This window comes from Zingiber officinale, chromosome 2A, assembly GCF_018446385.1.
Source record: "Zingiber officinale cultivar Zhangliang chromosome 2A, Zo_v1.1, whole genome shotgun sequence".
In the NCBI taxonomy this organism is placed as follows: Eukaryota; Viridiplantae; Streptophyta; class Magnoliopsida; order Zingiberales; family Zingiberaceae; genus Zingiber; species Zingiber officinale.
The window spans coordinates 135431399-135575577 of record NC_055988.1 but is presented as its reverse complement, the minus strand read 5'-3'; the positions used below and the strand labels follow the sequence as shown (position 1 = coordinate 135575577).

Sequence of the window (144179 nt, the reverse complement as noted above, 5' to 3'; positions counted from 1 at the left end):
AGGAATTCTAATCCACCCATTTGAACTGAACTAACCCTTCCCTTTCTTTCTTTAAGGATCACGGCAGCAAGCAAAAACAACAAAAGCTCCATGAAACATGCTCCGAAATCAACACAAGAACTAACATAAATCCGAAACCACTCCTACAACAACTCAGTGAAACAAAATCACCCAGTCTGAATGAATCTACCAAAATCAAACTACAAATCCAGAAAGCAAACAAAGAAGAATCAAACCTCATGGAACTACTCCTACTGCAAGTGAGAAGCAACTCACCGCGATTTGCTTGGACTTACAACTGACGGGAAAAAGAAAACCCCTAGGGTTTCGGTCAACCCCAATCTTCCGGCTCCTCTTCGTGCGCCTTCGTGTGCTCCTCGTAGAGAGATGCTCGGCGGTGTGATGACCGGCCGGAAAAACCCTTCGCCAGCGCCGGAGAGAACCCTAGGAGTCGTCGTTTCGCCCGTGGGTTTGTCGTCGTCACACAGCCGAGAAGAGAAGGGATTTTTTTGAGAAAATGTTGATTTTCCGAAAAGAAACCTAAATTCCTTTTCTTATACTAGGATTTAATCGAAACTATACCTTAAGTCTATTGATTCCCATATCTAGTTAACAAAACGAGCGTAGCTCGATTGGTCGGGCCGGTTTTGCTTGGGTCCGAAGTTGTGGGTTTGAACCCCAGCTACTACAAACTTATTTTTATTTTATTTTTAAAACTTCTTCCTCTGGGTAAAAATACCAAACGAACTCCAAAAATTACATAAAAATACTCTAAAAATTCCTAAAAATCTCTAGAATATTTTAAAAACATTTCCAAATATTTTTAAAGGATATTTAGAACTCAAAATAGGGAAAATTGGGTCATTACAAGAACACTCACTCCGAGACCTCCACAGCTTCAAGATAGGAGAAAGCAGTGATCGACAACAGGAAAAATCCACAAAAATCCATTGCTTCCATTCTATTGATCGCCTAACGCCACTACTGTGAAGAGGAGGCGAAGCCCGAATCTATGGCACGGCACAGTAGACCCCAAGCCGGCAATGAACCTAGGGCACAGGCGAGGTCAATTTGTAGTGGCGTCGGCGCTGCTCTGTGTGGGAAGAGGGTGACACCTAGGCACCGGCGGTGGCCTTCGGCGTTCAGAGGAGAGGCGTCGACGTGAGGAGAGGGTTTTGTCGGCAGGAGCTCGCAGCGAGAAGGAAAGATCGGCACCGACGCTCGGCCTCGCAGTCGTAATCACCACTCGAGCAGGGAGAAGGGCGGCAGTGCAGACGGGGGAAGAAGAAGAAATGGGGGGAAAAGGAGTGGAAGAAGAGTCGACACGGCAGGAAAGGGCAGAAACCGTCGCCGGGCGATTTTGGCAAGGGCGCGCGGGGAGGAGTCGGGCACGAGGGTGGTTCGGCGGGGGGGAAATGAAAATGAAGAAATAAAAGAAAAGGAAATATAAAGATAAACATTTCCTCGTTAAAACGGGATAGCCCAAACAGGCTTTTCCGGACCCAATTTTGATCCTCGTAAACTCGTCCATACGAGCTCCAAAAAATTCCAGAAAAATTTCTAAAAAATCCGAAAAATTTCCTTTTCATTATTCGACATTTTTTCGGTATTTTACATTCTCCCCCACTAATAAAAATTTGGTCCCCAAATTTTGTTTTCTACCATCAGTAAATACTAACAACCGGCAAAGAGTATAGATGTTGAACGGTAAATTAAATCACATACCTCAAGTGAAAAGATGGGGGTATCGATCTCGGATAGTATCCTCGAGCTCCCAAGTAGCTTCCTCGTCCGAATGATGTTGCCATCCGACTTTAACCAGTCGGTTAGTCTGGTTCCGCAACTAACTCTCTTTCCAGTCTAGAATCCGTTCCGGAATCTCCTCATAACTGACATCAGGCTGAACGAAAACTGGTATATCAGACAACACATGAGTTGGGTCTGCTATGTATCTCCTCAACGTAGATACATGAAATACGTCATGCACGCCTGCCAGAGCCGGTGATAGCTCCAGGCGATAAGCTACTACTCCAATCCTCTCCAGGATCTGGAAAATGCCAATGTATCGTGGAGCTAGCTTACCTCTGAGGTCAAATCTATTCACCCCTTCTGTGGTGAGACTCGCAGAAAAGCTTGGTCGCCAATAGAGAACTTCAAGGTCTGCGTCTCCGATCAGTATAACACTTCTGGCGATCCTGTGCCTCTAACATCCTCAGTCCTTATCAACGACTGAGCAATCATGGTAACAAGAATACCCTGCTCTGTCTGTCCCTACTCCTCAAGGTCCAATTCGGAGAATCCCTTAATCAAGCCCATAACCACAACTCGGTGGCACGCTAAAGTCCCTCTGGACTTCTAGCTGAGTGCATCGGCAACCACAATAGTTTTCCTCGGATGGTAGCTAATAGTACAATCAAAATCCTTCAGGATCTCCATCCATCTCCTCTATCAGAGATTAAACTTCCTTCTAAGTGAAAATCTTCAAGGCAAAATAATGGCGGTCAGCCACAAGTCATGTACTGGGTAGTTCTCCTCATGCTCCTTCAACTGCTAAGAAGTAGGAGACTACACTGCCGTGCTGCATCAAAACTGTTGGTTGCTACTCGGAAAACTTAATGGTTCCACTGTACAAAAATTTTGTACAAAGGTCTGAACCTTTTCCTAGCTACCATGTGTTCTTTTAAATTAAACTTGGATTGCCTGCGGAACTTAATACATTTAATCCAAAGTTTAATCTATTTGTTCTTTTCGGTTTAGACTTGGATCTTCTGTAGAACTTAACACGTTCGATCCAAATCACCTAGGTTATTAATTCCATTAAATATTAATTTTCAAAATTGGCTTCCAGGACTGCATGGCGAGGCACATGGCCTTCTTGGATATGGGAACAACCACCACCGCCTAGACAAAGCCTTTTAAGGAAAGCAAATATTTAATTTCATTAAATAACTTTAGGTCAACCGAAAAGAACAATCAAATCACAAGGAAAAGAAAAATAAAGAACACAACATCAAAAACAAATTCGAAATACTAGAATCGCATGCCTCTTGTATTTGGTATTTTTTACATGAAGATAAAACTAGTATGATGCGGAAATAAAATACTAGTATACCTTTTCTTTTGCAAGCAAAAACCTCTAGGTCTTCTACCGTATTCCTCTTCTAACCTCGGACGTTGTGTGGGCAACGATCTTCCGAGATGAGAAACCACCAAAGCACCTTCTTCTCCTCCTTGCAAGGTTCGGCCAAATCAAGTGCACCTCCAAGGAAGAAGAGAAACAACCAACCAAGCTCCAAGGGATGAAAGCTTTCTCTCCTTCTTCTCCAAACTAGAAACCGGCCACCACTTAATCTCCAAGAGCAAGGGGAATTTCGGCCACAAAGATGGAGAGAAGAGAAAGGATGAGGCCGGCCACACCAAGGAAGAAAAGAGGGAGAAGAATAATAAAAGTTGTGTGTCATGAAGGCACCCCAACCCCCTATTTTATAATCCTTAGCTTTGGTAAATAAGGAAATTTAATTACAATAAAATTTCCTTAACTTTCCTTGACATGAATTAATTAAGAAAAATTAAACAAAAATTTCCTAAACCTTCATGTCATGGTCGGCCACATCAATAAGAGCAAACAAGGCAATTGCAATCAACAATTAAAATTCCTTATTTGTCTTCAGAAATTTTAAAAAATAAAATTTCCCTTTTAAAATCCCTTTATGGTTGATAAAAATAAATTTCTATAATTTTAATTTTTCAACATGTGAATAATTTACAAAGAAGAAAAATAAAATATCTTTCCAATCTACAAATAAGGAAAGATATCTAATCTCTTTCTTTAATCTTTTGTAGATCCTTTTAAAAGAGATATTTTAATTTTTAATCTCTCTAATAAATTATATCTTTCACATAAGAAAATTTTAAAATTAAAATTCTTTTTAATTTAATGGGGGCCGGCCACCTAAGCTTGGGTTCAAGCTAGGGCCGGCCACCCATGAACCAAGTCTTGGCCGGCCCTAGCTTGATCCACAAGCTAGCTTGGTCGGCCCCTACATCATGGGTATGAAGGTGGATATAGGTGGGTATAGTACTCTATAAATAAGAGGCTACGATAGGGACCGAGAGGAGAAATTGGTTTTGGTCTCCCGATAAAATTAAGCATCCCGTGTTCGCCACGAACACAACTTAAGTTTATCAATAATAATTCATTCCACTAGAGAACTATTATTGAACTACTGCACCAATCCCAAATTACATTTTTGGGCTCCTTCTTATTATGAGTATGTTAGTCTCCCTGTGTTTAAGATGTTGAATGCCCACTAATTAAGTGAGTTACTGACAACTTATTTAATTAATATCTTAGTCCAAGAATAGTACCACTCAACCTTATCGTCATGTTGGACTAAGTCCACCTGCAGGGTTTAACATGACAATCCTTATGAGCTCTTCTTGGGGACATTATCAACCTAGATCACTAGGACACAGTTTCCTTCTATAATCAACAACACACACTATAAGTGATATCATTTCCCAACTTATCGGGCTTATTGATTTATCAAACTAAATCTCACCCATTGATACATTAAAGAAATAAATATCAAATATATGTGCTTGTTATTATATTAGGATTAAGAGCACACACTTCTATAATAACTAAGGTCTTTGTTTCTTTATAAAGTCAGTATAAAAGAAATGACCTCTAATGGTCCTACTCAATACACTCTAAGTGTACTAGTGTAATTATATAGTTAAGATAAACTAATTCCTAATTACACTACGACCTTCCAATGGTTTGTTCCTTTCTATTTTGGTCGTGAGCTGCTGTTTATAATTTATAAGGTACTGATAACATCATCTTCTGTATGTGACACCACATACTATGTTATCTACAATATAAATTAATTGAACAACTATAAATGTAGATAATTTGACCAAATGTTATTCTTTATTCAAAATAAATGTTTACAAAAGCTTAGGCTTTCAGTATACACTCTAACAATCTCCCACTTATACTAATGACTAAGTTGTCATATCTTCTGCCATACATCTGATTCCCATTCCCTCCACATGCCGATCGAAAGCTTTTGCCGGAAGGGCCTTAGTGAAAGGATCTGCCAGGTTATCTGCTGATGCAATCTTGGCGATGACAACTTCTCCTCGCTTCACGATATCTCGTATCAGGTGGTACTTGCGCTCTATATGTTTACTTGCCTTATGTGCTCGTGGTTCCTTCGAGTTTGCAACTGCACCGCTATTATCACAATAAATTGTGATGATTTTGGGCAAACCAGGAATCACATCTAAGTCCATTAGAAAGTTCTTGAGCCATACTGCTTCTTTAGCTGCCTCAGAGGCTGCTACATACTCAGCTTCCATGGTTGAGTCTGAAACGCATTTCTGCTTAACACTCCTCCATGCAATGGCTCCACCTCCTAAAGTAAACACATAGCCTGATGTAGACTTACTGTTGTCCCTATCTGATTGGAAATCTGAATCCGTGTAACCCACAGGGAGCAAATCGTCTGCTTGGTAAACTAGCATATAATCTCTAATCCTTCTCAGGTACTTTAATATATGTTTTACCGCAGTCCAATGTCCTTGTCCAGGGTTACTCTGATATCTGCTAACCATGCCCACGGCAAAACAGATATCAGGTCTCGTACATAGCATTGCATACATTAGGCTTCCTATAGCCGAAGCATAAGGAATGGCTTTCTGGTTGCTTCATATGGATGTTCTCTTCAAGACTTCCATTAAGGAAAGCTGTCTTGACATCCATTTTCCAAATTTCATAATCCATATGAGCAGCAATGGATAAGAGTATTCGGATAGACTTAAGCATGGCTACCGATGAAAAGGTCTCCTCATAATCGATTCTCTCTTTCTGAGTGTACCATTTCGCAACAAACCTAGCTTTGAAGGTTTCTACCTTCCCGTCTGTCCCTCTTTTCCTTTTGTAAATCCACTTGCATCCAATTGCTTTTACATCATCGGGTGGTTCTAAAAGCTCCCAGACCTTATTAGAGTACATAGACTCTATTTTAGAATTCATTGCTTTTTGCCAAGATATTGCATCTATATCTTGGAGTGCTTCGTCATATGTACGAGGATCAGGTTCATGTTTACGCGGGATCAAGTCCGAAGACTCTCCCAAAAACATGAATCTCTCAGGTTCCCTCACCACTCTCCCACTACGACGAGGCACCGTCTGTGGTTGTGTATCATGTGTGGCACGTGTTGCAGTCTCTTGTGGTACTTCATCTTGTACTGTTGGTACTAAAGTAGATGTGTCCTCTCTAAGTTCTTCTAGAACAACTTTGCTACTGGTCTTGTGATCCATTATATAGTCTTCTTCTCAAAACTGGGCATTGGTGCTAACAATGACCTTCTGGTCTTTAGGACTATAAAATAAACCACCTTTCGTTCCTCTGTGATAACCCACAAACACGCGAACTTCTGTACGCGATTCTAACTTATCAGCATCTGGTTTCAGCACATGTGCTGGACTACCCCAAATCCGAATATGTCTTAGACTGGGTTTTCGCCCATTCCATAATTTTGTGGGAGTAGAAGAAACTGATTTAGAAGGTACTAAGTTCAGAATGTACACTGCTGTTTCCAGAGCATATCCCCAAAATGAATTTGGTAATTCTGAATAACTCATCATCGATCTAACCATCTCCATAAGAGTCCTATTCCTTCGTTCTGCCACACCATTCTGTTGGGGTGTACCAGGTGCAGACAGTTGGGATTGAATCCCGGCCTCTGATAAGTAATTCCTAAACTCTCCTAAAAGGTATTCGCCACCACGATCAGACCGTAATGTCTTGATACTTTTTCCTAGTCGTTTTTCCACATCAGCCTTGTATTCTTTGAACTTATCAAAGCACTCGGACTTGCGGAGCATTAGGTAAATGTATCCGTATCTTGAATAATCATCTATAAAAGAGACAAAATATTCAAAACCACCTCTTGCCTGGACAGACATAGGACCACACAAATCAGAATGAACCAATTCTAACACTTCTTTGGCTCTATACCCCTTGGCCTTGAAAGGCCTCTTGGTCATTTTACCTTCCAAGTAAGATTCACAAGTTGGAAAATTTTCCAACTCTAATGAACCCAAGAGTCCATCGGCTATAAGCCTCTGAATCCTACTTAAGTTAATATGACCAAGCCTTATATGCCAAAGATATGCTTGGTTCATTTCCGAAGGTTCTTTTCTCTTATTTGAGTTAGAAGATGTGTTATTAATTTCCATATTATGCTTTGTGGGAGAAATTGGATTTAAAGTATACAAATTGCCAACTAATGCACCAGAACAGATAATCACTTTATTTCTCTTAATAACTATATCGTTACTAAAGGAAACTGAATATCCATCTAAAAACAGTTTAGAAACTGAAATTAAATTCTTTCTAAAACTGGGTACATAAAGATAATTTCTTAAAACCAAATTTCTATTCCTATTAAAAGATAAGTAGACGTCTCCCACTGCAACAGCCGCCACCTTAGTAGCATTGCCCATGTAGACTGTAATCTCTCCTTCAGTTAGTCATCGGGTTTCCTGGAACCCCTGGAAGGAATTGCAGACATGATCAGTGGCTCCCGTATCTACACACCAGGTGTTGGTAGATAACACCGCTAAACATGTTTCAACAACTAGAGCATGAGATATACCTTTGTTGTTCTGATTCCTACGAGGACAGTCCGCCTTCCAATGCCCTGACTGCTTGCAGATGAAGCACTTACCCTTCGGCTTCTTCACTCCAGCTTTAGGTCCTGTACTCTGAGATTTATTCACCTTCTTTGCTGAGCTAACTTGTTTCTTATTCTTCTTTCCTTTCGGTTTAGAAGTAGAAGCATTTTTAGCATAGTGAATATGAGAATTACGATGAAACAAACCTTCTGCTGCTTGAAGTTCTATCAGTAATTCTACCAATGAATATACCCTTTTATTCATATTGTAATTCAGGCGGAATTGCTCAAAACTTCTAGGTAGTGTTTGGAGGATCATATCGATCTGGGTTTCCCCATCAATTTCTCCTCCTAGGATTTGTATTTCATATAGATAAGTCATCATCTTTAGGATATGATCCCTCACGGGAGTACCCTCTTGTATGGTGGCTATCATTATCTTTCTCATGGCTTCTTGCCTAGAGGCCCGATCTTGGTGACCAAAGAGTTCCTTGAGATTGTTCATAATATCATAGGTTGTTGGTAAATCTTGATGCTGATGTTGCAATACATTTGACATTGAAGCCAAAATGTAATACCGTGCCATCTCATCTGCTTTTACCCATTTCCTATGATACTCAATCTCCTCTTGGGTAGATTCACCATTGGGTGTATCAGGGCAAGGTTCAGTCAGTACAAACTTATAGCTTTCAGCAGTAAAAATAATGTCTAGGTTCCTTTTCCAATCTATGTAGTTAGGACCAGTAAGTATGTTCTCTTTTAGTATGATGGTCAGTGGGTTGAAAGTCATCCTAAGAATCACAAATAACTTTTGGTCAGAACTCTAAATTTAGAATAATATTGATTCCTCAAACAATACTATTTTAAATTGACTAACACCTCAAAACACCGTGAATTTTGTATGCCATGATAGTGTGGACGTATACAAATTCAACATTTGTAAAAGGAGGGTTTAACCCATTAATTTTATTATCTTGTCAACCTAACTTTTTGACAAATAAAATTAATAGTTGGTATCCTTTGGTCACACGAATAATAGCAGTGACTCCGATGGGGAGGATACTATTAGACGTGGCTAAGTGTATACCATTACTTGACACTAAGTCCATTAATAAGATTGTGCCTCTTCCGATGGGGAAGATCACACGCTCTTAATTAACTTCCTATAGTCATCCAAAATGGAAGTTTGTTCTAGTGACTCACAAACAAGCTCATCCGATATGGAGGAAGGCACTCAGAGCCAACGCGCAAGCTTGTCTACATCACTTACAAACCAGTAATGGAGACCGTGGAATTTATTTAAAATCTCTCTCCCATTTAGTTATTTAAAAATGAGGAATTTTGACTATGCTAGCCTACTTAACATGCATACTAACAAGCACACATAGTCACAGCATAAAAAACAATAAATAGAAAAACTAATATTTAATTATTATGGCTTTTATCTATTGATGTCCTCCGTGTGTCGCCAACCCTAGCTGCTGCCATCTTTGGCCACCGCCATCGGGTCTAGATGTCGCACCATCTTACTCCTTGTTCTGCTACGCCTTTGGTCCTCAAAAGGTTCCACGCCTTGCAAGATTCGATCCGCGACATAAATAGAATTTTACATTTTTCGATCCAATATTCCTCGAAGGAATGTACATGTAAACTAGATCGAACATAAAATAAAATTTACATCCATCAATCCTATATTCCATAAAAGGAATGTACATGTAACTAGATCAAAAATAAAATCCTAATAAAAATAAATACAGCTCTTGCAGTATTTTATAATACAATCATGCACACACAATAAATGTCCTTGACATGTCCAAGGGTCCAATCACACACATAAAAACTATAAGTCATAATAGTTGGATCCTGCATCCACAAAGTTAGCACATCCTACTATTAACCTGCCTAAATTATGTATGTCATGTGCATAATTAAACTAATACCAAATACACAGAGGCAAAACCCTAGCTCTAATACCAATTGTTGGTTGCTACTCGGAAACCCTAATGGTTCCACTATACAAAAATTTTGTACAAAGGTCTGAACCTTTTCCTAGCTATCATGTGTTCTTTTAAATTAAACTTGGATCGCCTACGGAACTTAACACGTTTAATCCAAAGTTTAATCTATTTGTTCTTTTAGGTTTAGATTTGGATCTCCTGCGGAACTTAACACGTTCGATCCAAATCACCTAGGTTATTAATTCCATTAAATATTAATTTCCAAAATTGGCTTCCAGGACTGCATGGCGAGGCACATGGCCTTCTTGGATATGGGAACAACCACCACGGCCTAGACAAAGCCTTTTAAGGAAAACTAATATTTAATTTCCTTAAATAACTTTAGATCAACCGAAAAGAACAATCAAATCACAAGGAAAAGAAAAACAAAGAACACAACATCGAAAACAAATTCGAAATACTAAAATCGCATGCCTCTTGTATTTGGTATTTTTTACATGAAGATAAAATTAGTATGATGAGGAAATAAAATACTAGTATACCTTTTCTTTTGCAAGCAAAAACCTCTAGGTCTTCTACCATATTCCTCTTCTAACCTCGGACGTTGTGTGGACAACGGTCTTCCGAGATGAGAAACCACCAAAGCACCTTCTTCTCCTCCTTGCAAGGTTCGGCCAAATCAAGTGCACCTCCAAGGAAGAAGAGAAACAACCAACCAAGCTCCAAGGGATGAAAGCTTTCTCTCCTTCTTCTCCAAGCTAGAAACCGTCCACCACTTAATCTCCAAGAGCAAGGGGAATTTCGGCCACAAAGATGGAGAGAAGAGAAACGATGAGGCCGGCCACACCAAGGAAGAAAAGAGGGAGAAGAATAATAAAAGTTGTGTGTCATGAAGGCACCCCAACCCCCTCTTTTATAATCCTTAGCTTTGATAAATAAGGAAATTTAATTACAATAAATTTTCCTTAACTTTCCTTGACATGAATTAATTAAGAAAAATTAAACAAAAATTTTCTAAACCTTCATGTCATGGCCGGCCACATCAATAAGAGCAAACAAGGCAATTTCAATCAACAATTAAAATTCCTTATTTGTCTTCAGAAATTTTAAAAAATAAAATTTCCCTTTTAAAATCCCATTATGGTTGATAAAAATAAATTTCTATAATTTTAATTTTTCAATATGTGAATAATTTACAAAGAAGAAAAATAAAATATCTTTCCAATCTACAAATAAGGAAAGAGATCTAATCTCTTTCTTTAATCTTTTGTAGATCCTTTTAAAAGAGATATTTTAATTTTTAATCTCTCCAATAAATTATATCTTTCACATAAGAAAATTTTAAAATTAAAATTCTTTTTAATTTAATGGGGGACGGCCACCTAATGTTCGTTGCTACTCGGAAAACCTAAAAGTTCCACTGTACAAAAATTTTGTACAAAGGTCTGAACCTTTTCCTAGCTACCATGTGTTCTTTTAAATTAAATTTTGGATCGCCTGCGGAACTTAACACGTTTGATCCAAAACTTAATCTATTCGTTCTTTTAGGTTTTGACTTGGGTCTCCTGCGGAACTTAACACGTTCGACCCAAATCACCTTAAGTTATTAATTCCATTAAATATTAATTTCCATAATTGGTTCCCAGTACTGACGTGGCGAGGCACATGGCCTTCTTGGATATGGTTGCAACCACCACCGACTAGAGAAAACCTTTTATAGAAATCTAATATTTAATTTCCTAAAATAACTTTAGGTTAACCAAAAAGAACAATAAAATCACAAGGGAAAAAAAAACAAAAGAACACAACTTCGAAAAACATATTCGAAATACTAGAACGTAAGCCTCTTGTATTTGGTATTATTTCCATAAATAACTAGTATGATGCGGAAAGGAAAAATTACTAGTTATACCTTCTAGAAAGACCTCTTGATCTTCTACCGTATTCCTCTTCTAACCTCGGACGTTGTGTGGGCAATGATCTTCCGAGATGAGAAACCACCAACCACCTTCTTCTCCTCCTAGCTAGGTTCGGCCAACAATAAGGAATCTTCACCAAGGAAGAAGATCAAAACACCAACCAAGCTCCAAGAGATGCTAGCTTTCTCTCCTTCTTCTTCTTCTTCTCCAAGTAGTATCCGGCCACCACAAGAGCTCCAAGGGGAGAGAGAGGTTCAGCCACTACAAGAGGAAGAGAGGGAGAGGATGATGGCCGGCCACACCAAGGAACAAAAGAGGGAGAGAAATAATAGAGGTTGTGTCTCATGAAGGCACCCTCACCCCTTTTTTTATATTTCTTGGCCTAAGCAAATTAGGAAATTTAATTACAATAAAATTTCCTTAATTTCCTTGACATGATTTAATTGAGAAAATTAAAATAAAATTTCCCCAATTAAATCCTAATGGCCGGCCACATCATGAAATCAAATTAGACAAGTTTCAATCAACAATTAAAACTTCCTAATTTGTTTCCGAAAATTTTAAAATTAAAATTTCTCTTCAAAATCTCTTCATGGTTGATAAAAAGAAATTTCCATAATTTTAATTTTACAACATGTGAATAATTTTTAAAGAGAAAATAAAATATCTCACCAATCTACAAATAAGGAAAGAGATTTAATCTCTTTCTTTAATCTTTTGTAGATCTTTTACAAGAGAGATAATTTAATTTTAATTCTCTTTAATAAATTATATCTTTCACATAATAAAACTTAAAATTAAAATTCTTTTTTTTTTAATTTAATTTGGCCGGCCCCTCTAGCTTGGGTTCAAGCTAGGGCCGGCCACCCCAATTTATACCTAGGCCGACCCTAGCTTGGTTCCCAAGCTAGCTTGGCCGACCCCCTTTAGGTGGGTATAGAAGTTGGGAATAGGTGGGTATAGTACTCTATAAATAAGAGGCTACGATAGGGACCAAGAGGAGGAATTGGTTTTGGTCTCCCGATAAAATTAAGCATCCCGTGTTCGCCCCGAACACAAAACTTAATTTTATCAATAATAATTCATTCCACTAAAGAACTATTATTGAACTACCGCACCAATCCCAAATTACATTTTTGGGCTCCTTCTTATTATGAGTGTGTTAGTCTCCCTGTGTTTAATATATCGAATGTCCACTAATTAAGTGAGTTACTGACAACTCATTTAATTAATATCTTAGTCCAAGAGTAGTACCACTCAACCTTATCATCATGTCGGACTAGGTCCACCTGTAGGGTTTAACATGACAATCCTTATGAGCTCCTCTTGAGGACATTATCAACCTAGTATCTCTAGGACACAGTTTCCTTCTATAATCAACAATACACACTATAAGTGATACCATTTCCCAACTTATCGGGCTTATTGATTCATCGAACTAAATCTCACCCATTGATAAATTAAAGAAATAAATATCAAATATATGTGCTTGTTATTATATTAGGATTAAGAGCACATACTTCCATAATAACTGAGGTCTTTGTTTCTTTATAAAGTCAGTATAAAAGAAACGACCTCAAATGGTCCTACTCAATACACTCTAAGTGTACTAGTGTAATTATACAGTCAAGATAAACTGATACCTAATTACACTACGACCTTCTAATGGTTTGTTCCTTTCCATTTTGGTCGTGAGCTACTGTTTATAATTTATAAGGTACTGATAACATCATCATGTGGCACCACATACTATGTTATCTACAGTATAAATTAATTGAACAACTATAACTAAATGTAGACAATTTGACCAAATGTGATTCTTTATTCATAATGAATGTTTACAAAGCTTAGACTTTCAGTATACACTCCAACAATCTCCCACTTATACTAATGACTAAGCTGCCATATCTTCTACCATATATCTGATTCTCATTCCCTCCACATGCCGATCGAAAGCTTTCGCCGGAAGGGCCTTAGTGAAAGGATCTGCCAGGTTATCCGCTGATGTAATCTTGGCGATGACAACTTCTCCTCGCTTCACGATATCTCGTATCAGGTGGTACTTGCGCTCTATATGTTTACTTGCCTTATGAGCTCGTGGTTCCTTCGAGTTTGCAACTGCACCGCTATTATCATAATAAATTGTGATGATTTTGGGCAAACCAGGAATCACATCTAAGTCCATTAGAAAGTTCCTGAGCCATACTGCTTCTTTAGCTGCCTCAGAGGCTGCTACATACTCAGCTTCCATGGTTGAGTCCGAAATGTATTTCTGCTTAACACTCCTCCATGAAATGGCTCCACCTCCTAAAGTAAACACATAGCCTGATGTAGACTTACTGTTGTCCCTATCTGATTGGAAATTTGAATCTGTGTAACCCACAGGGAGCAAATCGTCTGCTTGGTAAACTAGCATATAATCTCTAGTCCTTCTCAGGTACTTTAATATATGCTTTACTGCAGTCCAATGTCCTTGTCCAGGGTTACTCTGATATCTGCTGACCATGCCCACAGCAAAACAAATATCAGGTCTCGTACATAGCATTGCATACATAAGGCTTCCTACAGCCGAGGCATAAGGAACTGCTTTCATATCTTCTATCTCCTTTGATGTCTTAGGAGACATCTCTTTAGATAGAGCTATTCCATGCCTAAAAGGTAAAAAACCTTTCTTGGAATCCTGCATGCTAAAACGAGCAAGGATTGTATCTATATATGAAGCTTGGGACAGACACAACATTCTTTTCTTGCGATCCCTTATTACTTTGATCCCAAGAATGTGTGCACACTCTCCTAAGTCCTTCATATCAAATTGTTTGGACAACCATACCCTTACGTCTGATAATACCTTGACATTGTTGCCAATTAACAAAATATCATCTACGTATAGTACAAGAAATACCACCACGTTTCCGTTACACTTCTTATATACACAAGACTCATCCGGACTTTGAATAAATCCATATGACTGGATTACTTCATTAAACCGGATGTTCCAAGATCTTGAAGCTTGCTTTAGTCCATAAATGGACCGATTGAGCTTGCACACTAGATGTTCTTTGCCTTTTTCAATGAACCCTTCTGGTTGCTTCATATGGATGTTCTCTTCAAGACTTCCATTAAGGAAAGCTGTCTTGACATCCATTTGCCAAATCTCATAATCCATATGAGCAGCGATGGATAAGACTATCCGGATAGACTTAAGCATGGCTACCGGTGAAAATGTCTCCTCATAGTCGATTCCCTCTTTCTGAGTGTACCCTTTCGCAACAAGCCTAGCTTTGAAGGTTTCTACCTTCCCGTCTATCCCTCTTTTCCTTTTGTAGATCCACTTGCATCCAACGGCTTTTACACCATCAGGTGGTTCTACAAGCTCCTAGACCTTATTAGAGTACATAGACTCTATTTCAGAATTCATCGCCTTTTGCCAAGATGCTGCATCTATATCTTGGAGTGTTTCGTCATATGTCTGGGGATCAGGTTCATATTTACCCGGGATCAAGTCCGAAGACTCTCCCAAAAACATGAATCTCTCAGGCTTCCTCACAACTCTCCCACTACGACGAGGCACTGTCTGTGGTTGTGTATCATGTGTGACACGTGTTGCAGTCTCTTGTGATACTTCATCTTGTACTGTTGGTACTAAAGTAGACGTGTCCTCTCTTAGTTCTTCTAAAACAACTTTACTACTGGGCTTGTGATCCATTATATAGTCTTCTTCTAAAAACTGGGCATTGGTGCTAACAATGACCTTCTGGTCTTTAGGACTATAAAATAAAGCACCTTTCGTTCCTTTGGGATATCCTACAAACACACGAACTTCTGTACGGGATTCTAACTTATCAGCATCTGGTTTCAGCACATGTGTTGGACTACCCCAAATCCGAATATGTCTTAGACTGGGTTTTCGCCCATTCCACAATTCTATGGGAGTAGAAGAAACTGATTTAGAAGGTACTAAGTTCGGAACATACACTGCTGTTTCCAGAGCATATCCCCAAAACGAATTTGGTAATTCTGAATAACTCATCATTGATCTAACCATCTCCATAAGAGTCCAATTCCTTCGTTCTGCTACACCATTCTGTTAGGGTGTTCCAGGTGCAGACAATTGGGATTGAATCCCGGCCTCTGATAAGTAATTCCTAAACTCTCCTAAGAGGTATTCACCACCATGATCAGATCGTAGTGTCTTGATACTTTTACCTAATCGTTTCTCCACATCAGCCTTGTATTCTTTGAACTTATCAAAGTACTCAGACTTGCGGCGCATTAGGTAAATATATCCGTATCTTGAATAATCATCTATAAAAGAGACAAAATATTCAAAACCACCTCTTGCCTGGACAGACATAGGACCACACAAATCAGAATGAACCAATTTCAACACTTCTTTTGCTCTATACCCCTTGGCCTTGAATGGCCTCTTGGTCATTTTACCTTCCAAGCAAGATTCACAAGTTGGAAAAATTTCCAACTCTAATGAACCCAAAAGTCCATCGGCTATTAGCCTCTGAATCCTACTTAAGTTAATATGACCAAGCCTTAGATGCCAAAGATATGCTTGGTTCATTTCCGAAGGTTCTTTTATTTTATTTGAGTTAGAAGATATGTTATAAATTTCCATGTTTTGTTTTGTGGAAGAAATTGGATTTAAAGTATACAAATTGCCAACTAATGTACCAGAACAGATAATCACTTTATTTCTCTTAATAACTACATCGTTACTGAAAGAAACTGAATATCCATCTAAAAACAGTTTAGAAACTGAAATTAAATTCTTTCTAAAACTGGGTACATAAAGACAATTTCTTAAAACCAAATTCCTATTTCTACTAAAAGATAAGTAGACGTCTCCCACTGCAACAGCTGCCACCTTAGTAGCATTGCCCATGTAGACGGTAATTTCTCCTTCAGATAGTCGTCGGGTTTCCTGGAACCCCTACAAGGAATTGCAGACATGATCAGTGGCTCCCATATCTACACACCGGGTGTTGGTAGATAACACCGCTAAACATGTTTCAAAAACTAGAGCATGAGATATACCTTTGTTTTGGTTCCTACGAGGACAGTCCGCCTTCCAATGTCCTGCCTGCTTGCAGATGAAGCACTTGCCCTTCGGCTTCTTCACTCCAGCTTTAAATCCCGTACTCTGAGATTTATTCACTTTCTTTGCTGAACCGAATTGTTTCTTCTTCTTCTTTCCTCTCGGTTTAGAAGTAGAACCATTTTCAGCATAGTGAATTTGAGCATTGTGACGAAATAATCCTTCTGCTGCTTGAAGTTCTGTCAGTAGTTCCGCTAATGAATAAATCCTCTTATTAAACTGCTCAAAACTTCTTGGTAGCGTTTGGAGGATCATATCGATCTGGGTTTCCCCATCAATTTCTCCTCCAAGGATCTGTATCTCGTTCAGATAAGCCATCATCTTTAGGATATGATCCCTCACAGGAGTACCCTCTTGCATGGTGGCTGTCATTATCTTTCTCATGGCTTCTTGCCTAGAAGCCCTATCCTGATGACCAAAGAGTTCTTTGAGATTGTTCATAATCTGTCGGTAAATCTTGATGCTGATGTTGCAATACATTTGACATTGAAGCCAAAATGTAACACCGCGCCATCTCATCAGCTTTTACCCATTTCCTATGATATTCAATCTCCTCTTGGGTTGATTCACCAGTAGGTGCTTCAGGGCAAGCCTCAGTTAGTACAAATTTATAGCCCTCAGCAGTAAGAACAATGTCCAGGTTTCTTTTCCAATCTATGTAATTTGGTCGAGTAAGTCTATTCTGTTGAAGTATGATAGACAGTGGGTTGAAAGTCATCCTAAGAATCACAAATAACTTTTGGTCAGAACTCTAAATTTAGAATAATATTGATTCCTCAAACAATACTATTTTAAATTAACCAACACCTCAAAACACCGTGAATTTTGTATGCCACGTTAGTGTGGACGTATACAAATTCAACATTTGTAAAAGGAGGGTTTTAACCCATTAATTTTATTATCTTGTCAACCTAACTTTTTGACAAATAAAATTAATAGTTGGTGTCTTTTGGTCACACAAATAATAGCAGTGACTCCGATGGGGAGGATAATATTAGATGTGTCTAAGTGTATACCATTACTTGACACTAAGTCCATTAATAAGATTATGTCCCTTCCGTTGGGGAAGATCACACGCTCTTAATTAACTTCCTATAGTCATCCAAAAATGGAAGTCTGTTCTAGTGATCCACAAACAAGCTCATCCGCTATAGAGGAAGGCACTCAGAGCCAACGCGCAAGCTTGTTTGCATCACTTACAAACCAGTAATGGAGACCATGGGATTTACTTAAAAATCCCTCTCCCACTTAGTTATTTATAAATGAGGAATTTTAACTATGCTAGCCTACTAAACATGTAAACTAACATACACACACAACACAATATAAAAGCAATAAATAGAAATCTAATTTTCAACTATTATGGCTTTTATCTCTAGTTGTCCTCCGTGTGTTGTCATCCCAAGCTGCTGCCATATTTGGCCACCGCCACCGGGTCTAGCTGTCGCATCCATCTTGCTCCTAGTTCCGCTGCGCCACTAGTCTTTAGAAGGTTCCACGCTTTGCAAGATTCGATCCGCGACATAAATAGAATTTTACATTTTTGATCCTATATTCCATAAAAGGAATGTACATGTATCTAGATCAAAAATAAAATCCTTATAAAACTAAATACAGCTCCTGCTGTATTTTTAATACAATCATGTACACACATATAAATGCCCTTGACATGTCCAAGGGTCCAATCACACACATAATAACTAAAAGTCATAATAGTTGGATCATGCATCCACAAAGTTAGCACATCCTACTATTATCCTGCCTAAATTATGTATGACATGTGCATAATTAAATTAATACCAAATACACAGAGGCAAAACCCTAGCTCTGATACCAATTGTTGGTTGCTACTCGGAAAACTTAAAAGTTCCACTGTACAAAAATTTTATACAAAGGTCTGAACCTTTTCCTAGCTACCATGTGTTCTTTTAAATTAAATTTTGGATCGCCTGCGGAACTTAACACGTTTGATCCAAAACTTAATCTATTCGTTCTTTTAGGTTTTGACTTGGGTCTCCTGTGGAACTTAACACGTTCGACCCAAATCACCTTAAGTTATTAATTCCATTAAATATTAATTTCCATAATTGGTTCCCAGTACTGACGTGACGAGGCACATGGCCTTCTTGGATATGGGAGCAACCACCACCGACTAGACAAAACCTTTTATAGAAATCTAATATTTAATTTCCTAAAATAACTTTAGGTTAACCAAAAAGAACAATAAAATCACAAGGGAAAAAAAACAAAAGAACACAACTTCGAAAAATATATTCGAAATACTAGAACGTAAGCCTCTTGTATTTGGTATTATTTCCATAAATAACTAGCATGATGCGGAAAGGAAAAATTACTAGTTATACCTTCTAGAAAGACCTCTTGATCTTCTACCGTATTCCTCTTCTAACCTCGAACGTTGTGTGGGCAACGATCTTCCGAGATGAGAAACCACCAACCACCTTCTTCTCCTCCTAGCTAGGTTCGGCCAACAATAAGGAAGCTTCACCAAGGAAGAAGATCAAAACACCAACCAAGCTCCAAGAGATGCTAGCTTTCTCTCCTTCTTCTTCTTCTTCTCCAAGTAGTATCCGGCCACCACAAGAGCTCCAAGGGGAGAGAGAGGTTCGGCCACCACAAGAGGAAGAGAGGGAGAGGATGGCCGGCCACACCAAGGAACAAAAGAGGGAGAGAAATAATAGAGGTTGTGTCTCATGAAGGCACCCTCACCCCTTCTTTTATATTCCTTGGCCTAAGCAAATTAGGAAATTTAATTACAATAAAATTTCCTTAATTTCCTTGACATGATTTAATTGAGAAAAATAAAATAAAATTTCCCCAATTAAATCCTAATGGCCGGCCACATCATGAAATCAAATTAGACAAGTTTCAATCAACAATTAAAACTTCCTAATTTGTTTCCGGAAATTTTAAAATTAAAATTTCTCTTCAAAATCTCTTCATGGTTGATAAAAAGAAATTTTCATAATTTTAATTTTACAACATGTGAATAATTTTTAAAGAGAAAATAAATATCTCACCAATCTACAAATAAGGAAAGAGATCTAATCTCTTTCTTTAATCTTTTGTAGATCTTTTACAAGAGAGATAATTTAATTTTAATTCTCTTTAATAAATTATATCTTTCACATAATAAAAATTAAAATTAAAATTCTTTTTTTTAATTTAATTTGGTCGGCCCCTCTAGCTTGGGTTAAAGCTAGGGCCGGCCACCCCAATTTATACCTAGGCCGGCCCTAGCTTGGTTCCAAAGCTAGCTTGGCCGGCCCCCTTTAGGTGGGTATAGAAGGTGGGTATAGGTGGGTATAGTACTCTATAAATAAGAGGCTACGATAGGGACCGAGAGGAGGAATTGATTTTGGTCTCCCGATAAAATTAAGCATCCCGTGTTCGCCCCGAACACACAACTTAATTTTATCAATAATAATTCATTCCACTAGAGAACTATTATTGAACTACCGCACCAATCCCAAATTACATTTTTGGGCTCCTTCTTATTATGAGTGTGTTAATCCCTGTGTTTAAGATATCGAATGTCCACTAATTAAGTGAGTTACTGACAACTCATTTAATTAATATCTTAGTCCAAGAGTAGTACCACTCAACCTTATCATCATGTCGGACTAGGTCCACCTGCAGGGTTTAACATGACAATCCTTATGAGCTCCTCTTGAGGACATTATCAACCTAGTATCTCTAGGACACAGTTTCCTTCTATAATCAACAACACACACTATAAGTGATACCATTTCCCAACTTATCGGGCTTATTGATTCATCGAACTAAATCTCACCCATTGATAAATTAAAGAAATAAATATCAAATATATGTGCTTGTTATTATATTAGGATTAAGAGCACATACTTCCATAATAACTGAGGTCTTTATTTCTTTATAAAGTCAGTATAAAAGAAACGACCTCAAATGGTCCTACTCAATACACTCTAAGTGTACTAGTGTAATTATACAGTCAAGATAAACTGATACCTAATTACACTACGACCTTCTAATTGTTTGTTCCTTTCCATTTTGGTCGTGAGCTACTGTTTATAATTTATAAGGTACTGATAACATCATTTTCTGCATGTGGCACCACATACTATGTTATCTACAGTATAAATTAATTGAACAACTACAACGAAATGTAGACAATTTGACCAAATGTGATTCTTTATTCATAATGAATGTTTACAAAGCTTAGGCTTTCAGTATACACTCCAACACCTAAGCTTGGGTTCAAGCTAGGGTCGGCCACCCATGAACCAAGGCTTGGCCGGCCCTAGCTTGATCCACAAGCTAGCTTGGTCGGCCCCTACATCATGGGTATGAAGGTGGGTATAGGTGGGTATAGTACTCTATAAATATGAGGCTACGATAGGGACCGAGAGGAGAAATTGGTTTTGGTCTCCCGATAAAATTAAGCATCCCGTGTTCGCCACGAACACACAACTTAATTTTATCAATAATAATTCATTCCACTAGAGAACTATTATTGAACTACCGCACCAATCCCAAATTACATTTTTGGGCTCCTTCTTATTATGAGTGTGTTAGTCTCCCTGTGTTTAAGATGTTGAATGTCCACTAATTAAGTGAGTTACTGACAACTCATTTAATTAGTATCTTAGTCCAAGAATTGTACCACTCAACCTTATCGTCATGTCGGACTAAGTCCACCTGCAGGGTTTAACATGACAATCCTTATGAGCTCTTCTTGGGGACATTATCATCCTAGATCACTAGGACACAGTTTCCTTTTATAATCAACAACACACACTATAAGTGATCTCATTTCCCAACTTATCGGGCTTATTGATTTATCAAACTAAATCTCACCCATTGATAAATTAAAGAAATAAATATCAAATATATGTGCTTGTTATTATATTAGGATTAAGAGCACACACTTCCATAATAACTGAGGTCTTTGTTTCTTTTTAAAGTCAGTATAAAAGAAACGACCTCTAATGGTCCTACTCAATACACTCTAAGTGTACTAGTGTAATTATATAGTTAAGATAAACTAATTTCTAATTACACTATGACCTTCCAATGGTTTGTTCCTTTCCATTTTGGTCGTGAGCTGCTGTTTATAATTTATAAGGTACTGATAACATCATCTTCTGTATGTGGCACCACATACTATGTTATCTACAATATAAATTAATTGAACAACTACAAATGTAGATAATTTGACCAAATGTGATTCTTTATTCAAAATAAATGTTTACAAAAGCTTAAGCTTTCAGTATACACTCTAACAAAAACAGCGCCCAAACCCTGTAGAGATGCGTCGGTATAGAGCACGAATCCGTCTTCTTCAGAAGGTAAAACCAAAAATCGGAGCGCACACTAGTCTTCGCTTCAGCTCCTGGACGCTGGTCTCGAAATCCTCAGTCCAAGTAAACTTGACGCCTTTCCTGGTCAGGCGTGTAAGTGGCATAGCAATTCGAGAGAAACCCTCAACGTATCTCCAGAAATATCGAGCCAAACAAAGGGAGTTGCGAGCCTCCTGTATAGACTTCGTCTACTCCCAACGGTAACAACCTCTATCTCCTGTGGAACCACGGTATACTCCTACTGGTGACCGTGTGTCCCAACCATCTCACAGAAGACAATCAAAATACGCACTACTGACCTTCACATATAGACGTTCCCGTCGAAACATCTCTACAACTATGCGAAGATGGTGTACGTGACTCACCTCGGATCCGAAATAGATCACAACATCGTCAACAAAGACAATGGAAACTGATCCAAACATCCTAGGAATACCAAATCATCGAGTCCATGATAACATCTAGGGCACTATTAGTCTAAATGATAAAACTAAGAACTTATAATGTCCGTAAATCAGACATTCTCAACCATAAGATCTCCGATAATAAGTCAGAAATCTGATCACCAACAACATAAATCACCAAAGAATAAATCCTCCAGTGTGAGAGCAACGCTCCATCACAATAAATACCACATATGTGGGAGCAACGCTCTACCACAAACAATCCGTAATATGTGGGAGCAACGCTCCACCACAAACAATCTGTAATATGTGGGAGCAACGCTCCACCACAACAATCCAAAATATGTAAGAGCAACGCTCTACCATAAACCAACAATAATATGTGGGAGCTCTGCTCCACCACAAACGATCCATAAGTGTCCAAGGCACCTAACTATCCAACTAGAGGCTGCACGAGATCACTCAACCACATATCACTTTGGGCAGCCAAAGGTATAACAATCCAGCAATCAAATCAAACTCATGGTCAAATCTATCAACATCGTAGTGAGTCACCTACTGATAAGAAAATGGGTTGACAGGGTAATCCAACAAATGACATAATGCAGACACTCCACATTCTTCATTCAACATATGTAGAATCATCATGCTGCTACCAACAATACACCTGACACACGTGCTCACACAACATATGTATGATCGACATAATCCTCGAATTTGTACACACCACACATACTCACAACAAAGGTATAAACCATCGTGATACCTCCAACAATGCATACCGAACCCGTGTGCACATATCAATATAGGTATAATCGACAATACACCTCAAACAACACTCACATGACATATATACACCTATGTCAAGAGTATAATCAACGTAATACTTGTAACAAATCATAATCGACACGTGTCTACACACAGAACAAATATAATGAACAAGATATCCCAAATATTACACCGAACACATCTGCACATATCACAACTCAGATTAAATCGATAAGATACCTCCAATAAAACACTCAAACACATGTGCACATTTCACAATATAGATCTAATCGACAAAATACCTCCAATAACCAATCAGACCACTCGGGTATAATCTACTAGAAATCTATCTCAATCATAACTGGAAAAGTATACACCCACTACATGCAATTAGATCGTCCATCATAACACTCCTACAACGCATAATAATCATATGTACACACCACATATATATGCAGAATCAGCATCCAATCAACCTGATATTTCCCATGCTACATATAAGTTATCCAACCAGGTATATACAGTCTAAAATTAAAGTCCACATGGAATAGGATACATCGATACTCAATAGACTGACCAAGCCAACAATGGTATACGGCTAATTCAGTCTTTTCCACGTCAGTACGAGTCATGTACTCTAGATACCTAACTAAGCACAAATAATCAAAAGATTCGAACCTATAAAAATAGAGTATGATTGTCCTCTACTGATCAAACCAACAAAACTAAATCAGTCATCTACCAACTAATCAAGAATACCTTAATCCTCCACAAGCAACTAAGGTATACCAATATACAACTACCCAAATCAACAAGTGTAAATCAGACTCCTACTGACCGATCTAACAAGAGTAAACCAATATTTACTGATGAAATTAACTAAGATAACATGGTATACCACTGGCTAGGCCAACATAAATAGGTAAATACTGTCCACTACATAGCTAATAATAGCAGAGGCAGGTATGTGCCTCCATCTCCTACTAGAAGCTAAAAACTACTGGTTTATGATATGAAAAATCATCAAAAACTGTAACCCTTAATCTCTATTACGGTCGATCATCATCAGTGGCTAACCCATCACATGTAATATGGCTACAACATCAGACAGATACCATATACAATGTGCTATTACATGTCATAACTATCACAGTCAACAATGCATACACTAACAAAAAATAGTAGGATAACAGTATACCACCATACCTCCTATAGCTTGGAGATGTCCTGCTACTGCCCAAAAAGTCATATCGAGAAAACCAAAACACAAAATCCGAAACACAGGGAAAATAAGACTCGTAAGCCGATCTCTGATACCAAATAAATTGGTATCAGATAAATCTCGAAAATCCAGAACACATAGCAAGTATCGTATACCTGCTCTGATACCACTAAATTGTCACGCCCCGGGAGAGTCCCTATCCGAAGAAATTTCGGCAGCACCTTCCTGTACGGCTGACAATCTGAATCATTTTTACATGCACAATATACATCAGCCACAGGTGGCTGGAATATACACACAACCACGCAGTTATATAATACAGTCTACTCGGCTGATACAATAAAAACACAACCACGCAGTTATATGTAAAGAAGCCCACTCGGCTGTACCAAAACCAAAACACAATGGAAAATGACAGAAACCAAACACAAACCAAACACAAAACTGCTAGCCGGCTAGGCTTACACAACCAACAATAATACAAAATACCACATAACAACTTCAAAACTCCAGAAACAAAACCGGAGCACAAACTAAATACACTGACACATAAAACAAACAAAACATAAATGAAACTGATAGATCTTCTGAGGTGACGTGGGGACCAGCAGACAGGATACTCCAAGCGACATCATAACCAACCTAGTACCTGAAAAAGATAGTGTCCACGGGGGTGAGTTCAACAACTCAGCGAATACCAATAGACATGCCTAGTAAGAAATATCTAACAGCAATAAACATGGAATACAGCTTCCTAATCATATATAGGAAATATGCAAAACTGAAAGGTAACTGAGGAAGTTGTACTCACCAGGAACTCCTATCCAGAACAAAAGGGTCGTCAAACCAGATACACAATATGCCTCCTGTATGCATGTCAAACAAATGCATCCACCAAAATGCAGCATATAAGTGCAGCAAACACAAGCAAATAAATGCAATAAATGCATATGATGTTAATGACATGGTCACCCCTGACGTCAGTCAGTCATCTCACACACAATGGTGAGACTGAGTGGGTAGGGTTGTGACAACCGTGCACTCTGACGTCACTGCTCCTGATGAGTGACCGAATAGACGGGATGCTGTCAGAGTACACACATTCTCCTACCCCAAATCATAAATGGGGAGCGCAATGATCTCATCTCCCGGTACACTATGACGGGGAGGGATCCCTGACGTGCTACCACATTACGTCACACTACCCATGAGCGGACCAACGGAGCACCGAACAGAGCAAAACTAACGTGCTATTATGCTGCGTCACGCTACCCATTAGCAGAGCAACGGAGCACCGAACAGTGATGGAACTGCGATATGCTCTACAATAATGGAGCAGACTATCACGCAGTATGCAATCATACGAATGATGCATGAAACTAAGCATAACAATATCCTGAACCAAATCCACATATATATATAAAAATGTGTACCCTAGTACAAGTAAGTCAAATCCACAGATGTAGGGTATACAGGCCCTCAATGGTATAACAACCTAGATCCTGAACATATCCACCTCCATAAAATATGTACCAACAATGTACATGGATCAAAGCAAAAGGTCTAGGTACACAGATCAGATATGATATAAAAATATAGATACACATGTCAGATAATAAAAATCCAGAGTCTAGTCCTAAACTCAGTAAAGCATGGTTTGTCACTTACTCTAGGAACTAAGGTACTCATGGCAATAATCACAAAACGTAAACATGGATACATAACAAACGCCCAACAGAACATGCTATGGGTATCAAACCGTGACATACCAAAGGCAAACATGATCATTGCTTGTAGCTATAAAATACTATGCATATCCAATTGACAATATCATAAAAGATAAGTCAAGAGGTACCCGCCTCCAATAGAAAGGTCCAATCCGAAATAGATCCCTCCAATAGATAAGTCCTGCAGATAATGTGATATACAATTTAGTTAATTTTATAAACAACAACTAGCTAAATCCAACTCAACTTAATTAGGAAAACCCTAATCGATCCATCATTAACTAATCCTAATTAATGATTAACTTGAATTAATCTCCTTAATCAATAATCCTCAATCAACACAATCATTTCCTTTCGCTTATCAACTTACGATTAGCAATATGATCATCTCTAATAAATCCAAGAATTAAATCTAATCCAACATAAATCAACTATACTTAATTCATCACAACTACAATAGATTAAGCCTTCCATAATCACATTAGGTTAAGTTAAACATGAATCCATCATAACTTACCTAAATCCACAACTAACCAAGCAACTGCAGGTTACAACATCTCCAACATAATCCAATACAAATGTGCATCCTCCAAATACTCATAGAAATACAACCAAAACTCCACACATAGCTTACCTTAATCAACGGCTGGGATTGTTGATCCACAGCAGGGAGTGTTGATACTGACAACAAGATGGCTACAGATGGAATAGCTGCCGGAACCAAGACAACCCCACAGAACCGAATCTCCTTGTTGAAATCCTTCATATTGATCAGATCAAGTTGAGTTCAATAAATGAGATCACAAATCAAACAACAACCCATCTTACAACCCAATCTTACCTCACTGTTGGTTGGGTTGCTGCCGGCACCAAGAACACTCACTCTGAGACCTCCACAGCTTCAAGAAAGGAGAAAGCAGTGATCGGCAACAGGAAAAATCCACAAAAATCCATTGCTTCCCTTCTATTGATCGCCTAACGCCACTACTGTGAAGAGGAGGCGAAGCCCGAATCTAGGGCACGGCACAGTAGACCCCAAGCCGGCAATGAACCTAGGGCACAGACGAGGTCAATTTGTAGTGGCATCGGCGCTGCTCTGTGTGGGAAGAGGGCGACACCTAGGCACAAGCGGTGGCCTTCGGTGTTTAGAAGAGAGGCGTCGACGTGAGGAGAGGGTTCGGCCGGCAGGAGCTCGCAGCGAGAAGGAAAGATCGGCATCGGCGCTCGACCTCGCAGTCGCAATCACCGCTCGAGCAGGGAGAAGGGCGGCGGTGCAGACGGGGGAAGAAGAAGAAATGGGGGGAAAAGGAGTGGAAGAAGAGTCGGCACAGCTGGAAAGGGCAGAAATCGTCGCCGGGCGGTTTTGGCAAGGGCACGCGGGGAGGAGTCGGGCACGAGGGTGGTTCGGCGGGGGGAAAATGAAAATGAAGAAATAAAAGAAAAGGAAATATAAAGATAAACATTTCCTCGTTAAAACGAGATAGCCCAAACAGGCTTTCCCGGGGCCCAATTTTAATCCTCGTAAACTCGTCCATACGAGTTCCGAAAAATTCCAAAAAAAATTCTAAAAAATTCAAAAAATTCCCTTATCATTATTCGCCATTTTTTCAATATTTTACAGTGGTACTTACATGCTATTTCGTTTGCTAGATATTCCTCCTACTCCTCAAAATTTTTTCATGTTCTCTTATCCCAAGTGTTCGGAACCTGGTGTTTTCTTGTTTCAGTCACGGACTAAAATGGTTCATTTTAAGGATATGCCCTCGTCTCTCAAAGCTTGGAAATCTCATTTTTTTCTTCATAAAGATTCCCGGACTCATTCCTTGGTCTTATGCTTGGAAATCTTCCTTACCCTCTTTGCCCGATATCAGAGAGTTCCATCTCCATCCCTCTTTTCCTATTTATTGTGAAAAGTTGTTAAATCGTCGACTTTCTATTCCCAAGTGGCTGAGAGTCGATCTTCTATACCTGTTTGGCTTAAGCCCCGCCAAACCTGATACTCAAGTCCCTTTAGGTAAAACCTTGTTTCTTTCTTCTTGCTTTTAACTAACTAAACTATTTTTCTTTTCTATGTAGTGGAGAGCTTTTATGACGCTTTGATTAATGAAGAACTACGTCTGGAAGAGGACGCAATTCGTGCCAAAGAAGCAGAACTTCTGGCTGCTATTACTCCTCCCCCTTCAATCGAAGAGTCGGCTCCTTTAGCTGAGGTACCCAGCTCTTTGGGAGTTCTTGAAGCTCTTGAGGCTCCTGAAGGTCTTCCTGCAGAGATCCTTGCAGTTTCTTTACCCGCTGTTACTTCACCAGTGGCTGCTGCTACCTTCTCATCTGCCCCTCTTCCCATCATTGAATTCACGTCTTCTGGTAGCCCAAATAAATCAATAACTGAACTTGCTACTGGTAAACGCCCGGGGCACAAACTTACCAGGGTTCCTCCGTCCAAAAGGAGGCTTATCCTTCCTGCTAATGAATAGGTTTCAGAAGGTTTTGTTCCTGCTGACCCTCCTTCTGATGAGCCTACGTTGGCTGAACTCTACCCTTCTCTTAGTTTTCCTGCCTCACCTTTCTCCAATGTCAATGCTTCTGGCGATGTCTCTTTCACCTTCCCATTGTCTATTCTAGTATCTGGATCTTTACCTTCCTCACATTCTTCTTATTTAGTCTTTGATCCTCCATCTATTCCTACTTCCTCCTTCTCTGCTGGTTCTTCTACTATTCATGTCCTCCCCATATTGCTAGGAGGTTCTTTCGCCAACGCCTGGGATGAAGTTCATCCTATTTTTGAAGAACTCACTACTCCCGAAGCAATTGATCGTTTCTCCCATAATGAGAATCAGGTATGTTGGCTAACATCTATTTTCTATCTCTTTAGTGATCATCTTATGGCCTTTCATTATATTTTTAGCGATGGATAGAAAACATGGGCTTGTCTCGGCTGATGCACAATTTATACAACAAGAAGCTAAGAGCTGAGAATGATAAGCTGAGACAATAGGTTACTGAATTATCTTCTGCCTCATTTTCCGCTGCTGCCAAGAAACAACTTGAAGCTCAAATTGAAAGTCTTCAAGCGCAATTCAAATCGGCTACAGATCTTAACCAAGAATTATCTTCCAAAATTGGCGAACTAAAAGCTGATTATGAAGCAGAGTTGGCTGAAAAACTCAAAGTCCTGCAGCTGAAGGAAGATGAAATAACTTCCTTGAACACCTCCCTTAATTCAGTTAAAACCGAGGTTTCTGTCAAAGAGAATGAACTGAAGACTTCCCAAACGGCTCTGGTGGTTTACAAGGCGAACGAAGATACTCGTTACAAGGAACGGGCCACCGCTATGATTGAATCTCCTGAATTCAATAGGTCGATTGTGAAGTCCATCTTATCAGCCTTTACTGCGGGAGCTAAAGGGGCGATTCAACAATTGCGAGAGGAAAGCTACTTATCTCGCAACCCTCCTCCTAATTTCCTAAATCGCCGCAAACTCATTGAGGACAAGCCTCCTGATCTATACCCTCAGCTGACCTTAGTATGACTTAAATTCAAATCCTTGTAAAAGGGGGACCAAAACTTTGTGATGACAATCTGACAAACTTATGTGAAGTTGATTATCCCTTTTTCATTGTTAATTTTACTCTTCCTTATAACGGTCATCTATTTAAATATGTTAAATGTTGCTTGGCTGGTCATCATAAAACCCTACCCAATAGATTATTATGTTTGGATTGTTTTATCATGACCGGACGGTATATATTAATGCTGACAAATACTGTCCGATACTTTATAGATCAATTATGTCTTGCCCGATCTAGCACAGTTTTATTATGATATTCCCAATATCGGTCGATTTATTTTACTTGATTGATTTACACTTATATCTTCATATGTCATCTTATGTATTAATCAAGTCTCATATGGTTTTATCATAGTGTATGTTACTTGACCTATAGAGATAAGCCTTTGGTCGACATATTTGGATGGTATTTATCTCGGTCGATCTATTAGGACTGCCCGATTTATACTTATGGACCTCATCTGGTAGCCTTTAACCAAGTCCTGTCTATTAACTAATACCTTGTACCCAACTTTTGCTTGATTGTATTAAACAAATAATCCGAACTCATAATCACTTGACCAATTTTTCTTTATATCCGTCAAACTTTCTTAAGAATTGTATCTAGGGAAACTTTACGTATTTTTCAAGGAAGATTACTTAACTTCACCTCTCTTTTTTGATTTTATCCTTTAATGTTATCACCCATTTATGACGATTGGAATTCTAAGTACCTTTTCTTTTCTTGTTTTCTTCTACTATTTCTGTTTGGGGGTTTTAGCACAGGATCGAAAGAAAAACAAGGGTTTTAAGAAGTTTTCTTCCGCTTTCCCACATCTCTCTTCATCTTCCTTGATTCCTCTTCCTTCTACTGTCTCACTATGGCAACTTCCCCTCCTGCGTGGTTTCTCTCGTGTGCTTCCGACCTTATAGATACAGAAGAAGAGGATCTAAAGGCGACCTATGGTTTTCCTTTTTATATAGCTCATCCCGCTCCTCAGAATAGTCCACATCTTCTCCTTTAGGGTGTTTATCTATCTTTCGAGATCAAGTCCTACAAGGTTTTTGATTTCCTCTCCACCCTTTTTTCTCTGATGTTAGTCTCTATTTTAATATTCCACTCAATCAGTTTGTCCCTCAATCCTTTTCTATCCTTATGGGTTTTGTCGGGTATCTAAACTGTTAGATTTTCCCTTGTCTCCTCGTCTTTTTCATCACTTCTTTGTTCCTCATCGAGTGGATGTTGGTGTTTTCAAATTCTAATCTCATCCCAAGGCCATTTTGTTCAACCGAATTCCTCCTCAGGGGGAATGGTATCACAAATTTTTCTATATGCATCGACCTTCTCCTCCTCCGTTTCCCATTCAATGGATATATGACCTACCTCCACTTCCTGTTGGAGCAATCCCAATGGTCCGCGGGACCATGTGTTTTGGTGTTTGGGCAAAGGGTTTAAGTTAGGTTTACCCTCGTTATTTGATATGTGTACTTGAGTTGTGCAGGACTGCAGGTGACACATGTGACTCAGGTTGACGGCTTCGGGTCCGATGAAGGATGGCATTGAGGACAAGCCGCGGGCTTGAATGTATCTGAGGGATCGTGGACAAGGCAGCAAGGACAAGGGCCGAGGGAAGCGACTTCGAGGCATACGCGAAGGATGGCATTAGAGACGAGCCGCGGGCTTGGATGCATCCGAGGGACGAGAGCCAAAGGAAGTAAGCTTGAAGGCAAGAGGTCAAGGCTATAAAAGAAGAGTCAAGTGAGTCGTGAGGGTACGAGTGCATGAGAGATTGTACTCGGAGTAAAATCCTAGTTTTAGGGGGGTTACTGTAGCGGCACTGTAGCAGTTACTGTAGCGTACTGTAGCAGTCGACTGGTGTATGGACCAGTCGACTGATGCACTGTAGCAGAGAGCCGTTGAGATAGCCGTTGGGCTGGCATCAGTCGACTGGTGCAAGGACCAGTCGACTGGTAACGGGCAAATCAGGTTCTGATTTGTTCCAAGCTCTATAAGAAGGAGCTTGGTATGGCCGGCCAAGGCGACGAAATTAGACTTGGTTAAAGCCTAATTAGTAGTCATCTAGTGCTCTAGCAATCCAAGTGTTCTTGATCGAGTTGTGGCGAGGTTTCTCCACCGACAAGGAGGATTGTGCTAGCCGGAGTTTCCGGGGACTAATCCACCGACGGATTGAGGGATCGTCCACCTTACGAACAGCCGTGGAGTAGGAGCATCATCTCCGAACCACGTTACATCGAACGTGTTAGTGGTTTGCATTTCCATTCTTGTATTTAGTGTTTAGCTTTCTATTTGTGTTTGTTTGTATTCCGCTGCGCTAATAGTGTAGGAAGCTAACGATTTGGGGGTGCCGTCTATCCAACCCCCCTTCAAGCCAGCTATCGATCCTCCAACAAGTGGTATCAGAGCGAGGACGCTCTCCGTTGGACTAACCGCCAAGGAAGCACAAGATGGTCGGGTTTATTGTCCCTCCAAAGTTTGAAGGAGGAAGCCTTGGGGACATCTCATTTTGGATGATGAAGATGGAAGTCTTCCTCGAGACGGATTGGGACACAATGATGGTTGTCGAGGAACCATTTGAAGTCCCAAGAGACAAGAAAGGAAAGAAGCTCCGACCACGACATTGGACGGAGGAGCAAACGACACGATCGGAGGCAAATTCAAAGGTAATATCAATATTGATTGAAATTTTACCTTCTAACGTGATAAGTCGTGTAGGTGAATACAAGAATGCCCACGAGTTGTGGAGCAAGGTAAAGAAAGTTCTAGGAGAAGAACTTTTGCCTACATATGAGGAGATAGAGCCCAAGGAGATGGGCTTAGTAGCTCAAGAAGAGGAGGAGGAGCAACCGGAAGTTGAGTCATGCTCAACATCCGAGGAGGAGAAGCAAGATGAGGCATCATCTACATCCTCAAAGGTTGAAGATGAATCCAAGACAAGTGAAGAGGATGAAGAAGAAATCTTGGAGGAGGTCAACCTAGTGAGCACCTCCACCGAAGCAATGTCAAAAGATCACATAGTATGCTTCGGTTGCAATGAGAAGGGACACTACAAGAGTAGGTGTCCATTGGGTAAGAAGAAGGTAACTCCTAAACTCAATCAAGTTATTTTGAATACTAACATGGGTTGTAGGAGTGAAGAAGCCCAAAGGAGGAGATTGCGCATCATATGCTTCACGTGTGGAGAGAAGGGCCACTACCACACCAAATGCCCCAAGAAGGGAGAAATTAAGAAGCTAACGCATCTAAAGAAATGGGAGAAGAAGAAGAGAAGCAAGAGTCAAGGGGGAGCTTCAAGGGTAAGGGAGGTATATCCTAACTTGAAGTTTAATTCAAATTTAAACTCCTCCATGCATGTTAGAAATAATTCTTATTATATGCCCATGCAAAATTTTGGTTTTAGATATCATGATAGGAGTAGGGTAAATGTGGATCATAACCCTAGGAAATCTATGCATGATAAATTTAGAAATGGTAGACCTAAGGAGACCCAAGGCATTAATCCCAAGAAGGGGAGACATATGCCCAGAAAGGGTAGGTCTAGGAATGTCCAAGGTGGACATGTTGACTCTAGGGTTAGGAATCTAGAAAGGAAGAATCAAGCTTTGAAGGCAAAGCTTGATGGTTTAGAGAAATTCCTTAAGAGATTCACTATTGGATCTAAGGGATTAAGTATGGTGTTGGGTAGTCAAAGACCCAACAATGATAGATCGGGCTTGGGATATCGATCTAGTCCCTCCAAGGTCAAAAGGAGACCATGTGCTAGGGTGGCACATGATAAGGGCAAGGGAGAGTCCTCCAAAGCTAAGAGAAAGTCTTATGCTAGGGTTGCATATGACTATAGCAAGGAGAAGCCAATAAATGGTAAGGGAAAGTCATTTAATGGTAAGAAGAAATTAACCAAGGACAAGGTGTCCAAGGTTAAGAAAGTTACGTTTGTAGGCCAAGTGTCACCGGGGGTGGACCGATGTGGCCTAGCCATTGTGGATGAGTCACCTAGGGAGGTGGCTAAGGCTAAGAGCTCTAGGGGGAGCTCTAAGAGTCAATTTGGGACTCATGGCCAATGGATCTCAGGTGGGTACTACTTGGGAGTCTAGAGGAGCTATGGAGTGTGCCAAAAGGTTTGGAGATGGATTTGAGTCTCAAACTTAGGGATTTGGCACACATGGTTTATGTTTCATGCAAGAAATATGACATTTGGGGTCATATAGCATGATAATTGGTTTTGGATGTATAGATTCCATATAAACCAATGTTAGGGATGCATTGTGGGTTGGTATGGGTAAATACATCAAAAGGAAGCCAAAACTAGGACTTTAGGTCAAGGTTCAATTGAACCATTTAGTTAGTTTTGGATTTTGTGTCAATCTTGGGATTGGTAATAGATACATTTTGTAATGTATTTTTCCCAAGTAGACAAGGGTACAATAGACCTCTCCACAAAATTTGGGAATTTTTGGAGGTCTAGGGAATTTCTGGTGCATTTCTGAAGTTGGCCTGAAAAGGCTGATTTTTTCAGAAATAGGGTGTCAGTCGACTGGTACAGATACCAGTCGACTGGTAACAGTATTTTTGAGCACAGAATGTCTCTGTAAGCTCATTTTGTCGATACCAGTCGACTGGTGATGATACCAGTCGACTGGTAACAGTGTTTTTCGACCACAGAATAGTTCTGTAAGGTTGTGTCGAAGGGGGCAGTCGACTGGCACTTGGGGCAGTCGACTGATACCAGCCTGAAAGTGTTTTTCAGCGCTGTTCTTGACCATGTCAACTCGCGTAGATGTATGGGATCCAAGGGGGATTAATACATGAGTTTAGGGTCAGTTTAGATGACAAGTTTTCAACAATTGGGATATTGTTGGAGAACTTTTTGGATGTTAGGCAAAGGGGGAGAAGTAAGGTTTAGTTGGGAAAACCTGAAAGTGCCTTTGAGTATGGGGAGCCTTGTGATAGGTTCTTAAAAAGCCTTGTGATAAAATCCTAGATCAACGGGGAGCTTAGGTGTAGGGGGAGCCTTGTGATAGGTTTCAATGTATGTTTGCATTTTGTTTCGGCGGTTGCCAAGTGTGTAGCCTTGGTAATGTAAGTCCATTCGGCGGTTGCCAAGTGTGTAACCTTGGTAACGTAAGTCCATTCGGCGGAGTAAGTCCAAGTGTGAAGTCTTGGCATCGTAAGTCCATTGTTTTTAGCATGTTTATTTGCTATATGTTTTCCCTAACTTAAACGTATTGCCAAACACCAAAAAGGGGGAGATTGTTGGAGCAATCCCAATGGTCCGCGGGACCATGTGTTTTGGTGTTTGGGCAAAGGGTTTAAGTTAGGTTTACCCTCGTTATTTGATATGTGTACTTGAGTTGTGCAGGACTGCAGGTGACACATGTGACTCAGGTTGACGGCTTCGGGTCCGATGAAGGATGGCATTGAGGACAAGCCGCGGGCTTGAATGTATCTGAGGGATCGTGGACAAGGCAACAAGGACAAGGGCCGAGGGAAGCGACTTCGAGGCATACGCGAAGGATGGCATTGGAGACGAGCCGCGGGCTTGGATGCATCCGAGGGACGAGAGCCAAAGGAAGTAAGCTTGAAGGCAAGAGGTCAAGGCTGTAAAAGAAGAGTCAAGTGAGTCGTGAGGTGCAGTGCATGAGAGATTGTACTGGAGTAAAATCCTAGTTTTAGGGGTTCTTGTGGCGGCCAGCGATCTTGTGGCAGCGATTCTTGTAGCGTCAGTGATCGTGGTGTATGGACGGTCGGTGATGCTATGTGAGCCGTTGAGATAGCCGTTTGGCTGGCATCAGTCGGACCAGTCGACTGGTAACGGGCAAATCAGGTTCTGATTTGTTCCAAGCTCTATAAGAAGGAGCTTGGTATGGCCGGCCAAGGCGACGAAATTAGACTTGGTTAAAGCCTAATTAGTAGTCATCTAGTGCTCTAGCAATCCAAGTGTTCTTGATCGAGTTGTGGCGAGGTTTCTCCACCGACAAGGAGGATTGTGCTAGCCAGAGTTTCCGGGGACTAATCCACCGACGGATTGAGGGATCGTCCACCTTACGGACAGCCGTGGAGTAGGAGCATCATCTCCGAACCACGTTACATCGAACGTGTTAGTGGTTTGCATTTCCATTCTTGTATTTAGTGTTTAGCTTTCTATTTGTGTTTGTTTGTATTCCGCTGCGCTAATAGTGTAGGAAGCTAACGATTTGGGGGTGCCGTCTATCCAACCCCCCTTCAAGCCGGCCACCGATCCTCCAACACTTCCTAGCACCCATAATCTTCTTAATGATCCCTCTGTTGCTTTTGCCTTACCTAAACTAAGAGGAGCAAAATTTAGCTTGCCACATCTAATTGTGGAGTGTTTGATGTTTCCTTTTGGGATAGGCAATATTGACACTCCTTTGGATGACTCTTTTGGTATGTATAAACATTTCACTCCGCATTTACTGATTAGTATATTTCTTTTATAATGGTGTTTAATTCCTGTGTTCCAGTTGATGCCCTTCTTCCAACTTTTATGTACAAGAATCATGCTATGACTAAGTCCTTTGTTAACAATCTTGGAGAAGAATGGTTGTGAGCTTGCCGGGCTAATCCTAATTCCTACACCTTGGGCTTGCTATCAGAAGAAGAACAACGGGAAGAGGCTATCTCGACCATGGAAGAGGAAGAAAAAGAGCCTTTTATTACCTTAATCAAAAAGCCAAGGCTTACTGAGGATGCCCCCTTTAGCGATTTCTTTGGTACTTTTGTGCAAACTCCTCTTGTCCCAGCACCCATTTCCCTTGAGAGAGGTAAGGCACCGATAACTCCTACCCATATTATCTCTAACCCTTCTCTTAGGATGATGAGACCTGGTCTGCTCATCCCCTCTTCTTGTGTTATTATTTCAGCTCCTTCTGCATCTGCTTCTGCTTCTAAGATGGCCATTATCCCTTCTGTGTCTTCTGCACCTCTTGCATTAGCCTTGCCTCCTTTGGCTTCTGGGCCTCGGGCAAAACGGACACCTTGCCGGAGATCTTCTCCAAGTGTCAGGCCCTCAGCTATTCGCGTTTCCACAACTGAGTCAGCCCCCCTTGCATTGCCACCTTCTATTCCCTCTAGTTCTTCTTCTACTTCTTTTGTTTCTACTATTTCTCTTCCTTCCATTGCATCTTCTTCTTCCCTACCTCCTTCTTCCTCCATTCCCCGATCTTTATTTAAACAGGCTATGGGTCTGCCCTCTCAATTGGGGCAGTCCTCTTATCCACTCAGCTATGGTTCTTTACAACTATAAGGCTTATTGGTCGAATCTTGGCTACAAGGCCAAGAACAACTAAGAGGCCTTAGTCTTCCGCATCGAGCCGACCGCAATAGTCGTCATGTAGTAGCTGTAAGTATTTTTGGTTATTTATTGTCAACTTTGTATCCTTATCTTTAACTATATCATCTTTTTGTTTAGTTCCTTGCCTCAAGTCTACATATCGACCAACTACTTATGTCTAAGGACCAGGAGAACAGTAAATTAAAAGCTCAACTAGAGACATTGAAGGCTACTTTACCTTCTCCTAATAACTACCTGGCTCAGTTGCAAGAGAAAGTGATTTTGCAAGATCAACAATTAGGGGCATTGAGATAGGAATTAGAGGAATCACAACAATTACTGAAAGACAAAGAGCTTGCAAGGAGAACTCTGGAATTACAAGTGGATCGACTATATTTTGGTCTCCGACCGGAGATTGCTTTAAAGGAGAAAGCTCTCTTAGATGCTTCTCATAAAAGTCTTATTTTAGAGAAAGTAGAGAAGCTTCATAATGCATGTCTTTCTGACCAAGCTCAAGACCTAGCCTCTCATGATTTCACTATCCTACAGGAACAAGAGCAAAGGAAAGCTTAAGATGTTGAGTTGTCACTGCTCCAGAAGGAATTGGAGCAGCTTAAATCAGAAAAGGATGCTTTAAAAGATCAAAACACAAAACTACAAGCTGATTTTCAAAGCTATAAGGAGCAAGAGAAGAGTCGATGGGAGAAGTGGCGTCTGGCTTATTTAAAGTCTTCTGCGTTTACCCAAGAATTTGTCCGTAGAATAGTGGGTGCTTTAAATCATTCTGTATCGGGAGTTCTTCGACAGTTAAGAGAGGGTGGTTATCTACCCAAGGAACCTCCCCCTTCTTTCATAAGTCATCGCAGACTTAATGAAGAACTACCCGCAGATTTAAAAGGTCCTTTTAATTAATCATGTGTATGTATCTAAAATGATTGTCCATAAAAGACTTGTAATGGAAAAACTGGTAATGAAAAGAAGTGTAATCAAAACTTGGTAATTAAGTGATTGCGATGTATAGGAAATTTTTTATACTTACCTGTTTTTCTATTGTGCTTGTTTGAGAATGCCTCTTTTGAAATGCTTCCGAGCATTAAATATAAGTTTTATTCGAGAATTCCTTGCTTATCTCTTGAAGTTAAACCTTGTCTTGATGAATCCTTCTACAGATAATATCTAGCGTGCTCCATATTTTAAAAGAATGAGTAATCCCGAGTGATCTTTAGATAAGAAATTGTATAAGACTCCTGAGTTCCGAGCTAAGTATAATACTCCAAGTGATTCTAAATAAAGATTTCCATGTGAATAGGCCTCTTGATAGAAAATGTGTCATATGCATAGAATCCTTTGTGAACCCTGGCTTCTGATCCAGTGGAAAATGTCAACCGATTTTGTGAATAAATTCATATAACCTTACATTTACTATGCCCCTGAAGACTAAGTTCCATGATAGTTTAAAGTTTCCAGTTCCTCCCATGAAGACTCGTCCGAGTTAACTCATGAGATTTCCCGATCGACTATGTTCTGTGATAGTTTAGAGTCTCCGATTCCTCCCATGAAGACCCGTCCGAGTTAACTCATGAGATTTCCCGATCGACTATGTTCTATGATGGTTTAGAGTCTCCGGTTCCTCCCATGAAGACCCGTCCGAGTTACTTCAAGAGATTTCCTGATCGACTATGTTCTGTGATGGTTTAGAGTCTCCGGTTCCTCCCATGAAGACCCGTCCGGGTTACTTCATGAGCTTTCTCGATCAACTATGTTATGTGATGGTTTAGAGTCTCCGGTTCCTCCCATGAAGACCCGTCCAGGTTACTTCATGAGATTTCCCGATCGACTATGTTCTGTGATGGTTTAGAGTCTCCGGTTCCTCCCATGAACACCCGTATGGGTTACTTTATGAGCTTTCCCGATCGACTATGTTCTGTGATGGTTTAGAGTCTCCGATTCCTCCCATGAAGACTCGTCCGAGTTACTTCATGAGATTTTCCGATCGACTATGTTCTGTGATGGTTTAGAGTCTTCGGTTCCTCCCATGAAGACCAGTCCGGGTTACTTCATGAGCTTTCCCGATCGACTATGTTCTATGGTGGTTTAAAGTCTCCAGTTCCTCCCATGAAGACCCGTCCGAGTTACTTCATGAGATTTCCTGATCGACTATTCTGTGATGGTTTAAAGTCTTCGGTTCCTCCCATAAATACTCGTACGGGTTACTTCATGAGATTTCCCGATCGACTATGTTCTGTGATGGTTTAGAGTCTCCGGTTCCTCCCATGAAGACCCGTCCGAGTTACTTCATGAGATTTCCCGATCGACTATGTTCTATGATGGTTTAGAGTCTCCGGTTCCTCCCATGAGATTTCCCGATCGACTATGTTCTTATGCCAAATTATGATGTTTGTACTGACCTTGTGATGGTTTTAAAATTTCTGAATTTTTCTTAGGGGAGCTAAATAGGTCTTTAGGATTCCCCACCGTTGATTGCTCGAAAATAGATTATGAAAGTTCTGCCAATACTTGTCAATCTGTATGAACTACATTTATTTCTGTGGCGATATTTGTTTGGCATTGCATTTATTGAAAGAAATGGAGTACATAAACTGCAAGAATACTTGTCTTCATCTCACCGGGAACTTACTTCAGATAATTATAATTTGTTCCTTCTGACGTATTCTTGAGTGGCATGATCTTGTCAGGTCTAGTAAGGTTGTAAATGATTTGCACTCCAGGGACATTCCAGAATTCTTCCTTCAGTATCTTGGAGATAATATGAGCCTGATGCGAGTTTTTCCACCACTTTGTAGGGTCCTCCCCACTGCGGTGCCAACTTACTGACATCCCCGACAGGTTTAATACGCTTCCATACTAAATCTCCTACTTGGAAAAATCTGGGGATGACTCTTTTGTTATAATTTTGCCTCATTCGTTGTCGGTATGATACGAGACGAGTAGCAGCTTTATCTCTAATTTCCTCTATCAAGTCCAGCTCCATGAGTCGTCGACCCCCATTGTCTGCATCATATAATTGCCTTCTATCAGATTCTACTCCCACCTCAATGAGAATTATTGCTTCTCCCCCATAAACTAATTGGAAGGGAGTGATTCCTGTAGCTTCTCGAGGTGTAGTACGATATGCCCAAAGAACGCTGGGTAATTCGTCTACCCAGCTGCCTCCGACATGATCCAATTTGGTTTTTAAACCCCTTATAATTTCTCTATTGGTCACTTCTGCTTGACCATTACTTTTCGGATAAGCTACAGAGGTGAAGGCCTGAATAATACCATAACTTTTGCACCAAGCTAAAATTCTATCCCCTTGAAATTGCCTTCCATTATCAGAGACTAATTTATGAGGAATGTCAAATCTGCATATGATATTTTTCCATGGAAATTTAATAACTGCATCTTCAGTAATCCGGGCAAGTGGTTTTGCTTCTACCCATTTGGAAAAATAATCCACTGATACCAATAAAAACTTTCTTTGTGCAGTCGCCATAGGAAATGGGCCTACTATGTCCATACCCCATTGGTCGAAGGGACATGAGACTATAGAGGTTTTCAACAACTGTGTAGGATGATGCGAAATATTTTTGATGTTTCTAGCAAGACATACAGGTTCTTACCAACTTGTTGGCATCCTCATGTAGAGTGGATCAGAAATATCCTGCTAATAAGATTTTTCGGGCCAAGGATCTCCCTCCTATATGACTACCACATGAACCTTGATGAACTTCCTATAAAATAAATTGTATATCTTCTGTGCCAATACACTTGAGCAGAGGTCTAGAAAAAGCTCTTTTATATAATTGTTCTCCTACCATAGTGTATTCTTAAATACCCTTGCTTGTTCTGTATTACTTGGAAGAATACCTTGCTGTAGATACAATATGATTTGAGCCCTCCAATCACCTTGAATTCTGCGTCAGCTTGTCTTTCAATACAGGATATTAACAGGGTTTGTTCTACGGGCCGATCTAGACTCCATGGTACTATGGCAGAGGCCAACTTAGCCAATTCATCCGCTACTTGATTCTCAGATCGAGGAACCTTTTGTATATTTACTTCTTGAAACTGAGACTTCAACTTGTCAAATGCCTCAGCATACAACTTAAGCCTGTCATTATTAATTTCAAAATTATCTGATAGTTGTTGGGCTGCTAATTGAGAGTCAGAATAAATGAGGACCCGAGCTGCTCCTATATGCCTAGCGGCTTGCAATCCAGCTATTAAAGCTTCATATTCTGCCTCATTATTAGTAGCTCTGTAATTCAATCTGATAGAGAGTTGGAGTCTATATTCCCTGGGAGATATAAGAAGGACATCAATTCCGCTACCTTGCCTAGTTGAGGAGTCATCCACATAAACTTTCCATATGTTTTCTTCCTCAGGGCCTTGAACTTTTATGATGAAATTTGCTAGAGCTTGTGCCTTGATGGCCGAGCGAGGCTGATATTAAATGTAATATTCTCCAAGTTCAGTTGTCCATTTGACCAATCGACCTGATGCCTCAGTATTGAGTAACACCCGTCCGAGAGTACTATTAGTTAATACAACAATTTCATGTGCTAAGAAATATGGTCGCAACCTCCGAGCAGTCAACACTAATGCATAAGCCAATTTTTCTAGTGTAGTATATCTACACTCAGCTCCTTTTAATAAATGGCTGGAAAAATATACAGGTTGTTGTTCTTTTCCTTCCTGTTTGACTAATACAGAGCCTACAGCATTTTCATTAGCCGACAAATATACCCAAAGAGTCTCTCCTACTATAGGTTTAGCTAATACAAGAAGAGTAGACAAGTAGTCTTTTAACTCTTGGAAGGCCTTATCACATTCCTCGTTCCACTGAAATTTGTTTGCCTTCCTGAGTATTTTAAAGAAATGGAAGCTACTATCGGCCGATCTGGAAATGAACCTAGACAAGGCTGTAATTCGGCCAGTCAATCTTTGAGCTTCTCTCATGTTGCGCGGAGGCTTCATGTTCTGAAGTGCCTTTACTTTGCTTGGATTGGCCTCTATCCCTCGTTCGGACACCATATACCCCAGGAATTTTCCCCCTTTCGCTCCAAATAAATATTTGCTCGGATTTAACTTGAGCCCATACTGTCTCAAGGTCTTGCAAGTCTCCTCTACATCCCTGCACAGATCAACAGCTTGAAGAGACTTAATTAAGATATCATCAACATACACTTCCATATTTCTCCCTATCTGCTTTTGGAAGACCTTATTCATAAGCCTCTAATAAGTTGCTCCTGCATTTTTTAGTCCAAAGGGCATAACATTATAACAATAAGTACCTTCAGATGTTATGAAACTGACCTTTTCTTGATCTTCTTTAGCTAAGGGAACCTGATGATAGCCCTGATAAGCGTCTAGCATAGAGATGTACTCACATCCAGTAGTAGAGTCTATCAATTGATCGATCCTGGGTAATGGATAATAATCTTTTGGGCAAGCTTTGTTGAGATCCCGGAAATCAATGCACACTCGCCATTTTTTTCCTGGCTTAGAGACTAACACCACATTAGCTAACCAGCTAGGAAATTGTACCTCCCTGATGTAACCAGCTTCCATAAGTTTAGTTATTTCTTCTTTAATGATTTGGTTCTGTTCCGCACTAAAATTCCTTTTTCTTTGCATGACCGGGCGGGCATCCGAGAAAACATGTAAGGAATGCTCCATGACTGTAGAAGAAACGCCTGAGACTTCTTTAGGTGTCCAGGCAAATACATCATTATTCTTCTTCAGGCATTGTATCAGTTCAGCTTTTAAAGTGGGATCAAGATCAGCCGCAATATACGTAGTAGCTTCAGGCCGACCGGTTTGAATATGAACTTCTTCTTTTTCTTCATAAACCAGAACAGGTTGCTTCTCCTGAATGGCATTGACTTCCATTCTTTGAATCTTTCGGGCAGCGCTAGCTTCAGCCCGAATTATTTTCACATAACATTTTCGGGTTGTCTTCTGATCACCCCGCACCTCTCCGACTTGATCATCAACAAGAAATTTAATTTTCTGACAAAAAGTATAAACGACCGCCCTAAATTCATTTAAGATCGGTCAACCCAGTATCACATTATAAGAGGACGGAGCGTCTACCACCATAAAATAAGATCTCCTTGTTCTCATCAGGGGTTCCTCTCCTAGGGATATGGCCAACTTTATTTGACCCAGCAGTTGCACTTCGTTGCCTGTGAATCCATATAGAGGAGTGACCATCTGTTGAAGTTCACTCGGGTCAATCTATAGTTGATCGAAATAGCATAATTGGCTATTACGGCTTTGATAATCAAGGCATCATCATGGGGTATTTCTACCCCCTCAAGATCTCTAGGCCCAAAACTTATTTCAGGGCCAGCTGCTCGTTCCATGCTACACCCCACGGCATGAATTTCCAGTCTTCGGGCATGTGCTTTCCTAGCTCTATTAGAATCCCCATCAGTGGGTCCACCTGCAATCATATTGATACTGCCCCGAGCGGCATTGCTCCGGTTTTCTTCTTGTCGAGTTGTCAAGGCTTCAGAAGGAACCTTTTCCGATACTTGACTTATACTAGCCGGGGTTGGCAATGCATCCTGCCGAGGCTCGACCGAGTGATACTCCAATTTGAGCGGACTTTGTTGTCTAGGGTACTATTGTCGATAATAGTTTTGCCTCTGATAACGTTCCCTATTAGCCCGTTTATTTCTTAAAACAAAACAGTCTTCAGTATGATGACTGCTAGTTTTATGATAAGTGCATCATCTCCTTGGTGCCTCTGGCTGTATCTCCACATATTGTACAGCTTGTGGGCGATATTCTGGTTGACGGTGAGGTGGATGAGTTGCTCTAGGCCCTCTTGGTGGAGGAACAGGGGCCGGAGCTTTCTCCTTAACCTGGATAGGAGAAGAGGTAACACCCTCCTTCCTACGAGCGGCTTGAGCTTCTTCCACATTAATGAATTCGGTAGCACGCTCAATCAAGGAATCAAAATTAACAGGAGGATTTCTCACTAAATCTTTAAAGAAATCATTATCATTTAAACCCTGAGAGAAAGCACTTACTAATATTTCAGTGGTAGCGTTAGGTACATCAATAGCTACCTGATTGAACCTTTTGATGTAAGCTCGGATGGACTCTTTGGACGCTTGCTTAATTGAAAATAGACTCCAAGGAGTCTTATGATACCTCTTGTTGCTGGAAAAATGGTGTAGAAAAACTTTCTTGAAGTCTTTGAATTTTCGAATAGACTTCTCTGGCAGTCTTTTAAACCAGCGTTGTGTGGCTCCTCCGAGGGCAGTAAGAAACATCCGACATTTTACCCCATCAGAAAATTGTTGTAATAATGCTACATTCTCAAATTTCAATAGATGATCTTCTGGATCTGTTGTTCCAGTGTACTCGCCGATTTGAAGATTTTGATACCGTTTAGGAAGCAGATCATCCAATACACTCTGAGAGAATGGAGAGATGACTTTTTCTGGCGATCCATCACTAGTTATCATTTTGATCTTATGCTTTTCTCTGTCAGGCGCTTCGCCAGAGGATTCCTGAAACACGGGCCTCCAACCCCCCTGCTCCATGGGAGTGCGAAGAAAGGCTCGTGGACGTCTTGTCGGAGAAACGACACCTGGGGGAAAATACGCATGTTCCTCCTCTTCCGGCTCTTTTCCTTTCCGATGCTCAGTAGTTGAAATTGCTAGATTGTGAGCTGTTGGTAGAGTAGCTCCAGTATGAGCTTGAAGTTGTTGTTGTTTTTGTTGCAAGGCTTTCTGCACATGAGAATTAATGAGGAAATCCAGATCCTCTCGACTAATGGTGAGTAGGTTTGATTTTCCGGCCTCTTCCATCTTGTAGTCTCAGATTCAGGTGAAGTTCCCACAGACGGCGCCAAATTTGATCCTGTCTGAGAAGCTGGACAAAATGGAGAGCCGGGAGAAAAAACCCACTGCTGATGGAGAATAATACCCGTGGAACGCCGATCCGAGAAACCCAAAGCGGATCCAAGAAGATGAAGCCACAAGAGTGCCCCCTCGATGCAAGATACCAATGGCGATGAAGAGATCCGATCGAAGAACACCTAAATTCGGAGCTCCCAAAGCTTCCTGCGCACAAGAGACCAACCAACACTACCGTCAGTGACCTAAGACCGGGGTGGGAATCCCTGGCTAGGCCCTCCGACGCTCAAGTCAGTGATCTCTCTCAGTGTGGAAGAAGGAGGAAGAAGATGAACAGTAGTTGAAAAATTAGGGTTGCGAATGTACACAGTGATGTGAACTTACCTAGCCAACGGAGAGGATTCCCCTTTTTATACCACTTCATATAACCTCCGTAGTAATGAAGTGGACCCCGGTTTGTTAGAGTTTGTTATGAGATGACGTAAGTTGTGTACTTGTGGTACATGACTTTTTAAGGAATCTTCTTCGTGCCCCAGATGTACCTTCTTTGTCGTCTAGCACCTGCAAAACGGTCTGAAAACACATTTCTCGCCAAAATATATAACACTGGTTATGCAATCATATACCGCAAACATATTTAGGAACTACTTTATTCGTAATATCATTTCTCTTCTATCTTATCAGTTCTTTTTCAAAGTGTTCCTATCCTTCCTATTCACCCCTCCTGTTTCTGCTACATCAGAGATAGCTTAATGTACTAATGTTTCTTGTCTCAGTTGGAACTGGGTCTAGCTAGGTTTGACCAATTATTATTACCTCTCATGAGGTTCTTAGGGAAGTGCTCATCCGAGCTCCTTTATTTATTATTTTAACTAGCATTGGGCTATATTTTATCAAATATCTTTTCAAGATATTAGTCAACTCGGCTGATATTAGCCTTCCTTCTTGGGGGCATGTCTCGATCGATACTAGTCTACCCTCTTGGAAGTATATCCCGGTCGATACTGGCCTACTTCCTTTGAGGCATATCCCGGCCGATACTAGCCTACTCGCTCGGAAGTATATCCCGACCGATACTGGCCTACCCCCTTTGGGGCGTATGCCAATTGATATGGGTCTTCCTCCTTGGAGGCATATCTCGGTCGATATAAACCTTCCTCCTTTTGAGGTATATCCCGTCCGATATTAGTCTACCCCCTTTGGGGCATATGCCAATTGATATGGGTCTTCCTCCTTGAGGGTATATTTCGGTTAATATTGTCCTACCTCCTTTGAGATATGTCCCGGCCGATATTGACCTTCCTTCTTGAGGGCACGTTTCAATTGATACTAGTCTACTCATTCGGAAGTATATTCCGGCCGATATTGGCCTACCACCTTTGGGGCCTATGCCAATTGATATGGGTCTCCCTCCTTGGAGGCATATCTCGGTCGATATAGACCTTCCTCCTTTTGAGGTATATCCCGATCGATATTAGCCTACCCCCTTTGGGGCATATGCCAATTGATATGGGGCTTCCTTCTTGGAAGCATATTTCGGTCGATATTGCCCTATCTCCTTTGAGGTATATCCCGGCCGATATTAGCCTACCTCCTTTGAGGTATATGCCAATTGATATGGGTCTTCCTCCTTGGAGGCATATCTCGATCGATATCGACCTACCTCTTTTTGAGGTATATCACGGTCGATATTACCCTACCTTCTCCGTTTGGTTATATCCTTTCCCCTTCTTATCGGGGACTCATGAAACCTAACTCATATCAACAGTAAATTGACCATGGAAGATCTGACAGTAAACTACAATAATATTTTCACAAAGTGTAGGACCGTTAGATTCGATAGAGGGGGGGTGAATATCGATTCGAAAATATCGAGTATAAGCGCAGCGGAAAAGTAAAGTAGACACAGTGTTTTTTACTTCGTTCGGAGCCTGTGACGACTCCTACTCGAAGGCCCGTACTCCGTGAGTACTTTCGTTGGGCAATTCACTAGCAGTTCGAAATAATGATTACAAAAAATAGTACAATGAATGCTAATGAAAATGAAAAGTAAATACTGACAATAAAGACAAGAAAGGAGCGTAGTGTCGGAGCTTTGTTCGCGTCGCAGAAGTGCAGAGCAGTGGAAGACTTTTCTTTTCGTTGTTGTTCTGAAGCTCTCCTCTAACCCTTTTTTATATGAGGCTCGGGGCGCCCTGGATGCCTTCCGGGCGCCCTGGTGAGACGTGGCAAGTCCAACCAGCGAGCTCCACGTGGCGACGCGCGATCAGGATGAAATTTCCCTCCCAGGCGCCCGGACCCTATTTTCCCGCAGAATCCGTCCTACAAGACAAACGTTAGTCCGGAGGCAAATTTACCCCGCAACACAGATTGTTAGCAAAAGCAAAGTGAGTATGAATTAGCAAAAATAGTATGACTTAGATTCCGTCTTTCCGAGACCGGAATCTAGTCACGATCTCGACTTAGACTTCCGAAATGGATCTAAGCCGGATCGACGCCTAATGTTCCCTTCCCGGGAACGCGTCCTCGCAGTCACTCCCCTCCAGTGACTTACCTCACTTACCTGCCAGACGTCCGGTCAGCCCGTCGACCCGTCTGGACTTCTCGCCAAGCGTCCGGTCAGCCCGTCGACCCGCTTGGACTTCTCGCCAGCTATCCGGTCAGCCCGTCGACCTAGCTGGACTTCGTGCCAGGCGTCCGGTCAGCCCGTCGACCCGCTTGGACTTCTCGCCAGCTATCCGGTCAGCCCGTCGACCTAGCTGGACTTCGTGCCAGACATCCGGTCAGCCCGTCGACCTGTCTGGACTTCTCCTGCACACTCGATCAAAGTGTCAAACAAAAACAAACTAACTTAACCTGATTTGTCATTCATCAAAACCTGGGTTAAATCGTTAGTGCTAACCGCACCAACACAAAGTTCACTGAGCACACAAGTGTGAAGAAGTCCGAAGTCGATCTGAAACAAAAACAACTCGAAGTAGAGGAGATTAATGCAAAAGTTGCCTTGTCCAAATCTGAATCTAAGAATCATCGCTTGAAGTTGAATATTGAACAAAGATACCTCGCAGATGACAAAGAAGTAGCTTATCATACATGAATGTCTATGCTAGAATATTAGGTCGAGATGGAGTATCTAAATTGTTTACTCAACGTTCATTTTCTAGTATTATTATATTTTTGAGTGATTATAATTTTTAAGTATTGTATTTCTCATTTCGATTAATGTGATTTTCAATTATTATAATTTTATAAAATAGTCATTGTAAATTAGTCGTTGGAAACTAGCTATTGCAACTAACTGTTGGAAACTAGCCATTGCAAACTAGGCGCTACAAACTAGTCGTTGCAAACTAACCATTGAAAATTAGCCATTGCAATTAGCCGTTGCAAACTAGCAATTGTAAAATAGTCATTGCATGAGAAAAACAATATATATATAGACACATTATGTTATGATATTTTCATTCAACTATCATACCATTTCTTAAACACATATACTGAAATGTGTTTCCTCCAAAAATGTCTCATTCTACAGGCAGCTCTAGCTCAAGTTCCAGCTCGACAAGCGAAGATGAAGTCCATATTGAAATCGATGAGCAAGCTTATGATCCGGGTGAAGAACTAATGTTATTGGTTCTTCAACAACACCAACAACTTATGAAAGCATATTAGAGGAAGGACACACATAGAAGAAGAAGTTCATCCAAAGAAATCGTGAAGCTGGGCATAAGAGGCTCGTCAATGATTATTTCTCTATAAACTTGGTGTATCAAAAATATTTCAAAGATGATTTAAATGCAAAGAGAGTTATTCCTCTGCACAATGAATGCATTAGAGAATCATTCAGTATTTTTTCAACATAGGGATGAAAAGGGTTGTCACTACTACAAAAATGCACCGCTGCCATTCATCAACTGGCTTACGGAGTTCCCACCGATCATCTTGACGATACCTATGTATGGGTGAATCAAATGCCATCAGTTGTCTTTTCAAGTTTTGCATATATGTGGTTGAAATATTTTGTGATAGGTACTTGAGAAGGCCAAATGCTAATGATGTTCAACGTCTTCTTCAAATGCATGATGAGAGACACGGCTTCCCTGCCATGTTGGGTAGCCTTGATTGTATGCACTGGAAATGGAAAAAATTATCCAGTTGCTTGGAAAGGTCAATTTACAAGGAGACATGGGTCACCAACAATCGTACTTAAAGTGGTCGCGTCTCATGACTTGTGGATATAGCATGCATTCTTTGGGGTCGCTAATTCACGTGACGATATTTACGTGTTATATGAATCTTCCATATTCAACAACGTCTTGTAAGAAAATACGTCGGAGATTAATTTCACGGTGAACAACATTGCATATATGAAGGGTTATTATCTAACAGATGGAATATATCCCGAGTGGGTTGTTAGACCCTGTGGTTGTTTTGATGTGATCAACCAAGTTGGTTAGGTCCTGCTTTGTGTTTGATCCCTGTGTCTGAGTGTGCAGGAGCTTAGGAGCACAGGAAGTCGAGCGGAAGACGCAGTTGGCGAGAAGGACGGCACGAGAAGGGAGCCGACGAGCTCGGTGCGTCCGAAGGACGAGAGAGCTGCGGAAGAGTACACCGGTGGGCGAGAAGAACGTGCGCAGCATTCGAGGGACGTTAAGCCGGGGAGGAAGGCTGCTCGAGGAGAAGGCCAAAAATTGGGTTCGGGTGAGCCCTATTTCGGTTGGCCGAAATCACCCAAAAGAACGGAGCTTCGGAAGTTGAAACAAAGAAATAACTGAGCTGGTCAAGACAGCTCAAGGCGGCTTCACCTTGAAGGCGCCTTCAAGGCTTGATGAAGGCGCCTTCATCTGGTCAAAACTGACCGTTTGCACTGCGGATAGAGTTTTATCCACCCACTCAATGGAGGCGCCTTGGACCTCAGTTGGAGGCGCCTTGGACCTCCAAGATAGAATTTCCAGAGGCTATTTAAAGGCCCTTGGAACTAGGAATTAAGAATCAACTCAATCGTTAACTCTGTATTTTTTCCTAGCAACTAGTGAGCGCTCTAAGTGTGTAAAAAAGGCTTCTCCGCATACAGTGAAGGAGACTCTGCTAGTGCAATTTCCGACCGCCTTGGATTAACAACCCCCTAGGTTGTAACCAAGTTAAAATTCTGTCTTTCTTCTATTTCTGCTTTTTATTTTTATTATTGTTGCTATCTGTTTGAGTTGAAAGATGAGGAGGGTATACTTTTATTTTTTCAGACAATTCACCCCCTCTTGTTGGCCTCCGCTGCACCTACATAGGCTACTTTCGTTAAGGCTTTTCCTTGCTCGAAGGATCCCAAGAGAAAGTTGTTTAAGGAAAGATAGGAGTTTGCAAGAAAAGATGTTGAACGGGTATTTGGAGTACTCCACTCTCAATAGGCGATTGTCATAGGTCTAGCTCGTCATTGGTATAGGAAAAAGTTAAAACAAATCATATTAGCATGCATTATTTTGCATAACATGATTGTTGAGGATGAGGGAGGTCACGTGACAAATTGATATAATAATGAAGGTGACCAACTCACACAACCTATCCATGGCTCAAACTGAGGATTTCAGGATTATCTTCAAACAAATTCTGAGTTACGTGATACTCAAGTTCATCACCAACTTCGCACTGACTTAGTTGAGCATATCTGGGGGCAATATAATAATAATTTGTGAATTAGTATTTCATATATTATTTTTAATTTCATCATAGTATGGTTTATTTAAGTTATTGTTGCATTTCAATTTCATAATTACATAGTAATTTAAAATAAATTTTGTTTTCCTAACTTTATAATTTTAGTCGCTAAGTTGTAATTTCATTTTCCAAACTTTGTAATTTTAGCCACTCAGTTGTAATTTCATTTTCCCAACTTTGTAATTTCATTTTCCCAATTTTGTAATTTTGTTTTCTCACAAGCATCTATTTTATTTAATAAATATATTTAAAAAATTAATATTATTTTTGAAAAATAGTAAAATTATTATTTTTAAAAGTAAGATTATTATTAAAAATAATGATAATTATTTAAATATTTTAAAATATATTTATTTAATATAGTATAATTTTAAGATAATTGAGTGGATTGTGTGACTCATAAATAATGAGTGTTAATATTAAGAGAAATGTGAGTGAAAGAATGATGCTGTTATAATGAGTATGTGGCAGTGGACCCCATACTTTTTGATGAAGTGATGGGTGTTATAACGATGATGCATTATGGATGCTCTAAGACCTCTCCATCCTCATTAAGGTTACTAGCCCCCAGCTATCCCTAGCATGATTTTGATAAGAATAGCCTCTTCCCTCATAGAGTGCCGGCAGATAACCTATAATTGAGCACACCTTGTTAGGAGTCTTGGGTTCTATGTAAAAATTAAACAAGCAAAACATACAATGGAAAAGTAACCCACCAGATATTCATATGAATTCTATAAATCTTTGGTGTAGAATGCCACCTCTAGATGTGCAGAACCTTTGCATATTTGGAGAGTTTGGTCGATCTAAGTATGATCAGTACATTCGTGCCTTTAACTGTATCCACACAAGCACAACCATCGTCCATCTCACGAGCATAATTGGAATCAATGTAATATCCCTCTCACTCATACATAGTACTAGCTATCATGCATATATATAAGTTGAGATCAAATTCTAACTCTTAGGATTAACAAAATCTTATCAGATGAGACGTCATCTTACACAATCTTATCAAATAAGACATCATCTTACACAATCTTATCAGATAAGATGTGTTCTCACATGATCTTATGAGATAAGACATGTTATAGCCTACTTAACTCGAAGTCTAATCTAATAAGATGGTCTCCTAATTACAACCCACGATCTCCAAATTACAACCCACTAATAAAACATGGGCTTCATTTTATTTGGGCCTATTTGAAATAAACTCAAATGAATATTAAATTAACCATTAATCTAACAAGTTTATATTAATACATTAATCCAATAAGATCTAATTAGATTAACCCATTAATCTAATAAGTTTAAGATCCAAACTAAATTTCAAACTTAAAACTTAGATCCACTTTACTTTAATCATACTAAAATAAAACAAATTACAAATTGATGTACTCTTTGTGTGTGACCCAATAGGTTTTCGTTACGTTGGAACTGACTCTAAAATCACATTTTAAAGATACAAACAATGAGTGACAATTAGTAATGTATCATGGTTATCCGAGTGACGAGAATATTGTAGATTCGACCTAATCTGTCTATGACTATTTATTGTATAACTTAGTCCTTTTGTCTATGATATCTAGATTGATTTACGAGACATAGATCACATTATTCTCTCATTAATCTATATGTTTCTTAATCTCTAAATAGACTTAACCAAATAGGCTCAATATCTCGTATTGACTTATTTGAGCATGACTATGCATTTTAGTACTACTATTTAATCAAAGGATTCACAAAAATTACTTCTATTATATGGAAGAGACAAATTTCATCTACATCACTTACATCCCTCCGCATAACTCATTGCATACTCAATAAACGATTTTATAATCGACCTTATTATAGGTGATATTTGTTGATACTAAAGTAACCAACTTCCTATGTAATGAATCGTAGTAACTTCGGGTCAAAGGATTATGATCCAGTGATAAGGTCGGGCCTCGCCCCACAGCAACGCCACATGGAAGGTCAAAGTCAAGACGCGGTCAATGCCCTCAGGCTAGCGTCTGACCGGGCGACCCCATAAGCCGGTCGGACCAAGGAATGGCTGGTCCGATGTTATTACAGCTCGGTCTCACACCGAGCTTCCAACGCTCAAAGACTATCACCAAAGCGGGCGCCGACCGACAAGTCATGTGCCGAGCGGCTGGGCATGTGCCAGGCGGACATCCGGGTCAGCCGGAGATCAGATCACATGCCAGCGAAGCGCAGACTCGACCCAGCAAACCTAGACAGTGGAAGTAGCCGAGCGGCCTCCTTGCTCTGCCCAAACAGCGGAATTAGCCGAGCGGCCCACCCGCTCGACCCACTAACAGACAGAGGCAGGATCAACTGGTATCCTCCTCGAGACCCGTGTCACAGACAGACAGCATGGTCGGCGGCATGATCAGGCAGAAAATCGTACAACAGAAGCTTCCACTGTCTTATTAAGATATGCTCGGGTTGTTGAGGTATGATGGCAAGTACACTTTTCTGACACGTCCTATCAGGGAGAGCTTTGAGATGCGTGCATGCCTCGAGGAGTGTGCATGCGCACCCCCGGGAGCCCTATATATAGGATCCCAAGCTTCAACGGAGAGAGACTCATTCTACTGTAGCTACAGTTACGCTGCCATTTTTCATTTCTTTGCTTGCTTGTTGCTTTCGCTGGAGATCTGACTTGAGCGTCAGAGGGCCACCGCCGGGGAACCACTCTCTTGCTCGACACTGACGCTTTGGTGCTTGTAGGCTAGTCTTGTCGGAGGTCCACGCACGGTCAACAGGAGCACCACATCCCTATCGTCCATCACCTCGACTCTCGGACAGGATCAGATTATTTATACTAATAGTCACTATAAAAATATTTGTCACTCATATAACAATCTATGAAACATTCTTATGATGGGTCAATTCAATACATATTCTCTCATATAACAATATATACTCATATGTTAACTTGATATCTTATATTCATGACTTATGATATTAAGTCATCAGTTAACGTACATGTCAGTCTCGATATATTAATATTACCCTTATCTATTAATACTTGACTATGAATAATTGAGAATGATTTTCTATATATCTATAATTTCTCACAATCAATTCAAATAATTTATATAATATAGAACCTAACCTACCACTATAGAATATTATTATATTTAATCAAATTTGTATGAATATAAAATAAATATAATAAACATAAAATATTATCTATTATTAAATATGATAAAAAGGTTTCATATTTAATAACAAGAAGAAGCCACGGTAGCGTACGCTTAGGACATATAGTCCATAATTAGATAAACAGGAGATGCCACAACATAGCATAATCTATGCCATCACTAGGCTAACCTTTGCCGGCACACGTACAGTGAGGAACGACCATTTGTACGACCCAAAGGACCAACCATATAAAAGAGATAGCATCAACAATGGTACGAGGATCTAATCCTCATTTTCTTTAGTTTTTTTCTTTAGTTTAGTTTAAGCACTGGAGGAACTTTATCGGACATCTCTGGTGCTCGCGCCCGCTAGACATGTTAACTTAATGTAGATTCATCCACATCAGCGTGCGTTCAGGGAGCAGATGGATTTTGAATGCATCACCCATTCTAGAGAGTTTGCATTGGGGTAGAGGGATAGTCCAGACTACCACACATGGTCATATGTTGGCCGCCTTGATTTTGACAGACTTGTGCAACCTCTAGTTTGGAATGGGTGGGAGGTGAGAATTAGAGATGGTGGTGCAAACACATGTGGAATTGCTAGGCTGAGATTAGGGCTGTAAATGAACCAAGCATTCGTGAACAAGCTTGATGTTCGGCTTGGTAAGAATTTGTTTATGTTCATTCAATATACATAAGGTTAATTAAACAAACAAGCTTGAACAGCTCGTTAAGCTAAACAAACAAGCTTGAACACATTTGTGTTCGACTCGTTAACGTTCGTGAACAACGTTCGTGAACAACGTTCGTGAACAATATTCGTGAACAACGTTCATGAACAATGTTCACGAACCATATTTGTTAATAAAACTCTTTTCAATATACTAAATAAACAATAAAATAAATAAATAAATTTAAATTATCAAACTCAATAATCAATCAAACAACTAAAAAGTTTCAAACAATCAAACAAGTTTGAATTGAGAGCTTGATAACATCTAAACGAACCAAGCTCGAACCAAGCTCAAGTCAAACTCGAACCAAGCTTAAGCCAAACTTGAATTGAGAGCTTGATAACATCTAAATGAACCAAGCTCAAGCCAAGCTTCAAACAAGCTCAAGCTCATAAAAAATAAACCAAGCCAAGCTTGAACACTCATTTCAAAAGCTTAGTTCATTTTAAGCTCGGCTTGGCTCGGCTTGATTACCTTATCAAACAAGCTTGAACACCCCAAAACTCAGCTCGGCTCGACTTGTTTACAGCCCTAGCTGAGATCGGCAACTCACACAGTTGACTGAGAGGAGGGCTTTGCCTTTGCTTGCTGCACAAGATCTAGTGTCGTCGCTTAGTGTGCGGTGCCGTTCCGTTCGGAGCTAGATAGCTGACCTGAAAGGATCATGCGTTAACGGCCCGAATTTACTGATAGCAAAGACGACATTAACTTGTTCTCCTTGGCAAATTTGAATGGTGCGTCTGTGCTTGGAAATAACGTCGAATTTACTCTTCTAAAGCTTAACACAGTAATCGGACGCACGCAACTTTTATATTTGAATTAAATTTGTATTCACTGCTAGCATTACGCAGAAAATTCAAAATCATAAATATTAATGAGCGCACAATTGTAGTCGATCTCGTACACTTCAATCGAACTACTCTGTTGCCTCCTGACCTATAAATTACTCTGTTCCAGCAACCTTCTTCTTCAAAACATCAATGTCATTTGCTAGTTCTTTTCTGCTTTCCTGCGAGTAATAAATGCAGCCCATGAGGAGACAGGAAAAGAAGAATACAGCTAGTTGCGAATTTACTACACACTCGTATGTGTGCTAGCTGATTAGCTAGCTACTAGATATAAGAAACTTTCACACAACGATTTACAAATTGGCAATCGGCAACTCAAATTAATAATTCTCGCTGCATTTTAAAGATTTTACCTTGAAAAGTAGGTAACGATATACAAACCAACCAGTGTAGCCAAGCCCTACTAACTCCATGATCTTTGGAAGCTGCAGGACAAATTAAGAAGGGGAGGTTAGCACAGCAGTAGCACCGGCGTGAATCATCGTGAATAATAATACGGCAACTGAAATGTTGTCGCAAACAACTTAATAATATGCCAAAAAGTGATTTTTAAGTACCAGGGGAACAGAGTTGACGGCACCGACAAGGATGGAAGATAGCCAGAGCGCAACGAGCGCGCCGCCTCCGTATAAGAGCACGGTGGATTTGTTCTCCAGGGCATCCCACTGTTATCGCCTTCGACATGAGTTGTGCGGCCCGACAACGAATGGTTTAGTAATCGGAAGGAATATGGAGGAGGACTCACTTTTTCCTTCAAATCGGCAAGAAGATCGTCCCCTACGACGCTGGATGAGTCTTCAGACGAGGATGCTCTTACCCGCAGCAACGATAGAGGGCGAGCTTCTGCGAAATGAGGCGTGTGGATCAAGAAGTATGACCTCAAAAATGAAATGGAATGATAATTAACGACCGGAGTAGTTTAAGTCGTGGATGAAGAATGGGGCGTGTGGATCGGACCTTGTGAAGGGGAGGAGGGAAGATGGAGCGGTTGCGACGAGAAGCAACGGCGAGGCGGCGGCGGGAGGAGGAAGAGGGTGGCCCGTTGAGCGGCGGAAGGAGGGCGAGGCCAGCTGAGAGCATTTGCTGGAGATGACGCTGCGAGGGCCGTCGCCGCCATAGAGCTTCTTCCGGTCGACTCGATCTGTGTCCTGTACCGGGCTAGCTCTTTCCTCACCGCCGTCGTTACTTTTCCAATTCATAGGCTCTTTCCAAATCGTTATCCGCCGTTCGCCACTAAGAAACGGACAAGTGGAAGATAGCATTTCTTATTGATCGGTTGCAGTGTTGGTTGGCTGGTGATAAAGCGACTGAGATAAGACAAGGAATGGAATTAATAAATAAAATATAGAGAAAATAATTTTTAAAAATTAATTGGGTAAAAATAAAATTAACAGGTTGACCTTTAATTTTAACCACGTAGATGATTATAATTTATTGTTCAATTTCATCATAATTTATCATGATTCAATATTATTATATTAAAAAAAAATTAAATTTTAAATGTATTAAAAAAAATTATCTTTATTTAAGTTGTCTACGTATACTCTTAGGGGATAAAGAAATCAAAGGCCACGTAATTTTTTTATATTTTTATCCTTTTGATTAGGAAGTGGTGTTGTTACTTTTATTTCTCATTCTCGTTGTATTCGTTCATTCGGTATCAAAATCTTCGACTTTGTGATTTGAAAGTTGCATTCCTTGAATTCTTTTCTTAGCTCTGGTTCAATCGTCGAGTAATGCTTGAGCTTCCAATGAGTCGGGAGGCAAAGTTGATCGTTGTTCATATAATATATTGTTGCTAGCACTAAACGTCTGCTCTACAACAATAGTTGACATTGGACAATCTAAAATTTCTTTTGCAATCACGTAGAAGACAGGAAAGTTTTGAGCCTTCTGTAACCACAACTTTAGAATATCAAAATTTTCACTATCTGCTTCATTTGAAATCAAAAGAAGTCATGAAATAATTCTAAAATTCATGTGAAATTTGAATATCCCCGTCGTCTGTTCTTTTAATAAAAATTATAGTTTTGTAAGTTTTAAATTACTACTTGTAGTTCGTTGTATATTAGAAATACTAGTTTGTATTCCATATTTTATATAATATTGATTATAAATATCATATAAATAAATTCTAATATTATATATAATATTAATTGGATTTAATTTAAATCCAATTAATTAGTAAAACAAGTAGTAATAATATTTTATTTATATGATTTAAATAATATAAATATTATTAATTAGTAAAACAAGTAGTTAATTTAGATCCTAGATTTAAATTAGAAGTTTTACGAGAAATGTTAACTTCTTCTTCTACAGTGGGATTTAAAATATTAGATGATATTAGTAAAAGGGGGAGATTTTTAATAAAATAGTAAGATGTTCATTTAAAGCTAATAATATACTATAAAAAATCTTTAAAACTAAATAAACAGTGGGATAAAAAACATCAGAAAATTATTCAGTTACATCATTAAATACTTTTAAAATTCCATAAATACTACTATAAATATTTCATTGTTAAAATATAAATATATATTAGTATTAGTATTTTGTGCAAAAATTAATATAATAATTCTTTTTATTGAAATAAATCTTGTAATAATTGATATGTTGAATTCGTTGATACAACACATGGAATTTTTTTAGATCTCATTCCATTAGTTTTACAAAACGTACCCTATTATTTCATTATAAATGAATGTGACCCTAAATAAAAAATTACAATTCTAATTGGTTTAATATAATTTTCTAAAAATTTTAATTTATCTTGAACATATAAATTTAAAACATGACACACACAATGAATATGAAAAAATAAACCGCCGATAACAAGTTGACAAATAAATTTTAGATTTTCTATATAAGCAGTATTAGAGCTAGCATTATTTAATGATATTAAAAATATTTTATAACTTAATTCATATTTTTTTTAAAATTAAACATAATAATTATGTGATGTTATAAACAGTATGTGATTTATCAAAAAGCCTATAAGCTAACAATATTTTTAAAGGTTCCAAGAGTTATCGATTCAATGATAAGTCACACTCATATACGAATGTGTTTGCCAATGATCACTCCAAATATCGAAACATAAAGAAACTCTATCATTTAATTTACTAAATTTATCAATTAAATTATTTTTTCCTTGTTTTACTAATTTTTTAATTATATGAGTAAGTGTAGTTCTAGAAATATGTTTAGCACATGAATCAAGATATTCTTCACAAAAATCTTAAAATGTGAATTTAGATCCAAAACTAAAATAAAAATGTTCTACGGAAATAAATTTAGATAATGATTCTCTTAATTTATTATTAGAATATAAAAATAAACCAAAATCAGTACTACTGCTAGTTGAAGAAAATCAAGATAACTTTGATTGAGAATGATCGAGTACATATTCCATCGGGTGCTTCATTTCTTTGTGTTGTTCCTACATGTCATTTCAATGATCCATAGTTGTCGATAGCTTGGAATTTGTATGAAGCATTGCAATTCTTACATTTTGCACGCAATTCTCCCGATGGAATAGTGACTTTCTTAAAATGTTTAGTGAAAATAGAAGATTTTAGAGGAGGAATTTTCCAAACCATAAAAGTAATTGTATCGGTACTTCCTTATATTTCATGTGTTAGAAGGTGTTCAGTTTCATCATAGATGGATTGAATGTTAGGTAGATTTACTATTTCCTTTCCCCTCTGTGATCAACATGATGAACTTCCATGGCTTCCTTTCATTGTAGTTGAAAATTGGAGACGAAAGTGCGTAAAAATGAAGATTTAGAGTCAAAAACATATAGAGAATGTCGAATTGAGAATGAGAATAGAGAAGATATGTGTGAAAATGATAAAATGAACTCTCTAGAGCAGGATCTCCTGAAATCATCGCTCTTCTTCATCGATCAGCGCATTTGGTCTGCAAAAATCCTCACTCTGTGCATGGTCTTTAGATTGAATACCTCACTCGTCTTTTTCTTCTTCTTCTTCTTCTTCGGCATTTTGATGCTTTTTCTTCGATCCTTGTCCTTCTAGATGTGTTTCTCGAATGGTGAATCTAGGTTTTCCTTGCAATCATCTGCAGGTGAGAGCACTAATCGAAGTCGCTGCCCTCAATTTCCTGAAAACCCTCACCGCTCCCAACCCAGCCGTATCAAATCTGGCATCGGTGTGTCTCTTTCTCGATTTGCAAGCTTGTGAAGGGTTTAGGGCTTTCCATTTGATTTTGGATCCATTCCTTGGTATTATAATTAAACCCCAGTTTCATTATTAGGGTTTCATCGTGTTTGTTGTAGCTATACGTCATTTATTTTGAGTGATTTGGGATCACAGTTTGCTCACTAATAATCCCATCTGACGTGATAGATTAACAACAAATCTAATGACAACGGGTTCCATCAAGGGGTTCTTGAGTGAGGTCTCATCAATCTATTCTATCGCACCCTATTTGCACAAGATCTTTCATGAGAGCATAGGATGCAAAACCTTTCACAAGAGATATAGTTTCTGTAATTAACTCCCAATATCTCGCACTCTACACATAGCATGAATTTCTTGTTCTTGTTGAGTTTCTCTGCAGTATAGATGGTCATGGCGATGTGCTTCCGCATTGTCGGGGAGGGGAAGCTTGTCACGCAACGAAAACTTTTCTATAAGCTTCTTTGTGACTCACCTGACTATTTCACATCTTAGGATCAAGTCAGCAGAGCAGTACAAGGTCACCATGTTCTATCATCCATATTGGTATTGAGTATTAACTATAATCTAAGTTTACTTTGCACCTAGTTGCTCAACTTTCTCAAATAATTGTTGCAGATGTTGTTGCATTGCTCCAGTGCACTCGACATAGTCTAGGTATCATGGCTTCTAGCAAAGTTACAATTTTTGGGAGATTCCTATTAGAGGTGCAACTCTGCAACTTTTTGTTTTAAGTGATCCAGATTTATATTTCAACTTTATATTACTTGTGTCATATATGACGTAGCATTCACCTTTTATGTGAATGCTATTCACTTATTAAATGAACATTGGAATATGAGTGTTGTCTTTTTCCCTTTCTTTTGATTTATCCAAACTACTTGATTGTTGATATATTGTATATTTATAGGAGCTTGGTGAATAGAATGTTGATTGTTCAATGCTTGGACAAGTTGGCTATGCTATAACCGGAGACCTTTATGCATTGAACATATTTGTCCTTAATTATGATGTGAGATATATCATCATAGTAGAGAAGGTAAACTGAGACATTTTACAAATTATGGTGATAAATCCTCTCAATTCCACTAATATTATTTAATTGAGTATGATGCTATATTTCAACAATTAGTAGAAGACCGATTTTTCAACCAAACTAATCAATTATAATCACTGCTAAAGGATACCCTGACATTGCTACAAGGTTGATGCATCCATTAATTCAGTATGATTTTCTGTCTGAAGTTTTGGTTGTTGGAGCACCTCCTCGATCAAATAGTATGCATTATTTAGACACTACTTAAGGATATCCTGGTACTAAAAAAAAGTAAACTCTAAGTGTTAATTCTACATGATTATTCTCGTCCTCTATATGGGAAGAGTTGTTGGAACTTAGGAGATTATTGAAGACTAGGTGCAATGATTCCATTTAACTAGGTCATCTTTCTATGTCTTTGGTTATTTAGTCATGCTTGTGTCATTATTAGATAAATGATGCGCAGAGCAAACAACGGCTATATATATGGCCTTTGTTTGCTTTTTTTGTTTTGTTTTTATTGCCTTTGTTTGCTCTTGTTTATAATTATTACTATCTATATAAATGATTGCTTGCCTTTGTTTATCTTTGTAGTGAAATCCCAATTTTCTTGCCTGTGCACTATAAGAAAATTGGGATTTGTTTACCTCCCTGGAAGTGGTTTGTAGGTGTTTATGAGTAACAATAACTAGGACAACAATTGAAAATTTGTTCATTTCTATTTATATATTCAGTTATATTATCAGAATGAAAAATTTATCTCAATATTCAGTGATTTGATGCAAGAACCTAAACATTAGTATGAACAATATAAATAGGTGTATGGCTTCAGCTTCCAGATGTAGGATAGCCACTTCTAGTATACTTAGCAAACGCGTAAGCATCACACACCAACATATTTTAGTACTATATTTTATAAAGTGAAGGAAATTAAGATAGATATATGACTGAGTAGATGATGCAATGTAGCAGCTGCACGTCTTCCAAAGAACCTTCATAAGATGACATTGCAATCATTCCTGTAGAATTTACATGTTGTTTTGAATATCCAAATTATATAGACGAAGCTTAAAATCTCAAGCCTTGCAGGAGTTTTGATTGCTTCTATTACAATTAACATAACTACAAGTTACCCATATAAGAAACCCATATTACAAATCCATGCAGTAGCTATAATATGAAGTTAGATAGGTGTTAGGCAAATTTTGGTTTACATGGGGTATGTTATGTCTTAAATACAATATTTGTTCAAATGTTATACTTTGTTTGAAATATTTATTCACATGTTTTTTCATCAATTTTACATGTGGTATATTTAGATTTGCCATTACTTTATCATTATCTTGAAATTATCTTGCAGTTACCTTTACAAATACTTGAAGAAAGAAAATAGAGCTGAGTATGTCTCATTTGTGGATCCTGGTCACATACCAACATGTGGTGTGGGCGAAGAAGGCAGTAAATTGTCACAACATATTGCTGAGCAGTTGAGAGCATCAAACAAAGATAGTATCTGCTTCATTCCATACAATACTAGGTAAGATTTTAATTATTAATCAATTCCTACTACATATTAGTCAATGTTTTTTTTTTATTTGTGCAGATACCATTGGATCCTGACTATAATTAATGAAGATAAGAATATGATATATTTATTGGACTCTTTGAGTAATAGGAACCGAGATCATGCTTGGCAAACTATTGTGACCAAGTAGGTAGTAGATTATGTTGATTGTGAATATATACATTAAATTCATTAGAGATTGATAAAATAACTTTCTATTTTTTACAATGTAGTGGGGTCACGTTATACAATGCATCAAGGGGAATTTCAAAAGGACCTGGTTTTAAATAATTGACGGTATGTATTGTGACTATGTATTTAGACATCAATTAATAATTCTTGTTATTTGGATTATGACTTATTGATAACATTTTCAATTTGATTAGGGTAATCTAAAATAAAAAGGTGGTGTTGAATGTGGATATTGTGTAATGCGGTACATGAAAGAGATAGTCTTGGATGAATATCCTCAACTGGAGATGAAGATGAATTTCTTCTTTATAAAATATCTTCTTTATGAAATATTGAATCATTTTACATTGACTCTCAAACTTCTGTTTATGTTTCAGTTTGCAACATCAAAAAATAAACAGTATTACAATCAATCTCAGTATGATGAAGTCAGAAGTGAATGGAGCGAATTCGTCTACTTCTATATAGGTGCTTAAGTGTAGGATGTGATATAAATTTTCGATTGTATTTAGAAATTTATGGATACAAAATTTTTTGGGTTATGGTTAAATATGTCTTTTATGAATACACTTTTGGATTGTATTTGATACATATTTATGATATATTTGTTTAATTTTGATTGTGAAAAATATTGTGTTGGAGTAACATATTATCATATACTCTTTTGGTCAATTAAAATTATATTGTAGTAAAATATTGTCAATTACTTCGACGGTATAAATAAATGATGGAGTAATACAACACAAAAACTACAATAAATTTAAATAGTGGCGTAGTTAAAGAAACTATTTACTTCACTACTGAATAAATTTGGGAAGTAGTTTGTATAAATTACTTTGCTACATTTGAATTTATTTGTTGTAGTAAAATATGCTCTATTACTTCTATACTATGATGAAGTAATACAATAATAAGTACTTCGACTAAGTCAAATATATGGAAGTAAAATAAAATATTTACTGCACCAAAATTCAAAAAATCTGAAGTCGTATACATATTTTACTTCGTCAAACAACGTAACCTATGAAGTAATATATCCTCAATTACTTCAGTATTTTTACTGGTCTTGATGAAGTAATAAAGGTTTTTTACTTCGAAAACGGTTCGATTTTGAACCGGTTTTGAACCGGTGAAAGACTTCGGTAACGTGTGGTGAAGTAAAAAATTTACCCTTTTACTTCACGTGCGTCTACTTCGGTAATTAACTACCTATTACTTCGGATAATATCCGAAGTTTATTGCTGATTTTCACATAGTGTCTATTTATAGAGTTTATAGAGTTTGGACAATAATTAATACTAAATCATAGTTATTGATTAAAAAATGGTCAAATGATATTAATCATTGAAAAAATATATCCACAAAAATTATCCCCCCAATGACTAGGAACTGTTAGTTCCAATGAAAGCATATAAACAAAATTTCTTAGAACTAGCGGTCTGCCATTTTTTGGAGGCCTAGAACTGTAACCGCCTAGACATTTTGGATGTCAAGCTGGTTACGGTTTAACCCGGTGCCCTAAGTCAAAGAGAAACCAGCCCATTAACCCAGTTACGGGCCCGGGGTCAGGTCTAATGAAGGGTCACACCACAAATTGTAATTTATAAAAAAAAACTTCAATTTAAAATTACTTTTTGTTGGGATCTTATGCGAAAAACAAGCACATATGCAGCAGAAAAAGGGGATCCCTCTATAAATCCTTACGAATATCGTATACTATGTTTCCCTATTCTATCAGATAGAATGGTTACCTTTGTTACGTGCCCAAAGCAATCCTGACAGCAACTTATCTTTGGATGCAGATCTCAGCACAATCAAGTGTTTGCGCCTCTACAGTATCCACACGAACACCTTCTCCGCCCGTCTCACAAACTCATGAGTTGGAGAAGAAATAACATTTATTGTGCTAGCAACAAAATAAGTTAGTTTCGACTAAGATAAGGAGAAGAAGAAGAAAAAGAAGACTAGATGAACACTCAAAAGTCCTTACTGAAAATCATTAAAAATCCCTCCAAGAATACCAAAAGTTTTTTGTCTTTTGATCTACCTTCTTCAATACATGATTAATCCAAATTAATCATTATTATTCTTCATTATTATTCTTTAATGAATGGATTCAATTGAGTTTAACTCAATGAGTAATTTGAATTCGACTCAATCTAATGATTGGATTCACTTAAGTCTAACTTAACTCAATCTAATAATCTTAGGGTCTATTACATTTTAGTCAAACTAAAATAAATCCATTATCTCCAAATCAACATGTTCTTTGTGTGTGACCCAATAGGCTTTCGTAACGTTAACAATATATCTGAAACCACTTTAGATACATAAACAATGAGTGGCATCTAGCAATGTATCATTGCTACCCAAGTGACGAGAATGTCAAGATCCGACCTAACCTTTCTATGTCTATTATTTTATATAACTCAGTCTTTCTATCCTTGATATCTAAATTGATCGATGAGGTATAGACCTTGTCATCCTCTTATCAATTTTTATGTTTCTTGATTCCTAAGTAGACACACTCAATCAAATAAGCTCAATATCTCATATTGACTAATTTGAGCATGGTAATGTATTTTTGTGTCCTACTTAATCAAGGAGCTCACAAATATCATCACTCACATCCCTACTCATAACTTATTGCATACTCAATGATTGTTTTTATAATCTACCTTGTTACAGGTGATGTTTACTGATACCAAAATACACAACTCCTTATATAGAGAATCGTAGTAACTTCAGGTTTAAAGACTATTCATACCAATAGTCACTATAAGAATATTTATGACACTCATATAACGATCCATGAAATATCTCATGGCAGGTCAATTAAGTACATATTCTCTAATATATACTCGTGTATCAACTTGATATCTTATATTCTTGATGATCCGGTGGTAAGGACGGGGGACCCTCGTTGGCGGAAGGTCAACGACACGTGGAGGTCAAAGGTCAAGAGATTCAACCCTGAGACCCGACCGACCGGACTGAGAGGGCCGACCGGCCGGGAATCCCCCGAGCCAAATGAAAGACAACCCGGCTAGGGGTCGGGTTTCCGACGCTCAAGGTAAAAAGGTTTCAGGGCCGAGCGGGCTGTCCGTTCGACCGAGGCATAAGGCAACAAAGACAGGCAGGAGCAATCTTATCCGAGCATACAACCGGGAGTCCTCCCGGTCGGACTCGTACCTACAACTGGGGCAGAAGTGATATGTCTGCCGAGCGGCCGAACCGCTCGGCCCTGGAACAGACAGGAGGCGCAAGAGGACAAAGGAGCAGGGGATAACATCATCCTTGAGACATCTGCCGCCGATAGGCAGCAGGGTTGGCGACCGAGCCATACACAGGATCATACGGTGGAAGCTTCCACCGTCACATCTGGGATATGCTCTGATGATTGCGGAATGACGTCAGGGGTACTTTTCTGACATGAGCTTGTTAAGGTATGTTTGGGGAAGCATGCACGCATCGAGAAGCGTGCACACACCTCCCCGGGGTCCTATATAAGGACCCCCAGACGTCGATGAAGGTATGCGCAATCCTCACTGTAGCCACAGTTACGCTACCTCTCTCATTTCTCGTTGCCTGACTTGAGCATCGGAGGGTCGTCGCCGGAAAACCCCTCCCGGCTCGGCTTCTTTGCAGGTTCGCCGGAGATCTACGCCACCGGTCGGAGACAGCGGAGAGTGCCACGTCCCCAGCGTCCGTCGACTCAGCGCTCGGACAGGATCACTTGACTTATAAGATTAAGTCATCAATTGACCTACATACTAGTCTTAACACATTAATATAGTCCTTATATATTAATGTTTGATTAGAAATAGTTAAGAGTAGTGTCTATATATATATATATAGTCTCCCACTATCAATTCAACCAATTTATATGTTGTACACTAAAACATACTACCTAAGGACATTATTATACTTATTCATCCGGCACAGATCTGAAGTAAATATAATAACCAAAATTTTACCTTTTATTAATGGAATATGATACAATATGTCCTAAGTTAATTAACTCTTGATTACACTAACACTTTTGTAGTTTTAAAAAATTTAACAGTCATCAAAATGTATATGTAATAATGCAATTAATAACAACTATTGCATTGGCTGAAATAGAGGTCTTAATCCTACACAGAGTAATATATATTAGAGGGTATTAGAGTGATTCAACAATGCTCTTTTAAAACTTAAGTCATTATGAAGCTTTAGAAGCATAGTGGTGAAATAGTAGTTGAGTAATAATTGAACAAAAATATAGTAAGATGGGAAAACCAAAAATGCCCTCGTAGTATATTATCTAGAGAATCATTAATCGAATGCATGGTGGTGAAGAAACAAAAGTGATGGAGAGAAGATGTTTGAGAAAATTGTTTAGGAAGGCAATTCTAAAGTTTCGGTTTCACTATGATGAATGTCGGTAAATGTAAGTCCTCCTATCTCAACATATGATTATGCAGGAATTAGTCCTAAAATAATTGATGTGTCTATGACACCAATGGGTTCACCCTAACCACAACTCATAAAGTGGCTTAGAGTAGACCCTTTAAGATCTATGACAAATCGTTAAAGTCTCAAGAGAGAATTAATTTTATGATAGTTGTGCTAGATCACTTTTAGGGAATACTCTTATCATTAGAGCTCCACGAACTACTAGATGTTACCCTACTCATAATACTCAATCTACTTTCGTAGGTGACTCTTATCGGCCTGTTTCTGCCACTTCAAAGGTCCGAGTTTGATCCCGATTGTCACACGGAATGCCTACCTATCTACCCATAGACGAGCTCTCAAGTTGGTTTTAGAGGTCGAAGATTGGGGTTCGCTTATATGATCCAACCCCATCTCTCTATTGATCCAATCGTACACTTATATGTAATGATAATAGCTCAGGTTCACCTCTCAGTCTATTTCGAAAAGGTTACTATCTAGTTGAATCTAGGAACACATGATGGATAGAGTGAAATGAACTAAAACCAATCGATAAACACATGTATCATAGACAAAGGAGGTTCAATGCATTAAAACTATCAATGCATTAAGGAGATTACTCTATAATGGAGTTACAAAACCAAGACATAAGAGCTGAGTTTAGAAAAGAACTAATAATTGTCTTCAGTTGAACTCCAATTGTTCTAGGCTGCCGCAAAGTCTCCACTCATTGCATAGTGGCTCTCCCAACTTGGATTTTTGTCATAAATCCTAATGATCCTTTGGCTTAAGGCCTCCCTTCCCTTTTATAGCTTTCGAGGGTGACTCGGTCTTCAATGGAATATGAATTTTAGAGCCAAGTTGAGTCGGCATGCCACGGCCATGTTGGCTTCAAACCCCTAAATTTGGGGGGGCAGTGGCTGGCACGGGTGTGTTGGGTGGCACAACTTGCTCGTTTTGGCTATTGGAAGTCTCTATTTGCTCTTCTTGTATGTCTTGCCTCCATATATGGGCATGCCCATGGTATGCACCATGGGTAGCCCATGCTAGATACTTGGTCAAGGCTTTTTTGTCTCCAAATGAAGTCCAAAAGCCAAGATCTTTGTGCCTTGTCAATAATAAACACACAAGAATAGTCTCCCATACTAAAATGATTAAAAAAAAAAGGTATAAGAATGATAGGAGTATATGAAAATATGTTCATGAAATGTCTAAAATAGATGCAAAATAAGCCCGGAAATATAGGTATAAATTATGCGCATTAGGATGTGATGAGATTTGGATAGCAAAGGAAACCTAGTGTTGGTCCTCGTGGGTGTTTTGATGTGATCAATCAAGTTGGTTAGGTCCTGCTTTGTGTTTGATCCTTGTGTCTGAGTGTGCAGGAGCTTAAGAGCGCAGGAAGTCGAGCGGAAGACGCAGCTAGCGAAAAGGACGGCACGGGAAGAGAGCCGACGGGCTCGGTGCGTCCGAAGGACGAGAGAGCTGCGGAAAAGTACTCCGGTGGACGAGAAGAACGTGCATGACGTTCGAGTGATGAGAAGCCGGATGGAAGCCTGCTCGAGGAGAAGGTCGGAAATTGGGTTCGGGTGAGCCCTATTTCGGTTGGCCGGAATCACCCAAAAGAATAGAACTTCGAAAGACGAAGCAAAGAAGCAAGCAAATTGGAAAAAGCTGCCAGCCATCTTGGAGGCGCGTCCATCAGGCTTGGAGGCGCCTCCAGCTTGAAGGCGCCTTCAATGCCTGTTGGAGGCGCCTCGGACCTGACAGAAGTGAACGTTGAGCTGTTTGGATAAAGTTTTATCCCCTCTCTCGTTGGAGGCGCCTTGGACCTTGTTGGAGGCGCCTTGGACCCTCGGGATAGACTTTCCAGGAGCTATATAAAGGTCCCTGGAGCTAGGAAATATTCAACAACTTAAGCAATCAACTTTGTTGTCATTCCTAGCAACTAGTGAGCGTTTTAAGTGTGTAAAAAGGTTTCTCCGCCTACAGTGAAGGAGATTCTGCTAGTGTGATCTTCGACTGCCTTGGATTAACAACCGTCTTGGTTGTAACCAAGTTAAAATTCTGTCTTTTTTTATTTCTACTTTTAATTTTATTATAGTTACTTTATTTTTTGAGTTGAGAGATCCGAAGAGGGTAGTTTTAATTTGTGCAGGCAATTCACCTCCCTCTTGTCGGCCTCCGCTGCACCTACAATTGGTATCAGAGCAAGACCGCCTCAGAATGGCTAACCGCCGACTGAAGCACAACGATCAAGACGATGGCCGGAGCAAATATTCATCCCCAGAAGTTCGACAGAGACTTCGCGACGTGGAAACGCCGGATGGAGGTATTCTTTAAAACCAACTTCGATATTTTACTAACTATGAAATATGGTTTTGAAGTTCCGAAAGACAAAGAAGAGCATTAGTGGAGCAAGAAGGAGCAAGCCGAATTTGTCTCCAATGGAAAGGCAGGGTTCCACCTGCTGAGCGTGATGCCACCACAAGAGGTAAGTCGAATCGGAAGTTACTCCTCCGCGAAAGACCTCTGGGAAAAATTCCTAGAGCTTCACGAATGTACCTCGGAAGCTAAGCTAGCAAGGCGCGACATCCTTCGGGCCCAGTTAACGAACCTTCGGATGAACCAAGGCGAGAAGGTAGTGCAACTCCAAGCAAGGATCAAAGAGCTGATCACGCAACTAACCAATCTTGGAGAAGAAGTAACGAACCATGACTCCATCTGGTACGCGATCAACGCCTTCCCCAGAACTCTAGAGTAGGCCTCCTTAGTAGATGTGTACTATATCTCTAAGGACTTCGAGGTAAGTACTTTAGAAAATTTATTTTCAACCTTTGAACTTCATGAATCTCGAGTTGCATAGTCCAGTGGAGTAGTGAAGACTAGTCAGAACATTGCCCTAAAGGCAAGATCAAATGATTCTGACTTCGAGGCCTCGATCGACCAATCGGAAGTTGCACTATTGGTAAGACGCTTCAATAAATTTTTTAATTCTAATAAATTTAGATCGCAAACACAGAGGCATCAGCAAAGAAAAAGGACGGTTCGTTGCTACAACTGCAACGAAGAAGGGCACATCAAAGATGACTACCCAAAATTAAAGAAAAAAGAGAAAGAGAAGGAAAAGACAAAATACAAGAAACCAGAATCCTCCAAGCATAAGAATCTGAAGGCCACCTGGTCAGATTCGTCTTCTTCAAAATCAGACATCGAAGCCTTCTCCGGATTAGCGCTGGTAGCCAACCATCTTCCTGAAGATGACTCAAGTTCAAAAATGAGCATAGATGAAGGAGGAGGATCATCAGAAGAAGAAAGCGACGATAAAGGGGGAGAATCACCGAGTCAGGTAAGTAAGGTACGTAACCTAACCCCGACTCAGTCCTTTCAATTTATTAAATGTCTTTCTAAAGATTTATTCAAATTAAAAAAAGAAAATACTGAATTAAAATTAAACCTAGCAAAAGCATGCCCACTAGAAATGTATGATAATCTAAAATTAGAAAATGAAAAATTAAAAGTTGAAATTGAGAAATTGAAAGACAATGATGCATGCCTAAATAGATTTCCAAAATCAAAAGTTAGAATTTATGGAAAATTGAATTGGTACATTAGAAACCATCAGGGTCAACTTAGAAGAGTGCCCAAGAACTATGTACCCCCTATATTTTTGAATAACCCTATAGGAAGGAACCTCTATTGGGTTCCGAAATCTGTGCTAAATTAATTTATTTAATTAAAAGCTTATAGTAAGAAAATTAAACTTTGAGTTTCTTTATGGAAGCTTTGTCTAAGGAAATAGTTGTTGCTCCAATAACCAAGAAGGTCTAGTGCCACGCCACGACCTGGAAGCCAAATATCGAAATATAAATGTTTAATTAACTTTCTGATGAAAGCATTAAATTAGAATTAAATAATACTTTGAAAAGTTTTTAAACATTTCCTTAGAAATTCATTCTTTTTTAATTATCTAGAAAAATGTCTCTTGAAAGCTTTACTTAGAATTTTTTTTAATTCTAAAAATCAAATTTTTTTGACTTAGAAATTATTTTGAAAAATTCAAACAAATCATTTTAGTTAGAATTCTTTTGTCACTTAGAATTTTTTAAAAATTCCAAAAATTTCATTTTACTTAGAAATTTTATTTGAAATTCCTATTTTTGAAAATTCTATAAATTCAGTTTACCTAGACATTTTTTCATCTTAAATTAGAAAATTTTCTAACTTAAAAATTTTTGCTAAAATTTTTCTGGTTAACTCTTAATTTAGTAGTTGTAATTTTATTTATTGCAAACTGATGCTTAATATGTTAGTTTAGTAATTTCTTTTAAAATTACTTTTCTATCTATTTTAACTCTAACTTGAACTTGGGTTGATGCACATCAAAAAGGGGGAGATTGTTGGTCCCCGTGGGTGTTTTGATGTGATCAACCAAGTTGATTAGGTCCTGCTTTGTGTTTGATCCCTATGTCTGAGTGTGCAGGAGCTTAGGAGCGCAGGAAGTCGAGCGGAAGACGCAACTAGCGAGAAGGACGACACGGGAAGGGAGTCGAGGGGCTCGGTGCGTCCGAAAGACGAGAGAGCTGCGGAAGAGTACTCCGGTGGACGAGAAGAACGTGTGCGGCGTTCGAGGGACGAGAAGCCGGACGAAAGCCTGCTCGAGGAGAAGGCCGAAAATTGAGTTCGGGTGAGCCCTATTTTGGTTGGCCGGAATCACCCAAAAGAACGGAACTTCGGAAGACGAAGCAAAGAAGCAAGCAAGCTGGAAAACGCTGCCAGCCAGCTTGGAGGGGCCTCCATCAGGCTTGGAGGTGCCTCCAGCTTAAAGGCGCCTTCAATACCTGTTGGAGGCGCCTCGGATCTGGCAGAAGTGAACGTTGAGCTGTTTGGATAAAGTTTTATCCCCTCTCTCATTGGAGGCGTCTTGGACCTTGTTGGAGGCGCCTTGGACCTTCGGGATAGACTTTCCAGGAGCTATATAAGGCCCCTGGAGCTAGGAAATATTCAACAACTCAAGCAATCAACTCTGTAGTCATTCCTAGCAACTAGTGAGCGTTTTAAGTGTGTAAAAAGGTTTCTCCGCCTACAGTGAAGGAGACTCTGCTAGTGCGATCTTCGACTACCTTGGATTAACAACCGTCTTGGTTGTAACCAAGTTAAAATTCTGTCTCTTTTTATTTCTACTTTTAATTTTATTATAGTTGCTTTATTTTTTGAGTTGAGAGATCTGAGGAGGGTAGTTTTAATTTGTGTAGACAATTCACCCCCTCTTTCCGGCCTCCGCTGCACCTACACCTTGAGGTTTAGTCGACCGATCAAGTGAATTACATGGGGTTTGATCTAATCAGATTAGGCAAGCAAGGAAATATTAGGTTCATTCAACTGATCTGGAGGATCAGTCGACCGAAAAACCTAGAAATCAAGCGTTGACTTGGCGAGGTCGAATCAGAATCAGTCAACAGAATGTGGTGTTTAGTCGACCAATAAATTTCTATAAAAGAAGCTTGAATTCTGAGGCTCAACATAATTCTTTCACAACTCAATACTCATTTGTTTTGCTATTCAAGCAAGATCTGAAAAGCATACTACGCCAAACTACTCTCCGACAACCTATGCTGAAGTTCTACTAAATTGTTGTCAGCAATTTTAGTTTATTTACATTTTATTTAAAGAGATAGTAAAGTATTACTATACTCTTTCTATTTGTATCATGTTTTCTTGGCCTCCGAAATATTTTTGGAAGGAGATAATTAATTGATTACCTATCCAAAAATAATCTAAGAGATCGTAGGCTTTTGAGTAACAGTTGTTGAATTGTGAACCAAGTAACCACCTGTGTTTGTTTTTTTTTTTGTATTTATGTTGTACTCTGATTGGTTTTATAAAAAGAAAAGATAAGTTTTAAACATGCAATATTTACCACCCCCGCCCCTGACTCTATCATGTTTTTCAGTCCTACAAACACCTCATGCATAGCTATTACCCAATCAAGATCAAGTAAAGCTTTATCTATAGTCTTTGATTCTATTTTGAATATTAATATTATTTGACTTAGATTTTAATGATAAGGTCTAGTTTGAACTCCTTGACTTGGGTCTCCTATAATTTGTTTAATTTAGTGATTAGTGTTAATTCTATATGTTCTTATACTTTGATTTCAACATAAAGAAATCTCTTAATAAATAGACTTGAACTTAAAGTTATGTTACTTGACCTGAGTACCTTTAATTTATCATTGTTTCTAAAGCAAATTGTTTCCATCTCTTTGAGCTTGAGTGAGGTGAACATCCTTTCATTCTCGGTCATGTGTCTTTAGCATTCATTGTACAACATCTATTCATGTTGATTTAAGTTGGCTGAGTTTGACTTGGACATGAGGATAACTTGTTATGATTCACTTGACTCTTCATTTACTTAGTTTTCCCCATAACTCTTTTACATCCTTGAATGGTCCGACTTTCTCCAGTTACACTTGAGTCAACCACATTGAATGATTTTAGTTGCTCTTGCATTTGCTTGGGTTGTTGTCTTGATATTGTTTGTCCATCAGTTGAATCCACACAATTCACCACTTGAATTTCTTGGCAAGTCATTCATAAAAAATCATTTCATCCTTCTCTTTCAATAGACAAAATTATTATCATCAAAAAGAGAATGACAGGTTGTACTGAAATCTTCCTACAAAGCCATAAAATGAAATTTCTCTGATATTTTCACAAATCTTGGGTAAATAGCACAAAAAATATTGCAAGCAAATGTTTCAATTGTATTATGTCTAGGTCAAGATAGTAATTTAGTTTGGGTCAGACTTGGTTGTGATTAAGGTTTAAATTTGGCTTGAGCTAGGCTCAAATTTAAATTTATTATACATTTTAGTTAGTGTTTGATCGAACTAAAAATGCCAATTTGACCCTCAATTAGATTCATGTTTTTCTTTGGGTTAGTTAAGTAAGAGTTTCTTAAACTAGCTTCTAAATTATGGCAAGATACAAGGACCTACTTTGGACAAACACTTCCTAAAACAAAGTTAATAAAAGAATCAACAAACTTAAACTAGCTTAATACATCTCCTTGGTCTAACTGATTTAGAATAGAATGAGTTAGTTTCAGATAGTTCCACTTGACTAGGCGCGCCAAGTAAGAGTCTTTCTCTTACATGGAGTTCAATCACTTACTCTTCAAACCGACTAATTCTAAAAGTAACTCTAACTGTATAAAAATTTTCCATTGACCATCAAAGTAAATTAAAAAACACTCGCAGAAGCTCATCCAACTAGCCAACGTTCTTAAATTTATCGTTTCACTAGAAGAAAATTCCTATATTATACCGTAACTAAAATTCAAACCTTAAATACCTAATTAATCATTTGAAGGTTCTAACCGTTGCACCTAGCCCTGAAGGCTACAATTTCCTTCATAATTGTGACAAAAAATGAATACGCTCGCCCCCAGTGCTCTCGCCAACCCATTCCAGAGAAGTATTTAAGGGAAGTATTTATTTGCAATTTCCTTCATAAGCTTCACATTCGAGTTGTGACAATGAAACTTAATTGTTGAATGAATCATGGTATGCTTTGTTCAAGATACTAGCAATTTAATCTACTGAAGCTAATATGCTTTGTCTAAAATATTTCTTAAGCAAAGACTTGAAGAAAAGAAAGTACGCATAACAGTCCTCATCAATTCATTTCAACCACAGCATATATATTTAAACACGTAGGGATAGCATAATCACCACACTTGATATCTAACCATCCACACAAAACATTACATTGAAACTACACAGCAAAAGGTACTAATGGCATGGAACCAAGAATTCAAGAAAAGTGATCTATGATCAAGCGAACTCTAAGTGAACATGAGCTACATGGAATAAGCACTGAAATGGGTGCTGAATTGATAGATGAATGTAATTGTAATGTCACTGCATCCAATAAAATACCCATTTCTTTGAGGTCCAATGAGGTGATCAAAAAATAATCACCACATCTACATTCATAGAGGAGTTGCTGAGAATCACCATCATTCTCAAGAGTCATATCCCCTAATTCAATTTCATTGGCTGGAAGCTCCAGAATCTCTCTTGAAGCTTGCAACTCCTTGTCATAGATTGCCTTCAACTTAACATCTGAAAGCACCTCCCAGGCCTTCTGCACATCTAGGAATTCTTGCTTTGGCTCTTGATAATTCCTACTTGAATCCGATTTGTTGTACACCTTATCAGGATGAGAATTCAGAATGGCAGATTTATAGCTTACTCTGATCTCTTCATAACTCGCATCTTCTTTGATTGACAGTACTTCATAGTGGGTCTTCTGGAAGATTTTGCTGGAAATAATCATTACTAAAGAGCTCTCCACAATTCTGTCACTGGATATCAAAAACAAAAAATATATGTAAGCATATTTGAGAAAATGAATGGCATCCAAGTCTCGACTTGGACAACAATTTTACCAAAAGAAATTATCTAACTAACATAGCATGTTTAGATTATGAATACCATTATGAATGACAAGATTTCCAATAATTATCTCGATCATTAAATTATTATAGTTTGTTGATCTTTTAGTAGAGATATTTGATATGTTAAAATCTAGTAATATATACTTCTTCACATTGAAATGCAGATAAAATGATTAAAAAAACATGATTTGTGTGAGAAAAATTAAACAAAAGCAAAAGACACATATATTGTTTATCACTCAAAGTAACATGGAATTGTGCAAATTACAGATTGAGGATTACTTATCCATTATATGTTTACATGCAAAAATTAAAAATAAAAACTAACATAAGAGGATATTCCATATAAAAGTTATATCTAACACATTGTGACACTAGTTAAGCTTTAAAACTAGAATCAAATATCCAAGGAAAATTTATTTTGCACACAACATGTTTGCTATCGCAATACCCCCAAAATATCTTTTGTTTTAATTTTGTGCTTAGTAATGATATTTTATATTTTCAGATGTATGATAGCTTACCCATGTTTTCATTTTTCATTAATTGTTCAAGAAGTTGCAAATCGCTTACTGGCAAGATGACTCATCTTTTTTATCTGTTTGGATGAGTTTAGCTAAGGGCACTGGTTAAGACAAAATAATAAAAGTTTGGGCTTAAAAAGGGAAGTAATGATAAATTAGTGGTGTCTAAAATTGGGAAAGCGGTTAGGGAAATTAAGAAAGAGGGCAATTTTAGATGGAAGGTACTCGTGCATTACACAAGAATGTGGGGCACCTTCCTCTAGCCGATTCAAGTTTGAGGCACCATCTCCCTTCTATTCCTCTTCATCCCAAGTCTCATTTTCCTATTCCCTCCTCTACTCTACCTTGTGACTGGCAATGTTAGGTGGACTACGGCAAGAAAGGACAATAGCAGCAACCCTAAGGGATCTCTCCACCACAACCATAGAGTAAGACCCTATAACATAATTTCGATAGTTGATTTGGGACCTAAAGAAGTCCTAGAGGGCTATGTATGATGCCAGAGCGAGGTACTAGAGAGAAGAGTTAGACATAATTGAGGTTTGGATCCTAAATAGGTCTTTAATGATTTAGGACGACACTGAGGAGGGCCTTGGGGCATCTTTTGGAAGAGAGACCTCTCATGGCTTGTGGTAAGTGTCAAATTCTAAAGCATAGCCTTAGAATCAATTTTTTGTTTATTGTTGATTGATATAGTGAATGTAGAAAGCACCTCAAAAAGGTAGTTAGGACAATTGGAGATCTTTCTGCAATCAAAATATAAACTAAAAAGGTGGATATGGTTTAGGTTTTTATGGAGGCCACTTGACAATTCAATGTACTTTTACTTCATATTTATTATAACATTGTATGTGTAGATTATCCTTGGGTGTTAACTCTAAGGCTCCGTTTGGTATGCATGATAGGATTGGATTATATTTTCAAAAAGTTTTTAATCAAGCGTTTGGTAGAGTTGATTAGAGGTAGGATTGTGAATGATTAGGGGTAGGATTCATAATACCTTGGCCTCAAGAGGGATTATTTATCCTATCATAATCAACCCAATCCTATCACATCATGCATACCAAACGGTGCCTAAATGAATAAATGTGTCAGCTTTACTTTTTCAATATGGCATTGACCCATGCATGGTGCACCATGATGGTTGTCAATCTTGTTTTCGCATGTATGATAGAAGCATTTGGTATTGACATGCAACACATGCACACACATGTATATGTATGTATTGTGCATTTACATGTTTGGTTTTGCTAGTTATCAGTTGACATCCATGTAGGTGTAAATAGTGTGGTGGACGGCCAAGTAAAACCTTCATTTGGTTTAGGAGAGTAGCCGATATTAATTTAGTGTAAGACTATTTATTGTTCATGATGTTGCTTACGTTTTAACAATGTATGAATATGTCATGTTTAGTTGCTTTCACATAGCTGTAGATACAAGTAGTCTTAATTATCTAATGAAATTTTTGTTTGTTCATGTAAATTAATGCATAGTATTGTTATTTTGCCTCCATAATCACAGGTGGGGGAGGGGGTGCAAAATCATAAAATGTTGAAAGAAAGGAATAGTTGTGGTAAATAGAGGGGAACATATGATATCTAGTATTATAATATTTTTTGTTTTTATGTTGTTTTTATGTTGTGATTGTGGTTAGTGATCCTAGTGTTCTTGAATGGGTAGAGTTATGGTATAAGTTTTAATTTGGTGTTTCACCAATTATGTTGTTTGACATCTTATGGAAATAAGATTAGCGCTTAAGTCTTTTGTTAATGGGTGGATGTATATGTGTGCTTGGAGAAAGGGAAGGTGTTGTACATTTTAGATTTTGCATGTTCTATTGGCAACAAAGGTGAAACTGTCACCTCAGCGGCCCCTCCAAGGTGGCCTCCCACTGTCCGGAAGGGAAGTAGATCATGGGGAACTTCGCCTAGCAACAACAATGTATGCAAGGAGAGGTTGAGGCAATCAATGGGGCATTCTGCACCAGCTCAGAAGCAATCCCAGGCCTAAATCATGTTCTAGTGTTGATAAATGGTGTAGGCTATCCAAAACTTTTTCAAAAAGCTACCAAGACTATGTAAGTCGCCGTAGCTAGCTTAGGTTGACCAATTGAAAGAGTTGAGTTGCCCGGTGTAACTAAATGATTTAGGTTGTCCAAACTTTTCTGACGTCAACTCACGTCTAGACAAGAAACAAAGTGCAACTTAAGTCAAACAAAACTTCTCTTGAGTTGATCTGATTGATCATAGGTCAACCTACCAATCCCTTGCAAAGGATTCATGTGCCAAGTTCTCTCATCTTAGGTTGACCCCACAATTCCTTGGGTTGACCAAACCCAATAAGAGTTGGATCAAGATTTGGAGCAAGTAGGTCTCATATAGTTGGGGTGTGACAACGATAACTAGCATCCTTAATGATTTAGATAATAATAACGCAACAGAAACTACTATAAAGCATAATTCTCCTTGTATCATATATAAATATATATTAGGATGTGTGATTTAATGCAAGAACATATGGACAATTACTACTACACACAAAAGCTACACTCTATAATCAAAGTGGAAATATATCTAAGTTTGTGTTCCAAATTTTTTTTATATATGGTTTAATAAAGTGTCCGATATTGAATCATCATTGTTGGAGTGTCATTGTCCAACATAGATAGGAGAAAATGAAGAATCAAAGTATTGAGTTTGGACATATCATACTCGGAAAAACTATTCCATGACATGCACATAGTAAGTATAGCTATGATACATTAAGTTACGTAATATGACAATATTTCACAATTACATGTCATTAAAATTGACTTTGAAAATTACTTATAAATCAAGTTACAAATAATTGCCACTTTACTAAGTAACTGAATTTCTTTGTTAGTTGCAATGGCAAGTCTTTGTTTATATGATGTTACTAAGCAAAAGGATAGAAGAGATGAATTGGACTACTCCAACCTATTTATGCTACCTGAGTGTAGAGGAGAGATGGGTACAATAGATCACATTTAGGTACCTAATACTATTAGGTAGAGTGGAAAAGGGTAAACTGGCCATTTTGCTACATTTCCCTCTTCCTTTCTCCTATGAAGTTGTTTTCCTCTCCCATATTGCTCAAATGGTGACAGTAAATAGTAAAGAAGAGCTACTCCACTCATCTCCTCCCTTATCAATTAAACAATTTTTTGTCTAATCCAAACAAGGAATAGAAAAAGAACAATGTGGATTTGAATTTTTTTATTTACGTTGAAATTGAACTTTAGGTAATTGTTTTAATTTTAGTTTGATGCCTTTTTTTAGTTTGGTAATAGTTTAATAGACAGATATCTTTGATCCGATGAGAGTTTATTGGAATTATTATATCTATCAATTAGTAATATCTTCTCCAAATTTAATTGCTATTGTGTCATGTACTATGAAGTTTCAATTTTTTATTAAAAAAATTCCCCATTGATTAATGTCTGTGCAGTTTGTCTCTATGTGAAATAGTTATGCATGCTTCATGGATTTTATCTTATTCTTTTGTTTGATTTAGACATTTTATTTGGTACTACTAATTAGTATTGAATCAAAGCTAATCTCAATGTATACAACAACTAAACTTTATCCCACTAGAAAAGGTCGGCTATATGGATCTTTCTAGGTCATTGAGCTCTATCCTCTACTATATCATATCATCTATACTTAAATAAATTTTATCTTGTTTTATTATACTAACCAAGTCTTTTTTGATTTTTTTCTTCTTCGTTTGATATGTATATTTGTCATAGTTTCACATCGTTTAACTGGAGCATCTATTGGACATCTAAATACATATTTGTATCATCTTAAACATGTCTCTCAGAGCTTTCCCGATGAAACTCTAACTTTCTTTCTAATGCTTTCATTTTTTATTTTATTCATCCTCATATGTCCACACATCCACCTTAACATTTTCATCTCTACAACTCTCATCTTCTACTCATGTGCTTAAGTTATAGCCTAACATTCAACGTCATATAACATAATAGGTCTAATCGCCATCTTATAAAACTTCTCTTTTAAATTTTAGAAGTACTTTATGATAAAAAAACATCCGACAGTATCCTCTATTTCAACCATCTGCTTGTATTCTATGTAAGGCATCTCTCTTAATCCCTCATTGATTCTAAATACTTAAAGCTCTCAGTTCTGGACAACTCATCTTCTCCTATCTTAACAATTATCTCATTACATCTAATATTACTAAGCTTAAATTTTATATATTTTATATTTCCTCTACTAAGCCTAAAACCCTTCACTTTTAGTATTTCCCGCTGAGATTCTAATTTAGCATTTACTCTCCACGTGTCTTATCTACCAAAATAATGAAATATGCAAGCAACATGCATCACGGTACTATCTTGAATTTGTCTAGTTAGTTCGTCCATGATTAGTATAAAAAGATAAAGACTTAGAGCTGATCCTTGATGTACCCCTATTTTTTTGGAAATTCTTTAGTTAATCTGCCTGAAGTCTTCACTCTAGTTGTTACATCCTCATCTATATCCTTAATAAGTTCAATATATGCTACGTTAACACCTCTCTTTCCTAAAATTCTCCATACAATTTCTTGACTCTATTATAACTTTTTTCTAAGTTAATAAATATCATGTGTAGATCTTTTTTTTTTTTGCTCCCGATACTTTTCAATTAGTTGCCTAAAAAGATGTATAACTTTTATTGTCGACCTTCCAAGCATGAACCCAAATTAATTTTCAGTCACCTTGGCCTCTTTCTTTAATCTTTTTTCAAGTACTCTTTCCCAAAATTTCATAGTATGACTTATTAGTTTAATACTCTTATAGTTTAAACAATTTTATACGTCTCCCTTATTCTTATATAAGGGAATTAGAGTACTTATCCTAATCAAGCATTTTTTCCATTTTCAATATCATGTTAAATAACTTTGTAAGTCATGCAATACCTTATTTCCCTAAACACTTTCATACATCTATCGGAATCTCATCTCATCCAACGACTTTTCCATTTTACATCTCATTTAAAACTTGTTCTACTTCTACTTCTAAAATTTGAATTCTATGATAAAATTTTAAATTTCTATACTCATTTGATCTATTTAAATTACCTCAGTTGGTCACATAAACCTTCATTAAAAAATTAATGAAAATATTCTTCTATTGCTCTTTTATTTCTCCATTATTTCCTAGTATCTTGTTGCATTCATTTTTAATACATCTTATTTGGATATGTTCTCTTGTCTTCCTCTCTCTATCACTTGAGTTATTCTATAAATGTGTCTTTCCCCTTCTTTTGTATTTAATTTTCGATATAACAATTCAAAATTTTCATTCTTTGCCTCATTCACTGCTTTATAAGCCTCTTTCTTGGCTATTGTACATTTTTTAAATTTTTCTCGTTCTTACAAATATATAATTATTTATAAGTTGTTCATTTTTCCTTCACTTTCTTCTGTACTTTCTTATTTCACCGTCAAGATTCTTTACTTAGTGGTACATGTCTCTTTGACTCACCAAGTACTCTTGGCTACTATTTTCAACTTTAATATCATCTTATCCCATGTCGTATTAGAGCCACCGAATATTTCACATAACACTTGTACTCCTATATTTTTCTTAAATATGTTTTGCTTCCTATATTTTAACTTCCACCACTTAATTCTAAGAGTCATGTATATTTTTCTTCTATTGGTATTATAATTGAGGCGTATATCCAACACTACTAACGTTGGGTAGTTAAGCTTTCTCCATAATCTTTATAAATCTTTCTATCACTCTTCTTAACAATAAGAAAGTCAATTTATGATTTATTATTCTCACATTTAAGCGTCTCTTCTTAAAAAAACATATAATAACTAATATAAGATCATATGCTATCGCAAAATCCAATATTGTTTCCTTTTCTTCATTTTCTTATTCCAAACGTATAACCCCTGCACCCTCTCATATTCCTTATTTTTCACTCCGACATGTTCATTTAGATCGTCTCCTATTAAAATCATTCCATTTGGCGGAATGCTTTGTAATACTTCATCTAAGTCATCCCAAAACCTTGATTTGATATTCTCGTCTAATCCTATTTAAGGTGCATATATGCTAATTACATTCATAGTTTCTTTCGTCACTACTATCATGAGAGTTATAATTCTATTTCTCTTTCTAACTACTCCAACAACTTCATCATTTAACGAACTATCTATAACAATACTCACTTCATTTCTTATTTTACTCTTTTTTGTGTACCATAACTTAAAACTCGAGTTCTTTATCATCTTTGCCTAATCGCCTACTAATTTTATATTTTATACACACAAAATACTAATTTTTCTCCTAATCATTGTATCTACCACCTCTATTGCTTTACCAATTCCTATGTTCAATATTCTAAATCTTAGACTATTAGTTTTCCTATAATATTTGTTCTTATCCAACCTATGATGTGAAAACTCTTGCCTGTTTAACATTACACTCAAGTTATCATGGAGATGTAGTGGTCTTGCCGATATGCTACAACCGAACCATGCAACACGAACTTTTACATATTAAATACTACACCCGAGTTCTGGAGATATAGTGATCCTTGCCGAGATGTTACAGCCAGACCCTGCAACGTATTCCTTCTAGGGAAGGACCTAGTATTAGCACAATAGTTTGATGGATCCATTCATTAAACATTTGACTTAGTTTAATGCTAGATGGCAACCTAAACGCAACTCTCCTCTTTTATCCGAGCTTGAAACTATCTATGATAGGATAATTCGTCATGGGCCATGAAGGGCTAATATCAATCTATGTTTCCTTATTTTTCTTCTAGAGTTCTCTATTTAAAAAAAATATTGAGCTCCCTTCTTAATTGAGAAGCCTCCTTCCACACACACCCCTTTAATTCCCACTAAATGAATGCCACCAATCTCCTCACTTATACGACTCCAACCTCTACTATTTGTCGTAATTGCCATCATTAAACATTTGTTAACACAAAAGGCATCCCACCAAAACTACCTACTCCTCATCAGAGGCCCCATAACTCTTTGCTCATCCTACTTTTAAACTTTGCCTAACAACAACCATGATTGTCCTCTACAAGTGTCTTCTCCTCTAGGCTAGGAATTTCTCTCGTAACCTCATTTCCATATGACTTCTACACGTTTTTCCCAATTCCTAATAGCTTCTCAATCATGTGCCAGTTTGCCAACAGAAGGTACTCCCACATTGTGTCGCCCAACATTGCATGCAAGGATGACAACTTCTCTAGCTCCCTCACAACCATTGATAGTGACAATCACCACCATGCAACTTTGTCCACATACCACCCGTGTAATTCCATCTCAAGAAGGATGCAACATCCAAACTACCCAAACACTCCCCACCATGAGTTGAAAATATTATGCTACTATCATCAAGAGTCACTTACCTTGTTTTCATTCATGATTTCAATATTCTATAATGGACACCCTTCCATGATTGATTGTCTCAACCAATTTTGGCTTGCCAAATTACTACCCTTAGAGAGGGGTGATTTTGCAGATTATTACTATAGAAATAGTAACAATAGAGCAAGACAATATACATAAAAGGAACAAAAAGAGAAAAAAATAATAATAATAGACACATAGTACAAAAAGAGGAAAGCTCAACACCAAGTAGCAACGTCAAGTCGTCAACATCAAACTAAGATCACATTATTTTGAAATAAACACATTCTCTTTCAGAATTACTTTTTGTTTAATTTGTTGGGTTTTTTAAATTCCTAGTATTTAATTATTTTTACTTACAACTTGTAAATCTTCATGTAGTATCCCTTTTTAAAAAATCACAAAATAGCATCGTATAGATGGCTTCTTGATTAGCTTAATTGTCAACCATCAACAACCTTCTCTACTTGTATTTTAATTTGTCTATCAGCGATCGGTGGGAAACTTCGTGAGGCGTGACCGGTCTCCCCAGCTTCGACGTTACCTGACCTGATTAATCATTTTTTTATTTTAATTTGTCTATCATCCATTCTACTTTCTGCATTGCAATTAATTTATCGACTTGTTTTATTTTATAATCTCATTACATAATACTTAATTCAACACGATAAGAGAAGCAATCACAAACTTCCACCAAACTCATGAGACATATAGATTAAGAGAGAAATATTAACCAAACTAGCAATCATCCAAACTTCTCAAACTTCCACCAAACATGAGATATAGATTAAGAGAGAAATATTAACCCAACTATACTCAATGGGAGGACGTGCAAACCGTATTAGACCATCCAAATAATTATTTCAAATCATACTTCATAGATAGCATGTCCACATATTAAAAATTATTTCATTGGTATAAACATGACCCTTATTAATGAACACAATTTGCCTACAAAAAACTCGTTAAAATTGCTAGAAAATTTTGACAAAATGTTTAGAACCACCATTACATAATAGGCACAAAGCTAATGACATATATGTATGTATATGTATATTCCACAGTATTTTAAGAGATGGTGGCCAATAAGCCAACACAATCTTCCTTAAGTGAATCAAATTAAATAAATAAAATTCAAAATCTTTAGTTCACTAAAAATCAAAGAACATTTAGTTGAAATAAAAAAAATTGAGCCAAAAAATATCCTAACTCGACCTTAAAAAATCCCTAAGATGTCATTCTAGAAGATCCTCATATAACACCTTAGATGAATACTTAATGATGTGACATTAAAAGGAGCCCTTGTTGACTAATCCCTTTTGAGAGTAAAAAATATAACGTTATCCTAAACTTAGGCTCACATATTATAAGTTCAGTCATGTTATTCAGGAAAACTAAAAAAAATAGACAAGAATAAAACAAGCAACCTAAGCTAATAAGAGCGCAAGGTATCAATTTTAAATTTTCCAAATCAAATCTTTCATAGGTATATGCAGGTTTTAGGGTTTCGTTCAGTACCGAGCGGAATGGTAAGCCGCCCGCGCACCGAAACCGGCATCAGAATAGCAATGATTTAAGTGTGTGTCACGCAACAGAAGGAATCACGTGTGCTCGTCCTCGTCGTCTCACGATAGAAGGAATCGCGCGTGCTTGTCGTCGCGTGATAGAAGGAAGGAGGAAGAATGAATCTTTGGGGATCATTTGGGGATCATTTACCTGGAACATCGGCCTCGACGAGGCCACCGGTGAGAGATCAGTAGAGGCGGCAAAGCGCCGGCGGTGGTGAGGCGACGGCGCCGGTGAGGCGAATGGCGATGGCGAGGCGAGGCGACGGCGGGGCAGCTTGCGTGCGAAAGGAGCGGCTGGAAAATCGCGAATCACGAGCGTGAGAGTAGGGTTTTTATAATTAAAATCCTTATTTTATATTTATAATTTCTAATTAATTATTATATATATTATAATTATATATTATATAAATTATTAATGAATTAAATAAAATATTAATTAGTTAATATAATTATAATATATATTTTTATTATTAAAAATATAAAAAAATAAAGTAAAAAATAGATAATTTATAATTTAAAACAATTTTAAAATCAAACTTTAAATTATTTTTATAAACTAAAAATAGATTAAAATTTTATAAAATATTTTTAAAAATTAATAAATGATTTTAAATCTTTTAAATAATTATAAAATTTTAATTTTTAAAAAATTAAAAAAATATATAAATTTTTTAAATAAATTTTATTTTAGAATACTATATATATATATATATATATATATATATTATAAATTAATAATTAAATAAATTAAAATTTATATAATTATTATATAAAAATTAGAATTTTTTTGTTAATTTATATAATTATTATAGATAATATATTTTTTTATTTTAGAATAAGAAATTTAGAATCATAAATAGGAAAGAAAATATTTTAAATTACCTATTCTTTATTTTGAAAGTTTTGATAAATGTATGCTTTCAAATTACATAAAGCTAATATAGAGTCGACCCTGGGCAGGGCTACCAAGGCCTTGCCAAGGTCGAAAATTTTCAGGGGCAATCTTTATATATATATATAAGTTTTTTCCTTCTAAAATCATGACTTTCTCTTTTCCTCTCTCCCTGAAGCCTCGCCGAAGCCTTATTCTGAGTTTCTGACCCTTGCAATTCTACTCGTTGTCGCCCTAGAAGGTGCATCGGTCAGGTCCTCGGTGATCCGTCGTCCGCACTCTTTTGGGGTCATCCCTGTCTCGACCGTTTCACCATCTCCCACTGCCTCCATCGGGGCAATACATTGCGGGACTCGCCCTCAGGTACTCTATCCAGAGTACTCTCTTCCTTGGGCACTACCCTTGTCTTTGAGTAGAGAATTCTAGGTATCATCTTCACCACATGAAATTGGTAGGGAAGTTTCTTCCTTGTTTGGGTAGTGAGTCTAATGACGATAACTCTCTTTGGAGTTTGGAAAGAGCTGTGTTTCTTCCTTGCGATATATGAATATATGATAAACGTCTTATTGTCTCCTTACTTGGTTAAAAATGAAAGACTCATATCTTCCATTCTAAGGTACATGCTTGTGAAATCAATATAGGTGAAACATACAGGTCATTCTCTAGAAAACAGGAATGCCTATGATCTAGTTCCTACAAGGTCAATACTCTATTCACTATTAAAAAAAGACAATATTATTCATACCTTTATGAAACCTGAAGTCAAAAATGAATTCTGGGTATTGGACTAATGAACTTGGGTTATGTGAGGATGAGCATTATTTATTTCCCGATATGTGTTGTCTCATAGTTATCATATTCATGTTTAGCATCATCTTTGCAAAATGCTCCAAAATACGAGTTATTCTCATTGATAAAAGATATTTCTGAAGTAATAGGCAAAAGGTGACCATATTTATATTGTTGTGAGGTAGTTTATAGTTGGCAGTTTCAAAAATGTCAATTATTTTACTATTATCTTTTTTTGGAACCTGAATTGAATATAATAGTTAGGTTTTTTTAAAAACATACAAGATATCCGTATAAGATCTTATATAAGTAAATTTTGAATTGAAGAAAATTCTCCGTATCAAATTTTATTGTTCTTTGTTTATTGCTTATTATTCGTAATTATCTATCATCATGAAACAATTCTCTGAATATCAAAAAATATATATATATATATAGCCCAAAGTTTAAAAGATTCATTGAATACATATTTTAATAAAGAATTACATAACACAACGAAAAATTTAGTTTAAAATTTTCTTTATTATTAGTGTTCTTTTGTTAAGAATTAAAGTGATTGTTCTTTGAAAATACCTTTTGTATTATGAATGAAATTAATTACAAATAGAATTGTTACTCTTGGATAATTTAATAGTGTAGGAATGGAAAAAGAATTTATATCCATAGTTTTGGAATTGATACTTCGTTTATATTTATACATAAATAAAAAAGGAACATCAATCGTAAGTGATCTTGTAGGGAATTTGAGAAGACGAAACTGTCGAACAACATGTCTGGAATATTGACTGCATCTCCATGACCCGGATGGTGAGCTGTCTTCTATGTTGACCAAATCATAGGAAGACCTCCAGTCAACGTCACCTGCAGCCAGCGACCGGGTTGCCTCGGTCTCTGGTACCCCGATGCTCAAGGCGGGTCCCCCGAATATATGAGCAGTCGTATGATAGTAGAGAAATGAGATGCATGAATAATGATTACGAGAACATACCCCTAGCCCTAGGACGCCCTCGGATGGATCGGTGAGCTGGTCGCAATGCTGATTGAGTCGTCACGACCCTAAAGAGTAGACGAATATACGGCAGCTGAGGAGCCGGATCTGAGGGCGACGATATGGAATTCGGTACAACATGGATCCAAGAGGCAGCATGTCGACCGAAATAGGGCAACGACTCCTGAGCCGGAATACTACAACGGCTCGCAGGCCAGGACACGACTCGCAGGCCGGGACACGGCGTGCAGGCCGGGATACAATGGTGGCACGAAGGCTGAAATATGATATCGGCACACAGGCCAAGATATGACACACAACTCAGAATCTAACACACAAATTAGACGACACACAGACCGGAACATAGTAAGGACGGAGCACGATCAGATCCGAGCCCACTGGCACTGGGGGCTTGGAGGCCCACTCAACCTCGAAGGTGCACGGCATGGCGGACGACATGGAGGTGGCCTGCGCTACGACAGCGAGAGAGACAGCGTTGTGGCATCTTGGAGGAGACCGCGTTGGATGAGTTTAGCACGTGGGCAGCGACCCCTGAGCACGAGGACAGCACCCTTGGCGTTGGAGAAGGATGAGGGTGACTGATGGCAGTTGCTGGAGGCAGTCCATGTGTAGAGGAAAGGGTAGACGGCGCAGAAGCCGGCATGGTCGACGGACAACAAAGGCGACGAGAGAGGCCACAAGGCAGTGACGCCTGAGGCGACACCTAGACCTCGAAGGAGGAGGTCGACAAGAGGGTTCGAGGTCATAAGCAAGGGAAGAAGGGATGCATCGGATGGCCGGAGACGGCAGCGGCTCCGCTATGAGGGGGGGCAGCGACGTCTCGCAAGAGAGCGTGAGAGAGGGAGGAGAGGAGAAAGTTGTTGGCGTCGTGTGGAGTGCGTCGGTGGGCAACGCAGGAGGAGAGGAGAGTGGTCGACATCGCGAGGAGGAGGCAGAAGGAGAGGTGGCGGTGTTGGATCTCACGCGAGGATGGCGGCGAAGAAGCCCCTCCCCTACACGAACTCATCCTCCTGTTGGTTGCTACTCGGAATATCATTCTGTTCCCCTGTACAAAAATTTGTACAAGCACAGAACTTAACCTAGCTACCCATGCGCTCTACTGAAGTTAAACTTGGATTGCAAATGATGCTTAACATTATTAATCCAAGTTGATCTTTAGAAGTTAAACTTGGATTGGAAATGATACTTGACATTTTTACTCCAAGTTTAACCGATGTGATCTTCCTAAGTTAAACCATATTACAAAAGTTGATTAAATATCTATTTCAAATATTGACTTTCAGATTAAACATGATGAGACACTAGGCCTTCTTGGTTATGGGATCATCCACCACTTCCTAGACAAAGTCTTTCAAAGAAATTGGATATTTAACTTCTTACAGTAACCCTAGGTTTAACTACAGAGACCACAATAAAAACACAAGATCGAAACGCAAAATCAAAATACAAAATCGATAGCATAAAATCGAAACATAAAATCGCTAGCATCTTGTATTGGTGTTTCAGAATTCATGCAAATAAAACTAACTAATTAATTCGAAACGGAAACCATTAATTAGTTATATCTTTCTTTGTAGCTAAAGACCTCTTGATCTTCTGTTGTATTCCTATCCTCCTCTTGGACGTTGTGTGGCCAACGATCTACCAAGATGGAATCCACCCGAACCACTTCTTCTCCTCCAAGACTCTCGAGCCACCAAGGTATGCCAAAATAGGAAACTCCTTCTCTTCTTCTTCCCCTCCAAGCAACCGGCTACCTAGGTACTTCTTGTCTTCTCCTTCTTCTTCTTCAAGCTCCGACCTTAGAAGGGAGAAAATGAGGAAGAAGGGAATATAGATGTCGTCGGCCTTAAGGGAAGAGAGAAGGAGAGGGTCGGCCACATGCAAGGAGAAGAGGAGAATAATAATATGTGTTACACCATAAAATATCATTAAAACTTCTTGTCTTCTTTTATAATCCTTGCTCATGGCAAAAAAGGAAAGTTTTAAACATAATTAAAACTTCCTTATTTATGGTCTCCCTTTAAAAAAAGAAAATTTTAACAACAATTAAAATATCTCTTTTCTAAATTTCTTATTGTACATGGCAACAAAGGAAAGTTTTAAAATTAATCTTTCTCTTTTAAATCATGTAGACATCTACAAAAAAGGAAAGATTAAAATTAAAACTTCTCTTTTAAATCATGATTACCAAAAAGTAAAGTTTTATCAAAAATTAAAATATCTCTTTTAAGGAAAGATTTTTAAATTTAAAACTCTCTTTTAAATTCCCTTAGTAGATGGTTATAAAAGAAAAAGTTTTAAACAAAATTAAAATCTTTCTTTTAATCATTGTAGATGACTACAAAAAGGAAAGATTTTAACAAAATTTTATTTTTAATCAAAAACTTCCTTTTCTTTTTACTTTGGTCGGCCTACTTGGGCTCCATGAAGGACTTGGTCGGCCACATCTTGGACACCAAGATGTGCTTGGTCGGCCACAACATGGACTAGAAGATGGGCTTAGGGTGGATACAAGGCTTTATAGAGGTTACAATAGAGACTGAGAGGAGAAATTGGTTATGATCTACTGATGAGCTTGAGTTTCCTGTGTTCATCCCGAACACCCAACTTGGGTTCATCAATAATAACTCATACCACTAAAAAGTTATTATTGAACTATCGCACCAATCCTAAATTACATTATGGGCTCCTTCTTATCATGAGTGCATTAATCTCCCTGTGTTTAAGATATTGAATGCTCACTAATTAAATGAGTTATTGACAACTCACTTAATTAATATCTAGCTCCAAAAGTAGTATCACTCAACTTCATTGTCATGTCGGACTAAGTCCACCTGCAGGGTTTACATGACAATCCTTATGAGCTCCTCAAGGGGACATCATCAACCTAGATTACTAGGACACAGTTTCCTTCTATAATCAACAACACACCATATAAATAATATCATTTCCCAACTTATCGGGCCTATTGATTTAACGAACTAAATCTCACCCATTGATAAATTAAAGAAATAAATACTAAGTATATGTGCTTGTTTTTATATCGGGATTAAGAGTACGCACATCCATAATAACAGAGATTTTGTTCTTTTATGCAGTCAGTATAAAAAGAAACAACCTCAAATGGTCCTGCTCAATACACACATAGTGTACTAGTGTAATTTTATAGTTAAGATAAACTAATACCAAATTACACTATAACCATTTTAATGGTTTGTCTCATTCCATCTTAGTTGTGAGTTATTATTTATAATTTATAAGGAACTGATCATATGATCTTCTGTGTGGCACCACACACCATGTTATCTATAATATAAATTAAATGGACAATCACATTTAACATAAATTTAGACATTTGACTAATGTGATTCTTATTTTAAAATAAATGTTTACAAAAAGTTAGGTTTTTAGTATATATCCTAACACCTCCTCTCTTAATGCCCTAACAGTAAAAGGGCAAAAACACATCAGTAAGATAAAAGAACTTTTTACAACTAAAAAGTTTCCTTATCTCATTTTTGGAAACAAAATTTTGTAGATTAAAATAATTATTACTTTGTTTGATGGACGGATAAAATTAAGACATAATTAATAATTTCGCCCAGTACCTTTAAATATATCGAAACCGTATCAACACAACATGATACGATATCGAAATTATATCATTCAAGTCTGGGATCGAAATCTCAACAGTTCGAGATTTTAAATATTTGGTATATGTTCTTTTATAGTTATTTATGACTTTCAAGTTCATTAACCTGCCACTTAGTTAATTTCCTCCACCAAATTGAGAACTTTACTGTGATCATAAAAGAAACACTAATTGACATTATGAACAAACTTATATAAATTATTGATTATTATAAAATAGATAGAAATAAAATAAAACATAATTTTATATTCATAAAATTAAATTATCCCATATCATAGACTTTTGGAGCATTTATGTGTTGATTTATTTAACAATATTGTAAGAAAAATTAATTACAACTCTTGTTTGTATATTTAACAACTTATTCAAATACACTATAATTTTTAAATTGGAGGATAACAATGTTTAAAATATCGAGCCGTGCCGCTATTTCAATTTTTACTAAAACAATATTACTCTAGTATCGTGTCAATATTTTAATGTATAGTGGCGATAGTAAATTGGGAGTGGAAAGAGAAAAGAGAAAAAAAGAAAAAAAAAAATCGACAACTATATATTCAAGTTCAATGTTTGTTTTCTATTTGGCATACTATGATTTGGACATTAACTTATATGAAGACAAACTAAAAAAAAAAAAAGAATAACAACATTATCTCAATTTTAGCATCCCATGAGGTGTCGGATATTGACATGAAATGATACATGACAATATGATTAACACAATAACACAAAAGGCATTTTCGTGGTAACAAATTTTGATAATTTAACAAAAGGCATTTTCGCGATAACAAATTTTGATAATTTATTAGAATGACACGTTTCAACTATTTCAGTCTAATATGAGATTTCAAACTATGGAGGATAAGTTAATTTGCTCTCTTTTTTGATGTGATGATTTTGTCATAAGTTATGTTTCTACGAATTCATCCTTTAGCATTAGCAACATAGATTCTCTCTCTACCAAACTAAGAGCTCTACTATGATCATAAGAAAAATACATGTGAACACTAGCAATAAAATTGTATTGAATATTAATTATTATAAAATACTTGATGATTTAATGATACAGTATCATTTTGTATTCATAAATCTAATTGTCTCCTATCATATACTTTTAAAGCATTCATGTCTAATTTATTTAGACGCATTGTGAAAAGATTTAATTATAATGCTTGTTATTTAAGTTGTCAACGTACTCTCACCTTACCAAAACAAAAGTTTAAATTTCAAATTGGAAGATATGTTAATTTGCTTGTAAAATAAAACACCTACAAAAATTAATTAAAATTCAAAATTTAATCAATGCTTATCTTTCTTTTCGACCTAAGAGATTAAGAAATAAGTGGGGCTTAAAGAAAATTGTTAACATGTAACTCTAATAGCCTTTTATGGAAACTAGTAGACCCATATATTTCCCAAAAGAATAATCAAGAGAAAGCATCAAAATTAGTAGAATAAAAAAGACAGTGAAATTAGCAAAATATATACAAGAAATTTATTTTGGGTACCAATTTTGCTCCGTTTCATTATCTATTTAAAAAAAAAAAATGTGGAACCGCCACATCAGCGGCCCCCCTAGAGCCGGTCCCACGGATATGGAAGAAGGTAAATAATGTAGGTACACAACTGAAAGCACATAGCCGGGATGCTCATTATCTATTTTATATTCTATAGATGTTGCAACTTTCTCCATGATTATATTATTTCTTAGTGTCTATGAGAGGTCCTCGATGCCACTTGTTCATTATTTTGTTTAAGGCCTCTCTTATTTCTCCAAATACTACTCCTTCCTATCTTCTTTCTCACCCATCCATTTCATTCTTTCGCAATGTTAGATTCCTAGTTGAATCTCAAATCTAGTATTGACCGTACTAGATTAACCCTTCTCTAACTAGAATAGGTGATTTCATTGTTGTTGCCACAACAATGAAATCACTTCTTGTATTATCATCTCATGTAGTTGCTCAAATCGGAATTTGTAGAAAAATAACTTGGATCAAAGGTTATTAAAAATGGATTATAGGACACCAATTGAAATCATAGAACAACTGCAAAATTTCATGTCAATATCCTAAGTCATCAGTCACATGGCAACAACTCGAGAGAGAACAATAAATCTAGATTTCATGTTAATAGCCTAGATCACCGACTACATATTAACAACTCAAATTGAAAACATAGCTCAAAAAAGAGATCATAGATTGAGGATACGCTTTGTCAACAATTTAATCTTAATTTATAGATCATAAACTAATAATCACAAGTTTAATCATCTCCCAACACCAAATCAAAGTCAAAGTAACCTTCTATGACCAGAATTTCACAAACATCAGTAATTATATTATGCATAATCAAAGCGAAGGAAGAAAAATTGGGTTAACATAGCAACGCTCACCGTGCAAGAAGGGACGAAGACGCGCTGTCGCTACAGAGTCGAGGAAACCCTCAAATATAGTGATCAAGAGGAAGAAGAGAAGATTACGCTATCCTCTGAGCGACACGGATAGGAAAAGTACTGGCGGGCAATGCACAACAGTAGTTGCTATCGTAGTGCTCGCACAACGAACACATAGTCGGCTGTGCTCGTCGCCCGGAGAGGGTAGGAAGGAGACCAGTCGTCGTTGTTGTCGCAGGAAGGGCGACAACCGTCGTTGATAAGCACACGACTGAAAAAAGGAGACGAGAAAGAAAGGCGAGCAAGAGCCACAAAGAGGGAGAGGGAGGCCGATCTGGAAGAGGCAGTGCTTGCTTCTGTCGAGGCAAACACCAGCCGCCTGATCGAGGGCGTGACTGCGTCGATTGTAGCAAGGATCTACAAAAACAGTGTACAAAAAACCCAAAAATATAATTCGATTTTCATTCACAATTTCCTATCCTATCTTCCATATTAATAATTTTTCTTCGATGCATTCCATTATCATCATTCAGTAAAACATATTAAACCTCCTCCATGGGACGGATTAAAATGTTTCCTTGGGACGGTGCGATGATTAAGACATAAGGTGTTATCATATGAGGTCTTGGGATCGAAATTCGGCATGACCGAGCATGAATTTCCCCATGTCTTGACCATTTGCACTAATGGCTAGTAGTCACCTGTGATTTACCTCCTCCGTGTTGATCTAAGGACGGGTTGACGGGGGCGCTCGGGACGAGCGAATCGTCTTTTTGCCACATGGGACGGATTAAAATGTTCCAATTTTATCACAATGGGATGGGTTGGCGGGGGCGCTGGGCGAGCGTATTCGCCTTTTTACCACAATGGGACGAATTAAAATGTCCCTGAGCCATGGTGCCGCGGTAGGACATCCAGGTTGTCTCCCAAGCACCCGCTGTTCGAACCCCAACTACGGCGTATTTGTAAGAATTTTTTCTCCAAATGGAGGGCGTAATCAAAGGATGTTGGGCTTTGGGCTGGCCGCCGCGTGCGCTTCCCGATTTATCCTGGTGGCCGGTGGGAAACTTCCGTGGGACCGAGCCAGTCACCCCATAGTCAGCGAGGCTAACTGGGATTATCATTTTTTTTTGCACGGATTAAAATGGAGTCCCCTCGGATGGGTCTAGTGGCTAGCGCATGAGGTATTATCACAATGAGGTCTGGGATTCGAATCTTGGCAAAGTCGAGATAAATACCTCCCTTATGTGCTAGTCACTATTCCAAAGGCTACTAGCCACCGGACGGGTTGGCGGGGGCGCTGGGGGCGAACGTAATCGCCTTTTTGCCATAATGGGACGGATTAAGATGTGTCCCCGGGGCATGGTACCACGGTAGGACATCCAGGTTGGCTGCCGCGCGCGCTTCCCGATTTACCCTGGTGACCGGTGGGAAACTTCCGTGGGGTCGAGTCGGTCACCCCCAGAGATAGTCAATGAGGCTAACTGGGATTATCATTTTTTTTTTTGGACGGATTAAGATGCTGGAGGAATGTATTTATCTTTTACCATCATATTAAAATTAATATTACATTTAAAAAATATATATATAATGAAAAAAATAAAGTTAAACACACATATATATATATATATATAGCACAGTGCGCGATTGTGCGTGTCGCGCATATATCAACCCTTTTTTCTTTTTTATTTTTTTTAAATTTTTAATTAAAAAAATCAATATTTCCTTATATATAAATATTTAATCCATGAATATATCCCCTAAACACATTACAATACTCTATAAATACTTAAATTTATTTCATTTTTTATTTTTTTTACTAAATATTATAACCCAATTAGAAAATCTAAACCCTAGAGGTAAAATCTTAAAAAAAAAAAAATAACTTACAAATTATAACCCAATTGAGAAGCATGAATCATATAAATAAAATTTTTAAAAGTATTTTAATTATTTTTTTAATTCAAAAATTAAAAAAAAAAGTAAAATGGGAAAAAAAGGACGGCTCCATTGAATCAATTTCAGATTTTAAAAAATATTTTAATTTTTGAATTAAAAAAATAATTAAAATATTTTTTAAAATTTTATTTCTAAGATTCATGCTTTCCAATTGAGTTATAATTTGTAAGTTATTATTTTTTTTTAAGATTTTACCTCTAGGGTTTAGATTTTCCAATTGGATTATAGTATTTAATAAAAAAAATTAAAATGAAATAAATTTAAGTATTTATGGAGTATTGTAATGTGTTTAGGGGATATATTCATGGATTAAAGATTTATATATAAGGAAATATTGATTTTTTTATTCAAAAATTTAAAAAAATAAAAAAGGAAAAAAAAAGGTTGATATCCTGCGCGACGTGCACTGTCATTGTTTCTTCAAGTATTGGTTTCTTCAAGTATACTTTCAATATTTATTAAATTAAAGTTTTCTCCTTCTTCTTCTTCTTTTTCATCTTGAGAAGTAGAGAGTGTTGGGACCTTGACGTCCGCTAGAGGGGGGTGAATAGCGTCTCACCCAAATCGTCGCTTCCTACGCTTGTTAGTGTACAGCGGAAACAAAAATACTAACAAACAAAAGCAAAGTTAACCATAGAAAACAATAAACAAGAAGCAACCCCAATGACATGTTGTTTAACGTGGTTCGAAGATGAAGCTCCTACTCCACGGATGTCCGTAAGGTGGACGATCCCGATCCGTCGGTGGATGACTCCCCGGAAACCCTCCGGTTAGCTCGTGTAGCTCCTTGTGGGTGGAGAAACCTCGCCACAAACTCTCACCAAGGACTCTTGAGAAGCTAGGGCACTGGTAGACTACTAATAGGGGTTAACCACCTCTATTTCGTCAACTTCAACCAAGCTTCCAATGCTTGGTTATATAGGCCACGGGTTAGAAAACCCCGCCTACCAGTCGACTGCCAAAACATGCAGTCGACTGCCCTTCGTGGAAATTCGACCGTTGCAGCCCAACGGCTCGATACCAACCCTCTGTTCGCTACCAGTCGACTGCCCCAGTCGACTGCACCAGTCGACTGATGAAACCACCAGTCGACTGCTACAGTAACGCTACAGTACTGCTACAGTAACCCCTAATTTTGGGATTTTACCCCGAGTACATTCACTCAGCACTCGTTCTCGCCCGACCAACCTAGACCTAGCCTTCTAGCCTCCTCCATCAGCCTTGCGTCCCTCGGATGCCTCCCCATCCTTCACGTCTTACCTTCTGGAGCTTCCATCGGCCTTGTCATTGTTGTCGGGCCTTCCTTTGTCAAGAGGTCACGCCTCCGGGACTTCACCCATTGCCAAGTCACACTTGGACTTACGTTGCCAAGATTACATGCTTGGACTTACACCGCCAAGACTCATCCTTGGACTTTCCTCCTTTGCCAAGATCACACTTGGACTTACGTTGCCAAGACTACATGCTTGGACTTATACCGCCAAGACTCACCCTTGGACTTTCCTTGTTGTACATGTATCCTGCACACTCACAATGCATATCAAATACAACAATAAACCTAACTTAAACCTTTGCCCAAACATCAAAACCTAGGGTACCCAAATTGCTTCAACAATCTCCCCCTTTTTGATGTTTGGCAACCCGTTTAAGTTAGGGAAACAATATAGCAATACATATACAAATAAATATATGTAATCTACACATGCATAAATCATGGAACCTAATCCTAGGCTCCCCCTTCACCTAAGCTCCCCCTTGAGCTAGGATTTCTTGCAAAGGTAAACTTCTCCCCTTTTGCTAATAAATGAGCAATCGCTCCCCCTTCACCTAAGCTCCCCCTTGAGATAAGATTTCTTGCAAAGGTATGTAAGTTTCCCACTTAAACCTAAACTTCTCCCCCTTTGCCATACATCAAAAAGAGCTCCAACAATATCCCAATTATTGGACTCTTTGACCTCTAATGACCATAAACATCATGTATTAATCCCCCATAAGATTACATACATGTTCATCACTCTTTTGGTCATTTTCTAATGCTTGAAAAATATTTTCAGACCGTATCAGTCGACTGCAAGAAGTACCAGTCGACTACCCCTATGAAAACGAGCTTACAGAGACATTCTGTGCTCGTTAACAGTGTTACCAGTCGACTGGTAACTGTACCAGTCGACTGGTACACTATTCATGAAAAAATCAGCCTTTTCTATCCAACTTCAGAAATGCGCCAGAAATTACACAGACCTCCAAAAATCTCCAAATTTTGTGGAGAGGTCTATTATATCAATATCTACTTGGGAAAAATATATATAAAAATATATCTATCATCAATCCCAAGATTGACACAAAACACAAAACTAGCTAAAAAGTTCAATTGAACCTTGACCTAATGTCCTAGTTTTGACTTCCTCTTGATGTATTTGCCCATACTAACCCACAATGCATCCCTAGCATTGGTTTATATGGCATCTATACATCCAAAACTAATTATCATGTTATATGACCCCCAATGTCATATTTTCAAGCATGAAACACAACCCATGTGTGCCAATTCCCTAGGTTTGAGACTTAAGTCCGTCTCCAAACCACTTGGCACATTTGATAACCCATCTACCATGGGTCCCAAAGGCTCTTCCTAACCTTAGGAATCTTAGCCTTAGTCACCTCCCTTGGTGACTTATCCACTATGGCTAGGCCACTTCGGTGCACCTCGGGTGATACTTGGCCTACAAAACTCACCTTCTTAACCTTAGACACATTGTCTTTGGTTAATTTCTTCTTGTCCTTAACCTTGGACATCCCATCCTTGCCATAATTATATGCCACCCTAGCATATTCCTTCTTATTGACCTTGGATGACTCTCTCTTGTCTTTGGTCACACCTCTCTTACCAATGTCATGTGCTACCTTAGCACTTGACCTCCTTTTGGTCTTGGAGGGACCTAATTTGATATTTTTGGTTCTTTGACCACCCATATACATGTCAAGTCCTTTAGGTCCAATAATGAACCTCTCTAGGATTTTCTCCATTTCCTCAAGCTTTGTCTTCAAGGCTTGATTTTCCAATTCTAAGGTTCTAACCCTAAAGTCAACATGTCCACCTTGGGCATCCCTAGACCTACCCACCTTCCTAGGCATATGTCTCCCTTTATTGGGATTAATGCCTAGGTTTTCAATCACCTTCTTCTCCTTAGGCAAGATAGGTTGTTTCCTTTTAGGCCTATCATTTGAAAATGATTTCCTAGGGTTATCACCTACATTAACCCTATTTCTATCATTATATCTAAAACCATAAATATGCATGGAAAAATAATTCATATTATTTTTAACATGCATGGAGGAATTTGAATTTGAACTTAAATTCAAATTAGGGTTTACCTTACCCTTTACCTTTGGAGCTCCCCCTTGACATAAGCCTCCATTCTTCCTCCACTTCTTCTCCCACTTCTTCAAGTGCGCCAATTTCTTGAGCTCTCCTCTCCTTGGGCACTTTGTGTGGTAGTGTCCCCACTCACCACACGTGAAACACCTAATGTGCTTCTTCTCCTTTGATCCTGTCCGAATCACCGAACCAAAGGACGCTGGGCACGTGGCGCGCTCCTAGTCGAGGACGTAGGCCTCCGTCTGGTCGCACGAATCTCCGGCGAACCTGCACAGAAGTCGGGCCGGGAAGGGTTCTCGACGTCGACCCTCCGACGCTCAAGTCAGGCAAGCAAATAATGCAAAAGGTGGCTCCAGAGATGATTTTCCGCGTACCTGCGACGAAGTAAGAGGCTCTATATATAGAGCGAGGAGAGAACTAATGCACGTTCACCGAGGTGCAGACGTGTCAGCCACCCATACCTCGGTATGTACTTGTCAGAGAGCTTACCTGACACCATACTGCTACAGTCCGAGCATGTCTTCGATGGGACAACAAGACACCCCGTCGCCAGACTAGGGGTATGGCGTAGCCATACGACTTGATGGCTGTCAGAGGGTGTTCCCTTCCTTTACCCACCGCCCGGTCGGGACGTCCGTCCGGCCGACCGGGCGAAGAACGTCGTCCGGACGGCCTTAATTCCCTGCGTCGGCCGGGCGGCCTGTCCCTCCGCTCGGTCATTATGTACTATTTCATTAAGCGTCGGAACCCTGGTCCCTACCAGGGTGCCTTTTACTACCAGACGTCCCTTCCTTCTAAATCCGGTCGGCTCGTCCTTCTCCGGCGGGCCACTGGCCCTTTAACCTCCCCGTGGTGTTGATCCCTCGTTATGGGGTTCCGGATTCTTACCACCGGATCACTTGCCTCCCCCTCGAATCTAGTCGAAGGAGGCGAAGTCTGACTGACTGGACTGCCGATCTGGCTGAGCAATGATCCTTGCATTAATCCGCTCGGCCGGGCATAAGGATGCTCATCCGTTCGGCAGTATCTTGTCCGTGCCTTGTGCTTCTCTCGGAATCCATGTCCAATGCTCCCCCCCACTGTTTATCACGTGCACTGCGCACGGTAAGGGGAGCTCATTAAACGCGGCCAGTATCTCGCTGATGCGTGGCGATCGTATGCTTGTCAGTGCATGGCGGTGGCGTCACTTCCGATGGGACAGCCGCCGTTTGAAATGAACGGCTGGATGATGACCTCGTTATCAACGACCTGGATCGGACGGTGGAGGTTGCTTCCGGGCGGCAATATAAAGCTTGCGGCTCCGCTTCCGCCGCCGCCTCGCTGCTTCATTCTCCTCCGGCACTTCTCTGCTTGTATTCTCTTCCGGCGACCTCGCCCCTCAACTCTTTGGCAAACCTCGGCCCTTCGTCGATCATCTTCTTTGTTTGTAAGGCCTTTTCTCTTGTTCCCAGCGCTTTCTTCTTTTTGTTACCCGTTTCCTTCAATCGGCTTTTTCTCCATTCTTTGCTCACCCCTTCCCTCGGAATCCTATATTCTCGTCCCTTGACCATGACTAGCACTTCACAGTCGACCGGCGGCGCTCCAGGTCTATGGTACACGACCATGGAGAGCCGTTTTGATGAGGAAGACGCCTTGCGTCTCGTCCGGACTTATGACCTGCCGATCGATCACCAAATAGTGTTAGCCACACCAGCCGATCGGCCTCATGAACCGCCGTCCGGCACAGTGCTTTTCTTCCGAGACCAATTTCTGGCCGGACTGCGTTTTCCACCTCACAAATTTTTCTTAGAAGTCTGCAACTATTTCCGCATTCCGCTCGGCCAGGTAGTTCCCAACTCTATTAGGCTGCTGGGCGGAGTGATAGTTTTGTTCAAGCTGAACAACATCCCCTTGGACCCAAAAATATTCCACTACTTTTACTATCCCAAGCAAGCTGAGTGGGGTACCTTTGTTTTCCAGTCTAGGATAGGCTTCGTGCTTTTTGATCATATGCCGAGCTCCAACAAACATTGGAAGGAGCATTTTTTCTATATACATTTTCCCGAGCGGCCGACTTTCCGCACCAAGTGGTAGACGGCTATGCCCGCGCAACCGGAGCTCGGCAAGTTTAGAGGCGACGCGGACTATCTCCATGCAGCCGAACGGCTAGTCGGTCAGCGCTATCATATTGACGAGATGCTCCTTCCGAGAGTAATGCATATATTCGGCTTGTCTTCTATCCCAGCCGATCTGCCCTACAGCATGAGTAAGTTTCCTTATCTTCCCATTTGTTTTGTTCTAACTGATTTATTTTTTGCTTCTGCAGCTGAAGTCATGTGGCGTGCCAGAGCTACCGAAAAGCTCAAACTGAAGGCCGCTCAGATTGAGGAGGTGACGAACAAGGAGGCCGCCGAGCGGGGCCTTGCTCCATCTGATCCGGCCGGCGGAGAAGGTGAGGGGGCACCAATTGTCCCCGAAGCCTCAGATGTCCCTGCCTTTCACAATGAGGCCGCGGGCGACCTGGAACCTCCTACCGAGGCTGAGGTAGAGGGTCGTTCGGCCGATGATGTGCCGCTACGCACTCGGAAGCGCCGACGACCAGAATCTGCCCCTGCCTCTAAACTTGATGAGCCACTGCCCGAGCGGAGCGCGGGCGCACCGGTGCTGTCCGGGACGGTTTCCCTCGAGAGTACCCCAACCCCTCAGGGTTCTCCGAGGGCCAGCTCTGAGGTGCCGCCGTCCAGCCCTTCCAGAACTTTGCGCCGTATCAGGCGTATGGGTGAGCTTCCCTCCTCTTCTGCCGGTGGGCCGTCCGATAAGGCCGCTGCTTCTCAGAGCGAGCCGAGCGGCCAGAATTTGATAAAGACCGTTCTGCGCCTCCCCTCAGAGGCGTACATGGCTGCTGCTGATCGGCCAATGGTCCCCGAGCAGCAGATTACTCTGACGGGCCCTCTTGCCCAAGCTTGGATAGATGCTCGGCGTCGCATAGCCAAGATGACTCCCGGGCAGCTCGGCGATAGCAACCTTCAACAGGCCACCGGGGTATGCTCTCCTTTTCTTTGTTTGCATATTCGAATTAGGTTTCTAACCTGTGGACATTTGTTGGTAGAACTGGGTGGAGCAGATCGCTATTAGCGATCGATTGGCCGAGCTGGAGGACGAATTGAAAAAAGAAAAAACCGCGGGGGGTAACGGGCAGTCGGCTGCCGCTCTGGAGAAGGCCAAAAAATCGCTGGATGCCGAACGGAAAAGAGCTAACGATTTGGCGAGCAAAGTTGTTCGGCTTGAAACGATGATCAAGCAACGAGAGAAGGAGCTCAAAACGGCGACCACTCGGAAGCAACAGGCCATCAATGATATGGACCGTATGAAGGTGGAGATCAGGGGGTTGGAACAACGCATCAAAGACTTGGACGCCCTGCTGGCCACCGAGAAGGAGGGCCGCTCGGTTGATCTCCAAAGATTCGACGGAGATTTGGCAGAGCTCCAAGCCGCCAGCGATGCCGCCCACGCCGCGCTCAAGGAATACCAAGAGGGGGAGTCGGCCCGCTTTGATGAAGTGAGGAAAGCGTTCCTTTGCTCGGAGGGCTTCGGAGAGAAGTTCACCGACAAGATATCCCTCACGTTCGAGGAGGCGATCAAGGCGGCGGTGGGATATCTAAAGACCAAAGGTCACCTGCCTGCCGAGCTGACCATCCCCCCGAGGATCTAGCGAGCGTGATGGACACCATCCCCGACGCTCTTTTTGATTTTGATGTGTGAGGAGCGTTTTTATAAACTTTTTTGTATTCCCGCCGTTCGGCCCAGACTATCTCTGTAATGACTTTTTTAGCTTGCGTAATAGATGATCTTCTGTTCCTTTTTTATTGTGACAAGAACTTACTAAGTATTCTTTATAACCATTCCGCTCGGCACCTTACTATGCCAGACAAGCGAATTATCTTTAATGTCTCATTACGCGCCTGATCAGCCGCTCAGCGCGCAAACTTGTTTGCCTCTTTGATTCCGATTAACCATCCCTTGCTCCGCGCCTTACCTCAAAGGGGTTTTCGCTGGATGAGAGCCGCTCGGCCGCCGGCTCGTCTCTTGATATTTATCGTCGGTGGTCGACGGCGCGGTTATTTATAGCCGGCTCGTCTCTCGATATTTAACGTCGGTGCTCGACGGCGCGGTTATTTATAGCCGGTCGGCGCGGCTCTCGATTTTTAACGACGGGGCTCGTCGGCGTTCCGCTCGGACGTTTATACACGCCGGCTCGTCTCTCGATATTTAACGTCGGTGCTCGACGGCGCGGTTATTTATAGCCGGTCGGCGCGGCTCTCGATTTTTAACGACGGGGCTCGTCGGCCTTTCCGCTCGGACGTTTATACACGCCGGCTCGTCTCTCGATATTTAACGTCGGTGCTCGACGGCGTGGTTATTTATAGCCGGTCGGCGCGGCTCTCGATTTTTAACGACGGGGCTCGTCGGCGTTCCGCTCGGACGTTTATACACGCCGGCTCGTCTCTCGATATTTAACGTCGGTGCTCGACGGCGCGGTTATTTATAGCCGGTCGGCGCGGCTCTCGATTTTTAACGACAAGGCTCGTCGGCGTTCCGCTCGGACGTTTATACGCCGGCTCGTCTCGATATTTAACGTCGGTGCTCGCCGGTTATTTATAGCCGTCGGCGCGACTCGATTTTTAACGACGGGGCTCGTCGGCGTTCCGCTCGGACGTTATACGCCGGCTCGTCTCGATATTTAACGTCGGTGCTCGACGGCGGTTATTTATAGCCGGTCGGCTCTCGATTTTAACGACGGGGCTCGTCGGCTCGGACGTTTATACACGCCGGCTCGTCTCGATATTTAACGTCGGTGCTCGACGGCGCGGTTATTTATAGCCGGTAGGCGCTCGATTTTAACGACGGGCTCGTCGGCGTTCCGCTCGGACGTTTATACACGCCGGCTCGTCTCGACGCGCCTCGATATTTAACGACGGCGGTTATTTATAGCCGGTCGGGCGGCTCTCGATTTTAACGACGGGCTCGTCGGCGCCGCCCGCTTCGGACGCTTATACACGCCGGCTCTCTCGATATTTAACGTCGGTGCTCGACGGCGCGGTTGGTCGGCGCGGCTCTCGATTTTTAACGACGGGGCTCGTCGGCGTTCCGCTCGGACGTTTATACACGCCGGCTCGTCTCTCGATATTTAACGTCGGTGCTCGACGGCGCGGTTATTTATAGCCGGTCGGCGCGGCTCTCGATTTTTAACGACGGGGCTCGTCGGCGTTCCGCTCGGACGTTTATACACGCCGGCTCGTCTCTCGATATTTAACGTCGGTGCTCGACGGCGCGGTTATTTATAGCCGGTCGGCGCGGCTCTCGATTTTTAACGACGGGGCTCGTCGGCGTTCCGCTTGGACGTTTATACACGCCGGCTCGTCTCTCGATATTTAACGTCGGTGCTCGACGGCGCGGTTATTTATAGCCGGTCGGCGCGGCTCTCGATTTTTAACGACGGGGCTCGTCGGCTTTCTGCTCGGACGTTTATAGACGCCGGCTCGTCTCTCGATATTTAACGTCGGTGCTCGACGGCGTGGTTATTTATAGCCGGTCGGCGCGGCTCTCGATTTTTAACGACGGGGCTCGTCGGCGCGGATATTTATAGCCGATCGGCGCGGCTCTACGGTTTAACGTCTGGGCTAGACGGCCTTCAAGGCTAACTCCTTACCAGGTCGAGCGGCCTGGTATCATATCCCGCGCCCGAACAATATTTATGCCCGGCCGAACAGCACGGGTCATTCGCTTACGAGTTTAAATATATACCCCTCCCGGCCGATCGGCTCGGGGGCCTTCGCTCTCTGAGCGCTTGGCCCGGATAATTTATAAGCCCCTGCCGAACGGCAAGGGGTCTTACACAGTAATCCTTTCGGCGGAGAATGCTTAATGTGTTTCCATCTCTTTGCTTCCTGCATCACAAGTACATAGGCAGCTAGCATATACAACAGAATAAATTACATCCGTGCACCTTTCATCCAGCCCGATAAGGCTGGAGGTGATTTGCACTCCACGGTCGCTCCAGCTGCCGTCCGTCTTCATCCTCCAAATAATAGGCTCCCGAACGGAGCTTCTCAATAACCTTGAAGGGACCTGCCCAAGGGGCTTCAAGCTTGCCGACGTCGCCGACTGGTTTGACTTTCTTCCAAACGAGATCGCCGACCTGAAACGATCTGGGGATTACTCGTCGGTTGTAGTTCTGCTTCATCCGCTGCCGGTATGCCATCAGCCGAACGGACGCCTTTGCCCTCTCCTCTTCTACCAAATCCAGCTCCATGTTCCTCCGTTCAGCGTTGTCATCATCGTAGCTCTGGATCCGAGCGGACTCAACGCCGACTTCAACCGGAATGATTGCCTCGCCGCCATATACCAAATGGAACGGTGTGACTCCTGTCCCTTCTTTTGGCGTCGTTCGGACGGCCCACAAGACGCTCGGCACTTCATCCGGCCAACTTCCTCCCAAATGGTCGAGCCGAGCGCGCAGAATACAAAGAATTTCCCGGTTGGCCACTTCAGCTTGACCATTGCTCTGGGGATAAGCTACGGACGTGAAATGTTGCTCAATGCCGTAGCTCTTGCACCAATCCTCTAACATCTTCCCTGTGAACTGCCGCCCGTTGTCGGACACTAGTCGGCGAGGGATGCCGAACCGACAAATGATGTGTTGCCAGATGAATTTTTTAACCATTTGTTCAGTGATCTTTGCCAGCGGCTCGGCCTTCACCCATTTGGAGAAATAGTCGACCGCCACTAGTAAAAATTTTCTCTGTCCGGACGCCATCGGAAATGGACCGACAATATCCATTCCCCATTGGTCGAACGGGCATGAAACGCTTGACGCCTTCATTTCTTCGGTCGGTCGGTGGGAGAAGTTGTAATACTTCTGGCATGAAAGGCAGGTAGATACTGTCCGAGCGGCATCTGTTTGTAAAGTTGGCCAAAAGTATCCGGCCAAGAGGATCTTCTTGGCCAACGAGCGCCCGCCCGGATGCACCCCGCATGATCCTTGATGTACTTCCTGGAGGATGTAAGCTGAGTCTTCCGAGCTTACGCATTTCAGTAACGGGCGCGAGAAAGCTTTCTTGTAAAGCTGATCTCCGATGAGTGTAAACCGACCGGCTCTCCTTCTGAGGAGCCGGGCTGCATATTCATCGGATGGTGTGGCGCCCGAACGGAGGAAATCTATGATGGGTGTCCGCCAATCGCTGGGAAATGTGAGGCCTTTCATCCGGTCGACATGAGCTACCAACAGTACTTTTTCGATGGGTTGCTGTATGTCGACCGGCGTTATTGAGCTCGCAAGTTTGGCTAACTCATCAGCTGCTTGATTTTCCGCTCTGGGTATCTTCTGGACAATAACTTCTCTAAACTCAGCTTTGAGCTTCTCGAAGGCTTCAGCGTAGAGTTTAAGCCGAGCGCTATTGATTTCGAAGGTGCCAGAGAGCTGCTGAGCGGCCAACTGCGAATCCGAGTGAATAGTTACCCGACCGGCTCCCACATGCCTGGCAGCCTGCAAGCCAGCTATGAGGGCCTTATACTCTGCCTCATTGTTGGTCGCTTTGTAATCCAGCCAGACGGATAAGTGCATCTTTTCTTCTTGAGGAGAGAGCAGCAATATTCCGACTCCGCTTCCAAGCCGAGTAGATGATCCATCCACATATATTCTCCACATAGCTTCCGACTCCTGCCTTTGCACCTCAGTCACGAAGTCGGCCAAGGATTGAGCTTTGATCGCCGATCTAGGCTAATACTGGATGTCAAATTCACTCAGCTCCGTCGTCCATTTGATGAGCCGTCCGGACGCCTCTGGATTTAGTAGCACTCGTCCGAGCGGGCTATTGGTTTTGACAACGATCGTGTGCGCCAGGAAGTATGGACGAAGGCGCCGAGCGGCGAGGACCAGAGCGAATGCTAGTTTCTCGAGCCCAGTGTAGCGAGATTCAGCATCTTTTAGAATGTGACTGAGGAAATACACAGGCTCTTCTCCACTCGACCTTACTAATGCTGAGCCGACCGCATGCTCGGTTGAAGACAAATACATATAAAGCGGCTCACCCGCCGTTGGTTTGGCCAACACCGGAAGAGAGTTCAGATATGCCTTCAAGTCTTCGAACGCCCGATCGCATTCTTCATCCCAGTGAAACTTTGTGGCTTTGCGCAAGATTTTGAAGAAAGGAAGGCTCCGGTCGGCGGTTTTAGAGATGAATCTAGACAGAGCAGTTATCCGACCGGTCAATCGCTGAACTTCCCTTGTATTTCTGGGAGGCGGCATATCTTGCAGAGCTTTCACCTTGCTGGGATTGGCTTCGATGCCCCGCTCGGTCACTATGTATCCCAAGAAGCGTCCTCCTTTTGCTCCGAACAGGCACTTCTGGGGATTTAGCCTGACTCCATATTTGCGTAACGTTCGGAAGGTTTCTTCCATGTCCTTGAAGAGATCGGCCGCTCGGACTGATTTGATAAGAATGTCGTCCACATAGACTTCCAGATTCCGCCCGATCTGCTCCCTGAACACTTTGTTCATCAAGCGTTGATAGGTGGCCCCGGCATTCTTCAATCCGAACGGCATCACATTGTAGCAATATGTGCCGTCGGCAGTCACGAAGCTAACTTTTTCTTGATCTTCACGGGCGAGCGGCACTTAATGATAGCCTTGGTAGGCGTCGAGCATACATATTAACTCGCAGCCGGCCGTAGAGTCCACCAGCTGATCTATCCGGGGCAGGGGATAAAAATCTTTGGGGCATGCTTTGTTTAAGTCTCGAAAGTCGATGCAGACTCTCCACTTGCCGCCCGGCTTGGAGACTAATACTACGTTAGCCAGCCAGCTCGGGAACTGCACCTCACGTATATGGCCGGCTTCCAGAAGTTTCTCTACCTCCGTCCGGATGATGGCGTTCTGCTCGGCGCTGAAATCTCTTTTTCTTTGTTTTACCGGCCGAGCATCCGGTCGGACATGCAACTCATGCTGCGCTATGTTTGGCGAAATTCCGGGCAACTCATGTGTCGACCAGACGAAGACATCGTGATTTCTCCTGAGGCACTGGATCAACTCCTCTTTCTGCTTCTCCTCCAGATCGGACGCAATAAAGGTTGTGGCCTCCGATCGGGTTGGATGAATCTGCACTTCTTCTTTTTCCTCATAAATTAAAGTGGGTGGCCTTTCGGTGATGGCGTTTACCTCGATTCGGGGCGTTTTCCGAGCAGAATTGGCCTCTGCTCGGACCATCTCGATGTAACATCGCCGAGCTGCTAGCTGGTCTCCTCGTACTTCTCCCACATAGTCCTCCAGGGGGAATTTGATCTTCTGATGAAAGGTTGAGACGACCGCCCGGAATTCGCTCAGTGCCGGTCGTCCCAAAATGACGTTGTAGGACGAGGAAGAGTCAACCACTACGAAGTTTGTTGTTCTCGTCCTCCTGAGCGGCTCTTCTCCCAGCGAGGTAGTCAACCGGATCTGGCCGACCGGCTGAACTTCGTTACCCGTAAACCCGTAGAGCGGAGTCGTCATAGGTAGCAGCTCGGCTCGATCAATTTGCAGCTGATCGAACGCCCTCTTGAATATGATGTTGACTGAGCTCCCTGTGTCAACAAATACGCGGTGAATAGTGTAGTTGGCTATTACCGCATTGATGAGCAGAGCGTCGTCGTGAGGCACTTCAACTCCTTCCAAGTCCCCGGGCCCGAAACTGATTTCAGGTCCGCTTGCTCTCTCTCTGCTGCAACCGACGGCATGGATTTGGAGCTGCCGCACGTTCGCCTTTCTAGCTCGATTGGAGTCTCCTCCGGTCGGCCCGCCAGCGATGACATTGATCTCGCCTCGGGAAGTGTTGCTTTTATTTTCCTCTTCCCGAGCGGATGGTCGGGACCGTTCTCTGGACGCTCGACGATTCTCTCGCCTAGGAGAGCGATGCCGATCGGGAGTCTGTTGTCGTGGCCTATCAACTCGCGTTCGATCGGCTTCCTGAATTCTCTGTCGCCGATCGACTGAGGGAGATCACCGTCCAGCATTCCGTGGCACAGGATGAGCCACGGAGGGAAGACTTCGACAATCCCTTGTGTTGTGCGTATCCGTCCGGTGGAAGGAGCAGAACATCGGGGTCCACCTCTTCTTCGGTTTGGGCCGGGCGGCGGCTACCTCCTGCACATGGGACCGGTCATGGGAAGATCGGATTGCTTCAGCCCTTGGTCCCCTCGGCGGTTGATGAGCGGCGTGCTGTTTCCGTTCGGCCTGAATAGGTGCCCTCTCGGTTGGAGTTTCCTTTTTCCGGGCGGCTTGCGCTTCTTCCACGTTAATGTACTCGTTGGCCCGATGTAGCATGTGATCATAATCCCGGGGCGGCTTTCGGATGAGCGATCGGAAGAAATCTCCATCCACTAGGCCTTGTGTGAAGGCATTCATCATGGTTTCCGAAGTGGCCGTTGGAATGTCCATCGCCACTTGGTTGAATCGCTGGATGTAAGCTCGAAGCGATTCCCGGGCCTCTTGCTTGATGGCGAACAGACTCACGCTTGTTTTTTGATAACGCCGACTGCTGACGAAGTGGTGGAGGAAGGCCGTTCGGAAGTCCTTGAAGCTTGTGATGGATCCGTCCGGCAGCCTCCGAAACCACCGTTGAGCCGATCCCGAGAGAGTGGTGAGAAAAACTCGGCACTTCACTCCATCTGTGTATTGATGGAGGGTTGCCGTGTTATCAAACTTACCCAGGTGATCATCCGGGTCGGTTGTCCCATTATACTCGCCGATCGTCGAGGTCGTATAGTGCTTGGGCAGAGGGTCTAGTAGAATGGCCTCTGAAAATTGGCGATTGATCCGCTCGGGCGACGCGTCCGCTTGGGGGGCTTTCCCCTTCCTGTCGTCTTGTCGAGGCATTTCCTCCGAAGAAGACCCCTTATCTCTGTGAGTTGGTAAGGCTTCAGGGGTTCGGAACAGAGCCCGATGAAATGCGACGTTGGCAGGTGGTGCTTCCGTTCGGCCACCAGATGCTGATGTTGCTTGCTGCTCCGGCCGCTCGGATGCGGCTTTCTGTTTTTGCTCCACGAGCTTAGCGGCCCTTGTCTCGATCAGAGCGTCGAGTTCCTCGTTCGAAAGCGTCACCATGTGTTGTCGTCCAGCTTCGTCCATTGTTCCCGATCGGATGCAGGAGTGTTCCCACAGACGGCGCCAAATTGATCCTGTCCGAATCACCGAACCAAAGGACGCTGGGCACGTGGCGCGCTCCTAGTCGAGGACGTAGGCCTCCGTCTGGTCGCACGAATCTCCGGCGAACCTGCACAGAAGTCGGGCCGGGAAGGGTTCCTGGCGTCGACCCTCCGACGCTCAAGTCAGGCAAACAAATGATGCAAAAGGTGGCTCCAGAGATGATTTTCCGCGTACCTGCGGCGAAGTAAGAGGCTCTATATATAGAGCGAGGAGAGAACTAATGCACGTTCACCGAGGTGCAGACGTGTCAACCACCCATACCTCGGTATGTACTTGTCAGAGAGCTTACCTGACACCATACTGCTACAGTCCGAGCATGTCTTCGATAGGACAACAGGACACCCCGTCGCCAGACTAGGGGTATGGCATAGCCATACGACTTGACGGCTGCCAGAGGGTGTTCCCTTCCTTTACCCACCGCCCGGCCGGGACGTCCGTCCGGGCGAAGAACGTCGTCCGGACGGCCTTAATTCCCTGCGTCGGCCGGGCGGCCCGTCCCTACGCTCGGTCATTATGTACTGTTTCATTAAGCGTCGGAACCCTGGTTCCTACCAGGGTGCCTTTTACTACCAGATGTCCCTTCCTTCTAAATTCGGTCGGCTCGTCCTTCTCCGGCGGGCCACTGGGCCCTTTAACCTCCCCGTGGTGTTGATCCCTCGTTATGGGGTTCCGGATTCTTACCACCGGATCATCCTTCTTCTTCTTCCTACAACTCACATTAGTTTCTAAATTAACTTTAGTGAGTTTAGGGTTTACCTCCTTTACCTTCTTGAGCGAAGGACACCTACTCTTGTAGTGCCACATCTTACCACACTCAAAACATTTGATGTGGTCCTTTGTGCTCTTATTGGTAGTTGAGGTGGAGGGTTGAGCTTCCAAGATCTCCTCTTCCTTGGATTGCTCTTCTTCCTCTTCACTTGAAGATGTGGACGGCTCTACTTCTTCCTCCCTTGAAGATGTGGATGATACCTCCTCATCTTCCTTCTCCTCCTCGGATGTTGAACACGTATCAACATCCGATTGGTCCTTCTCCTCTTGGACCAATGAGTCATTCTCCTTGGGCTCCTCCTCTCCTTGGATTGGTGTAGGACTCTCATGAAGCACAATTACTTTTTTCCAAAGGTCACTTGCGTTCTCGTATTCACCTACATTCAATATCGCATTAAGAGGTAATAAATTAATTAAAATTTTAGTTACCTCCTTGTTCGTCTCCGATTGCTCCCTTTGCTCCTTGGTCCAATATCGACGTCGGAGACGCTTTCCCTTCTTGTCCGTTGGAGCTTTAAACGGTTCCTCCAACGCAATCCATTGATTCCAATTCATTTGGAACCACATCTCCATGCGCTTCCTCCAATAGTCGAAGTCCTCGCGCTCGTAAGGAGGTGGGATTCGGATGTCCCATCCGAGAGGTCCCTCCGACTCCATCTTCTTCCTCTAGCCGCTCTCTTGGCGATTAGTCCAACAAGAGCTCACCTTGCTCTGATACCACTTGTTGGGACCGATGTGCCCGCTAGAGGGGGGGGGTGAATAGCGTCTCACCCAAATCGATGGCTTCCTACGTATTCGTTAGTTGCACAGCGGAATAATACGAAACTAAATACGAATATGAAAGCTAAAGACAAAGAAAGGAAATGCAAACCCTAGAAAACAATAAACAAAAAGCAAACCCAATGACACGTTGTTTAACGTGGTTCGAAGATAAAGCTCCCACTCCACGGCTGTCCGTAAGGTGGACGATCCCGATCCGTCGGTGGATGACTCCCCGGAAAACCTCTGGTTAGCTCGTTTAGCTCCTTGTGGGTGGAGAAACCTCGCCACAAACTCTCACCAAGGACTCTTGAGAAGCTAGGGCACTGGTAGACTACTAATAGGGGTTAACCACCTCTATTTCGTCAACTTTAACCAAGCTTCCAATGCTTGGTTATATAGGCCACGGGTTAGAAAATCTCGCCTACCAGTCAACTGCCAAAACATGCAGTCGACTGCCCTTCGTGGAAATTCGACCGTTGCAGCCCAACGGCTCGATACCAACCCTCTGTTCGCTACCAGTCGACTGCCCCAGTCGACTGATGAAACCACCAGTCGACTACTACAGTAACGCTACAGTACTGCTACAGTAAACCCTAATTTTGGGATTTTACCCCGAGTACATTCACTCAGCACTCGTTCTCGCCCGACCAACCTAGACCTAGCCTTCTAGCCTCCTCCATCAGCCTTGCGTCCCTCGGATGCCTCCTCATCCTTCACGTCTTGCCTTCTGGAGCTTCCATCGGCCTTGTCATTGTTGTCGGGTCTTCCTTTGTCAAGAGGTCACGCCTCCGGGACTTCATCCATTGTCAAGTCACACTTGGACTTACGTTGCCAAGATTACATGCTTGGACTTACACTGCCAAGACTCATCCTTAGACTTTCCTCCTTTGCCAAGATCACACTTGGACTTACGTTGCCAAGACTACATGCTTGGACTTATACCGCCAAGACTCACCCTTGGACTTTCCTTGTTGTACCTGTATCCTGCACACTCACAATGCATATCAAATACAACAATAAACCTAACTTAAACCTTTGCCCAAACATCAAAACCTAGGGTACCCAAATTGCTCCAACAGAGAGTTGATAGTCATTAAACCTGACTATTGTTCTTCAATGCCTATTTTTGTACATAATAGATTCTTTTGGTCTTAATGTTCTTTGTTGTGTATTAAGGTCTAGATTCATATTCCAATCTAATCCTACTAGGCTTTCAGAAGAGAAATCCTTTGGTTCCAAAAAAGATATCCCTTTTGATGTTAAGGCCTTTATAATAGAATTTATTTGGACTTTGTAACTATTATTAATTTGTGTCATTATTTTTCCTAAGAAGATTATGTCAATTTGTATGTTGTTTCTTAGAAAATTTCCATATCCTTTTGCCTGAATGTTTATTTTGATATGTTTAATAAAATCTTCTATAGTCATATTAAAATTCGGACAGAAATATGTTATTCCAAGGTTGTTATTCATATCTACTTCTATAAGGCCAATAATTGCCTGTTCTGTTTCTGAAAAACGAGAATCATAGAGGACTAAAAATACTTTAGCCCCTATCCTTTTTCTTGTAAGTCCTCTAAGTCCTATTACCAATAGTCCTAAATGGATATATTTATGTCTTCTTTGTGATAGTGCCCTTGCTGATTCTATGGTCACGAGAGTCAAGTGTTCTTCTCTTCCATCTGGTAAATGTAGTGGTTGTGTCCTATGATGTTTATAAAGTGCTATTAAAAAATTTAGTAATCTTTGGTTATATAATCGTCTTGGATTTAAAGTTGTTAATTGTCGATCTGAGAAAGTAACCATATTACTTTCAACATCTATTAAGTCTTCTAATTGATATGTACTTGTTGAGGTACTATTTCTCCCTTGCGTTATGATATTATCTAACCAAGAATTAGTATTTGCTTCCATTTGTCCTCTTATTGTTTGTGAGAAACCTGAAAACGGTTGTGTTCTAGATTGTATTTGACTCATTGTAGGTTAAAAATTTATATTTTTCTGGTTTCTTTCGAGAGATTATGGCTCCAGTAGAGAGCTTACTTAAATCTTTTGTTATAGTATTGATACATTCATATAAATCTGTGGTCTTGGGTGTATTTTTAATTTGAGCTTCTAATTGTAGTAGTTTGTTATCTATTATTGTGAGTCTGTGATGTAGGGATGTGAGTAAGGCTAATATTGTGTTATTTTGTTGAATAAGAACTTGGTCACCTGTTCCTACTACTTCAAGTTTACAATATCCTATTTCTGTTGTCTTAGCAAATTGTTTGGAGAATTCTAAAGCCTCTTCGTAGTAATTATTTTCAAAGTGCAATTTGCTTATTTATATTTAACTTCCTCAAGGGTTTGTTGTAAGTTATCCAATTTGTTTGTAACTAAGGCGGTGTAGGTTATAAGTATATCCTTAAGTTGCACTAGTGTGTCTAGTGAGTCAAAGCTACTTACTTCCTTATTCCTTAAATGTCTTTTAAATAAGTTATCTTGAGATTCTTTTAGAAAATCTAAGTTTTGTCTGATATTTTTAATCTGTTTATTTTGTTGTTTTAATATTTCGGTTATTGTTTCTAGGTGTAACTCTTGTTGCCTTATATGCTCTTGAATTGTTAAGAGAGACTCTTTGCTATCTTTTAATTCTTGACCATGATTATATATCAGGGGTAATTGTTGTTTAGGCATAAAAGGTCCTTAAACGTAATCTTTAGGCTTTGATACCAAAATTTTTACAGTAAAATGGAAGATACAAAAACACTTAGATCTTTTTTAGGTCTTTTAAACTATGCCAGGCAATATCTAAAAGATATTGGAAAAATCAGTGGACCTTTGTACAATAAAACATCACAAAGAGGACAAAAATATTTTAACCAACAAGATATAGACCTGGTTAGACAGATAAAAAATATGATAAAAAAACTTGCTTGGATTAACACTACCTCTTGATACAGACTATCTGATTATAGAAACAGATGGTTGTGAAACAGGATGGGGAGGCACTCTTTACAGAAAATCCAACAAATATGATCCTAAAAATACAGAAGCACTATGCAGGTATGCTTCAGGCCAATACAAAGAAAAAGACCGACTGACTTCTTTAGACTATGAAATTTTAGTTGTAATTTATTGCTTTGATGCTTTCAGACTTTTTATTTGCATCAAAAGAGAAATCACAGTCAGAACAGACTGTGAAGCTATTGTAAAATATAGCCAATAAACCAAAGGCCTTCGAAAAGGCCTTAGTACAAAAAGATGGTTAAAATTTACAGACACTATTATTAACAAAGGATTAACCATTCAATGAGAACACATTAAGGGGAGTAACAATTCTTTGGTAGATACATTATCTCAATTATTACACTAAACTTTGACATTAGTCTTGCAGACATGGATACACAAAAGAAAGTCAACACTTTTACAATGAAAACTATGAGGTTCGGGAATCAAGAACTTTAACAATTCATCCGTTATGAAGAACAATTTCATTTTCCAGCCAGAGAAAAATTAGACCACATACAAACATGTCTTCTGGACAACATATGGAACATTCCCACAATCCCTGGTGGAACAAAATACAAGATAGCCATAATCAATGTCGTCGCTAATTACTTCCAATCAACAATACAAAAATCAGTTGGAAAGAAGTTCTCTTGTTATGTAGTTTACTCAGGTTCCCAAGCAGGAGTATATTATGACTGGGAAGAAGTTACAATTGTTATTCAAGGATGTGCAACCCCCTCATTTCGGGGTTTCTACTCACTAGAAGATGCTTTTGATTCTGCTAGAACAGTCATTGGGTCAAATTTCTTTATCAGTACCCTACTAAAAACAGGGGGCAAATCACTTATGGAAACAGATCAGCCAGAAAAAGCCCAAGAAAGGCTTGAAAAGACATATGCACAGGCTATTACAACCTTTTCAAATAATGCACAGCCTAAGGTTCATAGGCCCAATTATTTAACATTGGGACAATTAAGAACTGCTGCAGCTGCCACCTCCAGACAAAGAAATTCGGAAGCAGTTCTGTTGGGCCTACCCACCACTATTCCAGATGAGATCTCCATATACATAAGGCGTCTTGCAGAGGACTCTACTTTTCAAACCTTTGCAGAACTATGTGAAGCCTTAAAAATATTATATCAAGAACAAGTTCTAAAGGGGATGTCAATCATATATGAAGGAGAAAGCAACCCCAAATTGAAATGCAACAAAAGAACCAAAGCCTGTGAAACTTCAGAAAAATATGGATGTCAATGTCATCTCCTATATGCTTTCCGAAAGGTACATATAAACATGGACATATATGAACCACCAACAATTAAAGGAAGAGTCATTACTCCATTCCTTTTAATGGACTATGGTTTGCTCTACAAACTATGGGTACATGCCCCTGACTCTCTCCAAGACTTTCTAAAGAAACTTGGACAAATCATAGCTATTGCCCTAGAAGAGGAAGAAACATTTATTATCTGCACTTTTGAAAGTTCACCTCCAGAATGGGTAGGTCTAAAAATTGAGCCAGCTAGACACCTTATCAAAATAGATATTGATGACCTAAATGGTTGGCAACCAGAATTTGATGATTATACTTCTGATTTTGACATCGACTAGGAAGCTTTCTCACCATTACCAGACCAATTGAAACATTGGAGAGCTTTGGTCCAAGGGGCTAAGTGGTCATGGGATAAATTAGAAGACCCAAATAAGTACCTTCTAGCAAGAGAAACATATACAGAAAAGATCTATTGGCCAAGAGATATGGGCACCTGATTCCTTCCATTTTCTTTTACAACACAACATTCAACTTTACTACAACATTATCAAAAGAAGGTTGACCGATGGGCCACTAAAAGGCTGGCAAGTTCTGCCCTAACCTCCAGAGCTTACAGAGCCTCCTTAGCCAGATCACAACAATATGCAACCCAAGAGCAACATGTAGATACTTCCACAACAGGTCAGGCAACCCACTCTAGACCTCCAACCCATCTCCAAGAAGTCCACTTTCAAGAAGCCCAAGGCACAAATTCTACTCCCTCATTGGATTCTGTCAGCGAGCATAATCTCACCAACATGATGGAACCATAGGGACCTAACCTATCTTATTGTCCTTCTCCACTGACAAACCACTCTTTTTCAGCCCACTACCCTCACTTTACAGCTCCTCTATTATCCTTCTCCACTGTCCACCCACTCTTTTCAGTCCACTACTCTCCACTTTACAGCTTCTCTCCATTACTTTGGCACCAGCTGCTCTCTCTGTTCTCATGGACGGGTCCCCTCAACCTCTCTCTGAAAGCGCGGATAAAAGGTTCCTTCTCCCCGAATGAACCGACCCCCTCTCTTCTCTCCCTCTCCTATAAAAAGCCCTCACCAACCTTGGCTCTACAGACTGCGACCCTTGCTCTCTGAAAGCAAGTTTTCAAGTTTTCAAGTGTGCTGCAACCTCTAGCTTTTATTTCTGTAAGTATGTATATTTTTCCTCCCAATTATGTAAGCAGTCTCTATCTGTAAATAATTAAGCGTCCTGTATAAACTGTTTGTTTATATATGCCTATCAGCAGAAGTCTTTCTGTACTAGTTTGAAAAAAAATATTTCAATGGTTTATATTCTCTCTTTATGTTCTTTTTCCTTCCTCAGTACTTATCTAAGTACCCACAGGCGAACGGTAATTGTATGAGAATTTTTGCGTAAAACCTGTGCTGACTATCTAAGGTTAACGGGGCAATCCCAAAATACCAATAGACAAGTCAGGGTTGCAAGTTTATTGTTCTCTACAGGTAAGGCTCACTGGGAGGAATAATAACAGAAAATTAAGAAAATAAAATCACTGTTTTAAATAAACTATCCACATTATAATTAGGCATTCAGAAGTGCTATTCACAATTAATGTTCAGAAGTACTGTTCAAATTACTGTTTAGAAGTACTGTTCATAAATTTTACTGTTCACAATTACTGTTACTGTAAAAATTATGTATATATATATATATATAATTGGATATTCGAGTTGAATATTAAATTCTCCATTAAATTTGGATAAAATTATCATCCCTAGCTGGTTATGCAATTTACCCATATCTCCTAAGTGTTTTTGAGATTATCTACATTACATAGTGGTTTAGTTTTCATTTTATCTTTCCCAAAAATCATGTGTGTAGCCTTGCTGAGTTCATTTCTCATTTACTCTTTCCAAAAATCATGTGTGTAGCCTCATGATTGTATGAACCATAGATGATTTAAATATTCGAGACATCTCATTGAATCACTCATGCATTTTCTAGGAACACTACAAAAACTTGTAGCATTTAGAACGAATCTAATAAGAGCTTTCTAGATCCATCAATAGATTTTGATCAAAACTAATGGATCTAAAAAAAATTAGATTTATGAAAACTTGACATATAATGAAACATATGAGTGCATTGAAGGTATTTAATTATGGTGTCCATATCTAGTTCTAACATATGTATGCGTTAATTGCACTAATGGCTAGTATGTCTTTTCCCATGCTTTAGCCACTTGTACTAATAGTAGTAGCCATCTGTGATTTACCTCCTTTGTGTTAGCTTAGGGACGGGTTGACGAGTACGTTGAGAGTGAGTGAATCATCTTTTTGCCACATGTGTATGCGTCAATTACCTTAAAATCTAAAATTTTGAGAACCTTCTGATCATTACTATTAATGACTTTCAAGATGATAGATTTGTGCACGTATAAACTCTAGGACATTTATACCATTTGGAGTAGATTTGATCAGAGCTCTCTAGGTCTATCAATAAGTTTTAATCAAAATTTATTAATGAACCTAGAGATTTGGATTTTTGACAAATTGACATGTAATAGAATAATTGAACATAGAGAAAATAGCTATGATGTGCAAACCTCGTCCTTAGTCCCATAAATGAAATTATGGTTACATGACAATTAGCACACATTTCGATGTTTAAAAGATCAACACTATTCTAGTATTGGTTTCTAAGGATAATATTATATTAATGATCATTTTCAGAAATCAACACTCCTGTGTGAGAATAACATAATACTAGGGTTGATTTTTAAAAATTAATAACATAGTGATATTGTATTTCAAAAATCAATACTATTAATTTTTAAAAATAAAATAATATTGAATTTTGAACTAGCACCCCTATGGTTAGTTTTGAAAACCAAAACCAATGCTAATTTTTTCAAATAAATTTTTACTTTTTATCTTTATTTTAATTATTTTTTATTATATCAAAAATAGGGGGAAATTATTTTATATATATTTTTATTAACTTTTTTATTTTTATTAAATTTGAAAAATTAAAATGGATAAATTAGGATTGTTCTAAATTTAATGATTAAATTTTTTAAAAAATTAATTTGGGTCATAATATCTTTTATATGAAAATCATTATAATATAATTAAATATATAATTTTTAATCTTAATCGACACGACACACGAAGAGAAGAAATGAGAGAAAAAGATACCGGGGTCAGCTTGGGATAAGAGAGGTAAATGGAATGAGGTGCACCTTTTGAGAAATTAAAATTTAGATGCGTCTTTGGGTATTCAGAAATTTTGGGCGCATCTTTGACAAATGATATTTTGGAAATTCTGAAAATCTAAGAGCGTTTTTTGGGTGAAAATAATAATTTTATTTTAGTAATAAATAAAAAATAATTATGATCCCAATTAATATTTATATATTTTTTGTTAGAAAAAATTTGTTTGTATTTGTCATTTAGTCGTATGTTTGGTTTGAAATTGTTTAGATTGCCGAGCGTGTAAAAGGGTTCGAATCCTTATTTTTATAATCTTTGAATTAATAAAAATTTTAACTTTCTTTTTATGGATAAGGATCAGATTTAATCCAATATAATGGACGTCATTATAATTAATTATTAATTATAATATCATGGCCCATACATGTAGGAAAAAAAACAAGAAATATCACTTAATCGAGCGTGAACCCAGAATTGTTACGGCGTCCGGACAAAATGGAATCGGATATGTTTTCTAAGAAACAGAAACATTTTCCCCCCTAAAAAAGGGAAATAAAAAAAAGAAACAAAACACAAACAAATTTACACAAATTTGCTAAGAAAAGAACCGGTTGGTTCGGGACGGAAGGTCCAACTGGCAGAGACAGCAACAACCATCTGATTGACGACGCGTGGTCGTTGAAGGAAGCAGAATAACAGGTAGTCCCACGTTTTACGCCACGCGTCCACGTCTTCTCCGTCGGATGCCTCTCTCATTTCGCCGACTTCTTCCGCCAGTCAGTTGGGCCTGCTGCCGGTCTTCCGCCGACCCCTAGTGCCTATAAAATAAACCCAACCCCTCCGAATTCGTACCCAGCGTGTCGTCGTACAGCCATCATCCTTGGAGCTGGACCTGACTCGCGCCGTCCATATCTGCTTCCAATCTTCCTGCTCTTTTCCCCTCTCTCTTTCGATTGCGGTCGCTTTCGATCAAAACCATCCCTTGATTCTTCTCTTCTACCCTTATCAAATTTACCCGGTGCCTGTGTATCTTCCTCAGCCGGCCTTGGAACCTTTTTCGGCTCTGTAGAAGCCAGGAGTACGAAGAAGCGTCGCCGGAAGAGATGGTAGCGATCGGGCTCGAGGATGGAGTGCGCAGCGTCGGCTCCGTGGTTGAACAGGAGGAGGACAAGGGGGTGATTCCCATGGAGGCCAGTAAGATCTTGTTCCGCCTGGCCTCCGGATGGAGCGACGTGGATGACTCCAGGGCGCTCGAGGTTGCGCCGCTCCAGGGCGCCATGACCAACGAGGTCTATCAAATCAAATGGCCCTCGCATGGGCAGCGCCCTCGCAAGGTGCTCGTTCGAATCTACGGCGAGGGTGTTGACGTCTTCTTCGACCGCGACGAGGAGATCCGGACCTTCGAGTGCATATCCCGGCACGGCCAGGGTCCGCGTCTCCTAGGCCGCTTCACCAACGGCCGCGTCGAGGAGTTCATCCATGCCAGGGTATGTCCAGTTTGAATGCTCTAGTCTTATGGACGCACTTGTCTTGTCTGTTGATTTTGTTAGTTTTCTCCTCTTTCAAATTAATCCCCCGATTTGAAAAAAGCGCTTGTTGTTTCTGGTCGAATTCTTGGTTCTTACGAGGAAGTTTCTGGCAATTCCCCAAATCTTTGTTCGTGGGTGCTGTGCCTTTCGCTTTTTAGGGTTTATTCTTGGCGAATCGCACGGCCTCGAGAGATTCTTGCGAGATTCCTCATATGGCACGCTGAGAAGCTTTGCATCGTTTCTCCATGCGTTTCATAACCGGTTTGGTTGTCCGCGTCAATTTTTTTTTGCTTTATCGTTTCCGTTCGCTTTGTGATGACGTAAATTGCACGTGTTGCGAGATTGTTCCTCGGCGACCGTTCGCCTTTCTTAATTATGACTTCCGGATATTAAAGCTGGCAAATGCGAGAGACTTTTTCCTTCAAAAACATTTAAATAATTCTCATATAATAACCTTTAAAAAAAAAAAATCAAATTTCTATTATAATCAAAATATTTAATATCAGTTTTTATATAAACTAATTCTAAACAGCTGTGTTTAATCGAAGGTATTGTTTTTGGTCTAAATCTGAGTCAAGTTCTGCATGAAATTATGATAAGTGTTAAAAAATGAGAACTTTATTTGAGTAACTTTATTTGTTGCAAGATGAGAATCCTTGCATAGTTATTTTTCTTTTATAAGGCAATTGGTGCGATGATGCCTCAGTGTTTGAGCTCTGTTTTTTTCCCCTTCTTTTCAGTAGGTCAGTGAATTCAGTTAAAAATTGGGAAAAAAAAATTGAAGTGTTTCAGAAAATTCCAAAGAACATGTAGATTGAACTTCTAATTAATAGGATATAATCAAGTTCACATAAGCAGTAGCTGAAAGGATTTCTATATACTCCTACTCTATTTCCTCAGAGTTGATTAAGTGAACACTTGACTTGCTTAATATGGTTTTCTCTCAATAGCATATAAGATGTTTGATTAAGTAAAACACTTGGTATGCTTGAATACTTTTTCCTTCCTTGAACTTGTAGGATTCTCATCTCTCTTGAAGATATATGCATGGACAATTTCACTTCAAAGATAGTCTAAATGAAACTCGTTTGTCTGTATAAATACTAACTTACTATAGAGATCATTCTATCTGTAATTGCCTCATTGGTTAGAACATTATTCTCCTGATTTTTCATTTTCCACTCATATCATCAATCTAAACACCTTCGATAATTCAAAAACATTTACTTCATGTTTTACTCCGTTTTCTCATTTAATTGCATAACCTTAAATTAGCTACTGCTGTAATGGTTGATTAATTAAACTCGTGTTTTGACATCATGGATTCGGCAGACACTTTCTGCTCTTGACCTCCGTGATCCAGAAATATCTGCCCTCGTAGCATTAAAACTGAGGGAGTTCCATGATCTTAGCATGCCTGGTCCGAGAAGTATACAACTTTGGAAAAGAATGAGGTACTAAAATTCTTTGGCTAACAGTGTGTTTCATTCAAATTCACCACACGCTTTCTGTTGATTCTTCTCCTGTAGAAACTGGCTTAATGTAGCAAAAAGTTGCTGCCCTGCTGCTGAAGCTGAAGAGTTTTGTTTGGATGCACTTGAGAAGGAGATTGCTACTCTCGAGAATGAAACCATTGGAGAACAAAGGATAGGCTTTTGTCATAATGATCTTCAGTATGGAAACATTATGATTGATGAAGATACTGGCGTCGTGACTATAATAGTAAGTTTCTCCTCTGAAAATTTGTATCACCTGAACCATTAGCAGTACAAAATTCCAGCAGTGAGCCCACACATGTACAGTGAACCCTCGAAGTTGTTGCCAAATGGATGGCTATGTATTACTTCCCAAGCTTAGATAGATAGTTAATTTTCAATTATTTCATCAGCGAGTGAACCCTCCAGAACGCTGCCTTTTGATTAATAGATATTCGACTCTATAGTTATTGTATTAACTATTACATCTTTGATTTGCAAGCCAACTTCCACTTGTGTTTAATGTTTATTGGCTCCTCTATATTTAGTTATATGGCTGCATAGCTCTATCATTCGACTTGGCTTTTCTTGCAACAGTATAGTTATCTTCCTAGGTACTTATAGGAACTTAACAGCTAATTGTTGCTATTTAAATCAAATAATTCTTTGCCTGGCATTCTTTAGGATACCAGTCTGTCAGCTTTTTGAACTTCTCTCATATCTGCATCTTGAATCTTCAACTATCAGATATTTCTTTTATGTTAAAAAAGTTGTATTTGTTTTTATTATTTTCTCTTTGTTACAGGACTATGAGTATGCCAGTTACAACCCTGTTGCATTTGATATTGCCAATCATTTCTGCGAGATGGCTGCTAATTACCACACTGAAATGCCTCATTTATTGGACTACGCAAAATATCCAGGTCAATTTATTATTATTATTTTTCCCTACTCTGTATTCAGATTCTCGTTTCTGATTCAAAAGATCATCTAATATGCCACTGCCCGAAAATGACCGTCTAACGGGTGCCTGCCTTTATACTGCAGATTTCAAAGAAAGGAAAAGATTTGTAGAGATATATCTTGGTGCTTCAGGTAGTGTAGACCCAAAGTCGAATACTAGGCGTTTTCAGTATGACTCTTGTAGATTCTGGAATATCTTTTAATTAGCCTAGAACTGGTCTACAGGTTTTTAGATGACCACAACATATGCAGAGCACTCATTTTCAAAATCGCTTTATTAGCATAACTAGTAAAACTATTGTTCTGAGACTAGCCAATAACGCCCATTTAAAGCTTCATATTGCTTTCATCAATGGTGCTAAATAATTTCATTTGGTTTTCTTTACGACGAATTAGTAAGGTTAATATTCAATACTTGCTGCACACTTGTGAATCTTCAAAAAAAATTTGACTTCTAAATTTGAAATGTAGGTGAGAAAGCAAGGTTAATATTCAATACTTGCTGCACACTTGTGAATCTTCAAAAAAATTTGACTTCTAAATTTGAAATGTAGGTGAGAAAGCAGAAGACGCGGAAGTCGAGAATCTGCTCCTCCTCGTCGAGAAGTATGCTTTGGCAAGCCATCTTATATGGGGTTTATGGGGAATAATCTCGGTAAGAAACTCTCCCTGCACGTATTTCATTTTTGATGACTAAATCCTTGTTCTTGTTGTAGGAAAAGGTAAATGATATAGACTTTGATTACATGGACTATGCAAGACAGAGGTTCCACCAATTCTGGTCTAGGAAGTCTGCAACCATGGATCCCAGCGTCAACCACAATAGTTTGGTTTTGCATACTGGACTAAAAGAGATCTGAAATCACTAACAGAATCAAGGGATTTTGGTACGAGTTGTGCTTGGTTACTTCAACGCTAAATCAACAAAAGGAAAAAAGAAAACAAAATCAGATAAATAACGCACACGACCATGCTTTTATGTAAATTGATCCTACCATCTTGTATATGCTCTGTATTAATGTACAAATCTCTTGGGGATGACAAGCTCCACGTTTACAATGTTGTAAGTAAATGGATCCTGACATTCGTTTCAGCAAATGCAATATAGTAACTTTAGAACAGAAGACATCATTTGACATTCTAGGCATGAGGGTCAAATTGAGCATATCTAAATAGATACGTACGATCATCTACTACAGAGAGAACTCTATTATATCTCACAAGAATCATATAAGATCAACATGTATTGTATATTGAGACATGTAAATACAAGTGAGATGATAAGAATAAGATGGTGAGCTATGTTAAGATATTAGTGTAGTGCATCTAGATGAACTAAGGATCATCAAATTCACATGGCCACTGAAGCTGCTAGCATGTGCTTGGTGGCCGTTGAAGCCGTCAACATGCGGTTGGCGGCCGGAGAAGGAAAGAGGGAGAGATGATAAAGACTTACCAAAATTTATTGGTGGAGGGAAGAAATGAGCGCGTAAGGGAAAATCGGGCATGTGTCCTAATTTTACTAAGGGTTACTGACAGAATATAATTTCTGTCGATAACCCAGATTATACCGACAAAATTTAGGTTTCGTCGGGAAAATCTGACAAAATATATTCCGTCGGTGATAAATATATCGACGGAATTTTAATTTTGTTGGTAGACCCCACACTTTTGCCTTACAATTAAAACTTGCCAATGGAAATCATGTTCCGTTGGAGTTTTCCAACGGAACTTGCATTTTGTCAAAATTCTTCAACAGAAATAATATCCGTCGAAAATTCTATCGATATTTTTGTTAATTTTATAATGTACATCATCATATGCATCTTCCGATTTATTCTAATAGTCATTAAAATTTTTATATGATCAAATTGATTATTTATAGAATTAAGAACAACTATCCACCCAACTTTCGTTGAACGATGAAGTTAAGAAATGAGGTTGAAATATTTTTGGAATCTAAAACAATTCAACAACTTTAAATGACTTATCATGGATTCTAAAGATTTGTTCAAAACTACTAATTAGATAAAATTCAAGTTACTTGTGCTTGATTAACTCAGGAGGGTGCAAACTGATGGATAATAAATATACAAATATTTTAGGAGACCACTAAAGATGTAGTAATGACCTATAGCATGACTTAGCCCTTTCAGCTATTGAAGCCAAAAATAAATTAACGATCAAAAGTACTCAAAATCATGGATAAAAAGTAAAACGATGTCAGAAGATTAATAGAGATATGTGACCATCTATAATTTTTAAATTTATTTCCTCTTAATAATATGATGGCAAAAGATGAATACATTCGTTCTCAGCACATCAACATGAAAGAAATAAATCACAGACGACTACTAGCCTTTGGAATAGTGACTAGTACATAAAGTAGACATTTACCTCAACTTTATCGAGATTCGAATCCCAGATCTCACGATGACAATACTTCATACGCTAATCACTAGACCCATCTGAGAGAATTCCTCCTAATAATATGAGACAATCAGCCAGGTGACAAATTTCACCCTTTTTGCCTAATCATGTGGTATAAATCTAAGTCTCTTTTAGTTGTCAAATCATTTTGATAAATATCAGTCCAAGTCTTTATTTTGATTTGAGCATTATGAATCAAATTACCGGTTTAGTAAAATGCAACAAATAAAACAAATACGAACGTAGAAACATAAAAATACCCCAAAGGGCAAACAATCCTCATTTTACTCATATACCGACGTCAATAGCGGCAATCTGGGGCACGCCAAGATTCACACATTTCATACTCAGCGACCATGAATGACTTGATCTGCATCTATGACGAATCCGACTGGGCCGCCACCACGTAACTCTCTCCGAGAAGGGTTTCGGTTCATAGTCGGTTGGACATTTGGTGGTATGTCAGTTTCAGGTGAATGGCCAGAGACACAGAGGGATCCAGTGTCGTCCTGTTCCCAGTAAACTTCAACCATCAGACCTCTCGGATGCTCGGTAGACTCACTTCCAGGGATCCCAACGAATCTAGCGCCTTTTGGAATCTGCATGAATTGCAAAGAGTGAGCACAGTTCCAACTGTTTCAATTGTCAGAAAACCCCAAAGCTTATAAATGCATGCATAACTAATCCAATTGACCAACATAGATTCTTCCATAGCGAATCATGATTGGCAGGTTGGTCATTTTAGTTGTGACCATGCTGTCTCACGAATTGGATGATTAGAAAACATACCACCCAAAATCTAGCAAGAAGAGATTTAAGTATTGAATAATTGATTTGGGATTTGTGCGAGTTCATTTTAATACTTCTGATTGTCTGAATTACCGATGATATGAGGCAGAGCAGCCATGTATTATTTAAAATCATGAAGAAACAGCAAAATTTCCTGAATTTTAACCTGAATTGATGATCCGGATGACAAGTTCAAAGTGATCAGGTTCCTCTCAGCCGCTGAGCTTTCTAGTTCAGCTTGTTTAGCAATATTTAGAAACACCTCCTCGAGTGTTGCCAGACCAAGTTGTATGTCGGAAATGCAAAATTCACTTTCTCTATCTTGAAGCTCAGCAAAAAAATTCTGCAATAAAAAAAGAAGTTAGATAAGGACCCATGTCTCAGATGGAGGGAGGGTAAATACAGTTGTATCAAATGAACATAAAATTACAGTTAGAAGCTCCTCCTTTTTGTGTGGGATGACGAAAGTCAAAAACGACTTGTTCTCCTCTTTAGGGTCCACATCTAGTCGCTGTTAATTTCATTTCAATGTCAGATACTCATAGGGAAAATCTTAGAAAGAAACATATATAATTTATAGAATATTGATCTTTACATCTTTGAAGAATTGCTTCACGAGCTCAAGATGAAGGCCATTTGCAGGTGTATCACCATGAACATTTGGAGTATGGCCAAGTGAACTATTGTGGAAACTCACATTAGCAATATAACCAGTTCCAAATCTTGATTTAAGTCGTATAGAAGTTCCTATACATCGCAATTTTCCTTTGGCCATGATGGCTATCCGATCACTTAGAATGTCAGCTTCCTCCATGGAATGGGTGGTCAAGACAATAGCTCGTCCTTTCTTTGCAGCTTCTATTATGTCCCAGACATGCCTTCGAGTGATAGGATCCATACCTGTAGTCTGCAACAAACAGGGACATTTGTTGGAGGGTATGATAAACTTCCTTTAACTAGTAAATGAATAAGGACAAGACATTGCCATTTAGTCATGAAAAAAAAAATTGCTTGTCATGCATTTATCTTTATGTCTAAATCTATTAAGGTAAAAAAGAAAAACTCACAAATTCTTTTAATTTTCTTTCATAAAACACAACAAAGAATGAGTTGCTCCATTATAATAATCATCAACTTACATATAAACACAAGCTAAATTATCTGCCAAACATATTTACCACATTTGATTACGAGTACACATCCAAAACAACTTTGAATACGTATAAACAAGTCTGTGTTCTTGTAATCAAATACTTTATTGTTTGTGTATATTATATCTACACCATGGGGAATTTTGGAGGTATCTCATATACATATTTTCAACATCTAAACATTCACTTCAATATTGAATACAAAGGGCATGGCAATAAAGTTAATACAATCCAAATAATAAAAAAAGGAACTAACAAAATCCTCATGATCAACAAGTTTTCTTGCACGAAAACAAGAGAATTTTTCTTTTTGATTTAATGTATTTTTTTCATTTTTAACTTATGTAATGTTAGAAGGGAATAATATTGAAATGGTGTCGTTTTAATCATAGATTGTAGCTCCAACATGGAATGACATTTTCAACTTGTCATTTTGAAGTTGGGGTTACATGAAATACCCCTACACTTTGATGAGGTTATATGTAAATAATATCACCTTTATCATTTTCTTCTTGATATACCATCTAGAAATAATAGACCAGTAAATAATGGGTTTAGTACAATGTAATTATTTTAATTATTTTTTAATATATGGCTACAGGCTATGTAAACATAGATTGCAAGCTCTTTTACAATACTGAAAACCTATTTCTCAACTTCATGACCATTTTTCTTCTTGCACCATAACTAATAATCAGCCCATACTAGTGGTATTATTCATCTATGCTTAAAAAATATAGGATTTTTCAATCTTCTGGCATCCCTAACTAGGTTAGGGTGGAGGAATGTGAGCTTGATAAACACTATCACACATCCTTCAGTTCTACTAATTATGGTGGAGGAGTTTTGTTTATTCTTTTCTCACGAAGCACGGTGCAGGGTGCAGCGGTTAGGCCCTTCAAGCTGTTAACTAGACATCTAAGGATCGAATCCCAACTGTGACGCACTGTGGATTTTCCTCCGGTGGGATGATAACTCTAAGAATGCAAATATGGGTTATCAAGTGCATACTTAGTTCCCTTCACCAAGATTAGGAATGGATCCGTCTTGATACCATGTTTCCTTATTCCAAACACGGCCATTATACAATCAAGGAAAGGTTTAGGAATCTTTGATAACCATAGTTTGCCATAGAAATAAGATTATACTAGGGTCAAGGCTTGAGAAACCAACAATGTTCAATGTCAGACTAATTGGTATGTCACAGTTGTGGCCAAAGATCGTTAGTGGTAATCTTCAACCTCTTGTTACACATATGCAACTTGTAGTTCATATTGACTGAATATAAAGTACAGAACACGAAATTGAAACTTAAATTGCTCACAAACATATATGTATTGCTTCTGTAAAAATAGGCAGGAATTAGATTATATGAAGAAGCCTAAGGTATAACTATTATTGATAAAGCTAGTTATGAGAAAAAGTAAATTTCCATAGTAACGTACTGGTTCATCTAGAAAGACCATTTTTGGATCTCCAATAAGTGCAATAGCAACACTAAGCCGACGCTTCATCCCTCCACTATAGCTTCCAGATCTAACACTAGCAGCAGCAGTAAGTTTTACCTCAGCTAATGATTTTTCCGCTACCTGTATCAACATAATCCATAGAAGTATAATACCCTAATTAATTTTAAGAATCAAAAGTCCCCAGAAAAAAAAATAGTTTGCCATAACACTCCCAATTAAAATTAAAATATTTTCTCAGATAAATCTTCCTCAAAATCATATTAATCAATAATGGAAATTATATAAATTAATATAGTAGATATGATGAAATTCAATGATATTGAGAACCTACCAACTTTATTGTAGATGGAGGCAAACCTTTAATACTAGCAAATAGATGCAGGTGTTCTTTACCAGATAATTCATCCCATAGGATATCAAACTGCCAAAAAAAGGTGCAAAACATTTATTAGTTTTTGGTTCAACAGTTCAGACATGGATTTTACGTTGAATTAACAGGCAAACAAGCCAAACCTGGGGACAAACACCTATCATCCTTCGAATACTTGACATACCAGATGAAGTCCGAACAGAATATCCATAAATCAATGCTGTGGGTAAAAAGCATTAGCTCATGGTCTTTACAATATACTAAAAAGTCAAACACAAGAAATAGCTTACCATCTCCTCCTGTAACAGGTGTAATACCAGTAAGACAATTAATCACAGTAGTCTTCCCAGCTCCATTAGGTCCAAGAAGGCAAAACAGCTGATCTTTTGCAAAGTTAACCCATACTCCCTAAAGCTTTCATTTGTTTAATCAGAAGAATTTAACAAATGCATTTGCAATGTTGAAAAGTAATACAACAGACTATTCAGTCCAATGGAGAAAAATAAAAAGCACCTTGACAGCATGATAAGGTGAAGACCTTTGGCACTTGCAACAACTAATTTTGTTAGTGCCAGCATATGTTTTAGTTAGGCCACGTATTTGAACTGCAACATGTGGATCAATATCTCCATTAGCAGCTTGCTGTTTCACAACAGTTTCCTCCTCCAAGACATCCTCATCAGTAGGAGCAGAATCACTTAATGGAGGGATCGACTTAAAGCAGCTACAGGGACCACCCTCTGTCATGTAACATGGATTATGAACTCTATGAATTTTCAGTAACGAGGGAGAAAAAATTTAGAGCAAAATTTATATGTTCTTACCTACGACCTTGTTTCCATCTTTCCCAGTCCAATATGAGGGGCTCAAGAAATAAAAAATTGGTTTTCTCACACCATTGGAGTTAGGAATTATATTGTCAAAGTAGATTGCCAAAAGAAACCACACAAAGAATGTTGATATAAGCCATTTATAGATGTCATCCTGTTAAATAAAGATTGTCAGTTCCTTAATTTCCTTAACTGAGGATTCTACCAATATACTAAGAATGAATTCAGAACATACAATTGTTATCACACAATCAGATTCACGGCTAGGGCATTCTCCACGTCTACGCCAACTAATTCCTTCATCCTCTGAGGTAGCCGTAGCACTACCAAGCAAATCGAGAGCTTTCGCGAGAAGGTTCGGGGGAAATAATGACCATATAACTCGATAAAGGATTGAGAAATTGTCATCATATGGAAATCCAAAGAGTGTGACTAGCTGTATCAAAAAGTATGCTATTTTATTGTCAATTTGCAGAACACTACCAGCACTTCCAAGCTTAAGATCATTGGAAAAAGAACTTTACCTGAGTTAGAAAACCATTAATGAATATTGAGAACCCAACAGTAGTAGCTGATGATGATTTACTAACGAAAGCAGATATCATGAAAGCAAAACTTAGCTGCAAAAGGTACAAGCACAAAATAGATTAATAGAATGCCAGAAAATTAAAGACTGGTATGTGAAAATGTTTTCTATAGAAAAAGTATGTACCATATTAAGTTGGAAAAGGAAGAATACAAGGAATAGAACACTGAAGCTGTTATTCAAGAAAAAGTTGAACTGAAACATCATCCCAAAAAGGACAGAAAAAAGTGCTGCCAAGAATGTAAGAAATGCTTCCCATGTAAACCAAGATAGCCAATAAGCAGAATCATATAAACCCATTAAGGACATGGCCTGCAAATTCCATAAGAACAAAACCGTATTCTAGTTACAAGCTATACACTCAGATAGCCGAAAGAGAATTGATGATGAAAATTGTGACAATAATAATTACCTGACGAAGTTTAAGTTCTTTCTCTAGAATCAAAGAACTAATTTGAAATACAAATCCAAACATAGCAATAGCAAGGAAAAAGGTTGGCCCTGCAGAACCAACAGCTGAAAAAGTTTGTATGGCTGGGTGAGCAAATTCCTTAAAACCCATTGTCCAGTTAAAATTTGAATCTACAGCAAAAAAAGATCAATGAGTATGACACAATACACTGAAAAAAGTGCAACAGAAAAAGTTAGTGAATCAAATACTTAATTATAGCTACAATTATGACCAGGCCTCTTACAGAATCAAGGAACAATATTAATAACTTAATAGAGACATAGGTCACCATTAAATATCCATTTCGGTGTTCAGATCAAGAAAGTGCAATAAACTGCATATTGGACTTTGGGTCATACTTCTACGAGATTACCAAAGGAGAGAAAACAATTAATAGCACAAAGAAAGAATGAAAGAAAGAAAGCATTTAATTAAGTTAGCCAACTACAAAAAATCAATGGAAGTATCATCAGATCTGTCAGATTAATCAGAGCTTACAGAATAAATATAAATAATGCCAAACCATACTAGACTTGCTTACATATGTCATGGACCAAAATGTTCTCATTGTATACAGAAAGAAAAACTGATTCATGCCGCCCATATCATCTTACTCAGCTATATCCAACCTGAACTGAGGATGGTATAGGCCATCAGTCAACCAATGGACATTGACATTGAGTAATATCTGTGCTCAATTCAGTAACTTCTGAAGCTCCTTATTAACAATCACAATCAACTTGACTAGCTGAGAAACAAACACCAACGGTTCATAAATGGGTGAATACTTATACATATTCATAAATAGGTGGGCAAGAATACCCTCTGAAAATCATCACTTCACTCCTAAATGGTGTGTTTGCTAATACAATTCAATAGATTTTGACTTTTCTATATTGACACACAAATTTTAGAATAGCAATTCAATCAACAAGCTTTGCTTAAGCAATGAATATGGTCATTAGCTTTTACTTTTTCCTTTTGAATTTAGAAACAATTAGTTCTAGAGTTATTAATTATGAATCACCAAGAATTCAAAAATTAACAAATATTTGGGAAATCTACGTAATACCAACCTCCAATTAAGTGCCTAGAAATTTCACGCTCAGCTGCAATTTGAAGTGGAATTTGAAATTTGAAAGTAGGATCCTCATAAGTTCCTCGTCTACCCACAGCAGTGGAGTTGGTCTGAATCCCATAGCTTATAACAGTAGAATTTCTCTCGACAAAATGCAAGGCACCAGGGGACCGCATAGGATTACTTTCCAGCCAGGCATCCACTTCATCAGGAGTTCCAAAAGACATGACCTATAATAGTTATGAGCGGTAGCTCATTTAGAGGTAGTTTAAAAAACTTACAAAAAGGTGATCACCAAGAACATGACAAATTTATATATTATAGGCCTCCGTTATAAAAGAAAAGCAGATGATAACACGAGTTGGGCATGAAAAATTATCAACTTTTGGGATGTGACTCATCAATCAACGACAGCATCAATCGGTTATTGTCCTTAAACATCCGTGGGAAAGAAAGAAAGAAATGTAAAACAAAATTTTCGAATGAGCAACTCGATTCGTGAAGAAGCAAAATTGGTTTCAACTCCAAGTCTCCAATGGTACAAAGAAAAAAACAAAAACAAAATATCGTGGGCGGAGATTTCAATTTCGACGGCAAAAAGAGAGAAAGATGGGGGAGTTGACCTTATCGCTGGGAATCGGTCGGCCGGGGTTGTTCCTCATAATGGCGGCGACGATAGCGGAGACGCTGGCGCTGTCCCGGCCGCTCCAGAGGAAGTCGTAGCAGGGCGTGTGGATGAAGTACTTGTCCTCGCAGGGAGGGATGGGATGATCGACGAGGGCCTTGGGGTCGTGGACGTTCTTGTAAGAGGTAGTGTCGGAGAAGCGCGACTGGATGGCCTTCTCGATGCAAAAGATGAGGAAGATGAAGAAGAGGGAGGAGAAGAGCTGGAGCGACGCCGACTTCTTGTGCCGCCATGTCAAGATCGCGTTCTTCTTCAGCAGCGCGGCGTACTGCTGCCCAACCAGCGGAAGGCCGCTCCGTAGCTCCATTCCAAGAGCAAGAAGCCCTTTTGGCTGGCTGCGAACAAGGCCCGGAACGGAAGATGCGGATGCAACAACGTTACGCGTTTGCTTTAGGACTTTTTGACGTAACAACCTACCGCCGTTGCCATGGCGCCTTTTATAGAAACTGTCTATTGGCGAAATAAATCTGTGAATTTTCTGCTCTCGTGGTCTGCTACGCAACTTGCTTCGTCCATGCGAGCGGCCGGACGATTCTTTTGTCCGCTCACAATCGCCATGTTTTGACTTCTGAAAACAGACCTCCCCGTGTAAAAAACAAATTTATTCGGCCAAATAAAATTAATAAACTTTTTTTTTTAAAAAAAATAAATGAGTCAACGGAAAACAAATCGAGAATATTTATCCATGTAAAAACCTGCCGAATCCACGCTCAACTAATCAAATCTGCAAATGGTTGAAGGATAATTTTGTTTTTCAAAAAAAAAAAAAAAATCAAAATCAAAAGAGCAGACCTGGCATTAGAGCATTTTATCGACCCACGTATTTGATTTTACATATTATCCTGATTCATTTTTGAATTGACTAACTCATGTTTATTTTTTCTTACATAATTGTTTGATGAAATATCTAGGCGCAACTGAAGTCTCAACGGACGCCGCAAGGTCAGCATAGATAGGGCTCCTTAAAAAAGATTGACCTTGAGATTTAAAGGTACTATTAACTTGAGATCTATGTCTACTGTAAATTGATATTTGATATATTATATATTGCTCTTGCTCCTTTTTTTTTTTTAGAAATATTTAATTTTAATCTATGTTGGTCTTTGTTTGAAGTTATTTCGAGATCTCAAGGGTCATTAGATATTTTTGGATAAAATTAATTGATAGACCTTTACCATTCAAAAAAATTTAAAATTTAATATCTTTGAAATAAATGGAATTTAAAGGATTTCATTTGTGGTGTCGATCAATGAGTATAATCATTGTGACTCTTATAATGCATTTTTGACATTATTTATCAATTATCATGCTTGAATCAAGTTAAAAAAATCACTCCTCTCAATAAAGTGTATCACATTAATATTTAAGCCTCCGAAAAGGATTAAATGATGTTTTTTTAGCCTGAAACCTAGTCGTTATGGGTTTCACCCTATAATAAATTATAGATATCTGAACGAACTTCGATTTGATATATTGTGCATCTCGCAATTTAAGCCAAGTCAAAAGTTATAATATCTCAAATTTTAAGGTTTAATATTCATGTTATAACAGCTACGGTTTCGTAGCTGCTATAACTATATATTATAACTTTGAGAGGTCATAACTTTTTATTTAAGTTGAACCATTAAACTCACAATATGTCAAATCGAATATCTCTGAATTAGCTTTAATTTGATATATTATACGCTTTGTGATTTAACTCGAGCCAAAAGTTATGACCTCTTAATGTTGGATTTTTTGGGCTGCAAAAACCTTTTTTTGCGTTGCGGAAACCCCGAAACCCCGCCACCGGATCCGTACGAAGAAATAAATTTACGTAAAACTTCGAGTACGAGTTTCTAGCCTAGATCTAAACTAGATCTACAAAGGAGAATAACTTTACCCTTGATGCGATGCCCTTTGCTAATCCCGCTCGTCCAAGGTTCGCCGGATCTCGAGAGTATCAAAGTAGATACTCCTCTATGTGTATCCACACAAGTAAGACATGGAGAAACCAAACAAAAGGTGTGCTAGCACCTTTGAATGGTTCGGCCAAGGTGGAGGAGAGGGAGAAAAGAGAGAGCTTGAGGAAGAAGATGAGAGTTACACTAAGCACACAAACACATTCAACACCCTTGAATGTGGCCGGCCACTAAAGGAGGAGTTTTATACTCCATGGGATATCAAGAGTCACAACTCTTGATCTCCCTCATGAGGTGACACACACACATAAGCAACCATGATGATGTCGAGCATCATCATTGGTTCACTCTTTGCCAACTCACCAATGAGGTGGCAAATGGTCAAGTCAAACTTGGCTCTTCATCTTCCTCTCAAGTCAAGTCAAACTTGACCACTTCTCTCCCATGATTGATTAAATCTAACCATTGGTTCAAGTCAATTTTAATTTAATGAATCTCTATTCATTGAATTAAATTAACTCAATGAGTCTAAGTCCAAATTAGACTCATCTAACACATGAACCAAATTGAGTCCAACTCAATTAGCCTAATTTAGATTACTGTTAATCCAATTTGGTTCATCACATGAACCTAATCCTTTAAGTTCATCAAATGAACCTAATCTCCATCTAATTGCCCTTTGTGTGTGACCCTATAGGTTCTTATAACATTGACAATGCTCCTAAACCCATTTAGAAGCATAAGTAATGAGCGGTATCTAGCAACACATCATTATTACCCAAGTTATAAGAATGTTGAGATTCAACATCACCTTGTGACTACTAATTGTGACTCTTCACAATATATGACAAGTGTCCTTCTATCCTAGGCATCTAGATTGATCAATGTGAGACATAGATCGTGTCATCCTCTAATCAATCTAAATCTCGAATCCCAAGTAGACTCACTCAATCAAATGAGCTCAACATCTTATATTGACTCATTTGGGCATGACCATGCACTTAGTGGTCTCACTCTATCAAGAATATCGATGTCACTCCCGTCATATAGGAGGGATAGATCTCATCTACATCACTTACATCCCTCCACATAATTTGTTACATACCCAGTAATCACCTTTATAGTCCACCCAGTTACGGGTGACGTTTGACGAAGCCAAAGTATGCAACTCCTTATGTAGGGAACCATGGTGACTTCAGGTCCAAGGACTAATAGTCATACTAATAGCCACATGAGAAAGTATATGACACTCATATAACGATCCATAATACTTTCTCATGGTGGGTCATTCAGTATACATTCTCCAATGCATACCCATGTGTCAACTTGATATCTCCATATCCATGACTTGTGAGATCAAGTCATCGAGTTGACCTACATGCTAGTCTCATCGCATTAACATTGCCCCTGAATGCTAATAGTTGACTAGGAATGATTAAGAGTAGTGTTCCCTATATCATCTCACTATCGATTCAACTAACCGATTGATATAGGTAAGAACCTTCTACTCAAGGACGTTATTATACTTAGTTATTTGGCACCAATACAAGTAAGCATAATAACCATAAACAAATGCCTTTATATATATAAGAATATGATACAACGAGTCCATACAACAATCATCAAATGATTGGCTCTAGGGCTCTAACTAACACTTAAAACTTAGAGTTTAACATTGACGTTGTAGCAGCTACGATTTCGTAGCTGTTACAACTGAGATGCTCATGGCTTGCTAAAGACTATGTTGCTGATCTTCAGAAGATTAGCGACACGTTTTTGTTGATCTTATAAAGATCAACAACACGTTGTTGTTGATCTTCTGAAAACCAACAACACAGTCTTCTGCAAACCACAAGTATATCAGTTGTAGCAACTATAAAATTGTAGTTATTACAATATGAATATTAAACTCTAAATTTTAAGAGACTATAACTTTTCGCTCGGGTTAAACCACGGGATGCATAGTATATCAAATCGAAGCTCGTTCACTGAAATTCAATTTGACATATTATAAGTTTCATGGTTCAACTAAAATCAAAAGTTATGATCTCTCAAAGTTATAATATGTAGTTATAACAACTATAGTTTCATAGCTGCTACAACGTATATGCTGGTTAAACTTTGAGAGATTATAACTTTTAATTTGATTCAAATCACGAGACACATACTATGTCAAAACGAAGATTTCTGCACGAGCTTTGATTTGATATATTGTGTGTCACATAGTTCAATCTAAGTCAAAAATTATAACATCTTAAAGTTTAAGGTTTAACATTAACGTCCATAGTTGCTACAACTATATAACATCTTAGTTGTAGCAGTTACGTAACCGTAGTTGCTACAACGTAAATGTTAAACCTTAAATTTTGAGAAGTCATAACTTTTAACTTGGGCTGAACCATGAGATGCACAATATATCAAATCAAAGTTCGTTCAAATATCTGCAATTTGTTATGAGTGAAACCCATAACGACCAAGTTTCAAGCTTGAAAAACATTGTTTAAATCCTTTTTGGAGGCTCAAACATCAATGTGATATACTATATTGATTGCAGTGATTTTTTTCAACTTGATTCAAGCATGATAAATGATATCAAAAGAGCATTATAAGGGTCATGATAATCATACTCATTGACCGACACCACAAATGAGTTCCTTTGACTTCCATGTTTTCGAAGATATCAAATTTTTAATTTTTTGAATGGCAAAGGTCCATCAGCTGATATCATCCAAAAGTGGTTAATGAACTTAGAGATCTCGAAATGACTTCAAATAAAGACCAACATAGATTAAGATTAAATATTTGTAAAAAAAAAGAACAAGATCCTTACCAAATATCAATTTACAATAGACAAACTACAATAGATCTAAAATTGATTGTTTCCTTTTTCTTTCATATAACAATAGGAAGAAGCAAATCTTCAATGACACATTTCAAATTTGACAAGTTGCAAGAGAAAATATAACATAGTTTTATTATATCATAAAAGGTTGGCACATCTTATATACACCATGCATGATATTCTCGGTTAAATGCATGCTTGAACAACATTTAGCATCTTGTCTTGCAATTTTCCTTTTTATATTTGTAGCTTCTTGTTTGAATAAGAACGATAAGATGATCTAAAATTTACTTCCAATCTTTCCTTTCTCTGTTCCACATCTATGAACATGGACAAAAAAAAAAACTAGTTTCATGAAGTAAACGCTCAAGTTCCATTTGTATCTCTTTGTACGACTGGTTGACTTCTTGTTGTCTCGATTCTAGGCCTCTTGCTTCAAATCCTTTTATTATCTGCAGTCTTTTGTAAGAAGATATAAATATTATGCAAATAGAAAGATATTCCAGTTAATTCACAAGAAAAAGGAATAGTTCCTCAAACACATACAAGTTAGTGCATGACACTCACTCTAAAGGAATATCTTCAACCAACATCAAGTCACCATCTTTGTCTTTGTAAGTTATACCATATTCACATCCATTGCAACCTTCTTTTCTTGATACTTCTTTTGCAATAGATGTGAGAATCAATAATTTGCAATAATAATTATTGAGAAATATAAATACATATTAGTTTGTGATACTAGCAGCAATTAAGTCATGCTTGCTTAGCTAAGAAAAATCATTTGAATATGCTATCCAAGGCCTCCCTGAGCTCCTTGTACCCCTTGTAAACCGTGAGGTTAATCTTCCACAAGTAAGTAGCCCCATCTATGCTAACATTTACAAACAACCAAGTGGTGTCTACCTCTGTCTCCACCTTCAGTTACATATTGGCATTTCATCAAATAACTACTGGTAAAAAAAAAAAAAATAGAACCACCCTAAAATACATAATGTTCACATTTTTAATTTGAAATCAAAAACTTACTTCGCTACTAGGGACACACCGACATTTCTTATTGTCACGCCCCGGAGGAGTCCCCGTCCGAAGAAATTTCGGCAGCATCTCCCCTGTACGGCAGACAATCTGAAACTTTCTACATATCCATATACCTCAGCCACATGCGGCTGGAATAATAACAGTAAATAAAACACAACCACACAAACATCCACGCAGTTATATATAATCAAACAAAGCAGTAATACTCTGACTCGAAAAACCACCATACTCAACTACACTCGTAAAACACAAATCCGACAAACTTACCTCTTCTGCCGTCTAGGCAGGCATGTAGTAGAACAAATCTAAACCATACGAAAATCCATCGATCATAAGAGTCCATACAATATCCAAGTCCTCAAACAGAATAAGTCTAACACAGTCTAAATAACAAACCAAAAGGGTAAAAACAGCTTGTGGTCTGCAGGGGACTAGCAACTGGAACTCTCTCCCGACAGCATCAACCTGAAAAAAAATAACAACAATGGAGGCGGGGTGAGTCCAATACTCAGCAGGTACAACTGATATACAAAGTAATGAAATAACACCTAGCACTAATCATGTGTACAGTCTCCTGATGTAATAAAGGTAAATGCAAACTGAAGTAAACAGGAGAATACTGTTCTAACCAGGACCTGGGTATAAAGACAACCAGTCCGAGAGATAAGGAAATCCTGTATGCATGTCAAACATAGGTATCCAAACAATATGCAGCATATCAATGCAGCAATCACAAACACAAGCAATAAATGCATCATGCATATGATGCCAATGATGCGTCCTGGTCACCCCTGACGCCAATCGATCATCTCACACAATAGAGAGGCCGAGTGGGGTAGGGCTGTGACAACCGTGCACTCTGTCGTCACTACTCCTGATGAGTGGTCGAGTGGACGGGATGCTGTCGGAGTACACCTATCCTCCTACCCCAAATCATAAATGGGGGAGCACAATGCTCTCAACTCCCGGTACACGATGACGGGGAGGAATCCCTGCCGGTTAACATGTTGTGTCACACTACCCATGAGCGGACCAACGGTGCCTAACAGAGTCCCTGCTGCAACACACTCTGCCTGAATCGACCACTAACCCATGAGTGGTGGTGTGTGCAGATCCATGTAACTGGCGATGTGCTCACAATAATGGAGCGAACTATCGCACGACTTGCAATCATGCAAATGGTGCATGGCACTAACCACAACATATCCTGACCTAATCCATATATAAATGCATCATAGGTCAACGAATCAAATCAAATCAAAGGTACACAAGGTATAAAACGTAGGTCCTAAACATGATGAAGCATGGTATATCACTACCCCTATAAGCACGTATCAACAGGTAAGGAATACATGAGATGCAAAACAAACAATCAACCAATCATGTAACAATTATCGGGTAGTGATTAACCGGAACAAATAAGAAACATAATTAATGCAACTTGTTATATTCACTACTATGTATATCAAATGACATAAGTCAAAAGTACCCGCCTCCAAAGAACAAGATCCAAATCCGAAATAGATCCCTCGTCGAGACACCGTCTCGAATCAAAGTCCTGTACCAATCAATATATATACATTTTTATTTAGCTACAACTCATATAAATAACTAAATAAAAATCTCTAACACTAAATTAGGGCAAAACCCTAATCATATAGCATTAATCCTACCAAAATTAAATCCAACGATTATTTAGGGTTAATTGCCTTAACCCTAATCATACCATTAATTTAATTCCAAACCTAATCCATTTCACCTTTCAAATTAGAAATTGCTACTAACCTAGTCAACCTGAACTCAATAAAATTTGAGTCTAATCTCATTCCTAACATTTCCTTCAAATCAGTACACACTACAACATAAGAAACAATTGCACTACACCTTACCTCAATTCTCACAGCCCCTATTGATGGTAGAAATTGTTGCCGAAGTCACAGCGAAGTTGCTGCCAGGAACCTTGTGGCTTCTGTGGCAGCAACACAAAGAAAATTTCCAAGCATTAGAACAGCAAGCACCCGGAACTAGGGCATAATGGCAAATCAAAAGGGAAAGGTGATTGAGGTCGGCTTACCCTCGAATCAGCAGTTCCTTCTTCGGCGACGGGTTCCAGCGGCTGTTGAATACTGGCTAGGGCTACACTGGCGATAACAACAAGAAGAACTGAGGAAGAAGGCACAACATAGGTCGCCAATCATAGATCAGAAAAGAGGAAGGATCGGTAGCTTACCCTCGGAGTCCTAATTGTCCCTTCCACGCCGGCGATCTAGAGCACAGCAAGAACAGCAACACCCCTATTCCGGCGTCAGCACTGCTCCGTGCGGGGGAGAGAGCGATCGACACGAAGATCAGAGGGGAAGGAAGGTAGAGGCTTCCGGTGATCGGCGCTAGGGCTCTTTGGACCGACGGCGCTGGGTCGGAGTGGCGACGACGCGGCTAGGGCTCGGCTCCGGGATGAAGAGAATATGGAGTGGCGTCGACTTCTCCCCTTGGTCACGGATTAAGCACAAGGGAGAGAGGAAAACCGCCGGGGTCGGCGGTTAGAGCTCCGGCGGTTAGGGCTCGGAGGTGTCTGGCGCGCGGCGAGGCTCGAGCACTCGGGTTCGGCGAGGAAGAGAGAACGACGGAAAGAAAATAAAGAAAAGGCAAAATAAATAAAGAAAATGAATTAAGAAATTCAACTTTTCCTCATTTAAATGGGGTAGCCTAAACAGGCTTTTCCGGACCCCGTTTTTATCCCCGTCAACTCGTCCGTACGAGCTCCGAAAAATTTCCGAAAAATTTCCAAAAATTTCGAAAAATTCCCTTATTAATATTCGCCTATTTTTCTGTATTTTACATTCTCCCCCACTAATAAAAATTTGGTCCCCAAATTTCGTTATCTACCATCAGCAAGTACTAACAACAGATATAGAGTATAAATGCTGAACGGTAAAAAATCACATACCTCAAGTGAAAAGATGGGGATATCGAGCTCGGATAGTATCCTCGAGCTCCCAAGTAGCCTCCTCGTCCGAATGATGCTGCCATCCGACTTTAACCAGCCGGATAGTCTTGTTCCGCAACTGACGCTCTTTCCGGTCGAGAATCCGTACCGGAAACTCCTCGTATGTAATGTCAGGGTGAACTTCACGTACAGCTGATGTCGTCGAAGAATCTCCAAAACTGTGCGAAGATGCTGTGCGTGCTCCTCCTCGGAACGAGAGTAGACCAATATGTCATCAATGAAGACGATAACAAACTGATCCAAATACTCCAGAAAGATGCGGTTCATCAAGTTCATAAACACCGCTGGAGCATTGGTAAGCCCAAATGGCATTACCAAAAACTCATAATGACCGTATCTGGTACGGAAAGCTGTCTTCTGAATATCTAAATCTCTGACTCTCAGCTGATGATATCCGGATCGCAGATCAATCTTAGAATACACTGATGTACCTCTGAGCTGATCAAACAAATCCTTGATCCGTGGTAAAGGATATTTATTTTTGACGGTCACTGCATTCAGCTGTCTGTAGTCAATACATAACCTCATAGTGCCGTCCTTTTTCTTAACAAATAATACCGGTGAACCCCATGGAGAAACACTAGGGCGAATGAATCCCCTGTCTAAAAGCTCCTGGAGTTGAACCTTCAGCTCGTTCAACTCTTTTGGTGCCATACGATACGGAGCTTTCGATGTCGGCGCGGTTCCCGGAATTAGCTCAATAGCGAACTCCACTGGCCTTCTGGGAGGCAAACCAGGTAGCTCCTCTGGAAATACATCTGGGTACTCCCGGACTACAGGAACGTTGGAGAGCTGCAAACTACTGCTATCCTCAGTACTAATCAGAGATAATAGAAAACCATGATAGCCGTGAGACAGCAGCTTCTGCGCCTGAATCGCCGAAATAATCGAGATGCCGTCGTCTCTGATGCCAGTGAAACTCCACGAGGGTTGGTTCGGAGGCTGGAAGGTGACCACCCTCGTCTGGCAATCAACGGTAGCATGATATACTGACAGCCAATCCATGCCAAGAATGATATCAAACTCGACCATCTCCAATACTAGAAGATCTACCGTAAGTATCATGTTGCCAAAGTCCAACGGGCAACCTCTGATCTTCTGGGTGACATCTAAAGTATCACCGGACGGTAGGGAGACGGTCAATCGCTGCAGTCTAAAAGTAGGTAATTTACCAATCTCCTGCATAAAGGTACGAGATATAAAAGAGTGCGAGCTACCAGTATCAATCAATATATCAGCAGAAAATGCATAAATGGAAATCATACCGCGGAAAATGGATCCGTCGGCTCGCTGCGCATCCTCTCTGGTAATCACATGAACACGTCCAGTCTCTGGCGGAGGAGGAGGTGGTAACGCTGCCAGCGGCTACTGCGACTGGGCAGAAGCCTGCCACTGAGGCGGTGCTGGATAATGTTCCTGAGGAGACTGAGAGGACGGTGACTGATACTGTGCCGATGACTGGGACTGAGTCTGGTACTGGCCTAGAGGCTGAGGCTGCATCTGATACTGCCCCTGCGTCGGATAATAAGGTCCTGGAACAGAACTCTGGGGTGCTATGGAAGTACTGGAGTACTTCTGTCCAAACATGCCAAATGCTGCTGCTGCAGGTGGAACTGTCCCCTGCTGACGATGTGAAGACTGGGCTTTCTGCCCTCCTCGATATGCCCCTGACTGACTAGACTGTCCCCTCTGAACTGACCATCCTGAAGCCGTGTGCTGAGCCTTCAGCTGACAATCTCGGCTCTGGTGCCCAGGCAGTTTGCAATAAAAGCAAACTGGCTGTCCCAGAGAGCAAGCTGAGATGAGGTGATCTCTGGATCCACATCGGAAACAGTGAGTATCGCTGGAAGGTGGTTGCCGGTTCTGCTGAGAAAACCGGGAACGTCCTGAAGAAGATCGCCCTGACTTCTGAGGCCTACGAGATCCCCCAGAAGTACCCTGACCTGATCGACTGCGACTACTCTACTGCTGTCCTATCGCCGGTGTCTGCTGGATCTGTCCGGATGCCTGACCCATATGCTTCCTCTTCCTATCCGGAAATGCTCTCTGCTGAGCTAACTCTATCATCAAAGCTCGATCTAGTGCATCTGAGTAAGATACGATCCCTAAACCGGCAAGCCTTACTTACATATAACCATCCAGTCCCTGTATAAACTGCATCATACGAGATCTATCCTCCGCAACTAACTCTGGACAAAACTTAGCCAACCGATTGAATTCAGTATTATATTCTGTCACTGAGTGATTATTCTGTCGCAGACTGATGAAATCCTGTCGGCGAGCCATCTGATATGATAATGGAAAGAAACGGCTCTCAAAAGCCTCTCTGAACCTGGCCCAAGTAACGTTCTGCTCGCTGATGATAGAACGATGTGTAATCCACCAGGCGTTAGCCTCATCCCGTAAATGGAAAGCGGCCAGCTCTGCTTTCTCCCACTCGGAGCAAGCCATGTAGAAGAAAGTCTGCTCCATAGTCTCTATCCATGATAGGGTCATACTCGGATCAAGGTCTCCTCGGAAGAGTGTGAATCGAGTCTTCATCGA

The 144179-nt window shown here is 39.5% G+C and overlaps 4 protein-coding genes across 6 annotated transcripts; 1 reads left to right on the top strand and 3 right to left on the bottom strand.

The window, feature by feature from the left end:
- Positions 1 to 55277: 55277 nt before the first annotated feature.
- LOC122040062 (protein CURVATURE THYLAKOID 1A, chloroplastic-like) lies at positions 55278 to 56515 on the bottom strand. Its single transcript, XM_042599431.1, has 5 exons — positions 56289 to 56515; positions 56077 to 56174; positions 55889 to 55996; positions 55685 to 55756; positions 55278 to 55492 (listed from the first exon to the last, which is right to left on the bottom strand). The coding sequence occupies exons 1-5, from the start codon at positions 56446 to 56448 to the stop codon at positions 55427 to 55429; spliced, it is 504 nt and encodes a 167-aa protein (XP_042455365.1). The 5' UTR covers positions 56449 to 56515; the 3' UTR covers positions 55278 to 55426.
- Positions 56516 to 74465: 17950 nt separating this feature from the next.
- Positions 74466 to 93855, bottom strand: LOC122042391 (DPH4 homolog). 3 transcript variants are annotated; one of them, XM_042602493.1, is made up of 2 exons: positions 93471 to 93855; positions 74466 to 75132 (listed from the first exon to the last, which is right to left on the bottom strand). In XM_042602493.1, exon 2 carries the CDS (start codon positions 75102 to 75104, stop codon positions 74580 to 74582), a length of 525 nt encoding a protein of 174 aa, XP_042458427.1. In that variant the 5' UTR covers positions 75105 to 75132; positions 93471 to 93855; the 3' UTR covers positions 74466 to 74579. The 3 variants fall into 3 exon arrangements, with proteins under 3 accessions (XP_042458427.1, XP_042458425.1, XP_042458426.1); XM_042602491.1 differs by lacking the exon at positions 93471 to 93855 and adding an exon at positions 84879 to 85049; XM_042602492.1 differs by lacking the exon at positions 93471 to 93855 and adding an exon at positions 84681 to 84871.
- A 25899-nt stretch (positions 93856 to 119754) lies between these two features.
- LOC122042390 (probable choline kinase 2) lies at positions 119755 to 124126 on the top strand. The gene is made up of 7 exons (XM_042602490.1): positions 119755 to 120525; positions 121900 to 122021; positions 122097 to 122289; positions 122848 to 122965; positions 123090 to 123137; positions 123560 to 123660; positions 123722 to 124126. Exons 1-7 carry the CDS (start codon positions 120142 to 120144, stop codon positions 123863 to 123865), a joined length of 1110 nt encoding a protein of 369 aa, XP_042458424.1. The 5' UTR covers positions 119755 to 120141; the 3' UTR covers positions 123866 to 124126.
- A 1455-nt stretch (positions 124127 to 125581) lies between these two features.
- LOC122042389 (ABC transporter A family member 2-like) lies at positions 125582 to 133387 on the bottom strand. Its single transcript, XM_042602489.1, has 16 exons — positions 132783 to 133387; positions 132158 to 132389; positions 131043 to 131212; positions 130757 to 130942; positions 130569 to 130664; positions 130280 to 130480; positions 130039 to 130198; positions 129728 to 129954; positions 129505 to 129622; positions 129358 to 129434; positions 129176 to 129265; positions 128821 to 128964; positions 126820 to 127131; positions 126655 to 126735; positions 126391 to 126567; positions 125582 to 126034 (listed from the first exon to the last, which is right to left on the bottom strand). Exons 1-16 carry the CDS (start codon positions 133149 to 133151, stop codon positions 125783 to 125785), a joined length of 2892 nt encoding a protein of 963 aa, XP_042458423.1. The 5' UTR covers positions 133152 to 133387; the 3' UTR covers positions 125582 to 125782.
- Between the last annotated feature and the right edge of the window lie 10792 nt (positions 133388 to 144179).

Excerpts from the sequence above, each read along its gene's own strand:
- LOC122042389 (XM_042602489.1), bottom strand. The coding sequence starts at position 133,151 with ATGGAGCTACGGAGCGGCCTTCCGCTGGTTGGGCAGCAGTACGCCGCG. Across the intron at positions 131,213-132,157 it reads TTCTAGGCACTTAATTGGAG|ATTCAAATTTTAACTGGACA; the intron begins GTTGGTATTACG and ends TTTTTGCTGTAG. Across the intron at positions 126,568-126,654 it reads AAAAGGAGGAGCTTCTAACT|AATTTTTTTGCTGAGCTTCA; the intron begins GTAATTTTATGT and ends TTTTTATTGCAG.
- LOC122040062 (XM_042599431.1), bottom strand. The coding sequence starts at position 56,448 with ATGGCGGCGACGGCCCTCGCAGCGTCATCTCCAGCAAATGCTCTCAGC. Across the intron at positions 55,997-56,076 it reads TTGCCGATTTGAAGGAAAAA|TGGGATGCCCTGGAGAACAA; the intron begins GTGAGTCCTCCT and ends AGGCGATAACAG. Across the intron at positions 55,757-55,888 it reads CCGTCAACTCTGTTCCCCTG|CTTCCAAAGATCATGGAGTT; the intron begins GTACTTAAAAAT and ends TTTGTCCTGCAG.
- LOC122042391 (XM_042602493.1), bottom strand. The coding sequence starts at position 75,104 with ATGATTATTTCCAGCAAAATCTTCCAGAAGACCCACTATGAAGTACTG.
- LOC122042390 (XM_042602490.1), top strand. The coding sequence starts at position 120,142 with ATGGTAGCGATCGGGCTCGAGGATGGAGTGCGCAGCGTCGGCTCCGTG. Across the intron at positions 123,138-123,559 it reads GATATATCTTGGTGCTTCAG|GTGAGAAAGCAGAAGACGCG; the intron begins GTAGTGTAGACC and ends TTTGAAATGTAG. Across the intron at positions 123,661-123,721 it reads GTTTATGGGGAATAATCTCG|GAAAAGGTAAATGATATAGA; the intron begins GTAAGAAACTCT and ends TTCTTGTTGTAG.